Consider the following 106038-nt stretch of genomic DNA (forward strand, 5'->3'; position numbering starts at 1 on the left):
AAATTAAAAGCAAGCATGCCAAATAGTAAAGCACTTAGTGCTGAAACTACCAAGAAAATATAACTAAAGCAGAATGCAAGTTTTTAAATGAGTACTTGGGAAACCTGGCTTTCAAAAGGAAAGTGGAAATACAATATGAACCAATTTTCCTTAAAAAGTCTGATTAAGAAAAAATAAGAGAGACGGAAAAGCCCAGGAAAACACCCAGGGAATAGCAAAACATGTTGTGTGTCACTTGTTTTAAAGTCACAAAGAAACACAATAATCAAAAAAGATATTTAGTTTAATACAAATTTTATACAAAGAAAATGTGAAAAAATACTTCCATATGCTAAAAGCAATTATGCTTCACAAATAAGGCCAGCTAGGCTATCTTTGACACAACTGCAATTCACAAATAGTCTGCTCTTGATTTTTCTTCCTTCTATTTTTTTCTTCCTTTCCACTAAGGTGTGTACTAGCTGGAGACTGTACAAACTGCATCCTTTATAAACAATGGCAGAAATCAATATGACTAAAATGTACAACAAAATGTACTGGAATGATATCATACAATTATTTTCTCATATACATACATCACCTTGCTTTGTTCAATGCTTTTGTTTACACAACATACAAAATCGTACTACAGTATAAGTGTAACAGACAGTGTTTTCATGGGTTACTTTCTCTCTCATACTGTACTGTTTTCATGCTTACATAGAAACATAAAAATTCCATAATACATGCTCTAGCCCAGCAGCAATGCCTCTTGCCCATGTTTTCCAGGTAATAGAGTCCTCTCCATCTCTGGCACCTGTTCCCTTTAAAATCATTTCAACATCCTTTGGACACATATGTACTTGTCAAAACTGAAACAATCCAGTAGGAAGAATGGTTCCTAATACCCACTTTTATTATCTCTGGAATTATTGATCAGTATATTCCATCTATATTGAAGCACTCTACTTCCCCTGCTCTTAGCATGAATGAAATTTAAACTTTTTTTTTGTAAACAATCTCTCTCATTTTAAATATGCAGCACAAAATATGCCCTTTAATGTACTTGAGGTCCAAAGATGGGAAATGTTTAAGTTGACAAATTTAAAACGACCAAGGTTCAGTTGCACAAACAGACGTGCAGGCATTATTTTCATTTCCAAAGGAAAGACAAATGGTCCAGTCTTCTCTTCCGTAAATCCCAGAGAGGAAGAATGATTAATGTGTGCAACTGCAGTTCCCAGAAGACCAGAGTGATATTTGCGGCAAGTCAGATTTAACCTTTCCTTCACCAACTTCCAACACTTCTTTTACGCTGAAGTCCATACAAATATAAAAAGGAGATGGCACTCTAACATCATCCACAAATTGTACATCATTTACAACAGAAGCATAGATTTACCGTACATTTTACCAGTCCTTGAGCTTTTTAAAGCCAGCCACTAATGCTTTACATTAATGTAGTGTAGTTAAATGCTTTGTATACATGTACAAAGCTAAAAGTCAGAACCTTTGAGGTTAATTCAATCAACTGTGGGTACTTTTTCTTCACATTTCTATTACAGAGGTTATTATCTATTCCAACAGCTGCCGTAATTCGTTCATTAGCATGAGCAGTTAGACTCTCCGCACTTGGACAGGCATCGTTGTTTGAACATATTGAACTCCTGTTCTCATGGCCACAGTTCCAGCTGTAGGGCTTACTACTACAGGAATAGTCTGTGAATTAAAATCAAGACACATGTCAGAGACCACAGAAGGATAATAACACAAACACAGAACTATGAAAAATTGACTCAAGCAGGTTATGCCCCTAGACAAAGAGATTGCCTAAAACAAAATACAATACAGGCAATATGGAACTTGTCTGTTCCTTGATATGTATCTTCAAGCATGTGTGTAAACATAATTTAAATATATTTTCAAGTACATTATTACCAGTATATGACAGAACTAACGAAACGTGTTAAATGTTTTTGAGACACAGAATGTTGATGAGAGACTAAGGTTCTGTCTCTGTACTGAAAAAAGTTATTCTATACATTATTGTTTGTTGTTTACATGATTTTAATATGTTGTAAGCAGCTTTGGGTCCCGTGAGGGAGAAAATAAGGATATAAATAAAATTTATTTTTAGAAACACAACGAGATGAGTCCACAGCAAACAAGATCACTCTGCTGGCTGTTGTATTGGATCACACATCGGACACTTCCCAAGTGTCGAAGACTGTGTGATGTATTGGCAAACAATGCATGCAGATCAGCTGGCAGATGGTAATTTTGTCAGCAACGAGTGTGTTTAAGTGCAGGCCAAGGTCTTTAGGCACTGCACCCAGTGTGCCGATCACCACTGGGACCACCTTTACTGTCTTGTGCCAGAGTCTTTGCAGTTTGATCTTTAAATCCTCATATCGTATCAGCTTCTCCAGTTGTTTCTCTTCAATCCTGCTGTCGCCTGGGATTGCAACATCGATGATCCATACTTTGTTTTTAAAACAATCATGAGGTCAGGAGTATTGTGCTCCAAAACTCTGTCTATCTGAATTTAGAAGTCCCAGAGTAGTTTTACGTGTTCATTTGTGTGTAACCTTTTCAGGCTTGTGATCCCACCAGTTCTTTGTCACAGGCACAAGTTCCAATGAATCACCTGAGCAAAGATCTGTCTGCACAATCTTGCAGCAACTGAGGATATAATCTATTGTTTCATAGGATAGGGAAAAGGCAGAACTACTTAATGCCTCGGTCTTCTCACAAAAAGAGAGTCTTCAACCTCAGCAAGATGGAGTGGATGAGGGATTGGAGGACATTCAACCCCAAATTGGGAAAGAAGTCGTCCAGGAATACCTGGCCGCTCTTAATGAGTTCAAGTCCCCAGGGCCAGATCAACTACACCCCAGAGTATTGAAGGAACTAGCCGAAGTCATTTCGGAACCATTGGCAACCATCTTTGAGAGTTCTTGGAGAACGGGAGAAGTTCCAGCAGATTGGAGGAGGGCCAATGTGGTCCCAATCTTCAAGAAGGGAAAAAAGGATGACCCAAACAACTACCGTCCGGTCAGCCTCACGTCGATACCGGGCAAGATTTGCAGACGACACCAAATTGGGAGGGATAGCCAATAGTCCAGAGGACAGGAGCAGAATTCAAAACGATCTTGACAGATTAGAGAGATGGGCCAAAACTAACAAAATGAAGTTCAACAGTGACAAATGCAAGATACTCCACTTTGGCAGAAAAAATGAAATGCAAAGATACAGAATGGGTGACGCCTGGCTCGAGAGCAGTACGTGTGAAAAAGATCTTGGAGTCCTCGTGGACAACAAGTTAAACATGAGCCAACAATGTGATGTAGCGGCAAAAAAAGGCAATGGGATTTTGGCCTGCATCAATAGGAGCATAGTGTCTAGATCTAAGGAAGTAATGCTACCCCTCTATTCTGCTTTGGTTAGACCACATCTGGAATATTGTGTCCAATTCTGGGCACCACAATTCAAGAGAGATATTGACAAGCTGGAATGTGTCCAGAGGAGGGTGACTAAAATGATCAAGGGTCTGGAGAACAAGCCCTATGAGGAGAGGCTTAGGGAACTGGGCATGTTTAGCCTGAAGAAGAGAAGGCTGAGAGGAGATATGATAGCCATGTATAAATATGTGAGAGGAAGCCACAGGAGGAGGGAGCAAGCTTGTTTTCTGCTTCCTTGGAGACTAGGACGCGGAACAATGGCTTCAAACTACAAGAGAGGAGGTTCCATCTGAACATTAGGAAGAACTTCCTGACTGTGAGAGCCGTTCAGCAGTGGAACTCTCTGCCCCGGAGTGTGGTGGAGGCTCCTTCTTTGGAAGCTTTTAAGCAGAGGCTGGATGGCCATTTGTCAGGGGTGATTTGAATGCAATATTCCTGCTTCTTGGCAGGGGGTTGGACTGGATGGCCCATGAGGTCTCTTCCAACTCTTTGATTCTATGATTCTATCTGCTTCCTTGCAGAGTCTACACTTGGATCTGTTGTCACCTTTTCAATTCTAGCTTTGATGGCATTTGTTCTAATGGCTTGTTCTTGGGCTGCCAGAATCAGGCCCTCAGTCTCCTTTTTCAAAGTTCAATTTGTGAGTCACATCCATGTTTTTTCTTTGTCAATTTGGCTCTCAAATTTTCCCCAGGAACTGTCCATGGAGAGCCTTCTTTTGCCAGTTTTCTCTTCTGCTCTGCATTGTGTTTATTACCAGATTTATTCTTATTCTTATTCTTATTATTCATACATAAATTCAGATCAAAGAATAGGTGAGTAAATAAAAAAAATTACTTACCGTAACACTTTCCTTGCTCTTTTCAACAGTTGCCTCTTTTTCTTTTGGAGTACTGGCAGTTTCTGTAGGTGCAGGCTGTGCACTGGATGCAGGCTGGGATGATTTGTTTAATGTTTCTGTGCTAATTTCAGTGTCTGTTTCTTGCTGTGTTGCCGTGGCTATAATAAAACAAATAGAATTAAAATAAAATAAGAAATGAGAGTGCTTGCCAGGCTAAGTTCCCTCATGAATAGGTTGACAGTTAAACAGTTTACAGTAGGTTCTACATATTCACAAATTCTGTATCCACAGGTTCAACCATCCACAGCTTTAAACTATTTGGGAGGAAAATCCCAAATACAAATCTTGAATTTTCCCTTTTATATAAGGGACACCACTGCATGTAATGAGAACTGATCATCATGGATTTGGGAATCCACAAAGGATCCTGGAACCAAACCCACTGTAATTGTAAACACAGTAGTTGGTTACCTGATTGCGTGCAGGACTTCATATGTTCTGGCCAGTGAGCTTGCTGACAAGGGTAATCGCAATAGCTGGTGTTCCAACAGCAATAGAAAATGGCCTCTTTTTTGCAGTTGGCACACCACTGCTTCTTCTTGGTTTCATCCACTGCCTGCTGCTTTTCCAGTTCTAGCTGTTTCTTCACTTCTGCAATTAAGCGATCTCTTTCCTGTTCTAAACTCTGCCGCATTTCTGCCATTGTGAGTTCTAGATAACAGATAAGTCTAAATGGTAAACTGCAAACTATCAATCAGAAATCAGCAACTTGCATAAGGAAAGGGGAATGGTTTAACGTTCAAGTCAAATTATTACAAATAAGAACTTAATTATCAAAAGAATAACCAAATTATTGAAAGAAAATTCATGAAATGAAAATAAAAAATACTTTTCCTTATAGCTTTTTTTAGTTTAATTAAAAGGTGGTTTTGTATGTTTTTGGTCTAGATTTGCAATTTGGGATTATAATACTTCATAAAAAGCCATGATGAAAAGTAGTTATTTTATTTTGCTCAATATATACAAACAATGCTGTTTTCTAAGCTGCAAATATTAGCTTTAGTATGAGTTGTGTTTGTGACTTTTGACTAAAAACTATGGCTTTCATGTCCTAACTATAAATGTGATTCAAACAGACAAATCTAACTAACAATGGGGAAATAATAAGCAAACAAAATATGCTTTAGTACAACCACGTTAGACAAATTTACAGCAAATCTCCCTCATGATTTTAAAAACAACCAATTCACATTCATTTTTGAAACTGTAACTGATGCTTATTGTAGTTCAGGAAATAACATTGAATTGTTTAAGTCATCATAATAAACCATTGTATATCAGATTCTAAATAAAAGCTATATGACAGTATGCTCCATCTTATTTTCTACTGTTTTACATTAATATAAACATAATTTGTTCTATTATGGCTAAAATGACAGTATTGTCATTGCCTCTGAAAATAGGTGGCAACACTACAGCCATGTTGAATTGCATTTTTAGTACCTAGATTGTGTTTCATTTCTGAGAGTTCTTGCTGATGTAACCACTGAAGTTTTTCTATCTCAATTCTCAAACGACGAATCTGGAATATAATTAAGACCATCACTGAATTAAACAACTTTTAATGTGACAGTTAAAAAATTAAATCTGAGTATGTTTGCTCATGGTCACAACAATTAACTAGAGAGGGTCCTTGAGGCTCAATACCGAAATGGTGGTGATGGTTGCTTCTTCTGAATGAAGGGAAGGTATTAAACCTGTTTGGACTTGCATGCCTCCTCTACATACATACGCAAATGCTCACTAATTTCTCTGGTTCTCTGCCATAATCCCTTATGGTAGAAACAGCATGAAGACTATGGAGTGCCTTCTATAAACATCAGCTAGTAAAATAACTATGCCCTTATCTGGAAAGGGGCATCCCACTTTCAGTGGTCTATGATCTGGTAACTTCCGCAGCAGCTAACTGCAGTGTGATGTACATAGGAATATCTTTGAAGACGCCTAGGGAAAAAAGCTAGATAAGACTGCAACAGCCAGTGTGAACACATGAACCAAAAAGGTCTTATCAGGTAACTCATACTGACCTATCCAGCTATACTGGCTGGATAGGTTTTGAGGCCTAGTCCAAATTGCTGGTTTTAGGTATTAACCTAAAGAGTCATTAAGGCCTCAATATTCAACAAAATGCCTCTCCATTGATGAACCTGCCTGCCTCCTGAGATAACAATCACCAAAACATTTTTTTAAAAATAAAGAGTTGCCTCTTTGTCTTTGTTCCATAGCAATCCATCAAATTAAAAAAAATGAAGAAAAGGGGGCATGCTGATTCTACAGAGATATCTGAACCTATATGCAAGTACTTATTTTAAATAGCAGTTTTATAACCTGCAGCTCAAAAAATCATGAAACACTTTTTAATTGACCAATTCCATGAATTAACTTAAGCACAGAACTGATTAAAATTTACTGTCAAAATATGGCTGCTGTGACAGTATTTACATAGTTGTTTTTAGTTGTTACAGAAATTAGAAAAAGCACACAGTTAACCTTAACAAAATTCTAATGGTAATCAGAAACAATGCTTTACAAGGGGTGAATAATGGACTTTTATACCACAGTCCAATTGCTAAATCAGCAACAGCAGGCCTACCAAATCAATGAAAATTACTGAAATGTTGATTTACCATTCAACAATTGATTCAATTCAGTATTTAGTTGGACCTAACAACTACAGTTAGGCCCTGATATGTCCAAAAGTGAACAAAGGGGTAACTAAGGGGGAGGTAGGGACAGTTGGCAATATGCGCTCCGACACAGCCTCCACACCAAAACTGGCACTAAATTGAGTTATTTCCCACCTCCCTTAAACCATATTATAATATCTTTAAATTAAAATGAGAATCCATTAAGAGGAAATGATTCACATCTAGCAGATTTAAAAAGAATGCTCTACATTAGGAATGTTTCAATTCCCTCTGCCTTTTCAAAGCTTTACACCTTTAAGTGCATGAGTCAGAAATAAAATTACACCACCAAATTAACTGCTGGATGCATAATCAGAAATATTCAGTAATTGGTTTAATATTCATTTTATTATTTGTAAGTTTTAAACTTCTGTTGTTTTATGGCACAAATTATCCAGGAAACTTTTATTATAGGGTATCTTCGCACAATTAAAATTCGTGGGGCTGCCCTTGAAGACGGCTCGGAAATTTCAATTGGTTCAGCCAAGTTACTAACTGGAGCGACTTACAGGGAGCGGTCTACCCCTCTGTTTAAGGAGCTCCACTGGCTGCCGTTCATTTTCCGGTCCCAATTCAAGGTGCAGGTTCTTACCTACAAAGCCCTGAACAGTTTGGGACCCGCCTACCTGACGAGGGAGAGGGCCTTCTCTATGATGGCCCCCTGACTCTGGAACCCACTCCCCAAGGATATCAAACAAGCCCCCACATTGGTAGTCTTTAGGAGGAGCCTGAAAACATGGCTGTTCCAGTGTGCCTTCCCTGAATAAAGGAAACAATGCCCTGCTCTGGTCAATTCCCTGCAAAATGTCTTCAGAAGCACTTTAACTCCCCGTTGGGTTGGTCTCCCTACATTATCCTTTAAAACCCTCCTGCTTAGATACATTCTGTCTCTGTTCATGCCCAGTGTTTTAAATTTTTAATCTATTACATCTGGCCCGGCCATAAGATTTTTAAATTTGTGTGTGTTATTGCTTATATGTGAGTTATATTAATTGTACTGTTTTCTTTGCTTGCTGCTTTGTTGTTTACTGATGTGTTGTTGGGCTTGGCCTCATGTAAGCCGCCCCAAGTCCCCTTGGGGAGATGGTGGCGGGGTATAAATAAAGTATTATTATTATTATTATTATTATTATTATTATTATTATTATTATTATTACATTTCAGAAAAAGGCAATGGCAAGCACCTCTGAGTATTCCTTGCCTAAGAAAACCCGATAAAAATGATGGAGTGCCCATAAATGAAAGCATATATGCACCCATAAATGGTATAAATGCAATCTGGAAAGGATAGCTTTTTAAAAATAGACAAAATAATTCAGTTATTTTATAAACAGATCTTAGACTTTTGATTAGATAGCTATAATTTTCCCACTACACTTTGAACAAGATAGCCACCAAATATCTTGCTCTTTCCTCCTCCTTATCAAGTGAAATAGAAATGAGAGAATTACAAGTGAGAATGGGTAACCAAGGAAACAAAAAGAAAAATAAGGTTTCTTGTATCCTCTTAACTACCTGGTTGTCATGCTATCTTGTAAATATCACATCTCTCAACAGAAGGTGAAATGTAACAGACTTACGCCAAATTTGAGAAGACTGCATTTTGAATTGAGTCAGTGAAACCTAAACTGGGGCTATGATATGTTTTTGGTTCAGTAAACGAGTTCTAGAAGGAATATAATTTAGCGTCAGGAGTGCTGGAAGGAGAATCCTGGAAAATACTAGTTTGCCATGCATTTCAGGAAATAGTGTTGCTATGCTGACATCTTTGGGAGAGTGGTACTTTTCAGTAAGAGAACCCTAGTTAAATTCCACACATCATTGTGCCTGTTTCCTACAGCATCCACACATAATTTTCACAGTAACTGATGTAAGATCAGCCAAAGAATCAAGGAATCCACAACATGTTTAAAAAGTAGAGTTCTATGTGTATTTAAAATATTGTATTTGTGTTTTTTAAAAAAGAAAGGTGAACTGCTGATGGCAAGAGATACTAACCTCAGCAATTGTGCTTCCAGTGGTATTTTTTGAAAGATCATTGTATATTTCAGTCATTGTTCCTTTTATGGCATCCATCATCTGTTAAAAGAAGTTTATGAATAAATTAAATGTGGGTTTACTTTTAAAATGTCTTTATTCTGGGAAAGTGCCTTAATTTTTGCTTACATCAAGCATGATAAAAAGGACTGGCATATATTTCTTTTCTTTGAATAGATTTTGTAAATCTCATATTAACAATTTTCTATATAGGATATAATTACAAAAGGAACCCAGCAAACCACACTGCATGTCACATTATGTTGGCACCTACAACTTCTGTGTTCCATTTATCATGGACAGAAGTGGATAACCCAACTGGAAATTTTGTACTCAGTTATATATAGGATCTCTGCTATACCTTTCTCAAAGGTCTGCTCCTAATCTTTCCATAAATAAATTTGCAAGAATCAAGCAAAAAATAAAAAATGCCCTCAGGACCACTAAAAATATACATAAATGTGCATATTTTATTTACAGATGTCTTGGATTTGTATGCAGCACTGAACTGCTTAGAATACCAAGTTATCATGGAAAACCATTGCAACATATGTTGTGTCAATGGCCAGTCATTTGGATGACGTGTGGCTTATCACATTGTTGCTCAATCTGGAATCTATACATTCTCTCCACATTGTGTTATATTGCAATTTTGACATGTGCTTGTAATAAATTTGAGCATTCAAATAAAATTCCTATGGTGGGTCTCACAATACCCTACTGGCATCACTATACTAGTCAAGTATAAAAATGGCAATCAAAATTCAAAGTTTTTTGCTTGCATACATCAGACCAGGCCATCTTAAACGTTTTCCATTCACAACCCCTTTCTGCATGATTTTTTTTACATGATCCCAAGTATGTAGACATATAAAATGGGTATAAATTAAATATTTACCAATAATAAATCAACATTTGCAAAGCTTGCTAAACAGGCTGATTTTCCTTTTGCAGAGCACAGTTGAAGCATTTTCTGCGGAGTCCACAATAACCACTGCACGTTGTTGCTAACAGATTTGAGTAAAAGGGAGGTGTTCAGAAACCGTTTACTATTGCCAATTTTTTCATGACCCCAATACTGAACTAAGGAGAAGCCATTAGCAGTTGGGATCCACAGTTTAAGAAGCAGGCATCAAAAAACAAAAATTATTTGCACAACCATTTACTTTCATTTTTTAGAGTCTGAATGAGTGCACTCTGGGAATCTATCAAAGCACCTACAATGCCAAATGCTGAAACAACATCATTTATGAGGTAGCAAAATGGATTGAACCCCTTTATAGGACTGAAGGGGGGAGGGGAGCATGTGTAGCTCTAAACTTTTATGAATTGTACCCAAGCATTCAAAATGACAGGCATGCTGCATTCTTCAGGCTCCCCCATGTATAAGTTAATCCAGATGGTGTGAAAAGCAACTATTGCTACTCTTCAACAAGACCCCTCTGACCCAGGAAGTGCATGGTTTAAAAACTGTTGTTTGAGGTTGCTATTTTTCTATGAAGGTGATAATACAATCTTAGGCTGTGGAGAATAAAATAATTTTCCTCATTCCAGAGCCCTTGGTTGGTTCCATCTCTTTCTTTCATTGGACCTCTGCCATAAAATCATATTTTCCACTAAGATTTTGGCCTGGTCAACTTATATTCAATACAAATGCTTGGAATAGCCATTCATTTGGGGGGGGGGGGGGTTGCAAATGTTTCTCTAGTGAACTGTATATATGAATAATACTAAAGAAATAGCTATATATAGTTATGTCAAAGTTTATGGGGCTAGTAATATTGAGATATATCCAGGAAATATCAGGCAGGCTAAACAGACACACATTTAGGTGAGCAGCATTTGGATTTTTTCCAACCCTGTCTCAAACCTCAAGCTTATCTTTTTGGAAAACAAAGACAGGGGAAAAAATTATTGAGTCTAGCTGCACATTAGCTGCCAGTTTGAAATATGGCTGTAAATGTTCTGTGCACTTAAAGGTTAACTCTATCCACATAAAAGCATGGGAATACCACTTAAAAGAGTGGCTAACAGGTTCTGTTGCATATTAGTCAATGTATTAACTTCAAACATAAGCTTGTAGGAAAAGTCTTGATGTTTTCAAACTTACTTTACTAGTATACTTAGCAATATCTGCAGCCACATCTGCTGAAGCTGTTGCTATCGGCAAGTCTGTATTAAGTGAAGATGAGAGTGTACTTGCTGATCCAGAACTGGTTACTATAGAAACAGGTTGGGTGCTTGTAACCAAGGTGATGGTAGATGTGGAAGTACTCTGAGTAATTTCCTTTTGCTGCACAGCTAAGGATACAAAATAAATCCAACGTGATCACTATATATTTGGTGCATTTGAAAAATAAAAAACCCAAGTGATATAAATTGCTCAAACCTAAACCAAACCTAAATATCTGATGGATTGATGGATTTGTGTATGATGTCACACAAATGGTGATGTATCATGCTTTGTGACATGATGCGGCCACAGCTGTTTATATATGCTAGAGCAGGGGTCCTCAAACTAAGGCCCTCGCTCAGAGTCAACTGAAGTCTAAAATGACTTGAAAGCACACAACAACAACAATCCTATCTCATCAGCCAAAAGCAGGCCCACACTTCCCATTGAAATACTAATAAGGTTGTATTTGTTAAAATTGTTCTTCATTTTAATTATTGTATTATTTTAAGGGGGTATTTTTGGCATTACAAATGAGATATTTGCAGTTTGCATAGGAATTCATGTTTTTGTTTTTTCAAATTATAATCCAGCCCTCCCAACAGTCTGGGGGACTGTGACCCGGCCCTCTGTTTAAAAAGTTTGAGGGCCCCTGTGCTAGAGCATCAAAATTTAAGGCAAGTTATTTAGAAACTTAAAAGTCAGTATGATATAGTGATTTGAATACTGGACTACAACCATGGGAACTAGAGTTCAAATCTCTGCTCAACTATTCAAATCCAAATGATGTGCATTTTCAGGTATTTATAAAATAACAAATAATGTGACGTTCTTAAATACAATAACCACTGCAGCAGTGGTAATGCACTAGGAAAGGTGCTGAATACCTTTCACTGCCTGCCTTGTCTGGTATCTTGTTCCTTGGGAAGACTGAGGCTGTTGCTGCTGATTCTGCTGCTGCTGTTGCTGCCTTTGCACTTTCTGCATATGCCATTTCTGGGAAGAAGTCTGAAATTTGTTTGAAGAATTCCAGACTACCCGCTGGACAGCTGGGGCAGTTTCCTTTGGTAGGAGCGGCCTCTGCTTTTTCACTGGGCTCCCTGTGGCTGCAGCTGGAGTGCTGGCTGTGGAAGTAGTGCTAGTTGTGGCCGTGACACCAGCTGGAGGGGTTTGGGATGCCGATCGAGTAAGCACCTGAGTTTCAGCAGGAGGTTGGCTACTCACAGCTGAGGAAGGTGCCGTTTTAGAAGCAGCTAAATGAGAAGGAAAACCACAACAATAATTTTTACCAATAATTCAGTTACTATATTGTCCAGTTAGTGAAAGGAAATGGGAACAGATGTCATGTAATACATATACCCATATACGCACAACTGATACTTTTCTATGAGGCAAAAGTTGTATCGTTCACAGCTGACTTTGGAAGGCAATTTATAAGTGCTACAGCTGCAAAAGTTATCTTTGGGCCTGCAAAGAAAATATAACCCAGCAAAAGCTAGTAAAAGGGGAATTTCGCCATGCATACATTTGCTTTAAGGTCTTACCTATTTGGATGTGTGGCAAGCTATTCATAACCTTTTGTTCTAGTACTTCCATCTCCAGTAGTACTTCCATTACTATTCCTGAACTATTCAGGCTGATCATTCAACAGTATTGATGCTTTCACATCATTCATATGTCTTATATGAGTTGGCCCTTTCCTTTTGCTTTACAGAGTAAGGTAATATGTAGATCCTGGAATATTATCATGAGTATTATTTATTTTATTATTAAACATGAAACTGCCTTCTTGTCTTATTAAAGTTCCAGCAATCTACTGCAACAGGCACCATTGGACTAACTGGGCAATGCTAATTTCAAAAAGAAACATGTCCAGATTGGATTCACTGGCCATGAAGTTACCATTTATGCTGCATTTTCTTTGTAAATTTTAAGAAAAAATATAGAACAGAGTTGCCCTGGATTATCATTTAATCTAATAATCTGTGTATAGATATTCATATTAAGCTTACTGGCAGGTAACGAAAAGTAATGGATCTCCAACTAAGTTCGTAAGTGGAATAGCCATCAAGTGTCTTTTTGGAATTTTAAAATCTCTCTCTTCCACAGGCCTAACCAACCAGTTTTAATCATGAATTTTAAACTCGTGTCCTGTGTTTTAATTGGCCAATAATGAAAGGACCAATGCAGTGACATCTCCGGCTCACCCCATTTGGATATCAAACAGCATGCCAACACCTTAAATCAAGAAATAGTTTTCTAAGATCTACAGAGATACTCATAGGAACACCTCAGCAAGTGGGAGTGCAAAAGTGGCAGGCTAAAACCCTGCACGTTGATCAGTCGCTAATACCGGGAGACTCCCTCCTGAGAACACAGAAGACTGGGTGACTTGGAAGGTGCTGAACAGACTGCGCTCTGACACCACGAGATGCAGAGCTAACCTTAAGAAATGGGGCTACAAAGTGGAGCCCACAATATCTTGTGTGGAGAAGAGAAAACCACAGACCACCTATTACAATGTAGTCTGAGCCCTGCCATATGCATAATGGAGGATCTTCTTATAGCAACACCAGAGACACTCCAAGTGGCCAGCTACTAGCCAAAGGGCATTTAATAAAGCCAAGATTTTAAACATTGTGGTTTTTAAATACATTACAACTTTATCCTCGGTTCACTTCTGATATGATAAATAAATATCTTTGTTCTGTATATTTCAATATATTTCAATGACAAGTTCTACTTTCCATTTCAGTCAGCTGATGCCACTCCAAATGCATGCATTCTGTAATGGGCAGATGGGGGCTGAATCCTGGTGAGAGAAAGGCTCTATGGATCAGTGGTTCTCAAGTCTGGGAATTGTGTAAGCACTTGATGGATGGAGATTGCCCCCCCCCCCCCCTTTCTGGAAAGAACAGGTGCTTAGCTGAATGGCTCAGGCGAGCACGTCCTGCAGGAGTAGAAGGCAGGAACAAGACTTTTGAGGGATTGGCCCCAGCCACATGGTGCCTGGGAGATATTTTGTTTTTATAATCCCTGCCTATAGGAGAGAATTGGAGGACCAACCCAACAAATAAAATACAGATTGTTAGGTCTTTCTCTACTCGGGAATATATATAAATGTTATTTGTATCCCACCCCCAAGCAAAAAGTGGGTGCTAGAAATAATATCATACGAAAGCTGACTGGCACAACCTGGGGATCACAACCAGGCACAGTGAAGACATCTGCCCTTGCGCTATGCTACTCTGCTGCTGAGTATGCATGCCCGGTGTGGAACACATCTCACCCCTCTAAAACAGTAGATGTGGCTCTTAATAAGACATGCCGTATGATCATGGGCTACACCACTGGAGAAATTACACTGTTTAGCCGGTATTGCACCACCCGACATCCGCTGGGAAGTAGCAACCAATAGTGAAAGGACCAAGGCAGTGACATCTCCAGCTCATCCCCCGTTTGGATATCAGCCAGCATGTCAATGACTTAAATCAAGAAATAGTTTTCTAAGATCTACAGAGACATTCACTGGGACACATCAGCAAGCGAGAGTCCAAAAGTGGCAGACTCAAACCCAGAACCTCAACCAATGGCTGATGCCAAATGAGAGACTCCCCCCTGGGCACACAGAAAACTGAGTGACTTGGAAGGCACTGAACAGACTGTGCTCTGGCACCACGAGATACAGAGCCAACCTTAAGAAATGGGGCTACAAAGTGGAATCCATGACATGCGAGTGGGGAGAAGAGCAAACTACAGACCACCTGCTGCAATGCAACCTGAGCCCTGCCACATGCACCTTCTTGCAGCAACACCAGAGACACTCCAAGTGGCCAGCTACTGGTCAAAGGACATTTAAACAACTACCAAGCTTGCAAACTTTGTGTTTTGTTTGTTTGTTTGTTAAAAAATGCAATGCAATTGTTTGGTCTGCCCCTAACATGATAAATAAATAAATTCCACCCCCTCTCCCAAAAGGGACTCAGGGCGGTTTACAACTACCCTGAGATATACTATGTCCAACAGAAAAAAACAACACATGGAGACAAGGACAAGGTTGTTTTGTACTTATAGCAATGGAATGTCTGGAGACCCAATGAGCACCAATGCTAATTTCTTTTAGGTGCTAAATTAAAGCACAGCTCTTTAAAGCATACCTGTACATGTTTTAACTGTTTCAGTCTTCTCTGCAATTTCAACTACTTTAAAAATCCTATTAAAATTATTTCTCATTTTTATTTAGAATTTCTTAAATTGGTTACACAGTTTTAATTATATGCTGCCCTGAGATCTCATGATAGAAAGTGGAATAAAATATTTTAATAAATAAAAAATAAATAACTCCCCTCTCATGTGATATGAGGATTACAAGGACCAACAAAAGGTGTCTGTATCTTGGGCAACACAGAAAGATGCTTACTACATTGGTGGCTGAAATTAACAGAAGAGAAGATGTATCCTACCTTCCTGCTTAGGAGGCAATTCCTTGGGTTCTTTTCTGTTTTTCCGTCCCTCACGTCCACACTGGTCTTCTCCAAGGTCAATTACAAGCTCACTTTCTGAATCAGAGTCCAGACCAAGATGTACTGTTGGAGAGTCTGTCTCATCTTTACCTTTTAGCCTCTCCTTTGTGGGATGGGACAAATTTTTCCCTTTTTCAGAAATATCTTTATCAGAGTCTGCAGTTGCCTTGTCTTTGACAGGAGTATCTGTTTTCTCAGCCACTGAGCCTGAACTTTTAATTTCTTCTTTTTCTTCATTTGGAGTCGATGGCTTTGGCTTTTTTTTCGCAGCCAAGTTTTCCTTGTCATTTCTTGCACCGTCTTTATCTTCTTCTTCCTGATCGTTCTTGGATTTCTGCTCATCGTCACTGATGTATTCACTATCACTGGATTCCGACTTTTCGGAATCCTCTGAATCACTATGTTCTACTGCCACATCTTCAGATATTTCATTTATCCCTATTTAGAAAAGAGTAGCATTATACTGACAGAAATTATTGTACAAGTTTTAACTGTTTCAGTTTTCTCTCTAACTTCAACTTAAACTACTTAATATGCTTTTTTCCTAGCCCTAACCTTGAGGGGAAACTACTGTAGTGTACTATTAAAACGGGTTTAGAAGAATTGCAAATGTTTTTATTGTGTGCCTTCAAGTAGTTTCCAACTTATGGAGTCCCTAAGTTGAACCTATCACAGGGTTTTCATGGCAAGATTTCTTCTGAGGCTGAGAGAATGAATTGCTCACAGTCACTCAGTCGGTTTCCCTGGTGGAGTGAAGATGTAGACTCAGAGACTTAATCCAATGCTTAAACTACTACAGCACTCTAGCTTTCAGGATGACACTACAGGTAATATATAATACCTCTTTGAAGGAGTTGTACTAGCTTCCAAATTGTGAATACAGTTTAAGATATTTCTAAATAATAATAAAAACCCCTTGGGACTTAGTTCTCCTATCTAGACCACCTCAATGCTTTAAGTCATCTGTAAAAGTGTTCCAGGTGTGTGAAACCACGCACACCTGAGATCCACTGTTGTCTGGAGAACAACATTGTGTACAGTGGTGCCCATTATTCCAAGTATTCTTCCTTCTGGTATCAGACATGCACTGAGTTTCTATTCTTATGCACATTTTAAATAAAAACAAATTTATGCCAGCTTTCCTAAAGATAAACATGCATTTATCCAACTGAACAATGTAGATATATTTAAATATTTTTGCACATTGTTTTGTAATTTTTATACGGAAGTGCTTAACAAATACTTCTTAATACAAATAAATTCCTGTCATACCCCCACAAAACTTCACGTATGGAGGGAATTTAGTCCATAGTGTGTTCCTAAGGAACAAAAGTACTCGTGGATCTGCCAAAACTGCCCATCCAATAATAATCAATAGGGGCACACCATATGTTTAGGAACTTCTCCCCGCCCCCTATTATACTATCAAAATATATAATATATCCCAACTTTAAAAGCCTATGTAACAGATCATATTTTAAATGGTGTTGCCTACCTAGCTGTGCTTTACAGCTCTCTATCGTCTTATCGAGATTAAGCTGAAATCTGCTGCGAATTTGCCGCTTCGGTGAAATCAATGGCACAGGTGTGGATTGCTGCTGTACTGATTCACTTAACTCTTTTAAGTCCATCTCAGCTTTACTGCGATCTAGAACATTAAATAAAATGCATTAGGTTGAAACAAAAAATGAGCACTTCAAGAAAAAAACACTAAAATTCCACAATAACAAATTTTGTACATTTTAACTGTTGACTACTACGTTAAACTGCAATTTGGTGGCATGGGTGAAATCCCATGAACAATTAGCTTCCTTCGAATGCCAATACGGTGAATAGGAATTAATCAGTGTAACCAACTACAGAATTGCAGCCAATGAGCACAAGCCACACTGTCTACTGCTGCTGAGAGAGAGAGTTCAATTCAAGTACAATCAATATCCTTGATTATGCCATTGTGGAAATTATGTAAAGCTACACTTGAACATAATGACTTGTCAAAGCCTATGTTAGAGCTCTCACCAAATCCAGCCATTAAATTTAGCGAAGATTGACCAAATTATTTTTAAAGGACTCCTTGAAGATTGTTCACTTGAACAACTAAAACTGACGTAAACCAAAGTTTGGAACAAAAAGCCTTATTTGTCAAGACTTTAGTTAGGGGTGTGAAAAATAGAATTCAATTCATAGGTTACTATGATTGAAACGATTGCCCCAGTAACACAGTTTCTTCTTTCCTCCTTTAAATTGACTCTTTTTATAAACGCTTTCCCCAACCTGGAATTCTTGGACTACAAATCCAACTGCTGGGGTGCTGCAATTTGTTATCCCCAAACCTGTCGTGTTGAAAAAGGCTGTCATGAAGCAAAGTATGAACTGACAACAACAAGAAGTCTACCTTTCTAAAACAATTAGGGGTTATCACTGGTTTGTACCCCCCCCCCCTCCTTCTCTCCCAACACCTACCACCCTAGCAATATGTAAGTTGGTCTCGCCAAACTCCATCAATTACAAAATTTTAATAGGGATTTGAGGGTTAAACCCAATTACTAATCTCAGGTAGACAAATCTATCGAAATGAATGGAATTTAGTAAGTTAGTGCTATATTTCTATTGCTTTTATTCTCATTTTTGTTCCAAGTACAGGACAACTTCAGTAGCTGCTCTGCTAGAGTTCTAAGGCAATCAGGTTTTTGTTTTGTGAGAGAATATTGAAATGTTAGTTTCACCAACAACCTGAAATGATGGCAGCATATGAAAAGCATAATCTCTTGATTCCATTGCATGAATGAACTAGCCTCACTGCTGCAGAATACCATGCAAGTGTGAGATTCTTCTTTGAAGGAAAAATGGTGAAGGAAACCAGTAAAAAAATATTTCCCTCACCTTAAGAGAACTAAGTTTTCTTGAAGGTGGGCTTGAACTGCTCTATCAGGCCTCTGGATAGGTGGGGAGCAGGCATCCAAAACCAAGAAAAAGAAAAGCAGCCCAGTCTCAACATTTTGATTATTTTTAATAGGGGGAAGTAATACCTAATGATTATGAAGTCAACAATTTTGATGAAATTATTTGGTAGTATCTTGAGAATACTGCCCTGAAATACATCTAGGGAGCAAGGGGTCTATAACTGCTGGACCGTATGCACCTCCCCTGCAAGGCTGATCTACTATCTTACTTAACAAGGCCCAATGTACCTTTAATGAGGGTTAGGTAAAGGTTTCCCCTGACATTAAGTCTAATCGTGTCCAACTCTGAGGGGTGGTGCTCATCTCCATTTCTAATCTGAAGAGCTGGCATTGTCCGTAGACACTTTCAAGGTCATGTGGCCAGCATGACTGCAAGGAGTACCATTACCTTCCTGCCAAGGTGATACCTACTGATCTACTCACATTTGCATGTTTTCAAACTGCTAGGTTGGCAGAAGCTGGGCCTAACAGCAGGAGCTTACCCCGCTCCACGGATTAGAACCGCTGATATTTTGATCAGCAAGTTCAGCAACTCAGCAGTTTAACCCACGCCACCACCAGGGGGCTCTTTTAATGGAGGTCAATCCAGTCCTTTCAGAGGCCTAGAAAGCTAAATGCTTTCCTATTGCCCTTCCTCCCTACCTTGGTTGATGTTTTCTTACTTCCTTATCATTCTCCACTTTTCTAAGCCTTAATAGGTTGCTTCATAGTTGATCTCTTTTCTATCTGTTCTCAGAACCCTCTAGTTCAGTGGTTCTCAACCTGTGGGTCCCCAGATGTTTTGGCATTCAACTCCCAGAAATCCTAACAGCTGGTAAACTGGCTGGGATTTCTGGGAGTTGTAGGCCAAAATACCTGGGGACCCACAGGTTGAGAACCACTGCCCTAGTTATTCCCCGAGTCTCAGGAAATTCTGTCTTCCCTTCCTTCTCCTTTCATCTACTAAATAGTTTTCCTCCTGTTTTAAATCTCTGTCAGTAGACCTAGCCCTAAGCTTGTTCTATGGCCAACCCCTATGAAGCAGCTAAAAAAAATCTAATTCAACTACATTCACATTAAAACTGAAACAAATTTAATGACTACAGGTGTTTGGTAAATCAACATTTAAATTTAAGTGAAATGCCTGTACTTAAAACCATAATCAGAATGAAAAATATCAACCATAATTTTGTTCCTTCTTCCTCCATTTTTTATTTTGGCAGAGAAGGAAACAACTACATTCATTTTTGTGAACTTCTTTTCACAAAAAACCCTCCCCTTTTTATAGCTGAATGGTTCAATATATGGATCCCAGCAAAATTCCCAGGGTTAAAAGCTTTGAAATTTAGTTTTCTATGACAGATGACGAGTTTGTATGTGATGTCTGGTACCTAATATAGAAGGGCCATCTAAATGCAAGTGAGATCACCCCCTTCCAAGCTACCTTTTCTACTTGATCATTTGAAATCTTCTAGCCTTGGAATTAATTTTTTTTAAATTACATTCTATTACTGACCAATGCTAAACCAAGATTCCTGAAGCCATTTATAATTTATTAACCCACCTCGATGGTGAATTCAATAATATAGAACACATGCAAGTATGATTTCTTAAAAAAATATCCACAGTGCTTTAATTCCAATTTAGAAGGAGTGCATTGTATTTAAAATTATTACTAAACTAAAGTGCTCCTTAATTTGCTTTGTGTGAAAAACCCTTCTTTACTGAAAAATACTTATTTACTTTGGTTATTTTACATTAATGTCCCATACTTACGCTGATAAATTCAAGGTGATATAAATGCTCTATTCCCCTTCCCTTATCCGCAGAATACTAATGTGAAGAAACAGTGAATGGAGCAAAATCATCCAACAAGTTTCATGCTTTGGTGGGGGATGTGAATCTGAATCTGCCAGTTCAAACACCTTAACCACATCTTAATTTTATTCATAGCAATCTGTTTTATGGGTTAAGTCACCAGGCTTGCAATGATTTATCCATTTTCATCACAGGCACTGAATTAGACATATTTAAAGTTAAACAGGCTTTACATACTATATTTTAATGAATTCATACAATCTTTTAATGAATAGCTTTGGTACAAAGTCTCTATTCAGGTTGGGACTAACAATTCAATTTAAGCTATTAAAGTAATGTGTAAAGTATAGGAAAAAGTTGTGTGGCTATGTTCTCAGTGATACAGTTTTAGTAATATGGATTCTTTATTATTTTTCTAATAAAGAACAAAGGAGTAAGAAAGATCACTTCTTGAAATGGCAAGACTAAACTACTCTTGAGAGTAGTTGAGAGGGGGCTAGATGTTGTATTTTTTCACTGGACACTATAGCAATGTGATGGCCCATAGCCCTAATTTTAATTCACTGTGTCTCCCCCACCTCACCTCTGATTTCTAGTAGTGCAGCGCGTCTACAGATATCATTTTGCTTTCAGAATCCTACCAGCAAAATATACTTAAACTGTGGCCTACCTCTAGTATGCTTTATTTGCTTGTAGAATATAAAATTAATTTCATCTGTAAGGTTATGTGTTTCATGTTATATTTATATTGCATTTTGTGTGCCTGCTTTTAAAGCTTTTCATGCTTATAGCAAAGACCACTGATGAAAATGGAGGCCACTTTTGAGAAATTCAACTCACCTAGATTAAGATTAAGAATGCTTCCTGGAGTAGATGTTCTTTCATGCTTAGTAGCAGTGGGTGTTGAAGGAGAGAATGGTTTGGGGCTGCCAGATAAGCTTCCAGCTTGGCCTGCTCTTGTTGCTGCTGGAGAAGCTAAAAAGCAGAGAGGGAGGGGGGAGGGGTGGTTCACAATATGAGATAGTAAAGGAAAAAGCTTTCTTTGACATGCTTTCCTCCCCTTTGAACAGAAAATCTTTATATTATTGCACAAACTATGTTTGAAATTCCATAGAATTTCAGAAGCATTTTGTCATGTAGCATTGAGATGGTGGGGAAAGAACTTTTTTTCAAAACAAATTGATGGGGATGAGAAGCAGAGAACAAGAAACGCGGTCCTTTGAAACAAAGCTGAGAGTACAAAACTGTTCTTCAACAACTTTGTTGGAAAAATGAATGTAAGAAAAAAGACAGACACAAAAAATGGTATTTTTTTCCCCAAAAGTTTGACGTCAAAGGCACAATTCACATCTATTAATGCAAATTAAAGAGACATTAACTAAACCACGATCACAATGTTCAACTCTGCATATGATACAAGGTACTTACTTAAACAACTAAATACGGTGGATCCTTGGTATATACACTGGCATAGTGAAATGGTGTCCCTTATAGAAAATGGCAAAATCAGTTTGTCTTTTGGATTTTTTGTAAAAAAAAAATACTTTCAGATCTTGAATGCCTGAATCTGTGGATGCCAGATCCATGAATATGGAGGGCTGTAGCATCCACATTGCAGAGTGGAGTTTATGCAGGGATTATGCGTGCCTAACACCTGCACATGTGGAGAGCAGACTGTACTACAGACTTGTCAACTTCATCACTTTAAAAGGATATGTTCATTTTCCTTTTCTTTGGCCACTTCTGATCTCGTCTCTTAATTCTAGTAATTTAAGTTTCATTAAGGTTTTATTGCAATCAATTTTTCTTTGGGTCACAAAGAGGCATATTATTTGAATGAACAACTGAACTTGCTAGATCACTGCTGGGAATCAAGCAGCCTTCCAGATGTGACTGGACTGCAATCCTCAGCTTTTGGCTAAAACTGGTGGGCATTGCAATCCATACCTATGATTAGCCCAAAAAAGCCTGCACAAATTAAATACCTTTGTACATCTGAGCTCCCATAGGTTTGAGCACGAGTACTAAAACACTGATTTCAAGATGTTGCTGTTTTGTAATTCTCATCAGTCCCAATCATTGCTATTTCAATGATTGGAGGTGTGTCAACCCGTTCTGGATGGGGTTACACTCCTATTGAAAAACTGTGTTCACAGCTTGGGAGTGCTCCTGGATCCATCTCAGGAAATGTCAGCCCAGGTATATGCGACAGCTAGGAGTGCTTGCTTCGGCTGATACCCCAGCTGTGCCCCTTCCTAGAATTGGAGGAGCTAAAGATGGTGGTGCATACACTGGGAACCTCAAGGTTGGACTTCTGCAATGCGATTCACATTGTACCAAGTTTGGAAACTCATTCAAAACACAACAATAGACTAGCTATAGGCACACTCAAGAATGAATACATCACATACAGTCACTCCACTGGTTGCCAATTAGTTTCCGTGCAAAGTACAAAGTGTTGGTGTTGACCTTGAAAGTCCTACACAGTTTGAGTACAGGTTATCTACAGGATCACTTTCTCCTGTACAATCCTCCCTGGACACTTAGGTCCTCTGAAGGGATGGCAACTCCAGCCTGTCAGAACTTGACTAGCAACCATCACCCAGAGGACCTTTACATCAGCTGTCCCAAGACTATGGAACAACTTGTCGGAAGAGCTAAATCAGCTGTCAGAATTTTAAGATGCAACTGAAGACCCATCTCTTCCAGCAGGCCTACCTATTCAAATTTTAGATTATGAATGTTAAGCTGGGTTGTAACTCTGTGTATCTTGTTATATGTATTTTAATAATGTTTTATCACCTTGTTTTAGCAATGCTGTACCCAGCCTTGAGCTGCAAGGAGAGGCACATAATATATATTTCTTATTGCTATTATATATTATTATTAGTGACGATAGGCGATTTTAACATCTGGTAGCCATAGGTTCCACATCCAGATTAAAGACTAATGCATACTATTTATCATTTGGCAAATCTTGAATTCCAAAAGAGAAAGCAGCTTCTGAACATATTCAGAATCAATTCTTCAAAAACAATTATCCCATATTCTTACAATCCAAATTCTACTTTTATATTCTACTTCAAGTATGAGGTAATCATACAGTTTTCAAAAATGCACAACAGCCACGTTTACATAAAATAAGAAGCTAACTACAAATTATTGTAAATTTCACACACAAACTAATTATAACACTATTAGTACCATGCAGGAATAAAACAAAATTGAGGCATGCTGAAGGAAGAGAGAGGCAGTTGTAATCAAACAAATGCAGAACCCTAATCTTTGATCTAGTAAGATTTGTCAGGTGACAATGCTGTAATTATGACATATCCTGGGGGGGGGGGGGGGGGGATGAAGCCAGATAAATTAATTGATCCAGTACAAAATATTTTGTTGTTGTTATTGTTGCAATATTTGAGCATATACGAGACAATAGGATACCTCCTTCCCTCCGAACAGAAAATTTAAGAAACTAAAAACAGAGAAGGGCAAAATGAGCTATGCTGAATTCCAGTCCCAACCTTGTTAATCTACAATGCTTGTCAATGTGTTACTCATTTCAATGACACATATAACAGTTTTGACAAACAGCTCTTAGCCAAAATTGATGAAGCCCCGGGCATCATGTTGCCTAGATTATCTGAGCAGAATTATACTTGGAAGCAAAAATATAGACAAAAGTATATAGAGACCTCTCTCCTTGCTCTATAGACTAAAAAGTGTATCCTACTTACAGGCCCAAATGATCAGTGTATATCATCCTGTAAATATCCTGAAGCCAATGAAACACATTCCTATCTACTCCTATGGATCCAGATATTCAAATTACTTTCTTAGTTCCTCAGCACATTGCCAATCTAGCAATGTTAAAAATTGCTCTGGATTCCTTCCTGGATCATATTTTCAATCCCTCCCAGGTGCCTCTGTACCATTACCATGGGCCACAACTTTCCCGGCCCTAAACCAATCTCATAATTGTTCCCAGGACAGTTATGTAGATTACTTAAGAGCAATGTTGCACCTGAGCCCAATGAAACACCTCCTGTTTTGATAATGAATGCTAAATTCTTTCCTTCCAAGCTTATACATTTATAAGGTTGACTGATGATAAAGCTTGACTATGACAATTTATTCAGCAACTTGATTTTGGCTTCCCTTACCTGTGTTCTTATCAATGAAGTCCATAGACTCCTCACTGGCGCTAAAGTGACTGGAGGTTGTTTTTTTCTCTGCGTCTTGTTCAACATCAGATCCAGTGTGAACAGATGAATTGGTACTCATTGGGGAACGTGGCATGTCTGTTAGAGAAATCCTTCGTCCAGTACCACCACTGAGCATTGATTTGCTCATTAAAATCTTGGGTGATGCCGTCATATCAAAGTTAAGTTTTATTTTTTCTTGCTTGTCAGTCTTAGCAGTTCCAGCACCAGGATTTGAAGGATCTAATAACATTTGGTATTGGTTATTGGGAGTATATGGTGTCCGGAAAGGTGCATAATTAAAAACTCCAAATTTTCTACGGATATTCTCCACATAAACCTCCATCTCTTGCATTGCACTGTTGAATATGCTTTTAGTCTTTTTCACGGAAAAAGGTATTTCTTTAGACATGAGGTAGCAATTATTTACTGGAACCCAGGCCCTGTATACAAAAAAATAAAATGAAGGGGTGGGAGAGAGATATAAAATTAATGTTGGTGTAAATACCTTCCATGACTGTAATTTGGATCTTAAGCATTCTATTAAATTTAATTATGGCTCACATAATTCTACACATTTAGTACCAATGTACAAGCCTAATAGATAAATCCGATCCAGAAAATGTTAACAATTCCAGACAATTCCAAACAGAGAGATAATCTTCTGCTTTATTGGGTGGGTTTGGTGTTTACTACACAGCCAGCCTTGAAAGTGTCTTAAATATTCAGGTTAAGGGTCACTTCTGTCATTCATCAACACCACATCCCATCCAAGAATTTTGGGGGTTTGTGGAAAGAATATTGTTTTGTTTGTGGTTGTTGCTTGCCTAGATTAACCGTCAGGGAAAGGGGGAGGGGGTTGGCAAGATTTATTCAGAGTGTGGTTTGCTTAAAAATAATCCAATGTGTTTTCTGAGTGAGCGGGGATTTGAACCCTGGCCACAATTCAGTGGTCAAACCATTATACCATGCTGGCTCTCAGGAGAAGATGAGCCTGAAGTACTTTGTAGGTAATTAACTGAATTATCTCTTATGTTCACATGTCATAGTTCTGCTATGTCCTCTCATATGACAACCTTACAAAATCCTTTAAGGCAGTGGTTTTTAACTCGTGGGTCCCCAGATGTTTTGGCCTTCAACTCTCAAAAATCCTAACAGCTGGTAAACTGTCTGGAATATCTGAAAGTTGTAGGCCAAAACACCTGGAGACCCATAGGTTGAGAACCACTGCTTTAAGGATGAGGTTTAAATCCAATGTTAACCTGAGCCAGTGCAGACCACCTGAAATAAATGAGACTGGTCACAAGTAATATAAAAGTTCCAACTGATTCCAATAGATCAACTGTTGTTGAGAACAGCTTTGGATTTATCCCTTAACATTTTTAGAACTTGTGACAAATCATGCATATTTTACATTAAAACACATGGTTTGGTTTCATGATAACCAAGTACCTGTCATGAACATATTCTGTACAATATCATAATGACCCAAAATAAATGTAACTGAAATAAGAAATCAATCCTCTCAATTTTGTATCTATAAAAATCAGATACTGGTTTAATACATTTTTGATGATCAGTAAGTGGATATTGCCAACATGACAAGAGGCGAATAAGAAATGCAATGAGTTGTGTATGAAAAAGGCTGAAGTATGTACTGTATGTTCACAATAAAAAAGAACCACAAAGCAAAATATAGAACAGCAACTACCATCTAATAAAACACCAAAAAAGGGTTGGTGAACTACTCAACCACCTTTTGATTGAACTCCCACCTGTCATGTTGACCAAAGAAACGAGCATCAACTTGACCATCTTTATCCCTCAGTGCTTTAGCAGGCCAGAATGGGAAACCTTTAAGTTTAGCCCAGACCAACGGGTGTGGATTGCTCTAGAGGAAAGTGCACAGTAACCACACAATGAAATGTACGTTAAGCCACATATTACTTTCTATTACTTGCATGCAAAAAAATATGATTGGGTTGCTGTAAGTTTTTGGGGATGTATGACCATGTTTCAGAAGCATTCTCTCCTGATGTTTGATTAACTGTTATTATGGATTGTCATAATAATCTGAAATTCACATGTACCCTTACTAAACACAGAAAATGCAGTTTTTTCCTAAACGACGGTATAGCTTGTTGTTCTATCATTTACAGGTTCTTCATAAATATTAGACCTTCATTTCAAACTACTCTATCAAAGGCTACCCAAGATCCATCTTAATTTAAAATTTGGATCACTTTTTGAAGGTGGCTAAAACTAAGGCTTATTAAGGCATTTGTTTGTTGTTGTTTGCAATCAAACAAGCTTCAGTTTATGGAGATTCCATGAGTGAGAGACCTCCAAGAGCCCCAATTATCCACAGCCTGATGAGGCCTTGCCAACACAGGGCTATGACTTCCTTGATTGGCTCAGTCATGTAGTCCTATCTCCCCCTCTCCTACTGCCTTCCTTTTTACAAAGCATTACCACCTCTTCCAATGGGTCACATTGTCTCATATGTCCAAAGTATAACAGCCTGAATTGAGGCTTTATTTACTCTAAGATGTATTAATTTGTCATGTTTCAGTTGATGGTATTGGCACAACCCTTCTCCAGTATCACATCTTCAATGAATTTATTGTCTCTTGTCAGTTTTCTTCACTGTGCAAATTTCACTACCATATACAGTAATAGGAAATACTGGATGATTCTGCCTTTATTATTTAATGATATGTCTTTCCATTAGAGGATATTTTCCAGTTCCTTCGTGACTGTCTTTTCAAACTTTAGTCTTCTGATTTCTTGACTAAAATTTCTATTTTGATTACCCCATTATGCTAAATGGGCTCATAGGAAGGCATGTAAGAAAAATGAAGGTGTAGCTACTAGTCTCATTTAGGATTCTGCCTGCATAATCAGTTCAAAAATTGGCAAATATCAAGTAAGGCTTTATTTTCATCTATATATTCTACTTTTCTTCCAATATGGCACTCATTCAATTTATTTATTTATTTCCTGCATTTGCAGCCTAAGTATCATTCAAGATACTTGGGTGCGAGTATGATGCATGACCTTTGCAAAAAGGTACTAACAGTGGTCTGCATGAGCTAAAAATGCAAAACATGAGCAGCCTTCACATCTAAGTAGCATCCATTTTTTTCAGCTTGTGTTTAAATTCTAGACAAAGGCAAATTTTTAAATTATGATTACATATTTATCACCATTGCTGTGACATTCACCATATCCATTGAAATACAAGAAAACCATGCAGCACGGGGAAAATTTTTCAACGTTTGAAGTAATGTGACAAAGGGAAACTTTTCCAATTCCTCTAGAACAGTGGTTCTCAACCTGTGAGTCCCCAGGTATTTTGGTCTACAACTCTCAGAAATCCCAGCCAGTTTACCAGCTGTTAGGATTTCTGGGAGTTGAAGACCACAATATCTGAGGATCCACAGGTTGAGAACCAGTAATCTAGAGGGACAAAGCTTCTGCACCCTTGCTCTAGTGAAGTGGTTCTCAACCTGTGGGTCCCCAGATGTTTTGACCTCCAACTCCCAGAAATCCCAACAGCTGGTAAACAGCCTGGGATTTCTGTGAGTTGAAGGCTAAAACATCTGGGGACCCACAAGTTGAGAACCACTGCTCTAGAACCTAGAAAACTTGCTTCCAAACTGGTATTTGTAAAGGCATTTAAAAGGCATTTCAGGAGCATATTCAGTACTGGGGAGGAAATTACTATATTTTTCCATATTGAAGATGCAAAATTGGGAAGCAAAGTAGGAACGGAGCTCAAATTCTTAGTCATTATGTAACACCAATCAGCTATAAAGAGTTATTGTATCTACTTACATATATGCACAATGACAATAAAACACTACTTTTGACATCAATGTTCACATATGACTACAAAAGAACAATGCAAATCTGAGCAACAATGTTAACTCATTTTAAGTTTTGGAAGCTATAGATTCCATATTTTTCCCCAGAGACCCTACTGGGAAGCAGGAAGATCATGCAGAAATGAACATTTTCAAATCACATATAAAATGTAGCAATAGTATGCAAGTTATTTGTGGACTGGAAAAAGATTACACAGATTTAAAATATTAGGCCAAAATATAAAAACATGAACATTATGAAACTGAACATGTATGCAACTTGTTTTTACTTACACAAGGCTCACAAAACCAATTCTCTCTTTTTTGGCAAGCAGCTAAATAACATTCTGGACAGACTTCAATCTCATTCATCTGTAAAGAGAAAGATCAGCTACTGCAGGAGTTGTGTGTGAGAGTATATAAAACCATTATTCTATTCTATCCTGTCACCAGGGAGTAACACGACCAGCCATTCATAATTTTCTATTGCAGAGAATTATACATTTGCCAGTTTTTCACAGTGAACATACTAATTCTTGTTGTTTCCAGAGTAGTGCCATATCCAAAGAAGTGGGTTTATAGCCATGAAAGGTCATGCAAAAATAAAACCCATTATTCTTAAAGGTGCTGCCACATTCTTTTCTCCCTCTAAGCTCCTTTTTAAAGTAGATGTGCTGTTTGATACTGTCTGGACATTTTGGGCATAGACTGTTTTCAGCTTATCTAAAAGGGAGCCAGGTGCTCAAAAAACTATTAATTGTAAAGATTAATACAGTTTTAAACAAAATCTAAAATGTATTTCTATTCTAGGCTAGATCCTTGAAGAAGAACTGGTGGCAACATGACAGGAAAAGACAGCAAGAAAAGTAGAATTCTCTTTATGCAATGTTGGATACAGCACATAGCCCCATTACTGTGCTAAATCTACAACCATGTTTTCAAAAACCACCCTAAAAATCCTCATTTGAGATTCTGTTAGCATGCAAATTATGATAGCTGTACAAAATATATGAACACACTGTTAATGAAATCAATGCCTCTTGCTCTAAATTTCAAGTGTTGACATGAGCTGAAATGGGACACACTTGCTTCATGAGGCAAAAGTTTCTATGTGTTTATACTTCTCAACTCTCTCTCTTTCATATATGTAGTGGAATCCTAATAATTCTTTTCCAATGTAAGAAAATTTAAAACACCATTAAGGAGAATGATTAATCAGCATGTCTATAAAATATTACAGTCTTCTATCTTTCGCAGCTACTGAATTTAAAAATCAGTTTTCAATTTCTACAACATTTTTCATATTTCCAGCACAGGAATCAGAAGAACAGAAAAGGGTGATTGTGCTGTGGTGGGCTTCCATTCAGCATCTCTTTGTCCAGTATGAGAATGCAATACTAGATCAGGCAAGCCACTGATCATATCCACTATGGCTCTTCTTAAACTGATTTCTAAATTCTGTAGCTGTGAAAGATATATGACGTTCACATTTATTTCTGGTATTTGTATACTGCCCTTCTCAACCTCGAAGGGGACTCAAGCAGATTCAGTGTTGGCAACAATTCAATACCATAATAAAAAACAGTATAAAATATAAACATTGACCCTCCCCTGATAAAATATTAAACGTTATTAAACACAACACATAAAATAAATTCTTATGTTCGTATGTCAAGGTCACAAAATTTGGTGACAGTTATTCCCAGTAAGTATACACAGCATGGTAGCCTAACTCTCTAGGCTGCTGATTTTTTCATGGTCCTTTCAACCATGACTCTTTTAAAATAATCTTTGCATTTTAATTGATATAGTGAGAAAAATTAACTAGGAATACATACCTCATGCTCACAGATTTTGATTATGACTTTTGCCGTTTGTGTCAACTTGTGATTTCCTGAAGAAAAATAAGAAGAGTTGTCTGTGATCAACTCTCGATATTATAATACTATCACTTGTGTTTTAACACTTGTGTTTTTAAAACAATTACAACACAGGCCCTTGTGTTTTTAACACAAGTTAACCATCCTATTGTTTGGTATGAAAAACCCTAATGTGTGCATAAAGTTTTATAAAGAAAGAATATTTAAATAAGTATTTCAAAAATTACTAATGGATGTTTTTTTAATGTTTTTTTAGAATTTCTAAAGTCAGACATAATGTTGCTATGGAAGTTTGGAAACAAATCTCTGGCTATTTAAAGGATAGTGCTTAGGTGGCATTATCTTTAGTGCTAGCTACTAAGATCCCATACAGTAGACATGACAGAAACACATTTCTATCCTAGCCTCTTATAAAACAAAACAATTTGAAGACCACAACATGGATGAGTGAAATCTTGCTTTAAAAGAGTACTAAAATATAAAAGTTATTTTTAGACATCTGCAAGGAATAGTTTCAATACAAAAAGTTAGCATGACCTTATTCGATTTCAGAGACCACTGTAGATGAAATGAAACATCCTTCACTTTGAATCCTTGCTTTCCAAATACATTTTATGTTATAGGGTCATTAGCTAGTTGTTTAAAAAGAAGAGTACCTTGACTCAATCTCAACCCATTATATACCAATTGGTATAGTGATTGTCATCTAGGGAAAAGACCCATACTTACCCCCATTGTAAATTATGCAGTTGTGCAAAATCCATTTGGCATCAGCCAAAAAAGCTTCAGTGCAACCATACATCTTCTTTTTAACATTCTGGGGAGCAGAAATATGATAAATGTTTTAGAAATTGAACACTGTTTTCTAAATTCAGTAGCTGTGAAAGATATAAGACTTTCACATTTTATGCCACAGAACTGAAAAAATGGGGAAAGCAAATATTTAGTTGGAATCTATTGGGTATAGTAATGTACAAATACAATTTTGATGTTGGCACAGCTGTAGAATTATTAAAAGAAGTATTGCAAATGTCATTTTTTTTCATAAATGAAATCAACTTGCAAATATGTTTTGAGAGAAGTCCATGAGGCATTAAGCAAACATCTGCTTAAATGAAATTGTAATTGACTTGTTTTTTTACCAATGGATTTTTAAAAAAGTGATGTTCACTACTGAATCCTCAAAAATGTGAGCACAGTAAAACAGATAGTCTAATGCACTTTGCAACCATTTCAACTATGGGAGGTAAATTGTCCATTCATATTGGGGATTCTCGTTCTGTGTTACTGACATATTTCCACTTCAATTTTGTTCTGTTCAGTCTAGTGTTGGACTTGTCAGGAATAGATACAGGAACATAAGACAGTGTTGCAAATGATAATGATAATGATGATGATCTTTATTTTTAACCTGCCCTCTCTCTTTGGAGGGACTCAAAACAGCTTCCACAAAGACAAATGGCAAACATGCCATATACAAAACAGATTAGAACAATTAAGACAAACAAATTAATAAACAGTTAAAAATAGAACAATTGAGCAACCTTGACTAAACACTTAACTCTTTCAGGGCTCATAAATAATGCCACAAACAAATTAAACCATTAAAATCTGTGTAAATAAATTATAAAAGTATAAAAATATAAGACTATAAAATATATAAATATATAAATCTTCATTAAGTTAAGGTAATCATTGTCAGCACTGTCCGACGGGTCAAAAATAATGATAAAAACTTCTCATCTTCCTCTCCATAAGTTAAAGTACACAAGTAAGTTTTTAGCTGTTTCTTGGAGGAACGAGGAGGCTGTTCTGATTTCTTTTATGAGGGAGTTCCAGAGAGAAGGGGAGACCACATAGAAGGCCCCCTCTCTCGTTCCCACCAGCTTAACTTGAGACGGATCAAGAGGAGGGTCCCGGTCCCCTCGGATGATCGCAGTGTTTGGGATGAGTTTATAGGTTTATAATCATCACTTTGTATTTAGCCCGATAGCAGAACGGCAGCCAGGGGAGCTGCCATAACATGGCAGTTGTCCGCTCCCTGTACGGCACTCCAGTAGGCAACCTGGCTGCCAATCTCTAGACCAGTTGCAGCTTCTGAACAATACAAAAAGATAGTTGCATCTAGATTTTATAAACATAGTCCCAGTATCATTTCCACACAAAGAAGGAACCCCAAAGAAGGAACCCCAAGTTGGATAACTTAAATCTTTTTAAATTCTTATATGTGAAGTATGGGTTTACTGCTTTCTAAAAGAGTATTCAGTTAGCACAAGTGAAAATCTAAAATATATTGGATCCGAGAGAACGGTTACAATAAGAAGACCAAGAGGTAACAAACTAATAAGTCTTGAATTCCCAGTACACAGCTGTGAATCATGTAACATGCAATGAAGCAACTGCAAATTCACACAAATGAAATACTATAATAGAGAATTAAGCCCAGCATTTCTGGTACAGCTAATTAATTCCATGATGGTGAAAGAAAAAACTTATTCATCATGAAAAAGTACATTGATTTTAGAAAGATGCCATATACGAGTACAATAACATTATAATGGAGATCAATAGGATTTCCCTCTTTGTTATCAACCAACCTTTTCTAATGTACACAGATCCATAGGATGAAAGATGTATTCTGCATAATCTGGATGCTGATCCAGTGAAACTGGCTTTTGAAATGGCTCTGTCTGTTTAAAAAGCACAAAATGTTAGGGCTGCAATGGCAAGTGTATTAAATGTATAGAACACTTTCTGATCAACTGAACTGATGCCCCAATTAATCTGGCAGATTGACCCCCCCCCCCCAATTCAGTAAGCACCCCACTACCACCCACCACTCCGTTATTACATGGTCCAACAACAACAAAAAGTCTTGTCTTGGTTTTTAAACCTGTCCCTGGGGTTATTTAGGGCGTCGATTCAAAAGATCACATTGAATTGAGCACCTCAACTCTATTTTCATAGATATGGTTATCATGATTTTCTATGGGCAAGCACATTAAGACTAGCAGATAGCATATGTTTTGTATTTCAAAAACTAGAGCTGATAAGGGTAAAACTGGTACCATTTTTGGAATCAACAGGTCAAATATACCCAGAAACAGGTCTAACATTTAAGGCAGCAAAATACGTTTTGCCCAGTATTATCAATACACTTTTTAAAAAAATACAAAATCTGCAGGTGGCAAGAACCATTAAAAGATGAATTGGCTCAAATTCAATTGTCAGTCCCAACTAGAATACACACGTTATGTCAATGGGGATTTTGGTAAATCAACACTTATATAAATTCCCTTGACATAATGGATTTCACTCTAGTTGGAACTAGCAATGAGATCTAAGAATTTATCTCCTATGAGAAAAATTATAAGATAATACCTACTTTAAAATAGAAGCTGCTGTGACAATATATATGTCTAATATAAAAATAAATGCATTTTTATTTAAAAACAATGACCTAAATCCAATGTTAGTTTCAAGTGAGGCAGACTTACTAAAAACTATTCTATGGGACAAAAACCTATTTCTAGCGACCTTAACATGTTCTAAATCAAGTGGCCTAATATTTTATTCCTGGTTCTTGTACTATGGCCAAAGGTCCTGGAAATAAACATTGTCCAGTGAATGTATGGATGGATGGAAATTCATTCCAGTTTGAATTGTAAATTCCTTTCCCTCTCAGGCACTGTTAGTCTTCTTACTGACTGGTGGGAGCCAATATTATTGAGGTGTACACTACCCAGCTTTAGGTGGCAAAATAGATCAAGATCAACCAGTAAATGTAAAAAGATAAGATTTACAAGAGTTCAGAAAGTGTTTCTGTTACCCAGTTCCCACCATTAGAATATAATGAAGCAGCTTAATGAAGAAATATTAGGCTCGTGGGAAACGGAAATAGAAAATGGCTGTGAATTCAGTTCAGCTTGTGTGTGGACAACCTTTAGGACTCAAAATGTGATCAAAGGTACTCTGATCTTTAATTTTAACTATAAATATCCACATGACTCTAGCTGATGAGCCTTGGAATGGAGGGGAAAAGGAAAGAGGTGGAATCAAATGAGACTGAAGTCTGCCCAACCCTGGCATATGGTATTATAGTATTATAGTGTTTTGTCCATTACCAGAAATATATTAACATAATTATTCATCACCAAATATATATATATAAGAGACAATTGTCAACATATATTATTCTTACCCCTGGCTGTTTCATTTTCTGTAGTGCAAACTTGAGCAAGTAGGATAGCTGTTCAATAGTGAGCATTGTCATAGCTTTACTCTGTGTTTCTATGCATTCGGCTACAGTAATTTTCTAAAAACAAAGATAAAAATGCTGAAAATTTAGATGTGGAATCAAAATCAATGTTTTCTCATGAGGCATGCAGAGTATTGATACATACAAACATAAATATTGGCATTAAATTTTGAAAGCAATTCAATGGCTACTTCAACTGTTCTATGCTTGCTTATATACTTATGGAAGTGCACTAAGTCCTCAAAGAGCACTCTAACATTCATCGTGAGAAGTCTATTGCATTACACCTGCAGAACAAAAATTAATCCAGAATATGGATGCTTCTGCCTGTTTGAACCTTCACCCTTTAATAATTTGGGAAACTTGAAGACTAACGTAAAACCAGGCTCTTTGCCAAAGTTTGCTTAACTTTCCACATCCTGTCCAAATAATGTAACAGGCAAAACAAAAAACAAAACAAAACAAAACAAAAAACTGACAATATGGACAGGTTTTGGTGTTATTAAAGGAGAATGTGCTGAGTGACAATTTCACGTCTTGGCTAAGGGCTAATTTGTTAAAGCCCCTCTGCATGGAGGTTATCATTGTTCTAACTCTAAAACAAGTGAGAATGCCATTTTAAGATTAAAGTATTTTCTGTAAGGTCAATATTACAGCAGTGTTTAAAATGATAGCAGGCACTAAGAATCACCTTACTTTTTTGTTCTTTATACACATTGAGTCTCTGTTATCTGAAATGTTTGGGACCTGAGTTCTTTTGGCATTTGATTTTTAGGGTTTGGGGAATACTTATATTTGTATGTGCATAGTGAATGAAGGATGGGGGGGGGGGGGCTAGTTACACAACCAGCACCTGCTAGTTTTTTTTCAAAGCACACTTACTCCATGACTGTCAGAAAGTTGATGGGGAGGGGGGAAGATTTCCAGTGTGTGAAGTGTGAACAAAGGCCTGCCACCTGCCATGTACATGACAAAATCAACACAGAAGATGTAGGTGAGAAAGGATGAAACAATTAAAGTATTTATAAAAGAATATAACACTTGGCATACTTGCAGAATTCACCTTCTGAACAATTCTTTGTACAGCCCCATCTCTGGTTCCAAGAAGTGGTAGTCAAACCAGATCAGAAGTGATCATGTCTGGAGAGGTGGAAAACTAGTAGCAATGAGATAAATATGTATCTCATATCAAACTAACCTCACATTCTGGGCAAAACCAATCCCCCTCTGGCTCCGCTGTCAGTTTCAGACATTTAGCGTGATAAACCCGAGGGCAGAGTTCACAGCAGAGGACTTGGCCTTCCCGATGACAAACCCAGCAATAGAAATCATTCCGTCCATCCTGCGGTACAACATCAACAGGGTCTGTGGTGAGTGGCTGCTTCATATAGTAAAACGGACCATGTCTTAGTTCTGACTGAAATGTAGGCAAGAAAGACAGGTTTGGTTTCAAAACAAATTTGTAATTTCAAATAATAAAAACCAACATGACCAACCAGCCCCCAACAACATTTGACAGAGCCTTTCTAGTGTTTATGTATTTCCATTCTCTCTTTCAGCACACAATGAACATTAAAAATAGATAGGTAAGTAGATAGAGGCAGTACTCCTCAAAATGATGGTCCATAGACCAAAGCCAATCTAAAGAAAGCTTCCAAGAGGGAAAAAAACCTAGAAAATGGGCACAAATATGAATACTTGGAACATTGGACAAAAAAGCTATCTGGTTCCTAGTAAACACTATCTTAAGGCAAATGCAGTTCTTCCATTTCAGATATTTGAAAGCTCTTTCGTGTCAAACAACATCTGACATTAATTGCACATTTAGTCATTCTCTGAGTTATCACCAACAAAAATACATAAGATATCTTCAAAAGCAGGGGTGAATGAAGGTAGACTGGACTTTCCTTCTACCTGGCTATGGCTTATTTTTATTTTTTTTTGTATTGATACAAAAACCCCTTTAGCTGCAATTGAAAGAGCTTATTGAATCTAACTGGAGATGCATCTTTCCCTTCATATTTTTGATAAGGATGTCAAGAGTGGCCTTCTCAATGGCTGCTCAGCAACAGAACTTCCTCTCATGAAAGGGTGGTTGAGCTCCATGTCTGCTCTCATTTCACAAACTGATTAAAAATCTTTTTAATTGACAATAGCGTTTTGAAGTTCTTCACACGGGGGCTCTGTACAGGATGTTTCAAAATGACAGATCCAATTTCAAAGCAGTATATCTCATGTTACAATTACAGAAAAGGTTACAAACGGTTTAATGAGTTTTCAAGTTATCAAGCTTGACTAACCATTTTGAGCTAGAAACAATTTTTTAAAATAACTGCAAATAGAGAGTATCTCATTAGGTCTTATGTTGTGGGCTTGCCATCTTGCAGATGCTTGAGGATAAGGGCTGTTTGAAACTACGTGCCCCATCCTTTCAAAGGTTAAGAGTTTCATTCATTGGTGGTTTGTGGTTGCAGAGATACAGCAATTGCAATCTGGGTCCATCTTTTTGAAACACTTTGTATTTCTATCTACACTGTTGTTTTAAATAGTTCTAAATACCATATTACTTCAATTACAAGATGCCATAGATTGTAAGAAGCACACCCATTTCAGTACAACCACCAACAAAAATACATAAAATATATCTCCAATTCTAAGACACATCCCATTTTTAGAGATATTTATATGGGGAGAAAGTGAGTCTCAGAATTGAAGAAATACAGTATTACTGATTTTAATAGGAAAATCAATTCATATTCATGTATTTTGTTTCATTCCATACTGTGGTTTGCTTTGGTTTTCACATCAGGAGAAATGTGGACTATTAACAAGCTAACAAACAAATGTCAGTTTCTGCATGTGTACATGTACACATGGGTATGCACACACCTGGAATATTTGAATGTCTGAAGCGGTCTCTTAACTCTCAGGTCACATCCCCACCTCTTTTAATTTTTATAATCCCAGTTATGCAATATTTGAGAAGTTGTGGTTATCTCAGAGGAAGATGCATAAATCTTTATAACAAGAGAGTTTTAACACATGACATGACTCTCAAACAGGTTGTGTTTCTGTCTCTTGACCCACTGTGCTTACAATGTGTGTGTATGTGGCTCCGTTTAAGGTCTGTATCTAAAATCAGTCCTCACATATACAACTGTTGTCAAAAGGTTAACAAATTATTCAAATTCAAGTCACAGAATCCAGCTGAGAGTCAATAATTACAGAGAATTACACCAGGGAATCCAATAGTCTGTTCCAAGTTCCAGAGATAATTCCAACGGAGTCTAGAGTTAAGGGTTAATCCAAAAATCCAAATGCCAGAGTTCAAAGACAGACTACAGTTCAGAGATCACCAACAGCTGAGATCGCAGTTCCAAATGCTGAAGTTGCTGCTAGTAACACTTGAGCACCTTTTATGCGAACTTCTCAGATGTTGTCTACTTAGAGCTCATTGTTAACTGGAGGACTTGTGAAATTGAGCCTTCTCCCTTCGCAGGTCCAAAAGAGTTGGAAAATTTAACTCTTCCTCTGTCTGCTCAGCACAGCTTGCCTGTACTTGCTCTGCAGGGTGAAATAGCAGCTTCTCTGTAGGCTCTTCTTCCAAGTCTGAATGAGGAAGCTGCTTGAGCACTGCTGGACTCTAACTCAAACTCTAGCCCTTCAAACAGCACCTCCTCATCTCCTGCCATCAGACCTATCTATAACTTTCCATCTTGAACCTTTGATGTTTCAGAAAGCTGTTCAAAAACTTTAATACAGGATGGTATGACCCATTACTCTTCCGCACTGTGATTAAGATGGAATAAAAACACTTGAATTTCTGATTCTGAGCTACCCTTTTCATAGTTAAAATTTAAACAGTCACCTGTTTCTCTTTTATTTTTGGTATCAATGGAGGAAGATATCTGCTGGTTGGTTTTATTGGAACAACATGATCTTGTAACCTGAATCACCAACAATGTCTGGTTATCCCCTTCCAAATCCAATCAAAATGCCACAACCTTTCCGCAATGGGAAAATCCTTCATTTTAGCATTGTTCTCTGTCACCTCTGACAACCTGACTTCTATTGTCTACCCCAATTTCTTCCCCCACAAAAGGAAAAATAATTCTAGCCAAAAAGGGCTTATCATATCTATTTCTTTGTATTGTGGGCATATCTTATTTTTATCTTTATTTTTACAAATACTTTTTTTCTAGAGCTTTTTTGCCTGAATTTTCCTCACATTTGGAATGTACACCAATTATTTTTGGATTTCTGATCTACATCTCAGTGAGTGCACCAACGGAATCTGCATGCCATGTTGGTAGTTGTTATTCTTCTTGAAACAAATGCCACAGAATCATGGCTTGCACTTACAGTGTAGTGCAGAAACCAGAAAATACTATTTTAGGCTTTGTTTAAATTTATCTTATTGTCCTGCTGGGATTTTAAAATAACCTATATACAAAGTACAACAGTTGTAGTGAACATTGTTACTGTTGTGGAACTACTTGATCACTAAGGCAAAGACTTCATGATATGTTCTTAATTCTACAGCAGCCTAATTTCACTCACTTCAGAACTATATCTATCTCTTTAAGAATTACAATTTCCAAACTCAGTACTGCAACTGGCTCAGCTACAAGGGGCACTCTAAAATAACCTATATACTTTTCTCTATAGAAATACCATGGGTCCTCTAAATCCACAGTACCTGGATTCGAGATTTCCAGAGACTGCACATCATGCACTCCATATTGGTGACAAGAATGCTAAATCGCTGAAGTGTGCATGTTCACATCAACACCATTTTACAATATGGGTTGTGATTATTCACATTTTTTTCACATGCATGGTCGGTCCCAGAACCAAATCCCTGCTGATATTGCAGGATCATTGTACAGCTTTTGATGTCTTCTTTCTACTAATGATGTCTTAGTAATTAAGTATGTTTCCCAATCCATTACTAAAATAAATCTGCTTTGTCTGGGCCCTCCATCATCTGAGAAATTATCTGATTATCAGATTGATCATGTAAAGGTTTTATTTGTATTTTCTTTCTTAAGGAATATCTTCTTCTCCATTCAAAACTGCTGCCTTACTGGAGTGAAATTTAATAGAGTTACTCTTTTGGGTAGTTGGTTTGTTATCATTTAACTGCCCTTGTGGCCCCTCCCTTTTGTCAAGGCTGTGCAAAAGTTGTATCTGAATTATCAATCAGGACATTCTGTCTCCATATTTAAAATGCCCATTTTTAGTATGGCAACTTAAATTGTCACTGAAAGTTTTTCAGCATCAGAATTGTTGTTCCTCCTGCTGTTTTACCAGATGACTCAGGTTCCTGCACCCCACTAACAATTATATACTTTTATTTCACATCACACCAATGTGTATAATGACATATTTTCTTTTTTAGTAGAGGAGAGGCAACACTGATGAAATATTCTTTATTGATGAAATAAATACCAGTGTGGATGAAGGGGCAAACAGTGTAGTATCAGATCCAGTCCTTGTAACAGTCTAAATTCACTTAGTTTCCCATCTCCCTATTCCCAGGTTATTCACAAGCAAAGCTGGCATTCCAGTCACAAGGTAAATGGGCAATAATTCAAAGTCATTTTGGCCTAATGAATAACCTGTGTACTTCCAATTATGGACAAATCTTCTTCTGGTGCCTCAACAATGTTTAGTGTCAAAGTATTAAAATACCATGAATGATGTAAAGTATGACTCTGTAAATCAACTGCTGAAGAGAAAGTGAGTCTATCCTGCTGTTTGGGTCTTCCAAGAAGCATCTAGCTTACCACTACAGAAAGCACGAGCTGGTCCAGCTGAGTCTTTGGTTTGATCCAATATTTTTGTTTGTTTGTTTCTGAACTGTGCTATTGCATTTCCCCCTCCCTTTGTGTGTGTGATTAATTAAACCCTGTCTATATTTTGGGACGGACACACAGTCCCCAAGTTACGAACAATATAGGTTCTGTAGGTTTGTCCTTCAACTGAATTTGTAGGTAAGTTGGAACGGTTAAATTTTCTAAGTGTAACTTCAGCCGAAATAATTTTTTTAGCTTTGGATGAATAGGGAAGGGTTAACACCCTGTAGTGTTTGTTTTGATGTCTGTGCCTCTGGTCAGAAGATTTCTCCTCACTTCCTGTCCCTGTGACAAGTGGATTTTGTAAAAATTTGGCATGTTGTGGAAACAAGGATTGGTGAGAAATGTTCAGTGGAGACACATTTCCCCATTGGAACTTTTTCAGAAATGAATTTCCCTTCCTAGGGGTAGATTTCTCTCACTTTCTATTGTCTCACCCCTGTTCTTAATTATGAGTAATTTGTAAATCAGATGTTTGTAACTCGGGTACTGCCTGTATTTTAAATATTAAGGAACAGTAAGCTTTTTTACATTAAGAATCTATTTAACCAGGACTCTGTTTACTTATAAATATAGAACTCTCATATAGGCTTCATTTTAATATAAAGATGCTACTGCTGCAGAAATGTCTAAAAATAGCCAGAAGAGAACCATCACCATAAGAGGAGATTTTGGACCAAGGAACAATCACCACATACAACATCTGATCAGATCCACGACTTCTATTACCTGCTCTTTATTATTACTATTCAATAAGCCAGGTTTCTTTTTCTTTTTAATAGGGCTGGTTGATGAGTCTTCTGGTGAGTGACCATTGGAAGAATGTGGAGGACTTGGAAACTTCCTTTTTTGCGCTGTACGTTCAGCAGAGCCAGGATCTTTAAAAAAAAAAGTTATAAGAACATTAAGAATCCATACATGACCATTTCTATACCACCACTTGTTAGTATTTTACTGAGCAGACTATCCCAAATAAAATCTAGTGACATATGAAGCCCTGAAGATTTTTTAACACTTAGACCTATCATTTTATCAGCTATACAACTATCACCAGTGAGCCATGTATAATCAGATTAAATAACAAAAAGGAATAAAAGTAATCAAGTCATCGCTGTTGATCACAACTGTTAAAGGTGACTAGATTAAGTCCATTGCATGCGAACACAGGACAGATTAATTCAACTTTACTGTCCATACATGATCAGGAAGTGTCCTACGAAAGGAACTACTGGCCGACAGAAACATGCTTTCAAGATGAAAATGAATGTGAAGATTACGTGCTATCCAGCTAGTATGAGCAAATACAAATGTGGAATGCATGATTTGTGGCAGGTACATAACTGTAAATATACACAAACACATGACACAATTAACTGGCCTAAAGCTATCCATACTCTTCTGCATCTGCCTATATTCCCTCGCTGGTAGCACCTGTTTATAAGGAAAATGATATATCTGTACACGATCAAATGTCCAGGTACATGTGGTTAATTGTATTCTGTATGTAGTAATGCACACTGAGCAGTGAAGTCATAAGTCTTTGGTGTTGTGAAAAATATAAACCAGATTCTCATGACTCATTTGTCATATGCATATTCATTTCAGAGAAATGAACTAATCAGACCAACCCTGTCATGTCAATCATCCTAAACACTATGCAGATCTACTCAAGACACCCATATATAAGTAAACCTTCGGCAATATTCACATGGAATACTTTGTACTCTGTCTAGAATTTTTTCTCACACAATTTGTATATACCATGTTTTAAAGTGGTGTTACCATATCTGATGGAGTATTTAACCAAATTAACAACTGCAGAAAGTCCTGCTAAATCAGCCAATTATTTCTGTCATTCTGGGCAGAAATGGGTGTCTCTCTTCTTGTAAACAGGTAACCCTCCAAAAAGAGTCCACCAGAGGGCATGAGATAGCTTCCCATTACTCAGTGCAATTAAAGAAGGAACGATGTGGAAGGCCAGGTCTGTAACAAACATACTGTTCATAAAAACAAAAACAATTATGTCTAGCTTTTTCTTTCATAAAAGTAGCATATCCATATATTTCTAGCTCTCATTTCTGGGGGAGAACCATCTTTTAATGTGCCTGATTCATACAGTGCTAAGAAAGTATTTATGAATACTGTAATACATCACAGTATTCATAACGTAGGTCAGTTATCATATGACTGCTTGACCAGCTAATTGTGGCAGCTCTCTTGCATTAACCAATCCAGGGCAACAAGCCTGGAGGTTATAATGAATCATATGAATTTATCATAAGCTTAAGTAGCCTCGTTGATAGTGTAACATTGTAGTCAGTACAGAAGCTACTTAGCATCAGTCAACAGGCAGATCAATCAATACTAAAGATTCCCACATTTTTATTCATAATGGTAAATAAGACAGTCCTCTCTTCTAGCAAATGTAGTAAGCCCTGGTTTCAGAAATGAGGATGCACGCGGGTTACTCAAGTGCTGTGTCATCAAATTGTTTTCCCTATGGGGTTAAAAAACATCAACCGTGACCTTTTGGAACCAACTGACTGTAGTAGAAGTGATGTGAACTTCATCATGTCCACTTTCTGTTGCTGTCAACAACAAGGTTGAGCTCTTTTCCCACACATAAGCTTAATGATCCATGAGGAAAATCAGGAGGAACATCTGCTTGGAGAAGGGTCATACAGGAGCCCTTGAATATTACCAGACAGAGAGGCAAAGCCAAGCTGTTAACAGATTCCAGCAATTTCCAAACCAATAAAGTCAATAACGTCTAAGTTGCATTTGAAACACTGGGCTATTTGAAAACCACTTTTTAAGCCATGGGTGTTGCCTTTGTGGATATGGAAGGCCAACTCTATGAAGGTGGACAATCAGGCAGCATTGATCTATAAATGTTTGTGTATCTGAATAATGCAATCTGGATAACAAGTCATTTAAAGCCCTATATGTCAATAACATGACTATGAGTCTGGTTCAGCAAAAAATAGACAGCAATATAGTTCTTTGAAAAATGGTATAGTATACTCATAGTAGGCTACTCCTCAGCAAGCTGACAGTCATGTATATTATCTGCTTTCTGCACATAGCCTTGCCTGCAATAGTGCCTTTGTTTAAAAAAAGATGTATTTGAGATAGTTTTGTAATAGTCCAGCAACTGGTACATTGGAGTGAGAAATCACTAATGAGTTGCTTCATTATAAATGTACAATGCATACAAGTCAAACTACACTTTTCTGAGAGGTTTAGTTTAGTTTACATTAATTGTATTACCTCTGAAATATGAGTGAAATAGTTGTTCAACAATGGTTTTTGTGCTCAATTAGTGAGGTTCAAAATTAGGTGAGCTATTTTACACAGATTAAACATAAAAGTATACGTATTAGAAAATCAGTTCCTTTGGGTTTGGAATTGGGAGGCTCGGAAATCAAGTGATATTTAAGGGTATGAGCAGGTTAGAACTCAGTAGGGAGTAAATGGAAGGGCAAGGACCAATGACCACAGAGGAAAGAAATATGTGACTTTGTGTATAAGTGTATATCTGTAAATGGAAGACAAGGGGGGGGGGGGGAGCTTCATGTAAATGAAAGAGGAATTTGTGCAAGAAAATATATAGATGTGGTTTTGTTGGATCTAGGGCTATGAAGATGAAGAAAGAGGTGAACTAGCTGAAGAAAAGAAAATGTGGGGATTGGGAAGTCATCAGATGGGAATCAACTTATTTAATGGATTGGTGGGAAATTAATTTGTGGGTGATCTTATTAGTTTTGTCAAATATTGTTCTTATTATGTGAAATCAAATTGATTTAGAACCCATTTAATTAGAGAAGGTTCAGAAAAATTAACCGTGTTGTGCCTTCTTTGTGTTGTGCTTTCTAAGGTCAAATATATGACTTAGTGTTTGCTCATAGGATCTAGCAAAGATATGGTTTGATATTCACACACAAACTTTGTGACTAGCTAACCCTCAGAAAAACCATTCTGAGATAGTGTTCACAACATTTTAGTATTTCCAAACACAGGCAGTCCGCAAATTACGAACAAGATTGGTTCTGTAAGTTTATTCTTAAGTTGAATTTGTATGTAAGTAGAAACAAGTACATTTTAAGTGCAACTCCAGCCAAAAATAACTAACTATCTTTCTATCTAGCTAGCTATAGAGCTTTGGCTAGCATAGGGAAAGGCTCTGGAGTTTGTTTTGATGTCTGTGCCGCTGTTCAGAAGATTTCACCTCACATTTTGTCTCTGTGACAACTGGGTTTTGAAAAACATGACTTGTTGAGGAAACAAGGATTATCCCCATAACTATTTATTATTTATTTATAATAAAATTCATATAAAAACAATTTAAAACTATAACAATCAATGACTTCCAGGTGTAAATCTATGTCAATTTGCATCGTTAAGCCGTTCCATATTTGTTCACAATACTGAGTTTATCTGGCTACAATGAGGTTCCAAAAGCTTGCTCAAAGAACTAGGTTTTTACTCTTTTTCCTAAAGGTCAGGAGGGAGGGGGCCGATCTAATATCCCCAGGAAGGGAGTTCCACAGCCAAGGGGCCATCACTGAGAAGGCTCTGTCCCTCGTCCCCACCAAGCGGGGACGAGGGAGGCGGGATCTTTAAGGAGTGAATTCCTCTTCCTAAGGATAGATTTCTGTCACTTCCTGTTGTCTCGTCCCATTCTTAACTATGAGTCATTTGTAAGTCAGATATTTGTAGAAGGAAAATATTCCAAATATCCTCACTTCAATTTTACTTTATCACTTTCCTCAACAGCCCCTCTCCCCGTGCTAAATAAAACAAAATAAATTCAATAAAATCAAGAGAGATAGGCTCTTAAAACAAATCAAGGTCAACTCAATAAAGAGAAATACATCTATTCCAGGCCTCTTCTACACTGCTAAATAATTCAGATTATCAAAGCAGACAATCCACATTATCTGTTTTGAACTGGAGTATATGAGTCTACACTGCCACATAATCCACTTCAAAGCAGATAATCTGAATTTTACATGGCAGTGTAGAAGGGCCCCAGTTGCACCTTCAATATTATCTCTCCCAAAAAGTATGGAGAAGAGATAGTTTGCTGCACCCTGCATCTTTATCATACCTGAAGCAGACACATGGGGAAAGGCAAGGATAATCCTGATCTCAAATCTCACAGCCACAGCTGGACTGCTTTTCAAGCTGTAGGAAAAACAGCTGTCTCTAACTAACCCCCATGCAGATTCTTCAAACCTGTAAACAGCAAATCAAGAAAAGAGATCTGATTGTCACTGAAAAACAATCATATGTTGCCCATCTCTGTTTCTGTCTTCTTTACAATAACTCTACTTCTGCTGCTGCTAGATGATAGGAAGAAGGAGAAGGAACTGTGATCCCCAATTTTTAGTACAGCTCAGCACAATGATAGAAGGTTCTTGGACATAGCTGGACATCATGCAGCTCTCTAAATGTTTTTGAACTACATCCCATGAAATGTTTTTGAATTGCAAATTCTAGCCACCATAGATATGCTATAGGATTCCATGGATAGAGGAAAAGATATTCACTGCTTTATAAATCTTCCAAAACATTAGGGCTTTTATTCTCTTATGCTACAACATAATGTGAATAATTCAGGATTAGAAAACCAATTGCCCTTAATATTAAGCGTTAAAGTATTCCCACAATTTAAAACTTTTTTTCTATTTGAAAAATATGGCAAATTAGAACAAGTTCAACTATTATGGATTAATGTAAGTAATACATGAGGGCTGACACATATAGAAGTCACTTGTTGGTATTTTAAATGTGTTTTTTTACTCCTTAAAGTTTGTCACATAGTTATTCCTATGTACTACCATCTGAACTATTTGAAAAAACGCAATGCAGGTTCTGCATCAAAATCAGAAAACAAAAAAAATTACTTGGCTATAAAATTGTTCTTGTGCGTCTTCAAGCCATTTCTGATTTATGATAACCCTAAGGGGCACCTGTTGTTGTTCATTCGTTCAGTCGTCTCCGACTCTTCGTGACCTCATGGACCAGCCCACGCCAGAGCTCCCTGTCGGCCGTCACCACCCCCAGCTCCTTCAAGGTCAGTCCAGTCACTTCAAGGATGCCATCCATCCATCTTGCCCTTGGTCGGCCCCTCTTCCTTTTGCCTTCCACTTTCCCCAGCATAATTGTCTTCTCTAGGCTTTGCTGTCTCCTCATGATGTGGCCAAAGTACTTCAACTTTGTCTCTAGTATCCTTCCCTCCAATGAGCAGTCGGGCTTTATTTCCTGGAGGATGGACTGGTTGGATCTTCTCACAGTCCAAGGCACTCTCAGAACTTTCCTCCAGCACCACAGTTAAAAAGCATCTATCTTCCTTCGCTCAGCCTTCCCTAAGGTCTTGCTCTCACATCCGTAGGTTACTACAGGGAATACCATGGCTTTGACTAGGCGGATCTTTGTTGCCAGTCTAATGTCTCTACTCTACACATGGACCTGCCATAGGTTCTTTTAATGCGTTATGGTGTTAGTTAATGTTTACTGCTTGTTTATGAGTTTATTTATTGTTGTATTGTTGTTGTTGTTTTACTGATGTATTTGGGCTCAGCCTCTTGTAAGCCGCACCGAGTCCTTCGGGAGATGGTAGCAGGGTACAAATAAAGGTTTATTATTATTATTATTATTATTATTATTATTATTATTATACTCCATGGATATGGAAAGAATACAGGATTTTAAAGTTCTGTGAAAAACCAGTACATAATCTGCACTAATTAAAATGTAAACACTAAACATTATGAAAAGGTGTCTGCACAACTTGCTGGTTAATAATGCTGCAAACAACAGACCAAGAACCCAGTTTCAGCTTATATTATCCTCTGAAGGCAAACTGCATTGATGATCCATTCAATGCATGCAAATCTCAAAATTTGAATCTTAAGAAGCCTGTTATAAGTAACTGCATCTCCTGAAGGAGGGTTAAACATAAGTACTTAAGAGTTTATACCAAGTAAGTAATTTTAAATACTCCCTTTTATTTTATCTTTTCATTCCCTGGTTGCCACATGCATTTTGTTTCTATTCTTCTTTTGGAAGAAGGTACATACTTTTTCCATGCATAATAATAGCCAATATAAATAACAGAAATGAAATGCAGCTCCTTTTGTAATGTCACCACTCATTTATCCAAAGCCATCATCCATGACCTTGGATTCTAACTAAATAATCTGCTTGTAGGAGACTATAAACAGTCATCTAGCGCTTCAAGATTATCTTTTGTTACACAAAAACCATGAGTAACTCAGAGGGAGAATGGATTCAAGAGAAGTCAATACATTAGTTTGGAAATATATCGCCAGTTATACATTTATATTCATGCTAAATCTCTCAAACTCATAATCTAATGAATGTAGAGATTTGTTTTGGAAGAACATAAACCTGGATCAGACAGGAGCTCATATAAACTCCCACATTTGCACAGGCATAATCAACACACATTGCCAACATGAGGAAATATAGTGTTTTATTTGGATAACAACACAAATCACTAAGTTCCAAGTTTAAATCCCCGTTTGCCAATAAATTTACTAGGCAAATCACAGCATTGAATATTATATAATATTTAAGATTGCAAAATTTCAATGCAATGCTACAATGATAAAGGAAACATACACAGCTTTCAGAGTAGCAAAGGATATGTTAAATTTGCTAGATGGAATGGCTTTAGTCACCCTCAATACAGAATTGTATCAATATGTTAAGGCAACATAGGGAATGAATCTGGCCAACATCAATATTTTATAAATTAAACAATAGATCAATAATTAATTTATAAAATATTGATTCAAATAGATGCATTAAGAGATAAATCCTACTCCTGCATAGTACTCAAAGTAAAAAACACTGAAAGCCTGAAACTGAAAAGGAATTAATAAGCAGTGTATTTTCATAAGTGTCAATTGTGAAGTCATGAGCCCTAGTGCTACGAAGAGATCAACAGGATTATGGGTCGCCTGAAAAATGAGAAGGATCCTGGATGACAGGTCCTTTTTTCTACCAGAGAGGCAGAGAAGAGCTGTCCTATCTATTAGATTGCTGTTGTTCTTATTACAGCACTATTAATATACCTAATGCCTTACAGATCAAAACAATGTAAGCAAAACACAATTCCTGCTCTGAGGAAACACATAACATACATTTCAATATGAGCATTAGAGGAGAGCATGGAGAAAAGGGCTGGATCCTTAATAATAGGATCTGCAATACAATGACAATATACAATAGAAAAAATGAAGATAAAACATCATAGGCAAATTTCCAGTATCTCAAGGTACTGGAAATTTGCCTGTGAGGCTCCTTCATTGTCACAGAGTATCAAATCTGGAAGCCATATGTGCAAGAAACAAATAAAATGACTATGTATAAAATGAAGCAGCATGCTCATAGTTATACAAACAAAAGTTCCAAATAACAATTGTGTAATTTTTCACATTAACTTTCATGCAGTATTCAAAGTCGGAAATTAAACGAATATTAGCTTCTGGTTTGCTATGCTCTCACCAACAAAGAAGAACAATATTAATGTGCTCACTTACCTTTGGATCGAGTGGAGATATCCATCCCTTCCACTACCTCCTGCTCTGTCTTTATTTCTTCTTCAGCTAAGCTATGAGAACAAAAAACAATATTATGTTATTACTGTGGTTTACGTACAGTGACTAAGAGCTTCCTGAGGCATGCCACCTCGTGCTACTGTTGGTGGTGCTGGTACCATTAATACCATTAATAAAAGTGGAATTAATACTCAAGTTTTACCTCAAGTACACACAGATTTTATACTGATGGTTGGAATGGCCTCTCATGGCTTTGGTGCTGCACAGTGGACAAAATAGTTAAGAAGCAGGCTAAGATCCAAAAGTGTCTCCTAATTTACATTTTGTTGTTATCAAACACTGTCAAGACTTATAGCAACTCTACAAATGTGAGTCTGCCAGGAGACCCTGTCACCAATACAAACTCAGAACCATGATTTCCTTATCTAAGTTTATCTACATGGAATGCAGTCTTCCTTTTTTTCTGCCTTCTGCTTTAGCAAGAATAACCAATTTTCTGATGGTTCATATCATATGACCAAAGTGCAATAGACTCAGTTTGGTATTTTGGCATCTAGGAAGAGTTCAGGTTTGATTTGTTCTCTGATCTATCCTTCCATCTTTCTTGCAATCCATGGTGTCCACAGAATGTTCCTCCAGCAGCTCACTTCAAATGAATTGATTTTCTTCCTAACTGCTTTCTTCACTGTGTCTAGCTTTCACTACCATACATAGAAACTGAAAATATGATGGCATGAGTGATATTGGAATTCATAATATATTTAATGGTTCTAGTATTTAACAAAATATATTTTGGTTGAGATATCATTCTTCCACTTGAAGGTTATGTAAATTATCTGTAGTCATTATTTGTTTGTTAAGGTTCATGTGGAACCCTTGATTATATTCTACAGAATTTACAATTCTGAGTGATAGCAAAGTCTTGTAACAAACACTGAAGACAGTATCTTCTGAAAATATTGATAAAATAATTTAGCTCTTGAGTTTGGGGTGATGGCAAAACTATGCTTATACACTTATTTTAAATTCCATGTTTTATTTCTACAGCTAAGGTTCAGGCTACAGTACTGCCATGCTCTACTCAAGGCAGCAACAAACAAAAAAAACAGACATAAGAGTTGCTGCATCATCTAATAAATGGCTCTCTGAAAATGAAAGAGGAATTGATTTTGTATTCCAACACTATGTAACTGTAGTTCCTAGAGCCGGTCCTGAAAACAAAGTTATCTATATAAATAAAAATGTAATGTTCATTTGTGGGATTAACAGAACTCAAAAACCACTGGACGAATTGACACCAAATTTGGACACAAGACATCTAACAACCCAATGTATGTCCTTCACTCAAAAAAATTGATTTTGTCATTTGGGAGTTGTAGTTGCTGGGATTTATGGTTCACTTACAATCAAAGAGCATTCTGAACCCCACCAATGATGGAATTGAACCAAACTTGGCACACAATTCTCCCAACAGAAAATACTGGAAGGGTTTGGTGGGCAGTGTCCTTTGATTTTGGAGCTGTAGTTCACTTACATCCAAAGATCACTGTGGACTCAAACAATGATGTATCTGGACCAAACTCTACACAAATACTCAATATGCCCAAATATGAACACTGGTGGACTTTGGGGAAAATAGAATACGACTGTAACGAAGCGTTAATCCCACCGCTTGTCAACAAAAATGTAAAGAAGCAGCGCTAATCTCACTAGATGCCACCAAAAATTATGTGAGGAAGCATTAATCTTCTTTAATGCCACCAATATTCTGTGAGGAACCTTCTTTTAAATATCTATTAAGCTGCCACCAATATGTTTAGAGATGCTGGTTTATGTCTCTGTTTATCTTTAGTTGGGTTGTGAGGTGATTTTGGTAGTGTGGAATGCACCAAGCATAACAGCAATGGAGGAGGCAGGTTTGAAATAAAAAGAGAACAAGTTTTATTGTTAACAGAACGTAATTGTTGCAGTTTTGAGAGTTTGAACTTGGCACAAGGCTTGATGTTACAAAATGGCTGGTTTGAGATACTTTCAGGCTTCTGAATGTTACAAATCTACAAACTCCTTCTTTAGTGAAGTGCTTATACTATTCTAGAGTTCCCTATTGTGAATGTCCACACTGTTTGCCCTATACTCGGAACAAACCACTGATCACCAGTCTTTCCTTACTGGCAATCCTGAAAACCCCCTCTGTTAGATTCCTTTAACCTAAGCAATCTAACAAGGTAACACCTTCAGCTCTCTTGCTGAAGAAATATTCACAAATTCTAGGAACTACTGAATTCTCACAGCTTCACAACAGAGCCCTAACTAACTGGCTCTGCTCTTCTCCGGGTCTCCTCCACCGGACTGGAGCTTAACTGCCACTTTCCCACCTTTTTCTCCTTAAGCTCCGCCCACCTTCTCTGAGGCTTTGTCTTGTCACCATGGCAACCTATCCCTCACAGCTAGGCCATGGCAATAAATGTAATACATAAATACCGTTTAAACACAGTACATTAAACACTCTATAATAAACATTATAAATACAGTTTAAACACATTATAAATAACACTTTATAATGAACACATCTCTACAACGACATTTGGGAGTTGTAGTTGCTTTATAGAGATTTATAGTTCACCTACAATCACAGAGCATTCTGAACCCCACCAACGATCGAATTGGGCAAACCTCCCACACAGAACCCCCATGTGGGCCACAGCAACGCGTAGCAGGGGACGACTAGTACATAATATATATTATCACATTAACACAAATTGCAATATATTTCTTAAATAAAATAAAGAATGCACCATTGTCCTGCCAGTCACCCAGACAAAAGTTACCCTAAATCTTAAGAAGATAAGGAATTAAATTTGGTAAATCGGAATATACTAATTCGTCACAAAAAAGCAACATTTTCACATTCCTAAATGGTAGGCCATGCCCTAGGAGGAGCGGCTTAAAGAGCTGGGTATGTTTAGCCTACAGAAGAAAAGGTTGAAAGGAGAAATGATTGCCATGTTTAAATATTTGAAAGCCGCCATAAGGAAGAGGGAGCAGCCCACTTCCTCTACTGGATGTAAAACAGAATTGTGGCTTGATGTAAATGTCCACACCAAAGTATTGGAAAGAGGGGAAAGATGAGGAGAAAACAGAGGTCATAGCATTGTAAACTATGGTTACAAAACTGCAGACAGACACTCTAATATAGAGCATAACAGTAAAAGCCACACTTTCTTGACTATATCCTACATTAAGTAATCCAAATTATATTAGTTATGAAACTTCAGTTCATAGTTAATGGCCACCTTCCAGGAACTTGAGAGTTTACACTCCAGTACCATTGTTCTCAATTCATAGCCAATGAATTACTGTAGCACACTCTATGTGGGGCTGTCTTTGAAGAGAGATCGAAAGAGCTGCGGCCAGGTTGATAACTGGAGCTGGCTAAGGGGAGATCAAGTCAGGGGATGCTGTGGTTTTAGCCTTGAATACATTTTAACCTGTTTTTATGGATTTTAACTGTGATTTTTAAAATAGCATTGATATATAATTCTGTTCTAATGTTTATATATTTGTAGATTTTAAATTGTATTGAAATGTGTTGTCGAAGGCTTTCACTGGGTTGCAGTGAGTTTTCTGGGCTGTATGGCCATGTTCTAGAAACATTCTCTCCTGACGTTTCACCCTCATCTACGGCAGGCATCCTCAGAGGTTGACGGGTCTTTTGGAAACTAAGTAGGTTTGTATATCTGTGGAATGTCCAGGGTGGGGCCTGGCTGGTTGCTGCCTGGGGTAATCCTTTGCAAGGCCATTAAATGCTAATCAAGGTGGCAAATTGGAACATACACACATACCTAAAGCAGACAAGTGTTTTTTCTCCCACTCTAGACATTATTACACAGAAATATAAACCTCGCTTACTTAGTTTCCAACAGACCCCTCAACCTTTGAGGATGCCTGCCACAGATGTGGATGAAACGTCAGGAGAAAATGCTTCTGGAACATGACCATACAGCCCGGAAAACTCACAGCAACCCACTGCATTGAAATGCTTTTAATGTAAACCACTTTTTGCCTCCTTTGTGGAGAGAAAAAGTGGGTATAAATAAACATAATAAATATAATGATAACAGGCCAATAAAAATAGGCAAACTGCATAGGTCACTCCCCTCCCCGTCCCTCTATGCTCAATCTTGACTGGCTGCAACTCCTCATGTGACTACCAGCTTGCCCCACCAAAACGGCATTTTGCATTGCCTTCCTTCCTTTTTGAAATTTAAATCCCAAAACCTACGACATTTATTTAACCCAAATAACAGTATTAAGCCGCTCTTTGGATTTATCTTAATTCTAGTTGTATTTCTGTTGTATTTAACAAGGAATCTGGTCACTTTCTTTAGCAAATAGCAACACAACTCACATATGAACAACTCACACAACTCACCTTAATACCATAATGGTACCAGACCTCATTTGATCATTGAAGCAAAGTAGGGTGAATGAATACCAGGTGCTATACATGCTCTATTTCATAGGAACAAATTGGAAAACCTGCACTGCTTGTGTAAAATGTGTACTGTTTGTGCAAGCAACTACAAGTGAGGGCCTCGAGAGGGTGCCAATGGGTGTGTACTAACACATTATTGAAACTATTCCCAGCTCCCTAGCAAAGGGGGAAATACAGAATATTTTAAAAGGGCCAAGGAGCAGGAAATGAAAACTATTCCCACATAACAAGAGAGAAATTGAGAGTCAGAAAGAGAGAGGCTGTGATAAATTCATGGTTGGTTGAAATAGAAACTGACTCTCTGAATGCCTCCACAAACATTTTCATGTTTCGCCTTGCTGCCCACTAGATTAAAAACAGGACATGGGCAGTTTTCCCACACACAACCACTATACCTTCCTCCACTGCCTCTGTCTCCAGAAAGAAGATTCTTCATGCTTTCCTTGTAGAGGAAATTATGGGAGATGGGAGGAAAAGACTATGTAACTCCCTGGAAAGGGGGCAGAACAGAAAGGGAGGCAATTCTCACCTCTCTCTTTCAGGGTATAGGTAGGGTAAGGTAGAAAAGGGGCCCCTAAAGGCCAATGAAACCCTCCTGAGGTCAAAGATGGGGGCTTTTGTGTGGACGTCTGAAGCCACCTTCCTTCACTTTCCTCATGACCTGAGAGGTGCTATGGAAGCAACGGCATCAGAAAAAGAGAAGGAAGCACCATGCTCTGCCTAAAAGTCATTAAAGGACAGTGGCTTGGAAGCTGCAACCTCCAGGAGGACTAAAGAGAGCAGCCAGAGTTGAGCCCAAAAGGCCCCTTCCCTACCACCATTTGAAACCTGCTCCAGGCACAGGGGAAGGGAGAAGGCTGGTGCTTGCTCAGAAGAATTTTGGAGGGAGGGGAGGGCCCAAGGCAAGGCCTGGAATTTCTTGAACAAAGAGGTTGAGGTAAGAACAAGGGTCAGAAAAAACGACCTCTGTGGGACTACAAGTCCCAAAATACCCCAGCCAGCATCTTTGGGCCACCCAAATTTCTTTCAAGGGCTACATGCAGTCTGTGAGCCTTATACTGTGCAGATCTGCTAAAATAATAATTTTCAGTAGCCAAAGACTGAAAAGTTAATGTTCATGTCTAGCAAACCTCACAGATTTGGGGTCTCCAAACATGGCAGTTAAAGCTCCAAAAACATATATAGCAGGTGGTTCTCAACCTGTGGATCCCCAGATGTTTTGGCCTTCAACTCCCAAAAATCCTAACAGCTGGTAAACTGGCTGGATTTCTGCGAGTAGTAGGCCAAAACACCTGGGGACCCACAGGTTGAGAACCACTGATATAAGCTATCTTCCTGTTAAATATTGACAATAGCAAGATCTATTCATACACATCAAGCTATTTTTATGTATTGCCACTGTGTTCTAAGGTTCTCCACTGAAAATAGTAAGGACATTTTAAACTGCAAAGCAGCATTGCTTTACATTGTGACTGCACTGCTGCATAAATTCAGAATACATGTACTTTTGTTTTGTATTGTTTGGGCTACAGCAGAATGCACTGGAAGTCAGTCATATAGTGGATGAGGAAAGCTTCAATACTTGATACAGATAAAATTAAGCCATATCTCTTAAATGATACCTTTGTTGTCCAACCAAAATGCGCAAACACTTCAAGCAAGCTTTCGAAACTCCACTGACTTCTTCACATTACACTAAGCTTGGGATGATAGTTTTTGACATGATAGCTCTCCTAGGTTTGTGCCCTTTGCATCTAGAAAAATTGCTTTCAATTTTTTTAACACAAAAGCTTCCAGTCATCCAGTCATCTTACCAGAAGCTTCCTTCCTCATAAAATATTTTAAAATAATTTGTAATCCTATAGAGCTGCAATGCAGCATATCTGTAAAACCTTGTTCTTGTTTCTCTTATAAGAGGAAACAGAGTAACCACAAACTAAATATTACAGAAAACCCACCAAAAATCTTCCCTGCCATACTGACCAACTATTCAGCCAACTCATTATAATAATCAGATACTTGTTCCCTTTGAAAGTACTGTACATTTGAAAAGACACTGGTCTGGAATAAGTAAGATAAATAGTTAATAGTAATGGCCATATGTTTTCAAAGTTCCTAATAATGAAACAGTATTTATCTTACTTACTCTGAGAATAAATTAGTTTCTTGAGAAACAGACTAAAAAATAGCTTTTGTAAGGAAGTATTTGCTACCTACATAATACATTGACAAGAATTAATATTAGACACTGACAGGGTTCAACAACACAATCCAGGCATTCCATATGTTAAAAACAAAACTGATTTGTTTCACAAATACTTTAAAACTTGCATGACAATGAGGATTACAAATTGAGCCCCCTCCATGCACTTCTCTTTTTACAGGAAAGCTGGAAGATGGGAAATAAAAAAGTCACAAATGAGCAAAAACATGCCTTGTGAGTTTGCAGCATATTAATATTTTCATGATTTTATAAAAATCATATTCCTCATTAGTTCCCACAGGGGATTGTGGTTAATTTAAAAATCCCTTGCATTCAAGCAAAAAATAACATATGTTTCTCAAAGAAGACCTTTCTTTTGTTATAATCTTAACCCTAAAAAATGAAGAAACATTTAAACATCTACTTAACCTAGGTTAACTATAGAAAGAAATCAAAAGTTGCAGATGAATTGCTCCATTTTGACATGTAACCAGGAAATCTTATATGGAAAACTACCCAGAAAATACTGCCCACATACACATTATTTTCCATTATGGAAATTACATTAACATAATCTCAAGAGACATTAGAAGCTATGTTTTAAAAATAAAAACAATGTTTAACACATTATAAGCACTAAAATTCAGTTTTATCTTCAAAATAATCATTGCTGTTTCCAGACTATGAGTAGCAAACATAAAATAAAAATTCCAGATACTGCATTTAAAAAGAAGCTGGAGATAGTATTTTGCATGCCATAACTGAATAAATAGCATCTCTGTATAAGCACTCACCTATAACAGTCTCTTACTCATCGGTAGCTATGCTATTTATGCAGGATTCTTAAAATGGCGTCTGGCAGCACTGCATTGCCTCATTCCTATACAGTAGCTAAAATGGTAACAATTTATTCAATAACTATGGTCCTTGTTCAGACAGTAGTACTATATTGAAGCAATCATCTAAGTAGCAGGAAAACTGTAAAAGATGACACAGTGATATCTGACAACCCAATGTGTAACTAAATTGCAGAAGACAGGGAGCTTTGTGAAGTCACAGGTTACTAAGGAAATCCTTCCATTTTAGATGCTCTCTTCGGTTTGAATATGCAAGGTCTGATTCTGTTTCTCCAATTATTTTGCAATGCCTAATCTATATTAAAACTTTAAAAAAGCTAAATGGAAGATATAAAAATAAAAAATTGGGTGCTAAACTCTCTAAAACATGTAAAATATTTATTTTTAAGGTGTTATTTGATAAAGGCATGACAAAAATTTAATCAGGTTCAAAGGCTTCCAGTTCTGGCAAGCAACTGTATATCCAAGACGTGAGTAGTACAAATAGGACTTTTAAAATACTAACAGCTTTGTCTTTTGGAGAGGTTAGTATACTTAAGGCAACTGATTTCACAGAAGCCATCTGCTTCTCTCAAGACTTTGTAATCTCAGTTAAGCAAAATGTCTTCCTCTGCAAGCAAAATCACAGTAAGTTAATGCTCTCAAGACAAAGCTTTTATCATGTTTTAAATTACTCAGTGAGACCTAGCAGGACAAAAACAAACCTGACTGCAGCAAAGTACGTCAGACTAAGCCTATATACATCACATTCTGTGAAAGAGATATGTTTGGGCCCTAGGCTTCCAAATCCCAATCTGATGACCTAATGTGCATATTCTGTTGCTACACTCCCCGCCCCCAAAATACCAAGATGCCATTCTGGGGTCTTCAATGTGCTATGCTTGGCTCAACAGAATTCAGAGCATCGTTGGCCCTGAGCCTTATCACTCTTAAAATTGATGACTACAATGTAGTACCCGTCTGAGCGGACACTGGATTTTATTTATTTCTTGCCAAGTGTAAAAAAAAACATGGTTCATTTATGCGAGGGAAAATAAGCATGGCAGTAAAATAGAGGGACGTTTCAAAACATTACAAATTAGAATATGTATATGCCACACCAATCAAGCAGCTTATCATAAGAAAGAACTGATGCATAACAGATAAGAGTATGAAAATATGAAGGTCATGTAGAATAATGCTGATTTTACAAGTAATGTCCTTTGCATTAAAAAAGCATGGGCTCATTCTGTACATGGCTCTTCTGAAGTCAACAAACCAAATGGAGAGGAAGAGGAAGGGTCATTCATCTGGGCGCTTCACATGTTGCACTATTTTTATTTTCCAGTTTTGCTAAATGCTATCAGAAAGTAAATGATTATCGATATCAGTTATCACATTAATCCATTTCGATTTAGCTGCCAGTTACATGAGTTTGCATACAAAGAAGGAAAGGCACACAGTTTCTTTCTCTCGTATTTTCATTCTGATTTACAAACTCGCTAATCCATACACACAATACTCCATTACCTGCAGAGATAACTGCAAAAGTAACCAAATGTTGGTTTAAATAATAAAGGTGAGCTATATTCACCTTGGATAATTTTAAGGAGCCCATAAGCTTGCAAAACATTAAAAGAGGAATTAAGCTCTCAATTTTAATTTTAGCATAACAGTTTTTTGGTGAGAACTACAGCTCAGTTATGTGGTTCCTGATAAAACAAGTCACCATCAAGACCTGCAGCATTCATCACCAAAATCTGTTGTGTCTGGTCAGTAAAAGCACCTCCACCTACCCAGCCTCTGCTGTTTAAGACAATGCATATCACCTGCTTGAAAAACGGGGGGGGGGGGGGGAGAGAGCACCCTGTTATCTGTGTGCGTGCCATTCATGAATGTGACAGATTAATACACTGTCAAAGAATTGGGAATTATGTGGAATTCTCAGATTGGCTGAATTTGCTTTACTTAGATGAACAAAGATGGGAGAAATTTCCAGAAGGCCTTTCTTCGCCTGGCTACAGTATTTGTCAATCTTTAACTTCTCCTCTCTTTCTATTGGCTCCAGCTCTGAGGAGAGCAGCATGATTGGGCTGATCCTGGGAACAACACGGCTGTCTCTCCTCGCTTCAGACATCTTGCTGCAATGCAGACATTTATATTTTGTGAACTATGAAAGAATTTGCATTTGAACAATTTAAAAGGGTGAACTTCAGGGGACTTGTGGTGCTGTGTTTTATTATGTGCACAAGAGCTGCCCATGCAAGCATGCTTTCCCCTGTCAGCAATATCTCTGGAGGCACAGATTTGAGACACATCCCTCTTCAGCTAAACCTAAGGGAGCCATTTTAATTCAGGCATTCTGAGCACTGCTCGTTTTTCCTGCTTCTTCATAAGATAATATTGGGTAATGTTCCGATTCCACGCCCATCTGCTAATGCACAATGCCCTGCTACAAGACAAAAATATGCCTTTGACAGTAGAAGAACTTAAACTTTTTGCTCAGCAATCTCTTGCTATCACTTCTACAAGCAAAGAATGTATAAAATAGCAGAGAAACCTAACACTGAACTTCAGCACTTTTAGGAGTGGGGAGGAGGGCAAGAGAGAATCCTTTTGAATGAGGCATTTGAGTAATACACATACTTGGGGGTTTTCACTTTAAATACAGGCAATAGTTTTATCAATTGCATGGGATCCCTGTATAAATGGTAACAAGGCATCATTTCGCAAAATGCATTTGTATTGTATAACAAGCAGGGCTGTGTACAGACAACTCACAGCAGAGCCTCTGTTATGCTGTGAGAAAATGTCCACTGAAAAAGCTGCTTGTGGAGACATGCTTACAAATGTCTCAGCCCCAGATTATTTTTAAAAAGCACAAGTTACTCAAATGTGGCTCTAAAACCAAATTTCATGCTGGATGATATATCACAGGAGAACAAAAGCAGAGGGGTAACTGTGGAATAGCCCTGTAACAATGTGGCAAGATTAGTTTGCAGAGAACTAGCACATTCATCACACTTCAAAAGCCTGGGGAAAGTCTGAATTGAGCTTTAACCTGAAAAATGCATTAATTAGAAAGATCTAGGAACAAAGAGTAAGCAGAATTTCATTTTCAATGGAAAACAGGAAGTACACAATGTGGCAGAAGACTCTGAAAAAACTGAAAAATCACACTGGCACACAGTTTGTATAAAGGCAAATACTGAACAAACATCAACAAAATTAGTTTTACTTCACTAAGCTATCCACAGTTTTACTTAACTGGCTGGATTAAGTTTGTCCTGTTAAAAGCAAGAAAGATTAAAAATAGTGCAAAATGATCAGAGAATAGCAGACAAGTTTACTTACCAAGTGTTCATGCAACCATCTCATTTTTCCAGTAAATAGGATACAACAAGCTGGCAGATTTGGGATTTGACCAAAAGGAATTTTTTGAAATAATTACGTAGCACCATGCCAAAAATCAGAAGAGCCCGAAAGAAAAGGGGGAAAAAATGAACATGTAATACTCCCATGAACCACACATGATTTTATATCACTCCACCTCAGAGAACTGTGCCTGATATATTGCAAAAGAAAAAAGCACATTTAAGAAGTCCATTAGTTTTACTTGTACTACAGAAAAGGACATAGATAACAGCTCAAAAAACATGTTGTCTTTAAATAGGCTGGCACTGAAATATGCATAGCTATGCCTGATGGCTTCAGACCTAGACCTTAACTGTTTCTACAATCTACAATAAGAAAAGTCCTTTTTAAAGAGACAGCTGGTAAGCAAGAGATTGCCCTCCAGAAAATATACACACACTGCATCTAAGGCTCCTGTAAGGAAAAAGTAAAATATCAAATTTAAGTTAAGGTAAAGCTGCACAAAAACATGATGCAATAGCACTCCACCACTTAGGCCCAGTATCTGCAATCTCCCATTAGCACTATTTCTTGTGGTCCAGGCAGCTAAAAATCCTATGCTTTTTCAAGGATCACTTTGCCTTGCCCTTCTTTGCCCTGTTTGAAAAGGTAAACTTGCCTGTTCTGCTGTCTGCCATGATCCCTGCTTGTCTCCCTGTAGGGCAGTTCAGTGCATCTGCTCCCTAGCTTCCATTTTCTCTCCAGCAGCATGTGACACAACAGACAATAGTGCAGGCAAACTGCTCAGACACAGAGAGCTGCTTTGGAAGAGCAGGATCTTGAGAAACACTCACAGCCCACTAGCCTCCTGTGAAGAAGTATGTATGCAAACGTTTTTGCCACTCTGTACATTTAAAACTATGGCTAATGGCTACTAAACCATGTGACCCAAGAAAGCAAATTTAAACATTTTCAACTTAATAAAGTGCTTTGGGGGCCAGTTTTGCGAACCAGATCACAGAGAATCACACTGTTAAGCCACAACTCATAGGTTTCAGAGGAAAAAAAAATGTAAAAAAGTCAAGCTTACCTCTGTGGATGCATTGTTAACACAGTGTTATGTCAATACTTATAAAACATGGAGGACAGGCTCTCAGTACTCAGACAGAAAGGGCTTGGCACTTCAGCTTGATGATCTGTCTTCCTAATAAAAGCTAATCCTGGATTGGCTACTTTGGAAAATCTGAATGTAAAGCTTCAGGGGATTGGCTGAAACACTTCCTGAGCGATTATCTTTGTGCAGCTCTGGCAAGCAGGAGCCATCCTGTGCACAGAGAAGACAGGCTAAACTAGGCCCGTTTCAGCAAAAGAAACTTAAAACGTGAGCCACACACAAGCAAATGACTCTCAACGAGTAGATTTTTCAGCAGAATAGAGCAAGCACCAAGTGCCAGTCCAAAGGAAACGCTTCTCCAACGACATCTGTTGGTTCTGTTTAAGTTTTGAAAAAACCTGCAGGTTTCCATAGGTCACCAAAGCTGCTTTGCCTTCGGGGAGAGCAACAATTTTCTTTTTAAAAACTCCCCTAAAAGCCACGCTGGAAGCAAAAATTTTTGCAGTCACACACCCACAAACAACACAGCATAAGGCATGCAGTGAAACACACAGCAGACGACAAGGCCAAGAGCTGAAGTTCATCTGTTATATAACAGCTACACAGCTCAAAAAGCAAACATAACTCTTCCACACATACTAATAATGTTTAAGGGAGATTTAAGAATTCACACTATGGATTTTTACTAACACAGACAATGCAGGTTACAATCTAACGTAGGACAATGGCTTCCTGACCACTTACAATACCCATTTCCTAATTAAATATGTAGGATGCAGAAAATAGCTGTTTTTCAGTAATGTGTGAGGTGCTCTTTTCACAAACAGCCCCTTCTCTCATCCCTAAGGCCTTCAAAAGTTGTCAGTTAAACAAAAATCTGACTTTCCTATTAGTCTGCTGCAGCTGCAGCTTCCTGCCCATTAACCCTATCACATTCGGCTTTCTTTATTTTTTTTTAAGATGCAGGCCTTGCAAAGGGTTGAATTTCAGTGTGTGGAAAAATACCAGAGCTGCTTTCACAACAGGGAGGAACAATGCAAGTGCTTTCTGAATTTAGCACGTTTCATGTAAAATCCTTAAACAAAAATTTCGTTTGAAAAGACAGGATTTTTAAAAAGGAAATGTCATTTTAGTGCAAGAGCATAATTTGTCAAACAACCAGTTTGATTTAGGGCCAGCTCTTAAAGCACAGTATTCCAAGAACAAAATGAGCTTTCATTCTCCTGTAAAAAAAAACAGCCTGTGTTGCAGTTTTGTTACCAAGAGACGTTGCTGTGCTGTGGGAAGCAAAATAGTTCTAGATGAAACATTTCAAAGAACAGGTTTTCACATATGCCCTCAAATAATGCTTATATTTAAATTAATTATCTGGAGTCGCAAAAGAGACAAGTAAGGAGGAAATCAACTTAATCCGCAAATTATTTTGTAGATAAATGCATATCTGAACAGATAGTGAAACATTAACAAAACTCGACCAGCAATCTTTTAAATGCACAAATTGACAATTTAAAAAATGGTTAACAAGAGGCAGATAGTAAGAAAATCATGCTTTGTATCAAAATCAGAATGAAACAAGCAATTATCCAGAAGTATATACTGGAAATTCACATAAACAAGGAAGCTATAGATAATGGCACATTGTGCCTTGAAAGCAGTAAGGCCAACAACCAAATCAACTCTATTTTTAACTGGCCTTCTAGAACAGATTGGTTTAATAATCACATCAAATGAAAGCTAGTTAAAATATTTTTCCAAAAATCTCAGCAAGTGATATAATCAAAATTAGTACACACAGACACAAACCTTTTCAATGTGGATTTCAATTCAGTCACACATTTATAATCCAATGCACAGAAATAATCCTAGACTACTGTGCTTCATGCTGTGGTTACATTTTCTTGAGATAACAATCATTTTCACACTTCACAAGGAAACTCTCAGAAGAATCCCTATGTTCCATGCCAAAGCTGTTTTTCAGGCTGTATCAGTGAAGAAGTGTAGTGCTCAATTCACATATAAATTGTACAGCTTCTCTGAGAGGGAAGCATTTTTTTCCTTTCAAATCCTACCCACATTTTCATGGACAGGCAGCAATAAAACTCCAAATGTATCTGCATAGTGTTTTTTCATCCTGCTTTTTTAGAATAATCGAGAAACTAACCTCTAAAAAAAGGGGGGGGGGGTGCATCAGCCACTTGAAGCAGCAAAAGTAATCTGAAAATGGATGGAAAATCCATGGAGTCATATACAAATGTCACAGATAAACAAATGTTACATTCAAACCTTTCTGTGTAGGTAGGTATAAGAGTGATGTTGTTTATCTGTGTCTATAGAACCCTATGCTGCAATATCAGCTACAAAGAAAAGAAACACTAGCCAAGTGGTATAGTATATTAATGAGAGATTATGCAGAAGCAATGGCTACTGAATAGTAAAAAAAAAAGACTATGCATTTAACTTGAATTCTTAAGATCACCGGAAACAAAAGATTTACCAGATCTATCTATAGTCTAATAGGAGATGACACACAGCTAGAAACATGATAGTTGTTAATACACTATTCTAACTAGAAACTGTTTAGTAAAAGCTATAGGTACATGGCTACTCAATGCTTTTTTAATTTCTGAAAGAGTCAGTGTTCCATTTGCCCCACATAAAGACCAGAGCATTTTATTCTATTCCAGCTAATCTTCAGGTTCCATACTTAAAATCACACAAATTAAAAACACCTAGTCTTACCACAAGCGCTGAAACACTGGAGCAAATCTGACTTTTCTATCAGTCATAATAGTATGACTGTACGTACTACAAAATGGTTGCTGAAACCTAATTCATTTGATGCAATTTTCAGTTTGTTGACTCTGTAGGAAGAAGCCTTTCTCCAAGGAGTCTTGGATAGCTCACATGACAATATCACGTATTTTCCTCGCAATAACATATTGTGTATGTTTGACTGGAAAGATGATAACTAGCCATTCTCTAGTTATCTCTATGATCCACCATTACTTGCCACCTCACACAGAAATGCATCAGCTTTCTCTTTTCCCTGGACTATTGGAAATACAAGAAAAGGTTACAGCTTAGTATGTGAAGAAAGCTTCACCTCCCTCCCTCCCCCCCCCCCCCCGCAAGAAAATGAGTATGCAAGCCAGCACTGAGACACTTGCGTACACATACAAATCATGACCAACCCCTTTCCATAAACACACAAAGCTGTTTCACATTTAAGCAACCACAACACTGTAAAATACATACAAGAATTCATCTTATCAAGGCTGAGAGCATAGCAGCATTCAAGGCTGAAACACAGACTGAAGGGAATTGTCTACACACAGGCTACTCTAAAAGAAGTAAAATGGTAGGCAGTGGGACAATGAGAGCAAAAGCAGCAAAACACACAAAGCAAACGATGTATCATAGCAAAGGAAGCAGAGAGTAAAGGAAAGAGGGAGTGAAGAGAACTGTTTTTTTAATTGTACTGATTGAGTCTCCCTTATAGGGAAACTTTTGGCTGCCAAACACCCACTTCCATCTTTGGGGAAGAGGGTTTAGTCCACATGTCAAGTGCCTACTGATTTTTCCTCAGGGAGCCCACACAAAGGAAATAAACGATTGGCACCCAGGACACTTAGTCTTCCAACCTGGCCAATGAAAGCACACTGAGAGGCGGGTGCCCTGGAAATGGTTGAGAAGGCGAACATGGAGCCACCCTATTGGCTGTTGCCTGAATCTAGCGCTGAACCCAACTGCTTTGCTAGAAGAGCTGAAACTGTGCTTGACAGTTAGGGAAATATATCTGGGATTTTCTTTTTTGCTGGGAGCTTGTGTAAGTGGACTCCCCACTTCTTCTTTTCTTTCCCCCATTGAGTTTTTTGCAGTGATGGGATGGGGCAGGGGCTTACTGAGGCAGGGTTGGATGGATGGACACTGGACACAGTGACTAACCTCCTCCCTCCTATCCCTCATTCACAATGAATATGCCAATATAGGTTTACCAAAATGTGTGTGTGTGGGGGGGGGGGGGGTCCTGAAACCCAAAAAACTTTGTGTCCCAAACATTTCAAATGCGGGGGGGGACTCAACTTGTATAATAGTGCAAGATACCTCTGAGGTAATGAAATCATTGACTGGAAATATGACACTAATCTTCCATTTTAGTGTGCAGATGAGTCACCAATGCATCACACTTAAAGGAAGAGAGAGAAAATCCAAAAGAAAATGTTTCTGAAGTATGCTGATAAGGCATAACGAAAGTTTCAATATAATTAAGCAAACAAATATATAGAACTGAGCAAATCACCATTCACTTGATTTAGAATTCAAAGGCATAGCCATGTTAGTCCGGAATATCAGTATGCAAAAGGATCGTCAAGTACCTTAGAGATAGAGAGAACGAAGTAGGTACCATATGTTGTCAATGTAGGGCAGATCCACACTGACCAGTTCTCCCAAAGGATGAATGGGATGAATCTTTGGTGGCTAAATGAGACACAGAGCTGATTCTGGTTAACGTGACCTTGAACCGTGTTAAACGAAGTAACAGATTGCTCTGAATTCTCTCTGGAACAAACCGTGACTTTGGGCCTGTGAAAGTAGTTGGGCCCGTTCCGAGGCAAAACCAGTTGCAACTGTTTACATAGCCATCCCATATTTCCCAGGTGGCCTGGACAATATAAGATTGCATTCCCCCTCCTCCCCGTTTTCATCATCAAGGCACCCAGGAGGTGCAAAATGGCTAGTAACAATTGCTTGTTTCCTGGACTAATGCTACTTGGATTGATGAGGCGATCGAAGAAGGGAGTGGTAAAGGAGGAAGTCATTTTTCCCTTTGCTCTGGTGCCCTGGGTGATGTTCCTCCAGGTGTTAGTGACCATCACTAATCATGTGGTACCTGCTAGCCGCCACAAGAACAGGAGGGAGAGAATAAGGATGGTTTTCGAGCAACTCTAAACTGGGTACAGTACCACTGGACAGTCAGGACTCCCTCCTGCCCCCACACCTGCTAGGGGACTGGTAGTCAAAGCCATCCAGGGTTGATCCAATGTGGACCATGCTAGACCAGCCTCACATGCCTGCATGGGAGTTTTGGTACTGGTGACTCACCAAACCAAAACTCCCATGCAGGCATGTAGCCGGGGGGGGGGGGCTCGAGGGGCTTCAGCCCCCCCCCCCGAAATTCTCATGGTGGTTCGCGAAAAGGCCTTACTGGTGCATTATTTAGGCTGTTATGTTTATTCATATCATGATCTGATCACCATACTCAATATATCCCATATGCATGGTGGTATTGGGGTAATGATACAAAAGGTTTGCTAGGCTAGACCCTCTTTCACTCAGACTCAGCCCCCCCGAAACTCAGCCCCCCCAAACCCCCCCTGAAAAAAATTCAGCCCCCCCCCCCCCGAAACAAAATCCTGGCTATGGGCCTGCTCCCATGATTCCACAGCATCAAGCCATGGTAGTTAAAGAGTGTCAAACTGCATTAATTCTAAACTGTAGATATATCCTTAGTCTATGAAAGGTCTCTTTGCAAACTCATCATTCACTATGAGCTAGCAGCATTATATCTTTTAATACAATGCCGTAGGGGAAGAAATCAAGATATTTACAAATGTATAAAGACTTCTCTAACTGCTATGCGAAACATGGAAATTTGATACATGTAACTGATTTATTTCATGAGTCAATTCAATGTATTTCTTAATGGAACAATATTTACAGGTGTACCTCAGTTAGCAAAGAGATACAGGTATGTTCCCAGGCATTACTTCTTTAACAGAAATGTTGATAATCAAGATAGAAATAACATGGAAGGAATAGGAGGGAAAAACAGCAGTTCAACGTGCTTCACCAAACATTTTATTCAAAACCAACAATATGCACATGTGAAATAAAGTAATACGCATGCTCAGAAAGGAATGTCTAGTTGCTTTACCTCACTGTCAGGTCTGCTTCAGTGTTTTTCATATAAAAGCAACATCTCCAAATACAACTGAAATATAGTTGACTCTCTGTGGGAAATATATCCTGGCCCTGGGACTGCAATGGCACTGATGGTGACTGGGCACATAGCCAAAGCAACACACTCAATCCCCAGAGAGAGGATTTGGTCACATATCAGACAGTAATTTAATACACGCAATAGCTAGATGAGGCCTCTAGTTCTGCTCTTCCAAATGAACAAAATGGTTTACTAAATAAAAGCAAGAGATCTTAAAGTTCCAGTAAAAACAGGGACTAATTGGGACTCTTCTCAGGTAACACATAGTTTTAAATTCAAAGGAGAATTACCTCACTACAGGTAAACATGTTATTTAAGTGTTTTAAATTAGGTAGAAGGGAAGAAATTGTGCTGTTTGATCTTTCTTATTTGCAATGATCTTGCACATTATATCCCAAAGATTGAGAGGCAAAAAGCACCATTTTACTGGAAGAATTTGTGTTGCTGAAAGTAAGCAAGTTTTTAAAGCTTCCAGCTAAAGCAATCGAAAGCAACCCCTGCTGAAATCTCTGAATGAGACCTCTTATCCTGTAATAAAAGGCAATTAAAATTCATGGTCTGCTGCAGGCTTAGCCAATTGCTTTTGGGAGGTGTGGTTATTTAGGTGGCGAGGTGGGGGAGATAAACAAAGGACTGGGAAGAACAGGAAGGAAGGTAGAAATAGAGGTTTAAAGTCAGAGATGGTAATCAGCAGTGCTTTGAAGAAACAAAGCAGTGAAAGGTGAAGTGGGGGTTGGAAACAAATTAAAAGCCAGGCAGGAAACACAAGAATGGATGAATAGGTCAAAACCAATCACAAGGCAGTAAAGAGCTCTAGAAACACTCCATATTTTCACCAGTTTGTTTTACAGAGCTCCAAAAACTGCCTATTATATATATATTAAAAAAACCAGTTCTCAGCAAACAACACTCCCACTACACCACTACTATGACCTACACCATACAGTTTGGAGATCTCAAAAAGCACCTATCCTGCCTGACAAAGATGAACTAGGATAGGTTTCCAAAAACTCAAAGACCAGCATTTTCAGCTCACAAAACAGGGGAAAAACAATTGCTCAGACAAGTTCAGGCAAAAAAAGAGAAGGACTGCAGGATAATTGAGTAAACAGGCAACCTAAGCTATTGGGCGGGCGGGCGGGCGGGCGGGGGGGGGGGGGGGGTATGCAAAATTGGCCTGCTCGTATACACACTCTGTAAATGAGCTACTGCAGATGGCGTGCTGTGCCAGATGGGAGCCCAGTTAGGCAGACATGGAATATGCTTTTTGAAGCGGGGGTTGCCTTCAGTGCTAGCAGGCTGAAGACCATGTCTTAACAGTAGCGAGGAGAAAATATCTGCTTTCACTGAGAGCACTAAGGAAGAAAAATGCTCACTGATCTGTGTATTTTAAAGAGACACTGCAATTTCCCAAGGCAGTTTCAAATAAGCTTTAAGCATTTGATAAGCAGGAAAGATAACTTCACACACACCTCCAAATCAAAAACAAGGCCACTAAATAGTATCAGAAATTCTGCACAAAGGAAATCAAAAACAAGGCATGTGATTTCTCTAATATTAAAACTTTTGGTTTCAGATTTCTAAGCATATGAATCTCCAAGCAAGCAAACATTGAAGTAGAATTTCAGTATATCAGTGTTTCTCAATCTTCCCAATGCCGCGACCCCTTAATACAGTTCCTCATGTTGTGGTGACCCCCAACCATAACATTATTTTTGTTGCTACTTTGTAAATGTAATCTTGTTACTGTTATGAATCCTAATGTAAATATCTGAAATGGAGGATGCATTTTCATTCACTGGACCAAATTTGACACAAATACCCGATATGCCAAAATTTGAATACTGGTGGGATTGAGAGGGAATTGATTTTGTCATTTGGGAGTTGTAGTTGCTGGGATTTATAGTTCACCTACAATCAAAGAGCATTCTGAACTCCAGGAATGATGGAATAGGGCAAAACTTGGCACAATGTACTCCCAAAGCAACAAAAAATACTGGAAGGGTTTGGTGGGCATTGACCTTGAGTTTCTGGAGTTGTAGTTCACCTACATCCAGAGAGCACTGTGGATTCAAACAATGATGGATCTGGACCAAACTTGGCATGAATACTCAATATGCCCAGATGTGAACACTGGTGGAGTTTGGGGAAAATACACCTCAACATTTGGGAATTGTAGTTGCTAGGATTTATAGTTCACCTACAATCAAAGAGCATGCTGAACCCCATCAATGAAAGAATTGGGCCAAACTTCCCACACAGAACCCCATGACCAACATAAAAAACTGTTTTGTGATAGTCTTTGGTGACCCCTCTGGCACCCACTTACGACCCCGCCCCAGGGGTCCTGACCCCCAGGTTGAGAAATGCTGCAGTAGGTCCATGTAGGCTGTTAAGATATTAGGTAAAGGGAATAACAATGCAAAATGGTCTTTGGCAAAGTTAATCACCCTGAGAGGTCATAATAGGCCTGCTAGTTTGTAGCAGCTAGAAGAAAAATGTTTTTTATTATTATCACAAGCATTTTACCCTATTCTTCAGGTGAAGAAGGTTGATAAACTGTAATATAAGAAAAACAGGTTTGCAATCTTACAAGTAATACAAATTGATATAAAAGGGAAAGGTTTTCCTTGACATTAAGTCTAGTAGTGTCCGACTCTGGGAGGGGGTCTGCTCATTGCCATTTCTAAGCAGAAGAGCCAGCGTTGTCTGTAGACACCTCCAAGGTCATGTGGGCGACATGATTGCATGGAGTGCCATTACCTTCCCACAGAAGCGATACTTATTGATTTACTCACATTTGCATGTTTTTGAACTGCTAGGTTGGCAGTACCTGGGCCTAACAGCGGGAGCTCGCCCCACTCCCCAGAATCGAACTACATCTGAAGCATTAGTATTGGCAATTCTGTAGGACTTACAAATACATGTCAACTGAGGACCAAGATCTATTGGAAATTCCCAGTGTCAAGACCTTGCGTCTAACAGCAACCAGACGCAGAGCCTTTACAGCAGTGGCACCATCACTTTGGAATACTCTGCCACCTGAAGTCCGTGCCTTGCGGGACTTATCAGCTTTCCGCAGGGCATGTAAGACATACCTGTTTCGACAAGCTTTTGATTTGTGATATTGTGATATTGTTGTTTTTAAATTGTTTTAAATTGTTTTTAAACTGTGTTAGATTTTAGCCATTCTTGTAAGCCGCTCCGAGCCCCAGGGGAGTGGCGGCATATAAGTTCGAATAATAAATAAATAAATAAATAAATAAATAAATAAATAAACAAACTGAGAATCCACATTTATATGTATTAAAACATATTAAAACACATAGTACATAGCACCAATCTCGAAGTCATCATCCCAGTTGCTTCTTATGTTGGTTCCATGAGGGTGTATTGCACTGTAATTATGCTATTCGTGGAACGCCTGCTTCCACAGCCAGGATTTTACCATTTTCCTAAAGACTAGGAGGGAGGAAGCTGATCTATTATCACTGGGGAGGGAGTTCCACAGCCGGGGGACCACCACCAAGAAGGCCCTGTCTCTCATCCCCACCAATCTCACCTGCGAAGGGGGTGGAACCAAGAGCAGGGCCTCCCCGGCAGAACTGGTTCATAGAAGGAGATACATTCAGACAAGTAAACTGGGCCGGAGCCATTTAGGGCTTTATAGGTTAAAGCTAGCACTTTGAATTGTACTTGGTAGCAGAGAGGCAGCCAGTGGAGTTGATGTAGCAGGGGGGTTGTATTCCCCCCTGTACGCAGCTCCAGTGAGCAACCTGGCTGCCACCTGTTGGGACTACTTGAAGCTTCCAAACAGTCTTCAAAGGCAACCTCACGTAGAACACGTTGAAGTAGTCTATTCAAGATGTGATGAGAGTGTGGACTACTAGCACACATTAAATGCAGTAAGAAAGATTAAGCAACGCGTTTACTCAGAAGAAAGTATAACTGAACTGAATATAAATTATAGAATTATCATCTTAATCTACAATGGATCCATCTTTTTGAAATACCCTGTACTTCCAGAGAGGAAGCTTTGTTCCACAGGAGTCTGTCTTATGCTTCAGGTTATGTGGAAATTCAAGCAAATCCACTTTGGCAAATACTTTCTGCAAGTGCACACACGCCTCTAAACAAAGGGCTATGCTTGCTTATTTGGAATTGTGAGTTCCTATTCTTTATGATGGATGAGCTTTCCAGCTTCCTGTCTCCATTTTGATTAAGCTCAGTTGCAGTAAGTGATGTTACTTCTTGCTGACATCTAGATGGTTGGGCCACAATCTACAACAGCCTCAGACTCTACCCACTGGGTATAAAGTTTCAAACAGATCAATGGCCGGGTTAGAGCATTTGCAATTCTGGAACAGTTCCCAGACAGTCTAACTATTAGCCCTGCCTGAAAAGACAGATATTTTTATCCAGAGCTCAGGCAGACTCAATCACATGACTGATCTGAACCAGTATCTCTAACATGCATAGAAGCTGGAAGTTGCATGAACTGAATGTTGGCGTATCCTGAACATTTTTGTCATGTTTGTGATTGAGCTTATTTGTTCAAGTAGAGGTCATACATGCCTCATGAAAAGAGAATGAAAAGACATAGCAAGCTCCTGCTGCTTGCAATTAAATACTGGCATGATATGAAAGTCCTTCTGATGAGACCCATTAACTCTCAAGCCTCTTAATCTGCGGAGCCATCCCAAAAGGTGTTGTGATCCTTCCTTGCTCTCTCCAATGGCATCTTGTACCACGTAGGAACCAGCACAGCAAAATCCTCTAATAATCGTACCATATCATTTTTGCTTGTTTAAAAGTACTCACATTTAAACTCCAGAACCACAAAGAGAATGTTAGTTCAGAAGCCTCCTCTACAACATATGTTTAAACAGGAAGCATGATTTTCAGGGGTGCACAGAAAAACATGTTGGAATTAGCCTCCTTTCATGAAATCTGCTGTGGTTCAGAGCATAGGAATGCTATAAAATGTCAATTGCTGTATATTTGATTGTATGCCAAATATCAGGATTATTATAGCAATGTTTATATTAGAGCAGCTAGGAGCAATGATGAAGTCTATATAGTAGACACTGAAATCTGTACAGTAGACTCTCAGTTAACTGGTACCCATTGAGATTGGTAAATTCCAGATAAACATTGTTTTTGGTTGCCTGAGAATTACTATTAAAAGTAGGCCTAAGTAATAGTATACCTCATACTATACCATACCATAAACTCTATACTGCTTTGCTATTGATACCAAAATGCAGTAATTAAAAGCAAATAAAGATCAACTTAACTTATATTATAAGAATTGTTTTTAAAACACTTGAAGTATTATTTCTTTGATCCCCCCCCCCCCCCCCGGTTGCTTGAGTTCCAGTTCACTGAAAGTCTGTTTATGGGAAATAATTTTATAGGACACTGTTCATACTAAATGTAATTATTTCATTCAAAGGATTCCTTTTTCTGCTAGATATGATGTGTAGGCATGTGTAGTTTTAGGAATTAATATTATTCCGGAGCAAGCACACATCACAGGTTGAATTATCTGAGGGGGGGGGACCACATTGATCACTTTCTGGGATTTCTTAATCTTTCAGTGCTTATTGGAAAGAAGCATACTCTTTTACTCTGACTTTTACAGAAGATAGTAAAATGTGGCTTACAGTGAAACCAACCACTCCCTGCTGCATTCAAGATCAGCTACGATGTTTGTTTAGATTAGAGTGCAGGCCCCCGGACCTTACTGCCACTGGAAATAGTATGGAGGTTAATTTGATTCCCAAGGAATCCAGGAACAATGACAGGTTAGGGTTAAGCCAAAGTTGGGCATTTGTGATGGGTGCAGGAGCCACTTCTGACCTATTTCCTACCCACCCTATGTCCTCAGAGGGCTGCACATTCAGTTTTTGACAAAACGTCATCTAAAGCTTCTTGGTAGGGGGTTGGACTGGATGGCCCATGAGGTCTCTTCCAACTCTTTGATTCTATGATTCTATGAAAGGTCATTTCTACTTGTATTTCATGTGCTTTGGGGATTTAAATAATGTATGGGTCTCCAATGGAGGTTGCACTTTGGGAAATCCTCCAAAGGTATTTTGGTTTTTTTGTGTGTGGTTTTTTGTTTGTTTGTTTTTTCCCACTATAGTTTTTTTGGGGGGGAGAAGGGGGGCTGGGGAAATCCTTGAAACCTGGCAAGCTGCAGTATCCTCCCCTTTGACTAAGAGAACAAAGACAGGGCAATGCAGCCTTTCCCAATCCATTGACTCCCTAATTCCCAGACATATGATAAATCTGAAAGCTGCCAGGATGTAGAAGGTTAGACTGATGCGAATAGCTCCTTTGTTCTTAATACTGTATACTCATTAATTATTTTAATTGTTAATTTTACAATGTTGAAAGCTGTCTTGAGACTTTAAATAGGTGCCAAATTTCATGCTACTGTGACTTGTGTCTCTGAGTGCAGCCCAAAAGTAACAGGTTAGAAAGGAGTAACTACAAGCTAAGGACCTCATCATACTAGAGAATGAATCCACTTTAAATCTGGTTGCTGCCTCCTGCAGAATTCTGGAGTTTGTAGTTTAGGAAGGAGACTTCTTTAGTGTGATGAGTAGTAAAAGGAGGGTGTCAAACCTCTTCCCCTCCCATTGATTTCCTCTCCTAACCTCTTCCTCCCAGTTTTCTTATGGCTGGTCCTGACATCAAAAACAAAACTAACTACAAGAGAACGAATCTGGGAAGAAATGGTAGGCAGTCTTTTGTTGCACAATCTACATGCAGCTAGGTGTTGTTCAGTGTTGAGCAAGAAATGAAGATGGGTAACTTTAAAGGTTGGCTAGTGCATCTCACAAGCAAGCACTACCAGATGGATACTGTTCCAGTAGCAGCCCACAACTAACTAATGGAACAGTTGCTCCTGCTGTCACTACTAACACCCAAAATACCAGCCAACCCTACTGGAAAGAAGCAATTTAGCATCATTTGGATCACACACCTGTTTGTTATTTATCTACTTTCCTAATTAAATATATATCGTCCAGCTGAATTAATGTTTCTTGCTTTAATTCTTGTGGACACATTAACTTCATTTGGCTGTGGAATGCTCTTGGAAATATCATTTGCAAACTGTTATTTGTTGTCCGACCACCTACTACAGTCTGAGCCCTGCCACATGCACAATGCACGGGACCTTCTCACAGCGTCACCAGAGGCACTCCAAATGGTAGCTTCTGGTCAAAGAAAATCTAGTATAATGCCAAGTTTTTAAACTTTGTTTGTGTTCTTTTTTAAATACAGTATAACTATACCCTCATTTTGCTTCTGACATAATAATAAATAAAGGTAAAGAGGGAAGGTGAAGCATGATGCAGACAAACTTAGGGCTTCCAATGGATATCATTATATGAACAATGCTACTAAATTTAGGGTTGTGTCAAATTTTTGTTTGTTTGTTTGTTTACTGTATTTATGTCAAGGCGGTGTTAGAGAGCTGGTGTGGCTGGATTATGACTGAAATCCAAAGGTCATATCCCTGCTTGACAATGGAAACCAAAGTCACCCAGTGGCCAGAAACCCACTGGGTAACCTTGGCTGTCTCACTGTCAAAGGAAAGCAAAGACATATCCCCTCTGAACAACTCTGGCCAAGGAAATGCCACAATACATTTGCCCTAGGGTAACCATAAGTTAGAAATTACTTGAGGGCACAAAGCAACAAGCATATTTATGTTCCTCAATTAATGTAATCATTAATAATCATTGATCTAATGGTGGTTTCTCTAAGCAAAATGGCAAGCCATTCTGCTTAATGAGGGAATAATAAAATACAGATCATGCATTCCTTACACGGAATTCTGAAATCCAAAATATTCCAAAATTGTCCACATGGCTGGCTGGGATAGTAACATCTTTGCTTTCTGATGGTTCAATCTTCACAAACTTTCTTTCAGGCATAAAATTATTTAAAATATCATATATATAATTACCTTCAGATTATGTGTGTGTGGTGTATAAGTATGAAACATAAATTCATCTTATGTTTAGACATCAGTCCCATTTTCAAGATTTTCAAGATAAAGCATATATGTATGTATATGCAAAATCCCCCAAAAATCTGAACACTCAACTAGTACTACCAAATTAGTAAATTTAGAACCAATGTTCAAATTGCTATTTACCCAAGAATTTGGGAATCTGCAAACTTACTCTTGTATTGAACGAATTCTTTCTGCTTGGGCCTTTAGGAGTTACTGTAAGTAGGAAATAAATTTAAATCCTGCATCATATCCATTTATAGACACTTGTGAGGTAAGTATTTGTTGGACAGTTGCCCTATACATGTGAACTACTTTCTTCTTGTTCTCCACTAACTAGTACATCATTCACTAAGCTAAGAAATGGGGACAGAAAGATGATCCATGTAGTGAGAGCACCAGGGCAGGCAGGGTGTTAATAACGGCTTCTACTTTCTATGTTTACAGTAATAGAAATATACCGCCCCCTAGTGTTTCCTCATTCTGGAATCATGAAAAGGCTCCATTTTAAAAAGAGCAAAAGATGTTCTTTTACAAACCCTTGAAAAGGTAGATGTCTATAGCACAGTGTTGCCCAATACATATGCAAAGGCAATCCTTCTTAAGTACAGGATTTAATAAATGTACTTTAATGAATTCAAGATCAGCATTTTAACCACCATGTTTTATGTTTTAACTACCCTTCTATATTTTATTGTTAGCTACTTTCTATTTTAGCAGAAAGGCAGTGTATACATTTAATAAACAAAATAAAATTCTGAATCAAAGTAATCACTAGCTATCACAGAAAAATATTGTACCAGGAGCTATGAAAATCCCAGTGCTTATAAAGGTTTGGTTTCCTTTCACAACCAATCACTGGAGGTTTACTTGCCTTACCTAATATTTCTCTTTATTTACAAATAGACAGGTTGAACATAGGTGGAAGACCAGCTAAACTATTCTGACATAGAGCCAAAGGTCACTGTACCAACATCAGATCACCAAGGAGAAAGCCAATACATCAAAATGCTGTTATCTTATAGGGTTCAAAAACTCAGCTGGGCAGAGACTGAAAGACATCAGGATAACATCATCTGTGGATAGGAGGAGGGGCATGGTACCTCTTATTATGAATATTCCATGAATTATTCTGTATCAAAAAAGAAATTGTCTCTACTTGGTTCCATACCAACACATCAATTGCAGTTCATCTAACAAACAACATGACAGGCCACATCTGGCCAGCAATACTTTGGTCCATTCACCATCTCCAAGATCACAATTTATATGCAACGAAGTCCCAATGCAATGTAATTATATAGATAATGCCAAAAGAGGAGAAAGTTTTGTAGTGTACACGACATTCCTTTCCTAATCTTTCATCAACAGACATTAAAACACAACATCCCATGGCACACAAAACCACCAAAAACCAACATCGCATCAGAGCACCTTCAGTTCAAACCATCCATCTCATGTCTGTTTTGGTGAGATGATTATGCAAATCAAAAATGAATAATAACACCACACATTCAATTTTACACAGAATAAATGAATTAACAATGACTGCAGGAAGTGTGCCTAAATTATTTTCCTTTCTTTTAAAAAAAATCTGGACATAAATTATTTGCTTGAAAACAAAGTTTGCAGTTTTCCCTGAGGAGGTATTTACTTAGTTTGTTCCCCTTGCCTTAAAACTAATTAATGTCAACTTCTTATTTACACCGAGTGCTGGTTTTATAATATGGCAAGAGGACTATGATTTGAAGTTTTCTCTTCACAAACTATGGGCACTATTTAATGAGACATTTACATAATTGTACTCCAAACATAATGTCCCCAGAAATTTCAAAAATATTGGCTTTTCTTTAATGGTATACCAAAGGCCAAGATGACTAAACTGAGACTGTCACACAATCATAGAGTTGAAGAGAAAACATGGGCTATCCTGTCATATTTCGACATGTCATGTGACCACATGACTCAATGCTCAAATTGGAGAGCAGTAAGAAAAGAAGACTGCAATACAGGTGGGTTGGTGCAGTTGAGGGAGAGTTGAAAGACCGAGTTGCAAGACTTGAGGAGAACTCAAATGTCAAAGTCAACTTGCTGGCAAATCATCATCATCATTTAATAACTTATTAAATAACAGCAGCATCACCAGTATGCTGCAGTTCGAATCTTGACAGTGAATAAAATGGTGCCAAAGCAGAACTGCTTACTTCAGATGTAATAAAGAAACAACTGTTGATCAAATACCATCATCATCAGAACAGTCTTTTTGATAGACTCATAAAGATCTAAATGTTATCTAAAATGCAGAAACTTCTAAGATTCCCTCAAAACCTTCTTTTTTTTAAGACCATTAACCTGAAAGCAGGGAATTGTTATATTAACAATTATAAGCCTCTCTATATAAGGTACAATATATAGCGATATAAACAAATGACGACAACAACAACAACGTGTGAAATGCTTCTGAGTCCAGTTTAGACTAACCTGAATGGTTTAGATCTCTTGAGATGCTGTTCTGACAAGTATGTTTTCATTTATGTCAATTCCTAATGGTATCAAAGAGCTGCACTGATGCTAAGAAAAATATTTGTCAACATCCTTTGTCACTTCAAGGATTTAGGGTTGCCAACAGTCCTCCTAATCCCTGCTCATTAGCCTTTTAAAGGAGCTTGATCTGCAAACATTAGCAAGTGATGATGCTAACGGGTGGCTCTGAGTTTTTCTGGGCTATATGGCCATGTTCCAGTAGTATTCTCTCCTGACAGTTTCAAAAAACTCACAGCAACCCATAATTCCAGCTAATGATTATGCTAAGAAAAGCTTCACTTCCTGGTTTCTATTGACATTTAATGTCTCAAGATCTACTGCTCCAATATACTGCAGTTTAATACATACATATTTTTATACCACCGTCAATCTAGTAAATCCGTTAAATCTGGCTAACGTAAATTGACTATACTTACCCCATCATGACAACTGAGTTCTTGTGTGACTTTCTTTTACAGTTCTGGAAAAAAGACCAAAGAAATTTGACTTTAGATTCCAGCTATATTATAAAAAAGCAAATCAATACATTTGTTTGGTATATCATATAAACAAAAATATATTAATATTGAAATAGTTTACACTATTGATGTAGAAAAGAAACAAACTGCTGTCACTGTCAGAATGAAGTGTAAAAGGAAAAAGAAAATATAAAGAACTGAACCATACTCTCTTCACGATTGATCCAGTAAAATAATTCTTGAATCAAAGATACAACTGTTCCCGGTGGATTGGGGGGGGGGGGGATGGGAGGAAGGGGAGAAAAAAACTGCTTGACACAAGTGGTAGATAAGTGGGGAATTGGGATTGGTAAAATTAAGAAAATAGGGCATATTGTATTGAGTGAAAATGTAAGTGGAACATCACTATCTGTTCTATTTAACCCCCCCCCCCCCAAAGAATGGCTATAGAAACTTGTATTATTCTACCTGTGTTTACAATAAGAAGAAGAAGAAGAAGAAGAAGAAGAAGAAGATGTAAAACCTATCAGAATGAAGGGTAATTACAATATTTATCTCTGTGTAGTAAAGGTGAGAACCTGAGCTAACTACATGTGGAGACTAGAAGTAATGTGGCATTTTTTTCCTTGCATGTTAAAATGTGGGTTTATTTTGACTGCTTTTCTACTTTCAAGCATAAATGGCTGCCATCCAATTTTTCTTTTTTTTTTTTACCTGATTTTACCTTTTGTTAATTTGCCATTTCACTATACAAAAACAGTCACATGGGGCAGTCATTTTTAAAGGGGGGGGGGGGGAGATTCCATGAAACATTTTTATTAAATGGTTTAAAGCTGCTCAAATACAAAAATACAAACATTATCAAGATATGGGCTTTACTATGAGCTTCTTTCTACATTAACAAGTTCGAAGTTGAAGAATAAAAGATCATGAAGATGGCAATGCCAACATAAATAATCTGTAGGCAAAGTTTTGTAGCTTCTGATCCCGTCTCCCACCCCAGCAAAACTGCCCCTTTTTGGCAAAAGATCAATATTCTCTCTTGGAAGCCACCAAGAATATGCTTATTTCTAACTAGATTGCAGGGGTCTGCCTCAGTATTTAACAAATAATATCTGTTGTTTTTTTTTTTTCAAAACCATACCTAGACCTCTGGCCAGTTAATGGTAGCTTTTTATTTTTAAAAAATCTATGTAGCATTGGAAAGTCAGAAGGACAATTGTCTACAGAGACACGTGAGATAATAATGTCATTCGGGTTCTAAACCCACACTAAAATTAAAAAGAAATTAAACAGATTAACAGAAGCCACATTATGATATGTATAGTCTCCAAATTGCAATAAAAAACAAGTTAGAAACCATACTAAAGGAATTATTTAAAACTTGTAAAATAAGACACAGAGCTATCTTTTCTACCAATTGTTCTTTTTGATTTGCAACTCCCTTAATTTCTGATCAGCAGTTTCTTCTTTCATGTTGGCTTTTCACTATTTTAAAAATAATATTCAGTATTGAATTTCTCCTATTTAAGTTGATGTCAGGAGACAAAGCCCCCATCCCATGCTATCATTCCTTTAACAAGCATGGCCCAAAACACATACAGTTATATGCTATTTGTACAGGAGAGGGGCAAGGGAATGGTCATTTACTTTAAATTTTGTTTGGAATACAACATACTAGCAAGAGTATTCTGATCTGTATTTTTATTTGCAAACTTTAGTGAATGTGATTGTCATATAAAGGTGTAATGTTAAAGAAATTTAAAAAATCTCTAAATCAGCATATTCTTCCTAGTGCCTTTAAGACCTCAGCATATCTAAAAAAAACTGAGAACTATTAATGGTGTGTACCTAAAGAGGATTACGCAAAGGCTGTAATCCTAAAAATACCTTTGTGTATGTACATCCCTTCAAGTCACATGTGGATTTATGGTGATCCCATGAATTTCATAGGTGGCATGTGTAGATGTTCCCCTGGTTGCTATGTAGCATTCATGTTTGTGTGTGTGTTTACAATATTTACGTTTTTCCCGTTTTCACAGGAGTCCTGTGTGCCTAACCCCCCATGATTGCCAGCTGTGTTTCTTGCCTAAGAAAACCCCATGAGATTAATAGTATCATTATAAACTGATAGGCGACTTGAACGCAAGATAGCAGATCCAGTTTGATTGCGAAAGCTAGGCTCTGCTTAGCACTTATACAGCCAATGATTCCTAGGTACTGGAGGGGTAATCTTTCAGAGGAAAGAACTGGCAAAACCACCTCTGAGCAATTCCTTGCCTAAGAAAACCCTATGAAATATTGACAAGCTGGAAGGTGTCCAGAGGAGGCCAACTAAAAAGATCAAAAGTCTGGAGACCATGCCCTATGAGGAGTGCCTTAAAGAGCTGGGTATGTTTGACCTGCAGAAGAGAAGGTTGAGAGGAGAAATGATGATGATAATGATAATAATAATAATAATAATAATAATAATAATAAATTTTAGTTATATACCACTCCATCTCCCCAAGGGGACTCGGAGCGGTTCCCAGGTAACATCACAAAACATACAAAGTAAAAACAACATAACCATAAGATTAACAAAACAAAATATAAGCAAAAAAATTGTCGCCATAACACACATATATTAAAAGTAATCCTGCCTGTTCAAGGCAATTTAAAAATTTTAAAGATTTGTGCAAGCCCAAAAATTCTAAGGGGCCCGGGAATTAAGTGCAATGCTATGGCAGGGAACAATAATATTAGGTACGGGTCTGTGGCTGTTCATTCCAGGGCCGACTAGAGGAAATGATCTGGGTAATTGGTAGAAAGAATAAGGCCGTATTCGACAATGTGTAGGGCTGAGTTAGAACTGGTCATTTTCAAAGGCTTGTTTAAACCACCAGGTCTTCAAGCTCTTATGAAAGGAGGGGAGGGATGGAGCCTGTCTTATTTTCCTTGGAAGGGCGTTCCAGAGACAGGGGGGACACCACTGAGAAGGCCCTCTCTCTCGTCCCCACCAACCACGCTTGAGAAGGTAGTCGGACCAAGAGGAGGGCCTCCCTGGAAGATCTTAAGAGCTCATGCCGATTCATAGGAGATATGATTGCAGAGATAGGCGGGGCCTGAACCGTTTAGGGCTTTATAGGTCATGACCTGCACCTTGAATTTGGCTCGGCAGCTTATCAGCAGCCAATGAACCCCATGTATCAATATGTGAAAGAGGGTCATAAGGAAGAGAGAGCAACACGTTTTCTGCTCCCTTGAAAGTAAAGCCCCTTCCACACAGCTGAATAAAATCCCACATTATCTGCTTTGAACTGGGATATATGGCAGTGTGGACTCAGATATTCCAGTTCAATGCAGATACTGTAGGTTATTCTGCCTTGATATTCTGAGTTATATGCTGTGTGGAAGGGCCCAAAGACTAGAAGCAATGGGTTCAAACTACAGGAAAAAAGATTCCACCTGAACATTAGGAAGAACTTCCTGGCTGTACAAGCTGTTCAGCAGTGGAACTCTCTGCCCCAGAGTGTGGTGGAAGCTCCTTCCTTTGAATATTTTAAACAGAGGCTGGATGGTCATCAGTCAAGGATACTTTGATTATGCTTTTCTTGCATGGTGGGGGGTTGCACTAGATGGCCCATGTGGTCTCTTCCAACTCTTTTTTTTTTCTATGACTAGCCATCCCCTGCCACATGTTGCTGTGGCTCAGTCTGTATATATGTGTTTTGTGTGTGTATATATGCATATATGTGTGTGTGTGAAAAGCATCTTGGAGTCCTTGTGGACAACAAGTTAAACATGAGCCAACAATGTGATGTGGCGGCAAAAAAAGCCAATGGGATTTTGGCCTGCATCAATAGGAGCATAGTGTCTAGATCTAGGGAAGTAATGCTACCCCTCTATTCTGCTTTGGTTAGACCACACCTGAAATATTGTGTCCAATTCTGGGCACCACAATCCAAGAGAGATTTTGACAAGCTGGAATGTGTCCAGAGGAGGGCGACTAAAATGATCAAGGGTCTGGAGAACAAGCCCTATGAGGAGCGGCTTAAGGAGCTGGGCATGTTTAGCCTGAAGAAGAGAAGGCTGAGAGGAGATATGATAGCCATGTATAAATATGTGAGAGGAAGGCACAGGGAGGAGGGAGCAAGCTTGTTTTCTGCTTCCCTGGAGACTAGGACGCGAAACAATGGCTTCAAACTACAAGAAAGGAGATTCCATCTGAACATGAGGAAGAACTTCCTGACTGTGAGAGCCGTTCAGCAGTGGAACTCTCTGCCCCGGAGTGTGATGGAGGCTCCTTCTTTGGAAGCTTTTAAACTGAGGCTGGACGGCCATCTGTCAGGGGTGATTTGAATGCAATATTCCTGCTTCTTGGCAGGGGGTTGGACTGGATGGCCCATGAGGTCTCTTTCAACTCTTTGATTCTATGATCTGTGTTTGTTGTTGTTCATTCGTTCAGTCGTTTCCGAATCTTTGTGACCTCATGGACCAGCCCACGCCAGAGCCCCATGACGGTTGTGTACATGTGTATATATGTGTGTTTGTGTATATATATATAGTTTTGCGCATGTGTTGCAATGTAATTTTTGTTTTTTGTTTTTTTAAAAGTCTTTTCTGCTCTGTTTCTCAGTGTTTTTATGAGTGATGGTCACTCGTTGGCCTGATAGGTGCATTGTGTCCAAATTTGGTGTCAATTCATCCAGTGGTTTTTGAGTTATGTTAATCCCACAAACGAACATTACATTGGGTTGTTGTAGGTTTTTCCGGGCTATATGGCCATGTTCTAGAGGCATTTTCTCCTGACGTTTTGCCTGCATCTATGGCAAGCATCTTCAGAGATAGTGAGGTCTGTTGGAAGTAGAAAAATGGGTTTATATACCTGTGGAATGACCAGGATGGGACAAAGGACTTTTGTCTGCTGGAGCTAGGTGTGAATGTTTCAACTGACCACCTTGATTAGCATTTAATGGCTTGGAAGTGCCTGGGGGGAATCTTTTGTTGGGAGTGATTTGATGTGCCTGATTTGTTTACTCTCTGTTGTTTTGCTGTTGTAATTTTTGAGTTTTTTAATACTGGTAGCCGAACAGAGATGCTTTTGAGCTGTGGTGCTGGAGGAAACTGCTGAGAGTGCCTTGGACTGCGAGAAGATCCAACCAGTCCATCCTCCAGGAAATAAAGCCCGACTGCTCACTGGAGGGAAAGATACTAGAGACAAAGTTGAAGTACTTTGGCCACATCATGAGGAGACAGGAAAGCCTAGAGAAGACAATTATACTGGGGAAAGTGGAAGGCAAAAGGAAGAGGGGCCGACCAAGGGCAAGATGGATGGATGGCATCCTTGAAGTGACTGGACTGACCTTGAGGGAGCTGGGGGTGGTAACGGCCGACAGGGAGCTCTGGCGTGGGCTGGTCCATGAGGTCACGAAGAGTCGGAGACGACTGAACGAATGAACAACAACAGCCAGATTTTGTTCATTTTCATGGTTTCATCACATTTTTATTTACCGTATATAAAAGATAGATTCTACAGAGCGCTGACTGCTCCAAAGAAATCTGAAATACAGAATACAGTTGGCTTCCAAGAATTTTGGGTTTGGTTGTTAAAGCCTATACGATACAACTGTAAAACAATTTAACCAGATAACATACATAATAAATAAAAACACTGTAAACAGAAAAGTGACCAAAGTATATGATCAAAACACACAAGATTATAAATCAATATTGAAGTGAAATCCCAAATGCTTTGGAAAGCAAGGTTTTCAAGATTTCAAAGGGCCCTTCCACACAGCCCTATATCCCAGAATATGAAGGCAGAAAATCCCACAATATCTGAGTTCAGAGTAGTTATTGTGGGATTTTCTGCCTCCATATTCTGGGATAGAGGGCTGTGTGGAAAGGCCCAAAATCCTGAGGGGAAGAGGAGTGTCTTTCCCAAGGCTTTCCAACTCACAGGAAGTTGTGAGAAGCACGCCTCCCAATCCCAAGTGATTTATTCTCATTGTGTGAGAAAATATATATATATAAAGTTCCATAATTGAGAGTTATATCACCACACACGCAGAAGATCGCCCTCACCCACACACACACATACCTGATGCACTTCAATCCTAGTGATGAGGAGGAGGAGGATGCCTCCACGACATGGACACAGAAAGGAGCACACAACTTGAGGAACTCCACCTCTGGGCGCTCTGATTGGCCGGACGCCGTGCCACTCATCCTCTTCCAAACATCCGTTTCGATGGGTTCTCTCTCTGTGTCAGGAATCCCCGCCCCCTGGAAAGCACGCGACAGCGATTGGGCAACCGGGACGCCAATCCTCATTGTGCCCCGCGGCGATTGGGCCAAGCTGGTAAGAAAGGCGGGATTTAAAAAAAATGTGGAACGCGGGAGGGAGTGAGGAGAACGGCTCGTTGGGCGTGAGGAGGCGGCGAAGAGGAGGAGGAGGACTCTAGCGGAGGAGCCTTGGAGAGCCGCCTCCATGAGGCTCCGGAAGAAGAGCAAGAGCCCGCCGGCCCTGAGCCATGAGTTCATTATCCAGAACCATGCGGACGCCGTGTCCTGCCTGGCGATGGGCCTCCTCCTGGGCCTCATGTTCGAGGTAGGGCTTCACATGGGAGAGGGCGGGGGCGACATGGGGGGCGGCAGTCGCCATGGCAACGCAGCGGCAGCCGTTGGCGACGCTCCCGCCTCGCGCTGGCTGCTTTTCGGAGAGCCACGCCCCCTCCCTTGCCCCTCCGCCGCCCTGCCCTCACCATTACGCATGCGTAGATGAAGGACTGGCTGTTTCCGGCTTGGTTTGAGGGGTTACCCAACAACGCCTATGGCGAGTCAGAGATGACTGGACTTAATGTCAGGGGAAAACCTTTACCTTTACGTTGAGGAAAGAGGCAATGTTGATGGTCACTGCTTGTTGGTAAGACCTCTCAAGTCAGAGAGGCTTTTGCTGAGGAACCATAATAAACGTCCCAAGCAACTATAAGACAGTTGCAGTAGTGTGTGTATTTCTCTATTTATGATATTTCTACCCCTCTTTCTCAAACACAAAGGTGACTCAAGGCGGCTTTACAACATAGGCAGCTATTCGATGCCATTAAAACAATGTAAAGCTTACAATAAACATTTAAAACAGAATACATACATTAAAACCTTTAAAAACATATAAAACTACTACCTTCACTATTAGCCTCATCGTCCCAAAACATTGTCTAAGGCGTTCCAATATTGGATTTTACATAGTTCCGTGTTTATCTGTTGCACTAGGTGCCCAAAGCCTTGTTCAAAAAGCCATATTTTTACTTTTCTGCAGAGGGTCAGGAGGGAAGGGCCGATCTACTATCCCTAGGGAGGGAGTTCCACAGCCGAGGGTCCACCACTGAGAAGGCCCTGTCTCTCATCCCCACCAGTTGCACCTGCGAAGAAGGTGGGACCGAGAGCAGGGCCTCCCCAGATGATCGTAAACGCCTAGATGGTTCATAGGGTGAGATACATTTGGACAGGTAAGCTGGGCCGGAACCGTTCAGGGCTTTATAGGCTAAAGCCAGGACATTGAATTGTGCTTGGTAGCAAACTGGCAGCCAGTGGAGCTGGCGTAACAGGGGAGTTGTATGTTTCTTGAATGCCGCTCCAGTGAGCAGTTTGCTGCCGCCCATTGCTTGATGGTGAATTACTGGTAAAGGAACTCTCAGAAATAATAGAAATTCCACCATAACTAACCCTAATGGGTTAATATTGCACAGAAGAAAACAAAGGTAAATTACACATCTGGAGAGTTTACCTTGAAAATCCTATGAGGAAGCAAATCTTGTCCAATATACCCTCACATCTTCATCTGGCTTAATGTGAAGGGGAAACCTTTACCTAATAATAATAACAATAACAACAACAACTTTATTTATAACTCGCCATATCTCCCTGGGGGGACACTCAGGGCAGTTTCCAAACAAAAGGTGGAAAACATTCAATGCCATAAGAAAGCAAACAGAAGAACAGACCAAATCAAAACAATAAGTAAAGCAATATCAATATAAACCTATAATAATGAACCAAAAATAAGTACTTGGATAAACATAGCTCATCAAACATATTTACAACGTAATAAATCTGAACAGCTAAAATACATTAAAAGTATGGAGTGGTTTCAAGCTGCCAACAGAGCCAGGGGATGTTCCAGTATCCAGACAAGATTGTATATTAAGATGTTCTAGTCTTCCTCTCCATAGGCTAGAGAACATAGATGGGTTTTCAGAAGTTTTTTAAAGAGAGGAGAGAAGGGGTCATTTTTATTATGGTGCATTGTTAAAAATCAAAAGGTCAGCAGTTTGATCCCGGGTTGGGGTACTGGTGTTAGTACCAACTCGCCTTCCAACACAGCAGGTCAAAATCAGCAATGCAAAGTAGATAAATAAGTTCCACTTTTAGCAAGGAAGTAATAAATGCACCCTTGATCAGAGAAAGCTCATTGGCATGGAAAATGGAGCGATAGCAACCCCCCCCCCCCCCCCCCCGTGTCCAGAAGTGAGCACAGCCTCCAAGATGCTAGAAATAAGATGGGAACAACTGTCTTTGCCTCTGTGTGTTTGTCCTTATTAATTGTATATTCACCATTGAATGCTTGCCATATGTGTGTACTCTGTAAGCCGCTCTGAGTCCTCTTTGGGGTGAGAAGGGCGGGATGTAAATACTGTAAATAAATAAATGATTTTTATTAAGATGCTTTTTTTGCTATGTAAAATTGCATTAAAGGTAAACAGATAGGATTTATTTATTTATCATGTCAAAAGTGAAATGAGAATAATAATAATAATAATAATAATAATAATAATAATAATAACTTTATATTCCGCCCTATCTCCTTGAGGGGACTCAGGGCAGTTAATAACAAATATTGGCAAATGTTTAATACAATTAAAACTAGACTGAGAAAAAAAATAATCCACCCCACCTTAACCAAAAACAAACCACATCTATATCAAAAGTAACCCCAGATTAACAAGAATTACAGCTCACATTGGTAAGAAACTGCCAGAATCTTTAAAAAGCCAAATGAGGTTAAAATATTGCAATTTTTGCAGTCAGCAGCCAGAGTGACCAGACATTTCCGATCCATGATGACTATGCATGATATTCTATGCCTTCTCCTCTCAATATGCCTGGGAGCAAAAATAGGTTAATTGTTTTTTTAAAAGAGAGTAGGGACAGAGATGGGCTCCTGTAACTCTGCAGATTCTCTCTTGAGGATGCTTGCCATAGATGCAGGTGAAACATCAGGAGAGAATGCCTCTAAAACATGGCCATATAGCCCGAAAAAACCCACAACAACCCATGAAAGCCTTCGACAGTACATTAAATTCAATGTACATTGTTTCAGATTAAAGGAGAGGTTTGAAGACTTTATAGATATACAAGTATAGAGAACTGTTAACCAGGTATGTATAACTGATTAATGAACCACATCATCCATCAGTTTTGCTTCAGCAACAAATACTAATTTTGATGGGAACGCACAGGATTCGGTAGCTTTGTATTACAGTATCTCAAGTAGGAAACACAACAACTCAACCTGCCTTAGTGATAATAATTGATGATAATTGGCCAGGGCTATGAATATCACATCTCAAAGGTTTTCAGTTTTAAGTTCTTTAACTGACTAATTTACTGAGGAGAAACAAAGTTGAGAAAAGTCCATATTTTAAAAAAAGAAAAGTGGATCAATTAGAAGTGAAGAAGCTACACTTCTACAGTGCTAAGAGAGGAAATGCTTAATGTACAATGGCTTATTGGCCTATGCATTTTGACTAACCCTGTATTTTATTGGGTTTATTTACTTCTGCCCTGCTTTATATCTCTAAAAAGAGATTCAAAGCAGTTAATAATAAAAGCAATACAGTATATAATTTTAAACCTAAAATACATACACGGAGTTAAACATTAAAAAAACATTAAAAATAATTAAAAGCAACAAAAGCGTTAAATTCTATTAAATTATATAAAACACAGTACCCCCTCATTTGGTTTTTTAAAACTTTCTTCTTCTAAAGACTGCCTGAATAAAAAAATTTTTAGCCTGCTGCCTTGCTTATAACTTTCTCAGGGCAAAGAAATTAAAGTTAAAACTTCATAGCCCGCCTTCTGTATTCATGAATTCAGTCATCCATGGCTTAAAAATACTCCAAAATTAAGCAATACTCAAAAGCAAACCTTGATTTTGTCATTTTCTATAAGGGATACCATTTTCTACACTATTGTATATAATGGGACTTGAATATCCATGAATTTTGGTATCCACATGGAAATCCCAAAACTAAACCCTAGCTGATACCACTGTTCCTTAAAGACACATGATTCTGTTTAATCTAGGAAGCAAAGCAGGATCACCTCTGGTTAGTATTTTGAAGGGAGGTCACCAAATACTAGGTGTTTTAGGTTATATAGATATCAGATCTTCAGGCCTGGTTAATATCAGCAGTAGGGTATATCTCAAAGGGAAGCAATGATAAGCCACCAGTGAGTACTCTTTATCTAACAAACCCCCATGGAATTCATAGATAGGTGACTAAGACACATACATAATCCTCATCTTAAAGATTCCTGTATGTCCACACTATTTTGAAGTTTTGCCTCTTTGTTCTCATTATATGTTCTGAATCTTTCCTCCTCCTCCCCCGCCACTTCTTAACTATTGGTTATATAGCTTTAAAACCGCACTGTTGTTTCAGAAGGAAATTAGAAAACTGAAAAAGTACATAGAAAAGGATGACAACGTTGTTGTGTGACTTTAAGACAGAATCCTGCGAGGAATGGTTGAAATTGCCTAGATATTTAACCTGTTGCTGAGAGAACTAAAAGCTGAAGTGATAGCCAAACACCTTTGAACATTTGAATTTGTTTACTGTTGCTGCAGAGATGATACACAACCCAACAGGATGTAATTATAAGCAAGTCTTTCAACTAAGCACTAAACTTAGGCCCGTAGCAAACTAGCCTCCTGCTGGAGCAAACTGTGCTAGCATGGCCCTGACGTCATGAGACTGCGCCTCTCTCTCCGCCCCTTTCTCCCTGCCAGAGTGGTTTTTCCTTTGCTAGGGCTGCATTGCCAGCATACTCTCTCAGTTGGCTGGATTCAACTGGTAGAGCAGTCTCTCTAGCAATAGAGAGAGGATTAAAGATGGATGACTGTGTGAACGACCAGAAAGTTGAGAAAGAAATTATTGAATTATATAGATGTAAGTAAATTACATGACTAATAGATTCCAAATTAAAAATAAAATAGTATAAATGTTGTATAGTTTTCGGCTGGCCCCTCCAAGCTGAAAACTAGCCATGCTTTGATTGTAGGTGAACTATAAATCCCAGTAACTGCAACTCCCAAATGTCATGTTTCCCCCCCCCCCCTAAACTCCATCGTTGGTGGAGTTCAGAATGCTCTTTGATTGTAGGTGAACTATAAATCCCAGAAACTGCAACTCCCAAATGTCATGGTTTTTTCCCCCCCAAGACTCCATCGTTGGTGGAGTTCAGAATGCTCTTTGATTGTAGGTGAACTATAAATCCCAGAAACTGCAACTCCCAAATGTCATGGTTTTTTCCCCCCCAAGACTCCATCGTTGGTGGAGTTCAGAATGCTCTTTGATTGTAGGTGAACTATAAATCCCAGAAACTGCAACTCCCAAATGTCATGGTTTTCCCCCCCAAGACTCCATCGTTGGTGGGGTTCAGAATGCTCTTTGATTGTAGGTGAACTATAAATCCCAGAAACTGCAACTCCCAAATGTCATAGTTTTTTCCCCCAAGACTCCATCGTTGGTGGGGTTCAGAATGCTCTTTGATTGTAGGTGAACTATAAATCCCAGAAACTGCAACTCCCAAATGTCATGGTTTCCCCCCCCCCCCCAAGATCCATCCCCCCAACTCCATCGTTGGTGGAGTTCAGTATGCTCTTTGATTGTAGGTGAACTATAAATCCTAGCAACTACAACTCCCAAATTACAAAATCAATTACCCCCCCCCCCACCCACCCACCCAACACACACTGCATAATCCGTTTTATCTTCACAATCGCCCATTCTTTTCTGATCTGACACCATGCCTACTCAAAGGAAAGAACACAATGACACGGCTTCACATGGATCGTAGTTTGCTGCTGCTTCATGCAGAATTGTTTCGCTAGCAAAACTGGCTCATAGCCTCGGGGGGAAAAAGGCGGGGCTTTGGAGCCAGCTCTAGCACAAGCTTGCTCTCGCTTCCTGTAGTTTGCTACGGCTCTAAGCATTAAAGCAACTAATAAATACTTTTGGAGGGTGGCTTTCATTTTTAAGCATAGACTGAATGACCAGCAAGTAGAGATGCTAAAACAACAGGTTCTTCCATTAACAAGGTTGAATTAGACTGTTTTTGAGGTTGCTTCAAATTCTGTTATTCTGATCCTGGGGTGTTTTTTTAAGAACAGTTTAATAATAGTAAGAAAAACAGGGTGTTGAAATTTTTTAAACGAATAACATGCTCATCTGCGCATACACTTGAAGCCATCTGACCTGATGTGTGCAATATTGTTTAATTTGGCAGTAGCCAAATCTTCATATAATTGGCAGTGCATGTGCATGTATTTATGCCCATCAGATTTTATTTCAGGAAAGATCAGGATCTATTTCATTCGGGTAACAGAAAGCAAGGTCATAAAGTTATATTATTAGAGTTAAGACAAATTATTCCCCCGGTGCCCCCGGTGGCGCAGTGGGTTAAACCCCTGTGCCGGCAGGACTGAAGACCGACAGGTCGCAGGTTCAAATCCGGGGAGAGGCAGATGAGTTCCCTCTATCAGCTCCAGCTCCTCATACGGGGACATGAGAGAAGCCTCCCACAAGGATGATAAAAACATCAAATCATCTGGGTGTCCCCTGGGCAACGTCCTTGCAGACAGCCAATTCTCTCACACCAGAAGCAACTTGCAGTTTCTCAAGTTGCTCCTGACACGACAAAAAAAAAATCCAAGATACTTTGTCAAATTTGAAGACTCTCTATCCAGAGCTGGATCTGGTGTGCAGATATATAGAGTGGATAGTAGATTTGGAAAGAGGGCAATGAAACATCATGCAAATATGACTCAGAATAAGGTTGAGGGAGGAGAAGCAAAGGTCAGTTGGGATATGAGCTGGAGGCAGAAAAGAGAAGTGATTGGCTTCATCAGATTCCCAACTTTGACATTAGCATAAACAATGTGAAGAAAGCTGTAGTCATACAGCTGGGTAGACCTAAGGTTGATCTCACTGTAGAACTAATGCAGTTTTACTCCACTTTAACTGCCATGGATCAATGGCTTGGAATCATGGGAGTTGTAGTGGTATTTAGCCTTCTCTGCCAAAGCGTGCTGTTGCCTAACTAGACTGCAACTCCCACACCTCTATAGCACTGAGCCATGGCAGTTAAGTGGTGTCAGACTTCATTAATGCTACAATGTAGATACACCCTGGATCTTAATTTTCTCATTACTTGGCCCGGACATCTTTGCATCTATAAATGCTGTCTAGAAGTACAGATGAGAAGTGAATGGATCATATACTGTAAGCTGCGTTGAGTCTTATATTGGAAGAAAAACAGGATGTAAATGAATACTCTTCTCTTCCTCCTGGACATGATGATGCACCATTCAAGAGGCTCCAGGGTTTTGGTAGGAACCTTGTGGGGTAAATAAGATTCATAGACATAAATTGAAGAAATACAGTAGTTTTTGTCTGCTGTTTTACAGTATACATTAAGCTACTGCATTTCTTCAATTTATGGATCCAAGTGATTCCATTAGCTCATAACCGCTGTGTGATAGTAATAGATTTTAATGTACCTAACAAACATATATGTTTGAAACATTGCGCTTTGCTGAGTTAAGCACTTAAATATCTGAGTGGTGACCAAGATATATTGATTACTCTATTATACCTTTCCCTAATTAGTATCCTGATGTTTTCATGTATAAGTTTCATAAGCACCAACCATGAAGGCAAGTAGTGAGGAATGGTCAGAAATGTACTTCCCAAACATCTGTAAGATGTAGCTAGAATTTATATTTTGACCTGACCTCCAAAACTCAACACCCAGACAGTCTCATCTCTTAACCATAATTATGGTGCATTTTGTAGGCTTTGAAAGTGCATGCTCATTTTTTGTTCAGCCATTGCTTTACGTATAGTTCGTTATTATGTCTGCCTTTCTCTTAAGATAAGCAGACTTGCTCCTTATGATTACTTAAAAACTATTATTATGTTTAGTTTTATCTATACCCCACTTTTTCTCTCCACAAAAGAGATAACTTTATGATAACTTATTGATTAGCCTTTTCTGTTTTAACATTTAGGCTACAGCCAAAACTGCCATCATCTTTATTACTGTTCAGTACAATGTTACATATACAACAGGTAAGAATAAAATCCGCTTGCATAACTGATTATATTTTAAAACATCAATAAACATTAATATTTTATCAACAGTTTTCATTCTATCTATCTATATATATGGTCTCTTCATTTTGAGTGATGTCATATCTGAAAAACCTCTGGACAGATTGCCGCCAAATTTGGCCACAAGACACCTACTAACCCAAGGAGTGACCATCACTCAAAAAAATTATTTTGCCATTTGGGAGTTTTAGTTGTTGGGATTGATAGTTAACCTACAATCAAAGAGCATTCTGAACTCCACCAATGATGGAATTGAACCAAACTTGGCACACAGAACTCCCATGACCAACAGAAAACACTAGAAGGATTTGGTGGGCATTGACCTTGAGTTTTGGAGTTGTAGTTCACCTACATCCAGGAAGCACTGTGGACTCAAACAATGAAGGATCTAGACCAAACTTGGCACGAATACTCCATATGCCCAAATATGAACACAAATGGAGTTTGGGGGAGATAGACCTTGACATTTGGGAGTTGTAGTTACTGGGATTTATAGTTCACTTACAATCAAAGATCATTCTGAATCCCACCAATGATAGAATTCATCCAAACTTCCCACACAGAACTTTCATGACCAAGAGAAAATACTGTTTTCTGGTGGTCTTTGGCGGCCCATCTGACACTCCCTCGCTACCCCCAGGTTGAGAAATGCTGCCTTAAGGCCATCCAGTCCAGCTCCCTTCACCAGGGCAAGAAAACATAATCAAAGCCCACCTGACAAAGAGCCACCCGACCATAGATATAGATAGATATATCTACAGGCAACATGGGCCAAGAAGACAGTTCCATCTTGTCTTCTGTGTCATCAGTTGGGAGCGCCCCCCCCCCCCCCAACACCAACTGCTGTTCTGGGACCAGAGTAAGGAGAAGGACCATAAAGACAGTTCCATCTTGTCTTCAGTGTCATCGGTTGGGAGCCCCTTCCCCAACACCAACTGCTGCTCTGGGACCAGAGTGAAGACAGGGGCCAAAAAGACAGTTCCATCTTGTCTTCAGTGTCATCAGTTTGGAGCCCCTCCCCCCAGTTGCATTGCAGATTTTTAAAAGAAACAGAGTTGTATTTCTTTAATTCTTATCTATTTTAATTTCAAAGTATTAAAAGACATGAATTCATTAGGTTTTGAGCATAATTTACCATACACATGTAAAATAAACAATTTTGCTGAAAACTAACATTTTTGTATTGTCTTGTTACATAAAATATGATTCCCAAGTATATATAACTTGATACTTTTGTAATAATAATACAATATTGTGTGTTTCAGATGACAAGTCTGAGCCAGTTTATTTCTATGAGTATGGTCCAAAAGATGTGGCAACCATATTTTTCTACATGCTTATAGCCATTATCCTCCATGCAGTGATTCAGGAATACATTCTAGATGTAAGTTCACAATTGTTCAGTGGATGTAAATATGTTGGATTTACTGACTTATTTATTTAAAATGCACATTTCCTTCTTGATGTGAAAAAGGATACTAAAATGCATTACTAATATTACCATATTTATAAGTAGCAAAAATGCATCTTCTCAGAAAGCATGGCTGGCTTTGCAACTGTAAGAGAGAATTCTGTGGGATATGCCCCCTCAATCTTCTATATTAGAAAGTAGTGTATAGGTATGTTGATCCCAGAAGTCAAGATATTCCGTAGTTAAACTTTCATCTGACTAGCTTTCTCCTAATGATTGTAGGAGACATGTATTCCTCCATCATTAGTCAGATCTTTCAGATGTCCAGTTTGGTGGTTCTCTTTCAAAGAACACCCAGAGTCAGATGCTGGGAGTTGCAACTTTTTTAAATAACAAGAATAGATAGCTTCTGGCTTTCAGGTATTGAACTTCCAACTCCTTTCAGCCCTGATCAGTAGCAAGAAATGGTGAGCATTATGGTGCAACAGCTTCTGGAGCAGCATACATTCTACCATCATTTTTCCATGAAATTATTCAACTGTCCTATTGAGGGAGTGGTGCATCGAACATATGGATTTCCTGGTAGAGAATATAGAATTTTAGGAATAAGCTTCTTTGAAGACTTCATTAAGCAATTGTGTAATTTTAGGGTTGGTAGAGTTCATGAACAACAGAGATTAGAAAATCCTGTGTAGTTTGAAGTGGAGTAGACCTATTTTGTCATGGGTGATTCAGTGAATCCACTCTAGTGAGGAGTAAAATATATCTAGGTCAGAAGTTTCATGCAACTTAAGGCCAACAAGTTTTATTTAATTAGCTGTATAGTAGATTGCAGACTTCATTAACTTCATGAGGGCTCTTATGAAGAGACATTGCATAGCAGCGGTACTTGATAGGTTGTTCTATGTTAATCAGTAATTACATTTCTAAGTTTAGCTTGTCAGGTGACTGAATAAAGTAATTAAATCAAAGAAAGACATCCTTCTATATCAACCTATATCTCTAACATTTCCTACAACCATTTAAAATATTATTTTGTCCATCTCTGTATAATCTTAATGTTTCATCACCCATTCTATCTATCTATCCCAGATTCTTAATATTTCTGTGCATAAAATATTTTAGCTGCAATTATCATGTATTGAAGAATTTTTTCATATTTTGTTTTAGTTTGATCTTCCATTAGTCCAAGAAAAATAAATTCTGGCTTAAACTGAATGCTTGTCTTTAGTTTCTCTTCTTTAAAAAAGTGTATTAAAACACAACATTTTCTTGCTTTCTCATATATCCACTGTATAAGAAAAAAGTTCATTCTTTTTCTTTACATTTCAACTAAGTACTCTCTATATATTATATAACATTTTTAAAAATCATAGCATAAAGTAAATTTTAGAACTTCTCTTCACATTTTCCCTGTCGTGTCATTTGAATGTAATAACCTTCATTTTGTGCCCATTTAACCATACATTAAGTATTATTGTGACCAATAATACTTTCACTTTTTAGCTATTAAATGTTCATTAGTATCACATTATTGCTGTCTTCTCTTGCTAGCTTCTAGAATTGCTCAGTGTTCCCACTTTCATCTCACTATTCGATGTTGGTTCTATATTACCTAAAATGTTGCAGTGTTAGTAAAGATATAATATAGTTTCTCAGCTACTTGTTGAGAATGTCCTGGGTTAATTAACCATTACTTCCAATTACTTCTGAATTAGGAAAGTATGTGTACCAGTACTGGAATTAATTAGGGTCTGATATTAACTGGAAACAGTAACCTCTGGTTCTGGTTGGTTCAAAATTGCTATAGCAAACTGTTTAATCCAGGAGACTGCATTCATGGACCACTGATAGAATATTCAGGCTTGTGAGTAAATTAGCTTACTGAGCCAAGATTTATGTACCCAGGCATTATGCATAGGCTTGGGCTCTACACTGTGACACAATATGGTGATCATGCTCTGAATTATATTTTTTCGAATACTTTACTAGCTAAACCTAATTTTCTGGTCATTTAATGTTAGTTTGTTTGTGGATTTAAATATGTTTGTGGATTCTGAATTGTTCCTTTTTAATATTGTGATCCACTTTTTGTCTTGGTTGTGAGATAAAAACGGGTTACAACTAAACATAACAACAAAGACAACATCTTGTTCATAGTGCGAGCTTGGCTAAAAACATAAACTAGAAACTAAAAGTCCAATTTGAAGCATTACTGCATAGGAATGAATATAAATGTTAAAGATGGATGTATATTGCCATTTGTAGAAAGTTGGATTATCTTACTGGGTTCATAATTTATTGAAGTGGGTACAGAAAATAATTGATTTCTGTGTTTTTATTGTTGCTACTATGTCTTGTCTGTGGGTATTCTGGCATACTTTTTTTTCTAATCAGAAAAATCAAGTTGAAATATTAAGCCAAAAAAGCATTGCTTTTTTCAAGCATGTAAATTATTACTTTTTTCCTTTTTTTTCTAGAAAATTAATAGACGCCTCCACTTATCAAAAACAAAGCATAGCAAATTCAATGAATCCGGACAACTAGCATTTTTCTACTTGTTTTCATTTGTCTGGGGAGCTAGTATTTTGTCTGCAGTAAGTAAGTCAAGTTATTTTTCTAGAATTTAATTTAAATGCACATTAGCTCCAAAATATATGATCAAGTTTTTCAACTTCATGTTTTCCTTCTATAGGAAGAATTCACAACAAACCCAACTTTGTTGTGGAAAGATTATCCTCATCCTCGCATGTTGTAAGTCTCCTCTCTTTTTTTTATCTAACTTGATGTTTTGTTTTGGTTTTTCCCGGGGTTTTTTAAAAATTATTTTTGAAGGCAACTTTATTTAAAAGATTTGAATGGCTTGTTCTTAAGTATTCCCTACTCAATTTTTATGTCTTGCATTGACGTTCGTCTTTACAAAATTGTCACTTTTAAAATTCTACCCTGCCTTCACATAGTAGTGTAAAAGGTGTTTTGGCAAGTCCATGAAAGTAAAATGTTATGGTAATTTTGCAGTGCACTAAATGTTATTGTGTTGCATCAAAAGCAGAGGAGGAGAGCATGGTGGAAGTGGTGCCTTCATGCTGTAGTATGTGATGTGCACTTGCTGTCTGAGCTTCCTTAGATGAACTTCAGTGTTAATTCAAATAAAATATTATCAAGCTCTAATAAATACAGGTGCCCCACACTCTTAAATGATAGGTCTGAGAGGCAGAGAAGGAGGTATGGTAATAGGATACAAGGGCGGCCCAGACAGACGAAAGAGGCACAGTGCCGCTCTATATCTTTTTCCCATATCCTGGGCATCCCAGATGCCTGCAGGTTGTTCTACCCTTCACTTACATCTTCCCAGTGAGGCGCCCCCTCACCTTATCATTGGGACCATGTTGTCACTTCTTTTCACGAATCCTGGTGAGTGGATTTTCTTCTACCATTCTTTTACAGCGTTGCCCTTGCTGCTTCCATACTGTCACCGCATGTGGTGGGGATGTGGCCGCGGCCATTTTTGAGCTCCCCCACCATATGCGGCAACCGCAGATTCTTCAGTGCAGCTTGGAAGTTTCAGCACTCGCCCTATAAGATGACACCTGGCGTACAAGACGACCCCCAACTTTTGAGAGTTAAAAAGTAGTCTTATATGCCAGAAAATACAGTAGTTAAAGAGAAAAGAGGCAGACTGTAGCAGAGTTGTCCCCCTAATAGTACACCTTGTGCAAAACAAAAGTTGAGGTGCTGGGATGGGTTGTGGAGAGAAAGAGAGGTGGAGAAGCTGGAAGGAAACACCAGCTTCGGTGGTGGTTGCTAAGGCTCTAGCCTCACATAGCTGATACAGATGGTTTGTTGTTGTCACATGGTACATGCATGGGTTTCTGTTAGTGCAGAAGAGGCAGAGTCCACCTGGGAGAGACTCCCACCTCTGCTTTTTGGCCCTTTTAAATTATGACTGGAATACATTAATTTGACATGTGGTCAAAAAAGCGGGTCATGCATCAAATACACAGTAGTTAGCAGTAATTTAGAATGGTCAGAAGAACAGATTGACAAAAAGTAAGGCATCAAGAGCTGAGGGAAGCCTGTAATAGATGGGAGAACTATCAATATCCAGTATGATATATGGTTAGGGGGTTAGGCAATTCTCGACTTACCTTGTTATCAGGTTTGAAAATTGTGGGAATTAGGTTCTTCCCCAAACGTGTAGGAGATGTGAGTGCTTCTGAGGCTCCCCTTCCACCCCTCCCTCTCTCTCCTGCATTTATATTAGACCAGAATATTTAGTGCATTGCCAAGCAACAGCCAAGAAACCCACACTGGTCTTTCTTTCCCTTGAAGCAGGAAATAGTGTGGGATTTGGCTCCTTTGCTGACTTCACAGCTTTCCTACCTTCATCTGCACTGTTAAAATTTTGAAGCAGACTCATGTTTCAACTTAGCCATGCATTGCCTGGTCAATATAATTGTTAAATGATCTCTACAAGCCAGTATATTATGGGTGAACTTTTTTTTTAATTTCTAGTTTTCAGGTTAAATTCTTCTACATCTGTCAAATTGCTTATTGGCTTCATGCTCTGCCAGAACTCTACTTCCAAAAGATTAGAAAGGTATGATTTACAAGTTCAGTTGAGGCACTTTTTACCTTGTTTTAGTTTCACTAAATGTTAAACTTCTACAGTACAGAAGAATATGCCTTTCTAAATAAGGGAAAGATTAAAAGTAATAGGCTGGGTGGGCAGGCACAGGTACCCCCTCCATAGTAGCAATGTAGCACATTGTGGGAGAACCTAATTATAAGGTACAGATCTACTCAGTGAATGAAGTAAATGTGTTGCTAGACATCAGTTCTGAAAAGTTGGTGCCAAATGCAGAAATAACATAGAAAGAATGGGACCAGAAAAATGAAGAGCAGTTCACCATATTTCAGCAAATTTTTCATCCAAAACCAACAATATATACGTCTGAAATGAAGCAGTCAGGTCAGGTAAGCCTTTCATAAGTAGAAGGCTTGTTCAAGGAAGTATCCAGGAGTAACCTGTATTTCACTCTATCTGACCTCCCCATCCCCTTTTTCTCTCTCTTATGATTTCTATTTTGGAAACATATAAACTAATGGCCTTTTGAAGTTTTATTGCTAGTTGGTGAATGCAGCTACAATCGATATTGAAAATCTGCGTTTCTCCAGCTTTCAGCCTAGTCTCCCGGTGCTCCTAAGTATTATCTGGCTAGGCAGAGGACAAGATCAAAATAGCGTGGGGGGCACCAAAACTGCAAAAGGGAGCTTCTTTCTCAGGGGATTGTAAAACTGAGATATATCTGTCAAGAACAAGGAAATTGGTAGAGTATCTACTAGGCTTTATATCCTTAAAGTGTAACGTGCTTGTTTTTCCTTATATGTACTTCTAGGAAGATATTCCAAGACAGTTGCACTATATCTGCCTTTATATTGCTCACTTATCTGGTGCCTACATTCTGAAGTGAGTATTTGTAAATTTACTGTTTTTTAAATATGATGTTCAGTAAATGTGTCATCCATCCTTATTGAAATCTTATAGCGTAATGTTTAGTGCTTCAGTTTTAAAGTGGAGAAACTTGGTGTTTCTTTTGTTTATGATTAAACACAAATTGGGACGTGCACACACATCTCTACAAAATTAAAAAGTTCTCTGCTGCAATTAGCAATTATTTTGTTGCTGGTAACTTGATTAGTGGATTAATATGTTTAAGGAAATACTTATTTTTTACTTTTGCAGCCTTCATCGCTTGGGTCTTATTTTGCTGGTACCTCACTATCTTGTGGAACTTATCTTTCATGCTTCACGTCTTTTCTACTTCAGTGATGAGAATAAACAGAAAGGGTAAAAATCTTTATTACTTCTATGACTACTGTGAAATGGGTTTTCCTTTCCCATCCCTCTCTCTTCCCTGCTTTGTTTAATACTCTGCCCAAATTTGCATTAGGAGGGGATAAAGACAATATTTAAATGACCAACTACATTCATATTAACCTTTTTGGCCTTAAAGTCAGCCCTAAAGGCCTTAGTATCTAATATTCTACAAGGAAGAATCAAGTTTGTAGCTACTAGGACCTTCCAGAGTACATCCATATTTGTGGAATTGGCATCCAGTGAAGAAACCTGCAGTTGGCCCTCGACTTTTGCAAGAGTGGCTATGACTGCAGTTATGAGTTGCATTAATAAAGAGATTGAGAACATCTTGTGTCTTGTATACTCCTATACTCCTCTCATTCCCTTCTTGTGTGGGCATTTCATATTTTTCAGTTTGTGCATGAACTGTGTCTAGCATTCTGTCTGTATTAATGCCTGTAGTTTGGCCAAATAGGTTATCTGGGGTTTTTTTCAGAATGGAAAATAATAGTAAAATAGCTATGGGTAAATAATGGTAGAATGCTTTTATGTCAGACAAACATATACTGAAGAACTATATATAAGGATGAGAGATTCCATCTGTGTGTTGTTGGGGGATGCCCTTTGTTCCAAAGGTGGTTACAATAGGTTGGTTACAGTGATGTTCAAATAAGAAGAGGAAATGACTTTAATACTTCAAACTGTTTATAACCAAGCTGCTGTAATTCACTACCATTATCTACAAGTAGTAATATAAAAGAGTGTTTTAAAATCTGAGAATTTAGAGTGTTTTTGAAGCAACTGATAGAGGAATGCTCATGTGTGTGCCCCCCTCCTCCCAGGTTTACTCTTTGGGCTCTACAGTTCGTGATGGCTCGTCTTCTGACCCTAACTTTATCAGTCCTCACATTTGGATTTGGCCTGGCAAGAGCAGAGAATCCTGGTTTTTCCATAGCAGATGGAAACTTCAATACACTCCCTATTAGGTAGAATCACTTTTTTCAAAATGTCATTTAAATTTGAGAGACCAAGATGTTGTTACAGAAGACCTTTACTGTTGCTTTATTTTTTATTTTAATATTAAATCAATTATTTACTGAGTACTGCATGAATACTTTGAAATATCTGTGCCACTGGCTTAACATCTACTGATTGAATATATTATTCTAATTCTTCAAAGTTTGCCCTTACAACAATTCTTTAACTGTCTTTTAATCCTTAACACATTAGAATCAGCTGTCTGGCTGCCATTTGTTTGACCCAAGCGTGGATGATGTGGAAATTCATCAATTTCCAGTTAAAGAAATGGAGAGAACATGCACAGAACCAAATTCCCAAGAAAAAAACTAACACAAAGATTAAACCAACAAAAAAAGAATCATGTAAAAGTAAGTATAGTTTTTACATTTACATTCCCATCCAGGCCACAAAATGTAGAGGTGAGAAAATAGGGCCCTGCCATAGCTGATACCAAGGAAAATTATTTCATCTGATGTACATGATACTTTATATGGTTTATATGATTTCTAATGTTAGATATTGTGACTAGTTATCCAGACTTCTTTATAAATATAGAAATTCTAAGGCAAAGGTGGGCAAAACTGGGAGCTGCAGCCCTTGACCCTTCCAAACTCCACAAAAAGGCATGAATTGCTTCTCCATGGAGCCTTCAGTAGTGGCAGTTCATTTTAAGTGCTAATATCTCTTTCATATCATTTTTGACACTTTAAAAAACTCTATTTTTGAAACTTTCTTTTGACCAAGTCTATGCTTTGATTTAGTACTCATTTTTAGCTGGTGAAATGAGGTCCCAGGGCTGAAAATGCTCCCTGGACTTGCTACAATTGTACACTCGCCCATTCCCAATGGCATTCTTAGTGTTACTGGGTGCAACTTAAACAAGGGCAGTTATTAATTTAACTTCTGTTGCTTGAACATCTTAATACAGTCTTAATACCAAGGCTGAAATGCATTTGTTAGAATGTGTCAACATATAATGGATCAACGTTTGCATACATTCTATTGACTCATTAGGCCTACCTTATTAATGGTAAACCTGTTGGAGTTAGCAATGAGATCTAGGGCACTCTTAGCTACGATTGGAAATCGGATGTCCTTCAGATGTCATTGAATATCAATTCCAATTGTTTTTTTTTGTTTTTGTTTTTTTTTACTATTGGCTCTTTTGGCTAGGACTCACTGGTACCGGTTGAACCTCCTTTATTCAGAAATTTTAAAAAATTAAAACTTCTTGCCACCAGCTGCCCACTATTGTCTTTGAGGCAGTAGCAGCATTCATTTTTCTTTCAGACACTCAATCTCTTTCAGACTGGCACCATATTGGTTCGCTACTTGTGTTGTGTGTTGAAAACTTAAGAATGTATAAATTGGCAGGAATCCAAGCATAATGCTCAGCACAAATCCTTACATCACCAGCCCCTCCCTCCCTCCCTCTCTCTCCCTCTCTCTCTCTCTCTCTCTCTGTCCAGTCTCACAAATGCAGTACATACTATACTGCTTGTATTCCAGAATTTTTGAAAAATCAAAATATAAAACATTTCTGGTTCAAAGCATTTCAGGTAAGGGAGGCTCAACTTGCACTTGCAATCCAGCAAATGGAGGACTGAATGATTCCTGATTTTGTTCTTGGGGATTTAAGAAAAAGTTGCCATAACTTTGTTTTTATATACTGTATAGTTTTTCATAGCTTTTAACCTTTTTTCTCTTATTATGTCATAGCTAACTTTGTCAATGGAGCAGTAAAATTTGAAGAAGGCACATCACCTAGAAAAAGAAAATCAAAAATTTCGTGAGAAGTATCAGCCTGGAGGACAGTGGTTTAAAGGAGGACTTTGATTAAAGGAAAATATTCTTTCAGCACTGAGACAATAAGAGAGACTATTTCACTGTTCTGACTAAAGAACACTGGTCAAAATAATATATATTTTAATGTATGTTCATCAAACAAAATTTATTTCATCATGAGTTTATCTTATTTAACATTATGATGTTCACTGTTTCAACTATCTCAGTTTTTATTTCCATGTTTTGTTGTATTTGCACTTGCAAGAACAAGGCTGCAATGTTAGAAGGGGACACAGGCACAGGAAAATGTACAAATAACATAGGTCTTATTTGGAGGGTTAAAACATAGCTAATTTCAATTTATAAAATAGTTTAGAAACAAATATTGGGCATAATTAGAGTTTGTTTTTTATTGTAGAATTTCATAAATTATTATTTTCTCTGAAATGTTGCTTCAGAAGCTATTAAATTGTTTTTCTATTTGAAAAGTTCATTAGGTTCTGATTAATGTTTAAGGAATGATCATTTGGAAAGCAGCCAATTCAATACAAGCCACCATATATGCTTTCAAGGCGTGACTGCCAAGTACTTATTTAAGGCCAAATTTGGTAATTGATCTTATCTTCTAAGATGAGACTCCAAATACTTAGTTTTGTATAAATGACTTCTGTAAGCTTGTAAGAGAACTTTGGATATTAGATGGTTTTTTAGGTGGTGCTAGAACTTTGGTTTTCTTCTGATTGAACACATCCATGAAACTTAATACTGAATCATATCTCTAAATGGATGTTTAATATTCAGAACTGTACATAAATTCAGAATGTCTATTCAGATATGTAAATCAATGTCTGGCATTATGTAAAGTAGCAAAAACGATATCATCATATTAAGAGTGGGCTCCTGTAGTTCCAGCCCATTTTTTGGTTTCTCGGTTGTTCCAGAAGCAGTTGATTCCAAATCAGAACCTTTCGTTTTCATGTGTGCCTACTGTAATACATGGTTGAGATGCATAACCTTAAAAACAACTGAACTCAATTCTTGTTTGCTAAAATAATTAATTTTAAGATTGAGAAATATGATTGACACTTCAAGGCATACAATCTTGAAGTGGAATCCAAAGAATTAGCTTTGCAAGTGGCTTGCAGTAGCACTAAGATTTTTTAAAAACCTTTAAATAGCTATTTTCCATGCCATGTCATACTTTAGTTAAAATTTGTCAATGTTGATAATCAGTTTGCTATAGCATTGCAGGAGGCAGTGTTCATTTTAAAATTAGTATAAAGAACCATTAGATTTCCAGATCCAATAATAGGTTATTATTTGCAAGCTTCCCTTCCCTTTTGCTATCTCGTATTACCTCCTAGAAAAATGAAAGGAAGGGGACTTTCCTGTAAATATCTAGAACAAATTGAAGCTGGGCACAATTCCGAACATGCATTCTAAGCCCAGTGGGTCTACTTTAGTGTTAGCAGTTTGGCAAAAGACCTTTGTTACACCTACTTTCACTAATTTCTTGCGCCACATTAGTAGCTTAGCCAAAGTTGTATAGGTTTTATTTTAGCTTTTTCCTGCCCTTCGTTTTGGTTGTCTAAAATGGAAAAGCAGTTGTAGCCCTCATGAACGTTTTGAACTACATCTCCAGTAATCTGCTACCATTGGCTGCATATGATGATAGGGCTGGTGGCAGTGATGAAATGATGCTAGGAAAGACGCACTTTGTCCATTCCTATCTAAAAGCTTTAACATTTATTATTGCCTTTAAGAGGCCATGTTGTAGAATGATTCTTAAAAAGCTGGCCTGAGACATGACAGAGTGCCAGACCATATACTACTGAAGCAGTCATCTATTCTAAATGTACTAGTTTATATCCTTATAGCTTGATGTGGACCCCCAAAGCACAAGAGCCAATGGACTCTCCAGATATTGACCTCCAGTTCCCATAAGGCTTAAAAGTCATGCTGAGGTATGATGAGAGTAGTAGTTCATCAACACCTGGAAAGCTACAAGTTAACCGTTGTTACCTTACTCAGTTATTTGTGAATGGGCCTCTCCTAGCATTACATTCAGCATGAAAGCTTTTCTCTTTGAAGCAATGGTTTATACCAAGAAGACTAGGGATAAATGCCTGGTTTATATTCATATAGATCTTTCATTAGGGAAGAGGTCAACAGTCAAGTTGCTAAAGATGGGAAGCGCGTCATTGTTTTGCATGCAACCAATTACCTATATGTCAGCTCTTGAAGTGAAGATGGAACATGTCTCGTTAAATGCATTTTTAATTTCCATGCAAATTGGTTCAAAATCAGCAGTGTTTGCCACTTCTTAATATCAGGATAGGTATGTTGGCAAATAGCTGGATTATAGTTTCCTCAGAAATTAAGATTATCTGCCTTTCAATCCTGTGGTGAAATTACACCTTAACTCGTGACCATATTCCTGTGAGAAACAAATGTTTTGAATCCTTATTTCTTACCGGCTTTCAATAAATGGTTCAATCACATGTATTTCTATATCTCTACACAAATGACTTTTTTTTATATACAGTCATCAGACCTTTTGTATGATGTTACTTGACATTGTCATGTATCTGCGAAATACTATTCAGGATTTGAGCCCGTTTTTCTCATGTGCCTACCTGTTCTATGTGCGAACTAACTATAGGATTTTGTTTGTGAGTTCTCGTTATCCTGTATATTTCTATTCAGAATGTTTTTCCATGAAATTAGAATATATTTTTTTATGATTTCAATAAAAATTTCTTTGTGTAATTATTGCCTTAATTCTTCTGAGAAGTTTTGCTGAAAACATAAATCCTTCGATCATTCATTCACTTTTGTGGCTTAACGTAATGTGGCTTTGTCACGCCGACTGTTCTCCAACAAGTCAAAGTCCAGTTATTCCTCTTGCATCTTCAGGATGGTAGCAGTAGATGCTAGAGGATTATAGGGTGAAGTGTATATTATTTTAACATTTTATGCTTCTAATTTCAGGCATTTTCTTTAGAAAAAAAATGGTAGGCTTAAACATACAAATATTTGACTCAATTTGGAAAGCTAAATTTAACTTTATCTGTATATTACTTGAAATGCAAGTATGATGTGTATTGTTACTTACGTTTGTACACACTTGATATCTGTGCATTGGAGAGGAAAAGTCTATCCCTTTGCAACATGAGAGAAAATTGAATATCATACTGTCCTGTGCCAAGCATTGCATTGATGGGTGTCTTCTGTACTATCAAATACATTAAATAAAAGGTGAGCCTGTGCCTTAGGATACATCTGATGAATTTCAAACCATTTTTGAC

The 106038-nt window shown here is 38.2% G+C and overlaps 2 protein-coding genes across 8 annotated transcripts; one reads left to right on the forward strand and one right to left on the reverse strand.

Annotated features, from left to right (window-relative positions):
* Nucleotides 1–265: 265 nt before the first annotated feature.
* On the reverse strand, nucleotides 266–84519 carry ZMYND8 (zinc finger MYND-type containing 8). 7 transcript variants are annotated; one of them, XM_060772164.2, is made up of 22 exons: nucleotides 84296–84519; nucleotides 78172–78215; nucleotides 49159–49229; nucleotides 41315–41463; nucleotides 35926–36144; nucleotides 34671–34784; nucleotides 33067–33159; nucleotides 31199–31286; nucleotides 30428–30483; nucleotides 28884–28961; nucleotides 26499–26614; nucleotides 24685–25166; nucleotides 21362–21496; nucleotides 17257–17409; nucleotides 15702–16199; nucleotides 12126–12491; nucleotides 11176–11366; nucleotides 9027–9107; nucleotides 5785–5863; nucleotides 4753–4992; nucleotides 4282–4439; nucleotides 266–1698 (listed from the first exon to the last, which is right to left on the reverse strand). In XM_060772164.2, exons 2-22 carry the CDS (start codon nucleotides 78177–78179, stop codon nucleotides 1597–1599), a joined length of 3477 nt encoding a protein of 1158 aa, XP_060628147.1. In that variant the 5' UTR covers nucleotides 78180–78215; nucleotides 84296–84519; the 3' UTR covers nucleotides 266–1596. The 7 variants fall into 7 exon arrangements, with proteins under 7 accessions (XP_060628147.1, XP_060628144.2, XP_067324277.1 ...); XM_060772161.2 differs by lacking the exons at nucleotides 78172–78215; nucleotides 84296–84519 and adding exons at nucleotides 60744–60932; nucleotides 61155–61408 and having other exon boundaries at nucleotides 35926–36069; XM_067468176.1 differs by lacking the exons at nucleotides 78172–78215; nucleotides 84296–84519 and adding exons at nucleotides 60065–60275; nucleotides 61155–61407.
* Nucleotides 84520–84578: 59 nt separating this feature from the next.
* On the forward strand, nucleotides 84579–105499 carry LOC132773164 (translocating chain-associated membrane protein 1-like). The gene is made up of 11 exons (XM_060772167.2): nucleotides 84579–84805; nucleotides 92552–92612; nucleotides 93920–94038; nucleotides 96546–96662; nucleotides 96761–96819; nucleotides 98581–98665; nucleotides 99465–99535; nucleotides 99812–99916; nucleotides 100768–100911; nucleotides 101156–101313; nucleotides 102665–105499. The coding sequence occupies exons 1-11, from the start codon at nucleotides 84686–84688 to the stop codon at nucleotides 102736–102738; spliced, it is 1113 nt and encodes a 370-aa protein (XP_060628150.1). The 5' UTR covers nucleotides 84579–84685; the 3' UTR covers nucleotides 102739–105499.
* Nucleotides 105500–106038: the final 539 nt, after the last annotated feature.

The sequence above is a fragment of the Anolis sagrei genome, chromosome 4, assembly GCF_037176765.1.
Source record: "Anolis sagrei isolate rAnoSag1 chromosome 4, rAnoSag1.mat, whole genome shotgun sequence".
NCBI lineage: Eukaryota > Metazoa > Chordata > Lepidosauria > Squamata > Dactyloidae > Anolis > Anolis sagrei.

Coding starts and splice junctions, on each gene's coding strand:
- LOC132773164 (XM_060772167.2), top strand. CDS start 84,686: ATGAGGCTCCGGAAGAAGAGCAAGAGCCCGCCGGCCCTGAGCCATGAG. Junction 84,806..92,551: donor TCCTGGGCCTCATGTTCGAG/GTAGGGCTTCAC, acceptor TTTAACATTTAG/GCTACAGCCAAAACTGCCAT. Junction 96,820..98,580: donor TATCCTCATCCTCGCATGTT/GTAAGTCTCCTC, acceptor TTTAATTTCTAG/TTTTCAGGTTAAATTCTTCT.
- ZMYND8 (XM_060772160.2), bottom strand. CDS start 60,835: ATGCTGCTGGAGAGAAAATGGAAGCTAGGGAGCAGATGCACTGAACTG. Junction 36,145..41,314: donor ATAGTAATAATAAAGAGCAG/GTAATAGAAGTC, acceptor CCTACATTTCAG/TCAGAACTAAGACATGGTCC. Junction 31,287..33,066: donor ATCTGTGTACATTAGAAAAG/GTTGGTTGATAA, acceptor TCTGCTCCCCAG/AATGTTAAAAAGAAGATGTA.